General features: G+C 39.4%; 11 protein-coding genes across 13 annotated transcripts; 5 read left to right on the forward strand and 6 right to left on the reverse strand.

The window, feature by feature from the left end:
• Positions 1-5,478: 5,478 nt before the first annotated feature.
• Positions 5,479-12,342, forward strand: oxtrb (oxytocin receptor b). Its single transcript, XM_056386510.1, has 4 exons — positions 5,479-5,550; positions 5,663-6,751; positions 9,853-10,153; positions 12,290-12,342. The coding sequence occupies exons 2-3, from the start codon at positions 5,827-5,829 to the stop codon at positions 10,113-10,115; spliced, it is 1,188 nt and encodes a 395-aa protein (XP_056242485.1). The 5' UTR covers positions 5,479-5,550; positions 5,663-5,826; the 3' UTR covers positions 10,116-10,153; positions 12,290-12,342.
• On the reverse strand, positions 11,910-13,726 carry LOC130175888 (caveolin-3-like). Its single transcript, XM_056386524.1, has 2 exons — positions 13,461-13,726; positions 11,910-12,613 (listed from the first exon to the last, which is right to left on the reverse strand). Exons 1-2 carry the CDS (start codon positions 13,617-13,619, stop codon positions 12,272-12,274), a joined length of 501 nt encoding a protein of 166 aa, XP_056242499.1. The 5' UTR covers positions 13,620-13,726; the 3' UTR covers positions 11,910-12,271.
• A 348-nt stretch (positions 13,727-14,074) lies between these two features.
• On the reverse strand, positions 14,075-17,089 carry cav4a (caveolin 4a). Its single transcript, XM_056399851.1, has 3 exons — positions 16,756-17,089; positions 16,326-16,513; positions 14,075-15,447 (listed from the first exon to the last, which is right to left on the reverse strand). The coding sequence occupies exons 1-3, from the start codon at positions 16,972-16,974 to the stop codon at positions 15,297-15,299; spliced, it is 558 nt and encodes a 185-aa protein (XP_056255826.1). The 5' UTR covers positions 16,975-17,089; the 3' UTR covers positions 14,075-15,296.
• A 5,628-nt stretch (positions 17,090-22,717) lies between these two features.
• Positions 22,718-28,005, reverse strand: si:ch211-213o11.11 (probable G-protein coupled receptor). Its single transcript, XM_056400835.1, has 2 exons — positions 27,619-28,005; positions 22,718-24,946 (listed from the first exon to the last, which is right to left on the reverse strand). Exon 2 carries the CDS (start codon positions 24,847-24,849, stop codon positions 23,569-23,571), a length of 1,281 nt encoding a protein of 426 aa, XP_056256810.1. The 5' UTR covers positions 24,850-24,946; positions 27,619-28,005; the 3' UTR covers positions 22,718-23,568.
• A 480-nt stretch (positions 28,006-28,485) lies between these two features.
• Positions 28,486-32,297, reverse strand: LOC130181982 (uncharacterized). The gene is made up of 6 exons (XM_056396484.1): positions 32,082-32,297; positions 31,592-31,775; positions 31,341-31,497; positions 29,753-29,928; positions 29,418-29,646; positions 28,486-29,300 (listed from the first exon to the last, which is right to left on the reverse strand). The coding sequence occupies exons 2-6, from the start codon at positions 31,745-31,747 to the stop codon at positions 29,098-29,100; spliced, it is 921 nt and encodes a 306-aa protein (XP_056252459.1). The 5' UTR covers positions 31,748-31,775; positions 32,082-32,297; the 3' UTR covers positions 28,486-29,097.
• A 231-nt stretch (positions 32,298-32,528) lies between these two features.
• rrp9 (ribosomal RNA processing 9, U3 small nucleolar RNA binding protein) lies at positions 32,529-37,858 on the forward strand. 2 transcript variants are annotated; one of them, XM_056396466.1, is made up of 15 exons: positions 32,529-32,718; positions 32,879-32,973; positions 33,060-33,172; positions 33,266-33,333; positions 33,429-33,470; positions 33,570-33,696; positions 33,801-33,925; positions 34,052-34,144; positions 34,270-34,370; positions 34,462-34,596; positions 35,679-35,741; positions 35,845-36,002; positions 36,237-36,316; positions 36,469-36,542; positions 37,708-37,858. In XM_056396466.1, the coding sequence occupies exons 1-15, from the start codon at positions 32,635-32,637 to the stop codon at positions 37,808-37,810; spliced, it is 1,461 nt and encodes a 486-aa protein (XP_056252441.1). In that variant the 5' UTR covers positions 32,529-32,634; the 3' UTR covers positions 37,811-37,858. The 2 variants fall into 2 exon arrangements, with proteins under 2 accessions (XP_056252441.1, XP_056252450.1); XM_056396475.1 differs by having other exon boundaries at positions 32,531-32,718; positions 35,845-35,990.
• A 1,359-nt stretch (positions 37,859-39,217) lies between these two features.
• On the reverse strand, positions 39,218-65,387 carry grm2b (glutamate receptor, metabotropic 2b). The gene is made up of 6 exons (XM_056396454.1): positions 64,455-65,387; positions 59,526-60,153; positions 46,465-47,302; positions 44,812-45,875; positions 41,064-41,256; positions 39,218-39,942 (listed from the first exon to the last, which is right to left on the reverse strand). The coding sequence occupies exons 2-6, from the start codon at positions 60,033-60,035 to the stop codon at positions 39,869-39,871; spliced, it is 2,679 nt and encodes an 892-aa protein (XP_056252429.1). The 5' UTR covers positions 60,036-60,153; positions 64,455-65,387; the 3' UTR covers positions 39,218-39,868.
• Positions 65,388-69,172: 3,785 nt separating this feature from the next.
• LOC130184337 (testis-expressed protein 264) lies at positions 69,173-102,033 on the reverse strand. The gene is made up of 4 exons (XM_056400291.1): positions 101,114-102,033; positions 95,470-95,691; positions 76,889-77,048; positions 69,173-70,983 (listed from the first exon to the last, which is right to left on the reverse strand). The coding sequence occupies exons 1-4, from the start codon at positions 101,366-101,368 to the stop codon at positions 70,691-70,693; spliced, it is 930 nt and encodes a 309-aa protein (XP_056256266.1). The 5' UTR covers positions 101,369-102,033; the 3' UTR covers positions 69,173-70,690.
• Positions 102,034-102,169: 136 nt separating this feature from the next.
• gpx1a (glutathione peroxidase 1a) lies at positions 102,170-103,824 on the forward strand. The gene is made up of 2 exons (XM_056400303.1): positions 102,170-102,473; positions 103,106-103,824. The coding sequence occupies exons 1-2, from the start codon at positions 102,249-102,251 to the stop codon at positions 103,454-103,456; spliced, it is 576 nt and encodes a 191-aa protein (XP_056256278.1). The 5' UTR covers positions 102,170-102,248; the 3' UTR covers positions 103,457-103,824.
• A 414-nt stretch (positions 103,825-104,238) lies between these two features.
• On the forward strand, positions 104,239-105,563 carry brk1 (BRICK1 subunit of SCAR/WAVE actin nucleating complex). The gene is made up of 3 exons (XM_056400316.1): positions 104,239-104,398; positions 104,879-104,961; positions 105,060-105,563. The coding sequence occupies exons 1-3, from the start codon at positions 104,281-104,283 to the stop codon at positions 105,084-105,086; spliced, it is 228 nt and encodes a 75-aa protein (XP_056256291.1). The 5' UTR covers positions 104,239-104,280; the 3' UTR covers positions 105,087-105,563.
• A 1,153-nt stretch (positions 105,564-106,716) lies between these two features.
• Positions 106,717-115,689, forward strand: rbm5 (RNA binding motif protein 5). Of its 2 annotated transcripts, none has more exons than XM_056397262.1 (25): positions 106,717-106,856; positions 107,110-107,155; positions 108,103-108,283; positions 108,397-108,555; positions 108,720-108,789; positions 109,213-109,286; positions 110,020-110,103; positions 110,413-110,473; positions 110,866-110,931; positions 111,032-111,192; positions 111,397-111,494; positions 111,675-111,762; positions 111,861-111,920; positions 112,168-112,234; positions 112,438-112,538; positions 112,636-112,792; positions 113,242-113,333; positions 113,433-113,600; positions 113,746-113,886; positions 114,003-114,089; positions 114,263-114,448; positions 114,568-114,642; positions 114,749-114,849; positions 114,947-115,076; positions 115,184-115,689. In XM_056397262.1, the coding sequence occupies exons 2-25, from the start codon at positions 107,139-107,141 to the stop codon at positions 115,307-115,309; spliced, it is 2,550 nt and encodes an 849-aa protein (XP_056253237.1). In that variant the 5' UTR covers positions 106,717-106,856; positions 107,110-107,138; the 3' UTR covers positions 115,310-115,689. The 2 variants fall into 2 exon arrangements, with proteins under 2 accessions (XP_056253237.1, XP_056253247.1); XM_056397272.1 differs by having other exon boundaries at positions 114,006-114,089.
• Positions 115,690-117,174: the final 1,485 nt, after the last annotated feature.

Consider the following 117,174-nt stretch of genomic DNA (forward strand, 5'->3'; position numbering starts at 1 on the left):
CACATTGATGCTAAGTGAGCTGGAATCACTGTCACACAGAGTGTATGTGTGGTCAGTATTGCAACACTGGATCCTTTCTCTGTCTATTTACATGCCAGTCTCCATGCTGAAGAACCTTCATCTGTTTCATGTCAACATATTTGTGTGGAACAAGATATTTTTACCACATATTATCCTGTTCTATATCATACAGTATTTGTACTTGCATGCTAATGTATCTAACCTGTGCTGCTACTGATGGAGTTACAGTATGATAGCAATGAGCAAAAACATATGATTTTTTTTTCAATTTTTCTAATGCAGCTGTGTCAAGTTTCTTGAATACAGAATAAAGAATGTGTACGTCGATATTTGGCTTCAGTGTAGTAGTAAACAACATCCATGCAGGGATTCATGAAATGATTATTCTATAGATTATTCTTCTGCTTTCTGATTGGCTTTCAGGTGGGGTCAGAGCCATTTTTTTGTGGTCCGTGTCAGTGTGTACCATGTGTTGCAATCAGGACAGACAGTGATAATTTACATAAGGGGAGGTCCTCAAAAATCCCTAATGGTTTGGTTAAAGGCATCTTTATTGTGGGAACATTATGACCTTGTCTGACCTCTGATCATAGTTCTGTTCTGGTTCATTAACAATTTAAACTTATGTTCACATGGGAAATATGTTTACTGGCATCATTCATCTGGCCAATATTTTAGTAAAAGCCATAGTTGATCTTGATACCGACTAACAAGTAAGATTATAGTCAGATACTATATTATCATGAAAAGCCAGTGTCATATGCTGATATTTGTGTTGTGTTATTGCCACTAAAAATGTTAGGCGAATGGCTCCTTGTGTTTTTTTTTTTTTGCAGGTGATCACTGCGTACTGTTTCACATGGACATTCTGCATGCTCAAAGTCCGCATACGTGTTTCTTTGAAGAAGAATCAAGTAGAGTTGAAAATGCAGTTGGTGACTTGGCTTGGGTCTTTAAATTTGTCACTACAAGTCTTTAGTCTTTGTTTTGGAGAATTTGGCTTCTATTTGAAAAATAAGAAAAAATCTGTAAAGCTTCATTCTCACTAATTCACTTTCAAGGACAGTTCCATTATTATTCTTTATTTGTCTGTATTTTTGCAAAGATGCCAGAATTTATAAATACAGTCACTTCAAAACACCTTAACAATTGTCCCTTAATGGGATATTAATTAATTTCACAACAAACCATTGAATAACTGCAGATTGAAATTATTCCTGACAAATCTTCATTATTAGTATTCTCCTGTCTCTGCCATATTTTAAGATGCATTAGCTCCCATATTAAAATAAGTTCCTATTTTTATACACTAATATTTACTGACCAGATCGTCGATTTCTTTCAGAGCCAGTACTCTAGTTAATATCAAACCCTAAAGTAGGAAGAGTCAGTACCCGAAATAGAGATGCTATTCTTGAGATTTCAGCTCCTCATATCAACAACATCTCATCAAGTCTCATGCTATGTGAATATTCATTACTGTTTCATAAAATTTAAAATGTTTTTCAGAAGTTTATGTTGCGGTTTCGTAACCAAAACCTTCTTTGCAATAAGTTTACGTAACATCTCATAACCTTTTTATGACCTTATTGTTAAAGCATCTTCCAAATTACCTGTTGGAGAAAACCCCCCATTGCTCACCCAGCTGCTAATACTTACTACAATATGAGAGTGTTGTTGTGTACAGTATGTGTTGTTTAAAAAAGCAGAAATTAGTCAGGCGAGGTGCTTTGAAATATTCATTAAATGCATGACATAATGTCTGACACCCAATATTGTATGTTTAAGCAGATTTATCATTGGTGTAGTTACACGTTTTTCAATGAATGATATAAAAACCAAAAAAACTCTGTACACACTTTTGGTTGATACACTCCGAGCGAGCCTGAGGCATAAACAGAAACTAAGTGACTGCATGGGGCCATGCAGTCATTATAGTTTAATATAACCAGCTACATTCATTCTTCAATGACATAAAATCAGATTTCTTTTTTTTTTTTGCTTTTCCATGTTCCTTGCCTGTCCATGCTTCATACATTATGTGAGGATGTGTGCCTATTCTTTAAAACAGTTGAGATTATTTCACACAAGTGTTTTCTGTATTTGTATTTTATCTGAGCTCAGTTAGGAAAAGTCAGTGTCACATACTGTACTCATCTGCACTAGTCAAGCTCTGGCAGCATTTGAATCAAAATATGATGGCAGCTGCTTGTTTATATTAACAGAAAACTGTCTATGATCAAATATGATCAAACCACACACATACACATACACACACACACACACACACACACACACACACACACACACACACAGGCTTGATGAGGCAAATAAGCTAAGATTTTTTGAGTGTAAACTCTACATTGAAAAATAATGTGGATGTTATTTTTCCAAACTTAAAACACTCTTAGTCCATCTATTCTTCAGAGTACAACCTCAACATGTTTTATTTCTCATAACATAACTTTATTCATATATCATGTACAGACAAGCTGAGGGAACCAATTGAAAGTGCAACATATTTTCTAAAAGAAATTGTTAAAACATTCATTTATTACAGTAATATCTTTTACAGATAAACACAGATTTTCAGTAAAAAAGTTGCAATGAAATTAGTTCACTTGAAATTGTATTCTGCATTGTATTTCATGTCTTACATATTTCAGATGTATTTTTGTGAAAAAAATACAACTTTTTGCACCTTGCACCATTCTATAATAACATTCTTAATAATTATCACTAAAGACTTGTACATTTTTATAAGTGCCTTTGTTATCTTTCTTGTGTTTGGGTTCCTTGCTGCTTTAAACTTGGTAAAATTATCAAAATGATAAATGATAAAAATGATAAAATGATAACAGAGAAACTCTCACTTACACCTGAGTTTTTGTCGAATGACCCCAGACAGTGAAAAAGGTGCGAAACAAAGACAGGAATGAATGCATAACCCGGACGCCATACTCCTGTCCATTTCAGAAATGATAAAAAAAAAAAAAAATCCTTAAGACCTTGATTGACACGTTTTAAATGCAACCTTCTCAATTCAATTTTATGAAATGTTGCAGAATGTATTGACCACAAATGTCTATTCTATCAACTGGAACTTGCATATGACAGGTCTTGCAGTTCACACCCTTTATATTGACTGAGGAAAATAAAGCATGTCATCCATCTGGCATGTGTCCTAGAATATGCTCCCACGTGTCAGAAATTCTGCTTCTGCTCTTCTATTTACTGAAAAGGGGGTGGGGGTGGGGGGTGGGAGGGGTGTACGTGTGGCTGCAAAGTCGGTGAAGTATGAGATGCTGTGCCATTACGTACATTTCATTCTGCTCTCTGCAATTTCACTTGTGACAGTCTTTTCAGGAAGATGTCTGGATCAATGACACTGCTGCAGAGGCCCGCTACTTTCTTTCTTCTATTTGATTTGTTTTGATCTCTTTTGTCCCAGACATACGGGGTTACTCAACACACAACTCTTTAACTTATATGCTATGGGTGCCCAGGCCATCTCAGCTCATTCCTCCTGAAACATCTTGACTCCAGCTGCAAACAGCAAGTTGCCATGGAAACCGAATTTCTAAATAAACAAATAAATACAATCATCTATAGGGAGCATACACTGATCAAGCACAGCATTAAAACCAGTTACCAGTTTTAATGTTGTGTCTGATCAGTGTTTACACACACTTAATCATCATGTGCCTATAATTGAAAATGGTAATAATTCCCCAGATTTGCATAGAAAGCCCTTTTTAGAAATCATGTTTGTGTAACCAATCAAAGCTGACTTAATCAGGTATTAAAATTCGTTCTCCTGGGGAGGAGGTTTGCATGAGAAAAGTTAAACTATAAAAATTGATTCTAACTATTAATGATCATAGTACTTTAAGTAGATTTATTCAATAACCAGGACTGAAAATATAACTTTGTTTGAGGATCATGTGAGTGTTTCAGATCAACTCTGTAGCTCAACTGTTGTTTGCCAAGAACAAAATCATGTATGTTAGTAGTACTCAGGGGGGAAAGAAGTGACCCATTTACATGCCATTATGTGTGCTCAGGTTGTTTTCATTCAACAAGACACGAGGGCTATTCAGCTGAACAATGGACTAACAACACAGCACCTGCAACAGCTCAACTGAATGTTAAATGAGGTATTTGTATATTTTGCTATTCACTTACTTTGTATTATCATTATTATTATTATTATTATTATTGTTACTATTTATATAATCTGCCTGTGTGCTGTGCAAATGTAACCAAAGAATTTCCCTGTAGGAATCATTAAAGTTTTTTTTTTTTCTGATTTTGACTCTGAATGTGTCAAATGAATCAAAGAAACAAATGTTTTCACACTGAACATGTGATTTTCACAAGTTCATTTTCAGAGCAATAAATCACTCTGCGTGAGGTGAAGCAAAACTGGATTTACTCCTCTTTGTGGCTGAAGAACATGATCACTAAAATAACTGATATCATGTTAATGGATCCTTAAGAGGATCAAATGGGTATTCTACCAAGCGATATTGAAAATGATTACTTTATATAGATGAGTGCATTTGAGAAATGTATCCAGTCAAGAAAAGGTTTTGTTTTTCTTTTCTTTTCTTTTTTTTCTTTTCTTTTCTTTTTTTTCTTTTAATGCAAATGAAATGAACAACATGACAAACTTTAAATTGGATTTGAGTGAAGAAGTAAAGTGTTTGGTTCAAAAACAAGATATCTGTGACAGCCTCCCATTCTGACTGCTGCATAAAAATACCGAACATTTTGGATCATGGTTTAAAAATGAATAATTCTGATTATCTTTTGCTGTGACCTGAAAAGAAAGGGGAGATTATTTTGAGTTAGTATGTAGAAATCCCTCCTTCATGACTTCCGGGTAACAAAATTGAGAAAGAATATCACCCAAGGGAGTAAGTTATTTTTACAGCTGTTTGGTACGGTATGTTAAAATATTCTGATCACTCACATCAGCCCACTTTTTGTTTGTTTGATATGAAACTGGATTGAATTGCTCATTGCCCTTTCACTCTTAATTTTTTTTTTTTTTTTACTTCACCTGAGCCTGAACATGAAGTACCAGTTTGCAGCACATCATCAGAGTCTCAGATGTAATCATATAGAACCAAAGCTCTTCCAGCTCCACATCTTTTCCCCATATTTGGTGGCTTTCTTTGAAAACAAGTGAGAGTCGAACAGAGTGGAGTTTTCTTCTTATTGCTTCAAAAGGATTGTAGGAATCCTTCCTCCATGCGCAATACAAGATAAAATCACGTAAATGCTGTTAAGGGACATTTGATTTTTTTGAAAAGCGCAGAGCACTCAAGTCAATGTACAGGGACAGAGAGAGAGAGAGAGAGAGAGAGAGAGAGGAAGAGACTGCTCATACGCAACAATTTCCTTCAGAGGAAAATAAGAAGAGGGGAGGGGGTTACTGACATTGGTAGGATACAGAGCTCCAGCAAACCAGACATCAATTTGGACGCAGTGATGAGGACTGCGGTGCGAAGACTCGCTTTAAAGGTAAGCTTCGTTTGGACATAATGCCTTGATATGGTTATTAACGTTTTTTAATATGTGTTTCAGATGTGTTTCCAGTCAGTAAAATAAAGTGGTGACCTTTGTTTCTTTACAGACCAGAGCGCCGACTTTCGGATTCTCCCCCTAATTTAGAATAAAAAGTCATTCATAAAACCAACTTTAACGGAGTGAGCTGGGTAAACAGATACAGACGTACATTTGATACACTGTGTCTGTAATGTGACCGCTGGCTGCGCCAAAGTGGCGCTTTTACGCACAATGGAGGAGCTTTTACGCGAGCATGACACTTGGGCGCAGAATGTTTCATGGAGCAACTCAAGTCTCGGAAATGAAAGCCATTTAGGGAACATCACGGTGAATCCTTTGAAACGAAATGAAGAAGTGGCCAAAGTGGAAGTCACCGTCCTGGTCCTGGTGCTGCTGCTCGCTCTGACCGGTAACCTGTGCGTCCTGTGGGCTATCCACACCACCAAGCACAGCCAGTCTCGGATGTATTACTTCATGAAGCACCTGAGTATCGCAGACCTTGTCGTCGCAGTCTTTCAGGTCTTACCGCAACTCATTTGGGATATCACGTTCCGCTTCTACGGGCCGGATTTGCTGTGCAGGTTGGTCAAATATCTCCAGGTCGTGGGTATGTTCGCATCCACCTACATGCTCGTCCTAATGTCCGTCGACAGGTGCTTAGCGATCTGCAGACCACTTCGCTCCTTGCACAAGAGGAAGGATCGCTTCTGTGTGATCGCCTCTTGGATGCTCAGCCTGATATTCAGCACTCCTCAAGCATATATATTTTCTTTAAGGGAGGTCGGGAACGGTGTGTATGACTGCTGGGGGGACTTCGTGCAGCCATGGGGCGCCAAAGCATACATTACATGGATGAGTCTCAGCATTTACATTTTCCCGGTGGCAATTTTATGCATCTGCTATGGTTTGATATGTTTTAAAATATGGCAGAATTTCAATTTAAAAACCAGGAGGGATCACTTCCTGGCTCTCACTCCAAGGGCCTCCAAAGGCGCTCATCCGCTCTCTCGTGTGAGCAGCGTGAGGCTGATTTCAAAAGCAAAGATCCGCACAGTGAAAATGACATTTGTAGTGGTGCTTGCCTACATTGTATGTTGGACTCCCTTCTTCTTTGTCCAGATGTGGTCTGCGTGGGATCCAGCTGCACCGAGAGAAGGTAAAGACACATCCAGAGTTTTTTTTTTTTCTTTACCACTGCACTATGCACTTGACTTAGAATCCTAATATGAAGTTCATGTGCCTTCACCAGAAACAGTGATTTACCCCATTAAAACACATTGTTGATTAATAAGAATATGTTATTATTTATGAAGATATTCCCCTTCTTTTATAGGGTGCCACGTGCCCTGCGTCACAATCAGCAGAACATCACGTTTGTATGAGATTTATATTGGTGAATTTTTTGCCCATGATGTAAAACAAGATCGGTTCTGTAACAGAAACTCAGCACTAAGTGTCTCATACGCACAAAGGCAATTCTCCCACCAAACAATATGTCTGGGAATGCATAAGCAATCCACTTTACTTCCAAGACAACACAATGGTGTTTAACTCCAGACTTCCCCAGAGTGAACGCAGATGTATGGGAGTGTCATTTACAGTGGTTATCAGTTAAGAAAAAGGCCTCGGAGCCACAGGGAGAGTAAATGTACCAGGACATCAAAGAGTTTCTCTCTCTCTCTCTGCTCCCAGTGGTGGTTTGTGTAATTTCCATTTAAGTGCATAGTTTGTTCAGATTTACCCCTGGTATCTCTTGACATTAAAGGGGACAAGAGCAGCATGGCAAGATATGCTCCATAAACTTTAAAGTGGTGTTATATGGGTAAAATTGCATGAGTGTTCATTCAGAGCATTCAGCCGATAGGCCTATCTTAAAAAGGCCGGACTGAGCCGAGTTAATCATCTTCCTGTTTTGGGCCTCTTCCGAGCAGTTTTGCACAAAATGAGGAAAATAAACACATTAAAGGCAAGAATGCGTGAACACTAAACACTAAACTACAGACAGTGTGTGTTGTAATAGGGGGCCCCATATAGTTTAGATGGATGGACTCCATCATTACTATATTTTGTATTCCCATTTAGCAGACTAAACTATGAAATAGTGAACTCCCCATTGCTGTCCTTTAAAAACCAAGTATCTCCAAAATGTTAACTTTTCATGATCTGAAGGAGACCCACTTTCAGAGATGACGCAGTCGGCTTTTACTTGCTTACTCAGCTTAAGAGGTAGGAGGATTTTATCAACTGAGAAAAGCTCATAAAAGATTTCAGTTTATCTGACAATTTCAAAATCACCACATTTGAAGAGACGTGGTTTCCATTTGACAACAACACTATCAAACAACACAGATCTTTCATCATGTTAAACTTTTGCTTTATTACTGACAGTATGTTATGAATTTGCACAGCACATTAATCAATGCACATTAAATACAAAATAAGGGGTAGATTGAATAAAAATTTGCTGTTATGGATGCGATCCATGTTAACGACCCCAAAATTTCAAAGAAACCTTTCAGAGAAGCATCTTTCCAAACTTCGGTGCAAAAGTAAAAATGATTCAGATTTCACTGACTCTCTGCTCAGGACTTATTGAATTCTCTTTGTTGTGATACCACAGTGTGAAAACCCTGAACTTCAGTTATATCATCACATTGTCCAACCTGCAGAGGATCCTCTGACAGTGAAGCAGACGTGAACCAAGCAAAAACCTTATGCACTTACACAATGTTTGTTTAACCTTTTAGCTTCAGTATTATCTTTGATATAGCGTTTGCTCTCGGCAAAATAATTGATGGCAGTGTTATCAAAGCCCTCCTTCTGATTGTCAACATCGCCCACTTTTCCCTTTTTCCAACCTAAATCTCAAAAGATCAGCGCTGTACATCATGATATTACAGATAAGGAGCCAAGCTTAATGTTTTTCTTTCATTTCTGGCAGCACAAAGGAAGTGGTGTGTGTGCACTGCAAGTCAAAGTGAAGTGTAGCAGAGTTAAAAAGAAAAGGTTTGAGTGTCGTTACTTTGTGGTATTTCACTTTACGAGGACTGTGTTCCCCATGGACTGGACTCCCTGCACCAAATGATCTGGACGGGGCCGTTTGACTTATCTGTTGAACAGCTCTCATAACTTTGACAGGCCATTTGGTTGACACCTCCCAGCATAAAGCAAAGAACTATAGGGAGTCAGAACAGCATGAACAGACCAGGTCAGCACTCTGACGGGAGGAGGGAAGAAGACAACGTGTTCTAAATCTCTCTCTCTCACCCCATTAAAAAAAAAAAAACTTGGAAGTCTTTCACTTTCCACTGTTGAAATGGCGTGCTTCTTCAGTCTGCTCTGAAGCTGCAACAATTGGAAATTTAATCAGCTGAATTAATGAGAAAATAAGGTGTATTTTTCCACTCAGGACAGCATCTTCTAATTGCGGCCATTTATCATATTTGTGTCAAGCAACTTAAAATCCTATTAGTGTGGCATCCATCAAACTTCCATATATATATTTTTTTTAATATATAATTCTAAATGTTGCTGGGGTTGTCTGAAATACTTCAGCATGTCAGCTATCCACTCATCCACTCCTTTTCTAAACTGCTTAGTCTATACTGAGTGGCAGGGGGTTGGAGCCTGTCCCAGCACACATTTTTAGAGATTCAGAGGCAGGGGACACCCTTGACAGGCTGCAGGTCACTAAGAGCTCCTCTTTAAAAGGATAGGGCTGGCTATATTCTATGTATACAGTATATACTGTATATAATACTGTATATATTTTATCATTGCTGCAAATCTTCAAAAATGGCTCAAAATGTAAAGTTTATTATCATATTTATTTTTATTTTTCAAAAAAGCTTTTAAAGAATTGTTACTCAAACAGGAGACAACTGTGTATTTGTTTGGGACTGTTTCCCTCTGAGAATTTGTTGCTGTAGCGGGTATTTTCAGCAGCAGGACAGCCTCCATGCGGTCGACTCAAAATAAACTAATGAAAGAAGGAAATCGTCACCCATTGCAATGATATGGCTCACTGGGATGTTTTAATAGTGTCAGAGAGAGAATGATGAAGATGCAATGTATTAGGATTTGGCTACACAGATAAACTTGTTAAACTTTTCGTGGGATTTGATAATAGAAAATTATAAAATATTCCCATATATATATATATATATATATATATATATACACAGTTTCCTTTATTTAACACTGTTAGGATGTAGGTAGTGATATCACACCTATGTTCTTCTCTGTTTCTCTCCCTAGACATGGCCTTCATCATTGCCATGTTGTTGGCCAGCCTCAACAGCTGTTGCAACCCTTGGATCTACATGTTTTTTGCCGGTCACCTGTTCCACGACCTGATGCAGTGCTTCTTCTGCTGCTGTAGACAGTACCTGACACACTCCTCCTGCGGCTGTGATCGACAGTGCAGGCACAAGAGCAACTCGTCCACTTATGTCATCAAGGACACCAGCAGCCAGCGGAGCCTCACGCACACATCCAGCACAGGAGGCCCAGGACACTGAAAAGCCAGCTGAAAGCCATCCAAGCTTCCTGTAGTCAAGTAATCTGGCAATCATGCAGTTCCCACTTTCAGCCATTTAATTATCTGCAGCGGCTCTGCGGCGGCCATTTCAACATGTTTGTTTTTAGATGTTTTAAACTGAACTAGACAATATAAACCTCCTTTCCAGACAATACACTACACCCTGTGATTATGAGAGCAGAACAAAATGTCATTGTGTCAAAAAATGTCATGTAAAGTGAAACTTCTACACCAGTCACATCTGGCATTGGTTGAAATCCCGAAGGATGTGTGCCCTTGGCGTTCCCAAAACATCACTTTCCTTTTGGACCACAGTCCTGCAGAGGTGGAAAAAGTACAAAAATATTGTATTCAAGTAAAAGTACCAATACTTTGATGAAATATTACTCAAGTAGAAGTAAAAGTACTCATCTGAAAATGTACTCAAGTAAAAGTAAAAAGTAGTTCATTTGAAATGTACTTTAAGTAAAAGTTACTTAGTTACTTTCTTTGTGTGGGGTGTGAGGGTAGTAAAAATAGGACAAGGGGTCAGAAATCCAAAACTATTTTGTTTTTAATTAAAGAACAAGTGTAACAAATGTAAGTGCAAAAACAACAACTTCACAACAACTGAACTTCTGGTTCAGTTTAAGTAGCAACTTAAAGTTAGTTGTTTTGTAAAGTTAGTCACTGTTGGTTCTGGCCATTGGTTTACTGTCAATGGTTCTGTCGCGTATTTTTCCCCTGTAGGTTGAATTGTTATTTTTACTCAGTAACGGATAGGATTTATAAAGTAACTAAGTACAATACTTTAGTAAAAACGTACTCAAGTAAAATACAAAATACCGATTTTAAATTGTACTTAAAAAATACAAAATACACAAAAAAAGTATTCAATACAGTAACGTGAGTAAATGTATTTCGTTACTTTCCACCTCTGCAGTCCTGCATACACACTATTTCTCTTATATTGTCGTCTTCTCCATAATCAACCATGAGCATCTGGAAAGTTGTTCACATACTTCTCTCCTTCAGTCTTGAATCTTGTTCCAACAACTTGACCTTAAAAAACAAATAAGTATCACAGTAATTGCATCAATATTGTTTAAGGACAGTCTTAAATGCTCATTTGCAATTTAAGATGTTGCTGCTCTGCACAAACTTATTCAGTTTCTGTCACGATTGTTTGCCCTTTAAAGCAGCATTACTTTGTGTAAAACCATTTTAAAATCGTGTTCTTCCAGCATGTGAGTGCTTGAATCAAAATGTTGATATGCATGAATAACATCAAGGTTATTGAAATAATATCCACTCTCAAGGTTTGGCTTAATGCAAATATCTCTGCTGTAACATCACAACAGAAATTCATCAACAAAGCAGATTCCACAAGGATGCATTTCATATCAAGGAGACTGGTTTCAATGTTTTCAGCAGACTTTCTTGTATTATAAATCAAACAGTGTTTGTCCTTATTGATGTAACATGAAATTCACTTTGTAAATAGTTTCCACTGCTCCTCCTACGTGTTCACACATCATCATTTTTATCATTTCCATCTCTCTATTTTTTTTTAGGTCTTTGGTAATCAGCGCACATGGACTTCAGATTTAAGGCACTTCAAACCTAGTTGGGGTCAAACTAGAATAATGGTTCCCTCTTGTGGCAAGAACTGATTATCCCAACAAATAGTCTTATTTTCAGCTTGGTCTCTTTGGCCTTGAGATTCGAGGCGATCTGATAACTGATCATATAAGGTGCATTCTCATCTTAAATGGTGTTTTCTTGAACTTTATAAAACCTGGTAAGTTGTCAAAGGAAAACTTTACAGCCGCAGGGAGCTTTAACGTGAAGGAGGGGAACTCACATTCACATGTCTCAATAAGTGCCGCAAAATTGAATTTATCATGTATAACGATGATTTAATTTTTCTGTCACGACATGTGGGAGTGATCAGTATCATCGTAGTGGAATAAAACAATTCATTTTAAACATTATTTATTTAAAGTTTGGCAGACTTCAGCATAGGATTAGAAAAAGAGCGAAATTCATGGTTACACAGTTTTTAGATTGAAACAACAATGACAACTATTAAGTTTGCTTTTTTTTTTTTTTAAAGAGAAATGTTCAGTACTTGGTCTTCATGCTGGAATAAAGCACTTATGTCTCCTTGCGTAGAACCACCTTCACGCCGCTGTACATCTTCCCCCATGCCTCAAAGAATGGGCCAATGAAGGTGTGTATGACCAGCGAGTAGATTCGACTCAGACATTGGGACTCGATCACACAGCTCTTAACGCAGGGCACAACAGCCCAGATGTGGCAGAATGACAGACAAGCGAACAGGAGGCCCCAGATCAGTGACAGAGGGATGCCCAAGATGGCCGTCAGGCAGCGATAACAACAGTACTTTGACACTGTGAAGGTGGTGTAGCTGGCTTTCCACACACCGTCCACGCTGTGCACGCCGACAGGCTCCGCGATCACATCTTCAAAGTTCACCTAAGGCACAAAGAGACGGTTCATTTATTTACTGTGTTTGGTTTTGCAGGCTTAGAGGGTCACATACACAGACATTATCACAAGGCTTCAGGTAGAAAATGATAATATTCATATTATGACAAAAACTGCCCATAGTGAGGACACCTGAATACAAAAGACTTTCTGGAAACAAATATAAATACTAGGGTTTATGAATGTATTTTTTTTTGTGTCCTTTACAATTTATGTCTGTTAATTTGTTTGTTTTAATTTATGTCTGATGTTTAAGTGTGGTGGCAGAAGTGTCAGCAGCAGAGGGAGCAGCAGTCTTAAACCTGCTGCAGATAAAAACAAACCTGTATGTACATGTTGTTCTGTAATTTGGGTGAACTGACCCTTTAAGGGTTAAATGTTAGCTTAAACCTTAACTTAAAACTGACACCTTAAGCCTCAGATTTAAAATCTCAACCAAGATAAAAATTCACCTGTGAAATACTGTGTAGATCTATAAACCAAAGCACTTGTTAATAATAAAGAAAAACACCTGCCTCTTCGTCTTTTCATGAAGCAAAACATTTCATATGTTGAAATTTTAGTTTGTTGTACATGGCAGCAGTGTGTTGGGTCAGAATTATTTGGTGCCACTGCTTCAGCTATTGACAAAAAAGAAAACTAACTGTTGAAGCTTTTACTGTAACAATAAATAATCTCCACCCTGCCTCTCCCCAGATATCTCTTACAGAGAGTTAGGAACCATTGTTTTAGACATACACACACTGTTAAGGCTTGATTAAACCTCAAACTATCTACTACTATGTTTCCATTCATGCATCTCTGTGCTGATTAGGGAAAAATGGATCATCTGCACCTTGACCGCATCCTCGTTGATTTGCTTGGGGTCCCTGTTGATGAGGTCGACCTCCCGGGTGAGGCTGTGCCTGCTGACATTCTCCTCCTGGCTGAAGTCACTGTTGAACATGATCCCGTTCCTCTGACAGGCTGAGGCTGAAGCTGAGATAAAAAGCATAGGGGAGCCACGATGAGAGGCCGGATGTGTTGGCTGCAGTCAGAGCCTCGGAGGGCTGGGAGTGGCAGTGTATAAACTGAAACCCCACTCAGTGTTAACCAACCCTGGAATGCCAGCAAGCAGCTGCCAGTGACGACTACCTCAAACTGTCAGGAATATGGAAGGCACTGCCAGCATACCTCATCAAGTATAGACACACACACGCACACACACGCACACACACACACACACACACACACACACACACACACACACACACACACACACACACACACACACACACACACACACACACACACACACACACACACACACACTAGTGTTGATCATTCTTTTGTGGAAATGTGACAACTCACACAGTGACTTAAAGCGTTTCATAAAGAGGGAAGTAAGCAGACTCATGTTGCATTTCACACCGTCCTGAGAAGGAGCCATACGGAAAAATAAAGTCAGTGTCCCATTTGTGAAGACATTTAATGTTTTCATTGCATGTGTAGGATGACCATACATGTATAAATCTTTATTTTATTATATTTCATGTTCGTCAGAAGTTTTATTTAAGATGTTTTATTAATTAAAGAAAACGCAAGACTACAAGTGTTGCCCATATAAAACTATATAAAATACAAATTAAATACACAGCTTGGCTAAAAAAAATGTTTGTTTAAAGCTTAGAAATTATTGCATATATATATATGAAGGTAATTATATTGCATAAAGACATTCCCTGTCCTGCTGACCTCCACATTATCAATGCAATAGCCCGTATACTGTAACAGACAATGGTTTAAATATCTCTTTCAGTCACAATAATGAGTTGAAAGAGATACTGAGGTGTCTTTTAATTCATATACATATACATGTCCGTAGGATGCTCTATTATTAAACCCTCGGCCTCCCGCTGGCCCTTCACTTCATTTAACAGAATAATGATGTTTTCTGTTTAGAGCTAATCCTATTTCAAACAGAAAAAAATGTAATTTGTGTCTTGTACCGCCATTTCCTCCCAGGAAAATCTAATATAACTGGATCTTTTCTAAAGAACTAAATATTCTCAGGTTTGGAATCAGTAACTTCTATAATTAAAATGAAATCCTAGTAGTTGTACATTTTTGCTTCTTGAGATAAAACTCTAAACAGCAGTTTAAAAATGTAAAGTATAAAACCAAAATCAAACATTATGATATAGAGATTGTACAACATTCAATTTTCATAATTCTAAAAATCATCCAGAGCCGTAAACCTACTACAATATTTGTAAAAGTACTTCATGCTTTCATCATTCTCATTTTCTTGAAATCACTTACTGCAACATAAGCTATCGAGACTCTCTTAATCTAATTCTTAATCGCACTGATCTCAGTTGTTAAGAACTCTAATCCCCTTTTTTGTCTCACCAAAGTCATTTCACACTCTGAAGATGAAATTTTGAAATAGACTACATCAGCTTGTTTTATTGCAGGTCCAAATGTTTGTATGAAAATGTCACATGCCTTGTGAAATCATTAAAAAGAACCAGCAGATACTGTTGAGCTATCTTGGAAAACACGTATTAATAAACATCTTATTTTGAATTACGTATTAAAGAATGAAAAACCAATGCCCACTTGGGCTCAGTCCACCAGTGCACTTGAGCACCTACAATCCCAGTCCGGATGAATTTCTCATGTGTGAGTCTCATTCTTTGGCCAGGTGAACGCTGAAGCCTCCGCAGCATCTCCCAGCACTCGTGAGGAAGGGGCCCACAATGATGCCCAGCACGACACTCCATAGGCTCTGTAGCCAGCGGGTGCCCATAAGGATACACTGGACACAGGGAGAAACCATCCTGCCGTAGGAAGAAACACAAACATGAGAAAGATAATCACCACAATTGCACAAAGAAAGGTATGTGCTCTGTCACAGTGTGAGCAACGCAGCTAGTTTTAGTCTAATTAAGTCTTTAGGAATCTTTAATACTTTTATTGCTTTACTATTTTTTAACTTTGGGTCAAATGAGAACATGAGCCACTGTTTTTTATTTATAGGTATTTCCCAATTTCCCCCCACATAGTTCCTCTAAATCCACAGCACAGAATACACACGCATTCAACAGACTCTCATTTCAATATACTTCTTAATAGAAAAGAATCAGAATTATCAGAGATTATTATTTTACCATAACCTTTTCACCCTTTTTTTTAATCGTTACCCCTCCTGTCACTGATGTGTCCTTCTGTTGCTATCATGTTTTCCTCCATTAGCCAGATACTGAAAACCATTATTGCACTTCCATGAAGTTGGGGAACTCATAAGAGACGATCTTAAAGAATCATGGTAAGAATCTGTGCAGCTGAGGCCTGAGACATCCTGACTTTTAGTCCCTAGTATGGGTCAAGATTTTCCATAATGCAACTGGTTAGCATCAACGTCATTACTGGCTCATTTCTTTTCATTTAATGCTGACTAATAAATCCATGGCATTATGAAATAAAAGCACTTTTGAAAAAGGGCATTTGGAAATAGAAATATAAACAATGAGGAAAGGAAAAAGTATTTCATAATGAGTTTAGTTTTCATAATATTGAAATAAGATTTTATGCAACTAAATTCTAAATATAAACTCTATATTTATTTATTATTTCTTTTTTTATTTTTATTCATGTGATTATTCACTCACTCAGATGAGAGTGTCAACATGTGGAAAGCAGCGGGATCTAAACCTACCAGATGTGGAAGCAACTGAGGATGGCAAAGAGCAGACCGGAGATAACTGACATGGGAACGGCCAGGAGCACTGTGACTATCCTGTAGATCCAAACCCGGGACACCTCGAACAGGGCATGGCTCCAGATCCACACTCTGTCCCCGCTGCGCACTGTTACTGGCTCGGCAATCACGTCCTCAAACGTCACCTGGAGACACAAGGAGAAAAGTGGTGCTGATGCTACAGACGTGAACCGCTACGTCATGTTCCTGTTCGGATTGATTCACTTTCAACATATGAGTGATATCCACTGGAGGGCAGTGCAATAAGCCGAGCAGCTTCTTGCTTGTACATGCCAAAGGCTGTGTGTGTTTGTTTTTTATCAGCTTTTTTTAATCAAATGGTCCATAAAACAAAGTCCATTAAAGTTACTGCATAAGAATGCAATACCTGGAGGCAGTCATTGATACCTCGGGGGTCTCTGACATTAATCAGAGGCTTGGTATCGCTGATTTCCACCAGGGTAGAAGTATGAATGTTCTCCTCTTCTTCCAGAGAAGGAGGGGCCCTCCACAGCGTCTGAGGTTCCTCTCCATTATCAAATTCTTCAGGGTCCCCGGAGTCCTCAAAGTCAATCTCTACTTCCTCTAAATCTTCCGCTTTCATCATGGTGTCCACCCAAACATGTGTAGAAAACACAACCCAAAAAGAAAAGAGTGGATGTCTGTCACTCTACTAACAGCTCAGACTGAGGCCGCTGAACGGACCCCCCTCAGCTGGCTGTGTGCGGTGGGGTTATATTGGGAACGTTACAGTGCCCTCGATGGTATTTGCAGATGGTCTTTCAAGTGAAGATCATTTTCCTGTGCTGTTGGAGGACAGGAAGGATAGTGCGGGATATAAATACTGTGAGCATGGAGATTACCCTGAATACACTGATACACTCTACTGGGCATGCAATCAAACACATATACATACATACACACACACACACACACACACACACACACACACACACACACACACACACACACACACACAGACAACATGAGACAGCTCTGTAAACATGTGAGCAAAGATAGAGTGAAACAGAGTCCAACTGGAATATTTAGTGACATGGGTATTTTTGACTTTCATTTATTTCCAAGTCTCAGTGACTTAAATGAGTCGTACAGCAACTTGTGTTTGTGTCAGAAAAGGGGTTGAGTAGCACGACAACACTGCCTCCCTCTGGCCTGTAATGGAAATTGAGTCTCCATTATAATCATTTATCTTCACCGGTGTAATGAAATGTGCATGACCTAATAATGTTAGTATGCACGTAAGATTTATTTCCTCAGGAACCAGAGGTAATGATTCTCACGCACAACCACATATTTATTTATTTATTTACTTTTTAAATCTATTTTGGACCTTTCCCCTCTTGGATCCTCACAATTTCTCAAAATAACAGGACACTGTTGAATTGGTACGACTCACTTTGCCATAAAGTAAAAATGTTGTCCAGAGTCTTATGGAGGTTGTAGGTAGTGATACTTACTCAAGCTCTACTCCCATATGTCACAAAAATTCATTTCCCACTGTTAGACACTTATTAGATGTTCTCAGAGGGCAATTTGCAACACAATACAACAGAACTGTACTGTAAACTACTAAAATGCATCTGTATTTTTTGGTTGTTGTTGCTTTGCTCAGTAAAGTGATACATCAGTTGGAGTTGTTACTGAGTAGTTCCTGATTACTTTATAATTATATCACAATAAACTCCTTAAGCAGCGCCCAGGTGTGGGAAACTATGTTAAATAAAGGCCAAATAAATGTATTGTCCTCTGAGCTCTCAGTGTTTTGTGTCACTATTATAAAGGCTATGCCTCATTTGTCTACTTATAGCCTGTGTTGTCTAATGAAGCTAATGTAGGCCCTCAGTAGCATCTTCTAACTGTAGCATCTTTTGGATCTGACATGGCATTGTATTTGATTTTTTGGATTTCTTTCTCTTTTTTGGATTGTAATGAAATCTAACACCATGATTTCTATATTGTCCCTTTGTGAAAGCATTTAATTTTCTGACGCGTAGGGATGAATTACTACTGTTTGCTCTTTACAGTACCAACAGCATCAAACAACGATGCGGAAGCAGCAGGAGATATACTGCATGTTATCACAATATCCTCCTCTATAGGCCCTGGATCCTGTGAGGGGTGTTCTCAGGTCTCTGCACTCTGTTTGGTGTAAAGCATGTTTCGCAACATGCTTTTAAGGAAAACTCTATCACCTCTGTCGACCTTTGGACCCATTAACCTGACGTCCTCACTGCTATTAATAGGTCAGCTACGAATCAACAGACTTAAGCCCTATCAACCCATTCTCAGCTACTCACCAGATCTTCATCACAAGGCCATCTCACTCTACCCTCATCATCCTCTTCACCAAACAATGACCCGGTACAGCAGCTGGCAATGTGATGGTCTAATAAAATATGGTAAATATAAGACAGTAAAGAGACACCAGCACCTCATTTACTTCATATATAATGCATCTGAAAAGCTGGAATGTCCAATAAAATGAACTGATAGAACAATTTGCTTTTAATTTGTTTGTGTGCCGAATGGAGCGAACACAATTAAATTGATTTTAAGAGCTGTGAATCCAATCTAAAGAGAAATGTAAATGCTTTCTGTTCAACTAAATCGGTCTCCATGGTAATGATCATTTCTGCCTGCTGGATGAAGTCTGAGAGAGCACACAATATATTGATGACAGAGAGTTTCCTGTGTCAGTGCAGGAGACCGGGGTATGCTAATGGACTGCACAGCGCGGCAGATGGGGTTTGTTTGTGTCCGTGGCTGCACAGGTGAGGTCAGCGGCAGCGGGAGTGAGTGTGTGTGTGGAACAGAGGGAGCGAAAGACACATGTCCCAGCTAATTGCACCTCGGTGACGTCACATAAGGGTGAGGGTTGCAAGATCATTTATAGGACATTTTCCAAGGATGTCAGTAATCACTGGTGTTATTTCGTGAAATTCTGAACAGATTTCAGCCTCACGGTCTCCGCTTTGGAGAATCATTCTACAGCTATACGTCTGAAAAGACAAACGAGGATTAGGATAATGTTTGTAACACTTTCTAAAAGTTTGTGTATCTTCCCTTTTGTTTGGCAATTCTAGCTCGTATATAGAGTTTAAAAATAACTTTTATATGATAAGCAAAAATCACATTTTGGAAATAAACATTCTCAGGTATAATTTGATTTTATTTTATTTACTTTAACACTCAAAAACTCAGCTAATCTGCTTCATCAGGACTGTCATCTTATTCTGATTCAAATATGAATAAAATCCTGACGGGTGCATGGAAGTATATGAAATCTACTTTTTCCAACTGAGGCCCATCCACTTCAGACTAGCATGAAAATCAAGGACAGAAAATCTCTCAGGTGAAACAACTTAAATGACCTCTCATGACCTCAACATGATAATGCATAATGTGAGAATATATATATGTTTTAATTCAACTCCATCCACAGTTCGTCCCCTCTGTTGCCAGCAGCAGCAGCTTAAGTGGGGCATGGGGGATGTCAGACAGTGTTCCTGCTCAGCACCTGTCAGTCCAGCTGTTTTCTGTACAATAGGTCAGACTGAGTATTTGTCATGTAGTAAACAACGCAGTCACTAATCTTCATGGTTCTCATCTAACGGCACAACAGGAAAAAAAAATGGGATACATATATTTATTTTTTATCAATCCATTGATTAATTTTACAGTTTCCCATGGACATAAAATTAGTATGAATGATATTGATATAAACACCTGAATCAGTTAACTTTACTCACATTGGCATGAGATCTACTTGCCTCTGATAAACATTGTACCATACAATATTTTAACAGGATTTAAAAAAAAAAAATTTTTATGATCTTCTCTTAGGGGGGTTTAAAATGAGAAAGCTCAAAATGTATATCTGGGCCTAAACAGCTAAATGGTCGACAGTAGCACGAACAATGACTCAAATATACTGTAAGTGTGCCATGAATAATTAGCTTGTGCCTGTTAACCATCTACCCTGTTACAGGCTGGGGTGATATTCCAAATGATGCTGTTGTTGCTCCTCCTGAACAGGATTATCAGACTGAATTTATATCATTTGACCCAAATTTCCTACTAATTTGCACTTAACACTTTTATGGTGAAGCTTTTTTGCTTACATAATATAATATGATCCAATTTTTAATTGAAATGTTGTAAACAGAACACATTCAATAGAAATAGTGACTTGAAAAATCTGCCGGTTGAAGATAATCGAGTCAAAAGAAAATATTGGCTGGAATGAAACTTCAGTTTTGCTTTTATGTTATTGTTAAAAAAAAAAAAAAACTTCAATGTAAATGTGGATGCAGTAAATTACATTTTGTCACTGTAGGTTTTCAAGTACTTGTAAGTAAGTTTGTTTGCCACACAATAACAAGAAAAAAAAATAGAAAAGCTTTACTTAGGGATGATATTGAGACACCAGCCTTCCACAAGAGAAATTCATATGTGAATGTTAAAAGGAACAGTTTGACATTTTGAGAAATATATTTGTTTGGTTTTGCGCTGAGAGTTTGATTGTCTGATGTCAGTACAGTAAGGCTGGCAAAGGTAACAAGTTGACCAATTAACAAGTTATATCTTGTTTGTTTAACACTTGAAAAAAAAAAGAGTAAGTGTGAAAACAGGAAGTTGTGCTTTTGTGCTGGATCGTTTCTGAACCAGGAGCCTGTGATTTGCACACTTTTGCCTCATCTTGGCTTTGGGTCCTTGTAGCTCGTAGTGCTCTGTGAGGATGGTTGAGCAGCTCTCATGGTATATGTGAACATGCAGTTCTGAGGAAACTCTGGTTCGAGGGAGATAATGTGGTTCGCTGTCAGTCATGAAGCCATGAGTCACACCTTCTCTCCCTTTGCTTCTCTCATTATCACTGTGTGTGCAGCAGCGGAGAAGCTCATCAAGTTGAGAGTAAACAGACAGCTCCAGGTAAGGCCCGCTGGAGAACATTAGGTCTTTTCAGTGGAGTTGCCATTAAGTACAGACGAATAACAAAACACCCTCGACTGAGCTGAAGGCGTGAATTCTCATTTTCTTCAGAGAGTGGGCTTGTGTTTGATCTACGATGAATATGCTCTGCAAAAGAGATGGACAGTGACAGTGTGATTGTCTTGATATAATAAAAGCGGCCACTGAGGTGGGAGGTTATCCTTTTATCCTTCTTCTTTTTTAAACATCCCAGTTAAACATCCTCTTTATCGTGGTAATGATGATGATATATATGCGTCTCGTCTATTTGTGCACCACAAACTTTGACTCATTTGCACACTTTGTGCGCATCACTGCTTGTTCTTGACTGTATTTTATTATGTTGATTTTGATAATACAAGCTGTGCCGTTATCAAAGTTGCAATGATACTCTGCAGCTGGTTCCTGAATGTGTGTATGGCCAGAGACCATAAAATGACACCGTCTTATCATGCTTTTAACATAATCTAGATGTCTATAAATCACTTCAATCACTCATGTTTTTGGATGTCAGTTTGTGTGTGTGTGTGTGTGTGTGTGTGTGTGTGTGTGTGTGTGTGTGTGTGTGTAGGATGCCCTTTCTCCTACCTGTCAGTACATATACATATACTTATACAGTTCTCACTCCTCCCACTGACATCCCAGTGACAAGCAGCTAATCTGATTATCTGTTTACTGATTTATTTCTCTTGATGGTGTTCACAGGTTTTATGTAAATTTAGCTGAGGATGTGCTCTTTTCATTTGTCACCATTTATCAGCGAGTCCATCCGTCGATATCCCTTAAATCTAATCTGTGTGGGAGAGCTGCATATTCCCTCAAAATATCAACAGTCAATCATCATCAAACTGTCTCGATTGATTGATCTGTGTAGAATATACATGATTAACTTACTCTAATAAGAACAAACTGCACATACCATCATTTTGATGTCTATGGAATTTGGAAAGTAGGTCATATTCATAGATAAATGCATGGAAATATGAATTCTTTGTGGTTAATCTGTGTACCAGTGTACGCATATTATGATGGTATTATAGACCACCACTTCACCCATTATGAAATGGCATTTTCTCCTTATATAATCATGAGTTAACTGGGTTCAGTCTTAGTCACAGGGTTTTCACAAATGAACACAGGGTCAGGACCCAAAACCTAACAGAGACAAAATGTCAAACATATACAGATGCACATGCAGGTACCATGTTACTGCTGCATATGGCTCATTCTAGTGCTTTTTTTTTAGTGCTCAGAGAGTGAAAAGAATTTCACTCTTACGTTTCTAACCATTTGGCACACTTATTCAAAGAGACTTACAGTGATTGAGCTCAGGGATTCTTGGGCTGGACACGTGACGGACTTTTAATTTGGAGGCCGGCTGTTGATCTCATGGTTACAGGACAGCTTGATCACATTGTTGCTCCGTTATTTTCAGAGGCTGACCCTTTCAAATGAATGATTCCATCTGAACACCAATCATTCTCTGCTGTCAGAAAATACTAAATCAATGATATGAAAAGAAAAGAAAGAAAATCTCTGTATGTACTGCGATATGATTTACATAAATGATTAAGGTAACAAGTGTTTATTTGCACAATTAAAGCAATAAGAAATAACAAATTCTTGAACAGACAGTGATGTGTCTCTTCTTTCAGTACAATAAATAAAGTTTACAGAAATTCCTGCAACATGACAACATTGAATTGTTGAATATTGACTCGTATAAAGAAGATTGCTGCTATATTTGTATATAAAAACAAGTAGTGTCCTGAATTTATAGATATTGTAATAGTAAATTACTGCTCACTCTCTTGCTCAGTAGATTGTAAATCCCTTTGTCAGTTCTCTTAACTGGATATATTGTCATGACTTACTGTTCAAGTATGATGTGATAACTTTTATTAAAACAGATATACGGTTTGCAGATAAACAGTAACTTTGCTTTAGTAGCCAGTAAAAATAAAGTCTCCCTCACTTGATTAGTCACTGTATAACTGCTAGATCGACCACAAAAGCAGTAACAACAATTTAAAAACCTATCTCCATTAGCTTTATGTTCCAGTATTTCTTTCTGAACCTAATTTTTAGATAAAGGAAAAGAGTCAAGTTTCAAACACAAAAGCTCAGAATTTATTTCTTGATGCTGTATCTATCTTTTTCTCCAATAGTTCTGCAGATGATTAATCCCGTGGCACAACAGCGAGGTGTATGACTAACTGAACTCTTCTGGGATCTGCCCCGGTATCCTGAAGCCAGTCTGTCCGGTCTGATCCAGAGTGTTTCTAGGACTGGATGTGGCATAGCTTGCTTGTGTCTCTAATGTGCAGCTGGTCCTGTGGAGGAACTGCAGGAAGTTCTCGTGGCCTGAGCCCTCGTGGCTGGAGACAGCCAGCTCCACTGGCCGGGCCGAGTAGCAGCGCCTCAGCTTACAAAGCTCCTCCCGGATCTGCCGGTTGAGAAGCCCGTAGAAAAATGGGTTAATAGCAAAGGAGGAATATGCCAGCCAGGTGACTGCTTCCTGCAGGTCATCAGGAAGGTTGGACGCTGCATCTATTGTCAGATGGAGGTGGAAGGCAAAGTAAGGCAGCCAGCAGATCAGAAACTGGCCAACAATGACCACCAGAGTGAGGGCAGCTTTACCACCACCAAAATGACGATCACGCATAGTCCTGCGTGGGGCGCTGCGGGTTGTGATGATGGTGGTCTGGCTGTTTATGGAGTCAGAGCGATGCTTCAGTTGACTGTTTGTCCATGAGGGCAGAGGTCCATGCTGGCGGGCGGCCACGCGGGCCACCTTATACACATTGCAGTAGACAGCAAAAATGACAACAGCAGGCAGGCAGAAACAGGTGACACTGAAGAGCACAGAGAAAACTCGTCTGTGATCGCTGTGGCTCCAATGCAGCGAGCAGTGTGCAGCACTGATGGTGTTCAGGCTGCCGTAGGACGGCCACCCAAACACAGTGGACAACCCCAGTATGGCAGAGGCCACCCACACCATCGCCATGACAGCAGCGGTCAGCTTCAGCGTCATCTTCACCTCGTAGCGCATAGGGTGGACGATGTAGTAGTAACGCTCCACACTGATGGCTGTGATGGTGAAGATAGAGGCAGCTATGAGGATTACATTGAGGAATACGTAGACCTGACACTCCAGCACAGTGAACACCACATCAGCAAAGTACGGAGAGCTGGACACAATCCCAAGAGGCATGAGCAACATGGCACACAGCAGGTCCACTGCACACAGGTGACAAACAAAGGCAAATTTCCTGAGGTGAGGGGCCTTCATGACAACAACCAGAACAGCGGTGTTGGCCAGAAGTGCCAGAACATTCAGGGTCACCATGAAAAATATCCCCGCCAGGTCCTTGAAGCGTGTCTGGGGGTTGGGAAGGGCGCCCAGGTGCCTGCTGGGAGCCGAGGGCATCGGCGCCCAAGCGGAGGTGCTGTCATTGTAGTCAGGGGTCAGAAATGAACTGTTTTCCTCCATGATTCATAATAAAGGTTTCAAAGTACACATCTCTATTCCAGACTCTCCCATTGTTCAGTGATGAGACTGAAGGATCCTACAGACGTCAAATTCACAGCTGTGAAGAGAAAATAAAGTCCATTAAAACAGGATATTTAACATTTATGTTCAATAAACACTTAATGAATTGCATTAACAGTTTTTTAATATATTATTTAACATGATATAAGATGATATGGTTAAGTTGTTTGCAAACAGCTACTTATTTACATATCCAGCAGATACAGAGTAACATTATCATTGTTATCGTTATCGTTATCTTTGTCTTTGTATTTGTGTCCACCTGATAGACACTGATGGAGAGAGTGGAACCAAAACAATACAAGCTGCAGGCCATGCAACCACAACGATGAGTGGAGCTGAGAGGAACTGCAGAGGGAGACGGTCGACAAACCTCTGAGGGTTCGTCATATGAGCGAGTCCAAGTAGCTGCGTGCTCCATTGTTGATATAAAAATCTTGAATATAGCCGCTTTAAAGACACAGCTGAATGTTATACTAATAAAACAGCTGATATGACATATGCATGAAGTAACATTTAGCAGTCTTAAAGGTCTATTCTAGCAATTGAGTATTCAACTTCCATAAAGTTGGGGGTTCTTTAGAGACAGATTTAACAAATAAATCGAAGCAGCGGTGAGTGAGATCTTGACTTACAGTTACTGGTAGGGGTCATGCTCAAAGAATCATAGATATCTGCATGGTAAGTATCTACAACTTTTAAACTCCATATGTGTAATTTGTAATGCAGGGTTTCTGTCATAAATGTGTAGTCTATACAGACCTAAGCTGACATAACCCCGATGACATCACAATGACATTAACAGGATTGGCAAAGCTCCACCAGGGCCACAAAAGACGTCCGTGTACAGACGGCTGAATAATACTTAACATGACAAGTAAACTTTATGCACTTTATTCATCATTTTTCCTCCCACTTATAGTGACTGATGTCAAGTGTCCACATATAAATATGCACAGATCCTCCCTGCATTGTCATAACGTTAAAGAGAACACATACTGTACATGTACATACCTTAAAAGGTGGTGGAAAGTTAATCAATAACTGTTCATATTATTTGTGGGAGTATTTTAGAGGCGATGCTCTCTCTTTTTCTCCCTCTCTCTTTAGTGAGGAAGAGACTTGATCAATAGGAATAATTCATGGAGGGCACCCTGTCTCTCCTCCATCCGTCCCCATCCTTTTGAAATGAAAGATAATGAGTGAGCTTGTTTTAGCCCAGCTGCAGGGAACTGGCTGGATTGATTAGTATGTGTTCAGTGTCACCCTGCACCACACCATCAAAGAGGAAACCTCTCACCAGGACAGGTCTGACCCCCCCACCATCATTGTGGGGGGTTTTCTCATGAAAAACAACCAGCAAGCATTGACTGAATATATATTATGTGTTTACTGTAGTTACATTTTCATTGAACGGATTTAATTTGATACATCCTTATGTTGTGGCCTTGAAATGCAGCTTCCCATGCATTTATCCACTCGTCTTGAGCTCATAAACATAATCGGGTTTTAAATGCATGACGGTGTCCTAAATACATGTGCTTGGTCACTGCCAGTGATCCACTGATGTGCTCCCCTGCTGTAATCTGCTGGTGCACAGCTATTGGCATGCCATGTTTGCACTGAGATTTATCCCCACGAGGGACTAGTACATGTACATTCTCGTGCACATTATGTAAGGGTGTCCTCATTTTCATATCCTTAAAGTCCACGTTGTACTTTTGAAGGGGATGATCATTTTCAGCCACCAGTTTATTTAGTTCTTTAAAGACTTTTGTATTTATTCATTCGATAGAAAAACATCCGGTGCATTTTTCCTCTGCTGTAATTCTTCACTGTTACTAAAAAGAAATCAGCATCAGCAAATTATTTTTATACATTATAATGAGGATGATGGGAAGTATGCAGGTCATTTAATCCCTCACAAATCTATGTTACTGTGCATTTTAGCCTACGCTGGGAAACCTGTTAATCCAACCCACTGTGGTGACCTTTTTAATTATACTAATAATTTTATTGCATGTAAGTTGATATGTTACAAATAATATCATTATGTTTGATTTTATATCAAATAAAAAATAATGCCAAGCGAGAAATATTCAATGGATCAGTGATCTATTGTGATGAAAAAAAATTAATAGAATTTGTTTGAATAGGTGTGATCTAAGTTAAACACAAGAAATGTGACAATGTGAATTTCATTAATCCAGGATATAGTCACAGCACTTTTGAGGCAAAAAACAAGAAACACAAGGGATATTGGATGAATTGCAGCATGTTTCAATGGCTGTAAATATTCTGATATTGTAATCATAGGTTTCAGTTAGGAGATAAACCACATACCAGTGAATGACAATTAGCTCGAGATGTCCACATAAAGGAGGAGAGGCTGCAAAAATCAGCGCCTCACTCCATATGTGATGGGTTGAAGAGTCGTTGTTGTATACATAACTTTTTGTCTGGTTTGTTATCCCTAATGCTGGAAACAGTCACAAATGAAACTCTTAATTATTGATAACACTGGTCAATAACATCAGCTCCCTCTCTTGGATGTTTTAAGGCCCTCGTGCTAACTCTCTGGAATATTTGTCTGCAAGTTCATCAGTGGTCATAATTTCACCAGATTTATCCCCTGTAGAAAATTAGGTTCATCTATCCACAAACACTGATTTAACTCTGTCCAACCAAGAAAAAATAAGTAGCGCTTACATGAAAATTGGCTGTAGTTCCACCAAAAAGTTTTTCTCAGAGTCTTGTAAAGTTGAGCACTTCCAAAGCTTTGTGATGGCTCATCTCTGAATCCTTGAAAAGCTCAGATGTTGTTTCCAGGTGTGTAGAAGTGCTGATCCACCTCACAGAGCCCTCTCAGGAACTGTGCTGCCATGTTGGAACTTCTGATGAAATATGTATTTTAGTCAAAGAAACAGAAGATCCTTGAAGGAAAAAAAAAAAAATAAAAAAAAAATTGGTCCCCAGGGAGCACTGATACTGACAGAGAGAGAGGTGATGTGTTGAGTCCAGTGAGACAGCACAGCTGGCTTGAAGGGAAAGGAGGGGGAGGAGCCAGCAGTGGGTGATTGTTCACATCACGTCTTTCAAGAGAAGACGACTCTATCAAACCGCCACCCCCCACCCCACCCCACACACACACACACACACAAACTCACACTGTCTTTCATCAGTCAGTATGTGGCAGTGACTGTCACACACTGTCCACTATGCCTCTGCCTGTCACACATGCTCCTCTATTCTCCTCTCCAGAGATTCAGAGAGAATGAAGACACTGAAGTATTGCTCTCGAATTTGCTTTGTCCATTCACCATTTTACACACAAAACACTTTCTTCTTCCAATGGACTTAATCCCATTTCTTGATTTTGTAATAGCACCTATCATCTCACAACAGCTGTGCCCTTTGGGTGAGTGAATCAATGCTTGCAGAGGTGCATGAAATGGAGCTCAGCACTGACATCTGTTGGTTGCTGGGAAAACAAACCCATATTCCCATGAGAGCACAGGACAGCACTTTAATGTGGTGATGCAAGGAACGGATGAGAGTTAAGATAACACGAGGACATCAGCTCAAAAAGTTTATTGGCCCTTACGTAGTGAAGCACAACAAACAGAGATGTGGTGTAACTGGTGTTGTGGATGCAGGAAGATTAATTATCTCTTCAGGCTTATTCTAAAACGGCAACAAAAAGTTCTAGAAAGACAATATCACGTGATGTAAAGCACGATTTGTTGTGAACAACAAGGTACAGATGAGCGCTCTGTTATTTTAAACATCTCCTACTTTCAAACACACAAAGGCCAGCTGATTAAAATGCAGTAAGAATGATCAACTTCACAGACCTGTTATTTGGACACATCCACTTACTACCTCAGATTAAATAAGAACTCTCAGTTCCTAGTTCCACCACTGACGATTATACGTGACATTTTATAGTGTTGCTCAACGGCTTGGTTGGGTCACCAGGTTAAACTTTACACTTTTCAAACATAAAGTACAACAGACAAAAACAGTCAAGGTTAAAAAAAAAAAAAGAAAAAAAAAAAAAGTTGATTTCAATACTGAATAAACTAGATGTGGATTTTTTTTTTTTTTTTTTTTAAAAAGGTAACTTCTCACACATTTCTATCAGAAATTAATAACTGGTGATAAACAAATGATGGCAGACTTGAAATCCTATAATTGAGAGTCATTTCTCATTGTTTCATTTTCAGGCAGCAGTGAAGCATCTTGGCAAAAGCTTTGATCAATAATCGCTTTGTTTTCAGCTTTACCCAATCCCAGCCTCTTCTTTAATAGTTTGTCCTCGTTATTCAACTTTGTCCGGATTGCAGTTTTTATTTGGCTGCTATCAACACCGAACTTGGCTGCCACATGATCTGGAAAAAGAAACACCATCATCAAAGTTTTAATCTCCATTTTGCTTTCAAATTCATGTATAATGAGCGGGACTGTGTGCTTATAATTCAATGTTAAGCAAATGTTCTTTATCTTACCAATTATACTTCTCAAGATGTCAGGTGGGAGTTGAGGCTTGTGACAATCCTCTCCTGTAAAGGTGTTCCTCCGGCCCTGCAGAGAGTGTGTGGCCAACGTCTCTCTGTCAAAAAGTATCATCAGCAGCGCTGAAGTGTACTTCTTGTAGTCTGCAATCTCTGCAATGCGCTCATAAAGATTTTTTGGTACTCGAAGATTTTCAGCGAGAAACAGGAAGTTGAGGTCGTCCTGAGGGCAAAAAAAGAAATGAGAAATGTTAGTTCCAAGCGCTAATGAGTTTAATCTTCACCAAAATTGTAGTTATTAGAAAACAAGGAATATTTGAGGGGCTGACCTCTGGGATATTATGGACCGCTCTCATCTCTGCCTCAGGCTCAGTCAGGAAAGAGAGGGTTTCATCTTGAGAGTTTTGTGGTGCAGCTGTTGCCTCGCCTCCCTGGAGAACGTGATCCAGGGTGACTCGTAGTTCATGTGCTGTGTGCCTCATCTGCATCATGAGAGTGTTCATCTCTGCAAAAAGTGTAAAATCAGGTTTGAAATGCTGAAATAAGAGCGGGAATATTCAAGCTGGAGTGCAGGAATTTCACATATAAATTCAAGCACTTGCTAAATGAGCTCCCGAAAAACTGATTAGGGCCATCAGCGGCAGGTAAATCTCTGTACTCCACATTATATCAAAGTTTTAAATCTGGTGTCTGTGGCGGCATTACTGCGCCGGCCCATTGGTAGCAGTGTGCTTTACGTCAGCCAGCAATGATTGGTTTGCCAGAGCTGAAGAGGGGAGCAACTGTAGCAATGGAGACAGAGTAGGCTGCAGCAACTAGGAGTATAATACAGGCTATGGCGGAAAAACCTAGGAAGCATCCAAGAAATTTCTGATGCTCTAAAGAAACTCGTTGCTCAGAGGCGAAGGAAAGGACAAACAAGGATTTCCATTTATGTGGTGTTTCCTCATTAGAGAGCACTGTTTGTGTAATTACTCTCATTGCCAGAAGGGGGAGACAAAAGTTCCGCACTGCAGGTTGAAGATTACTGTATTGTAAGTGTACAGCCTAGCCTCAGAGCTGTAGTCTGGAGTTTTGGAATAACATCATAAATTATAATTACCCCTTCAGAACGACCAAAACTCTGTGAAAGAATATAGTTTCGCATTTTGTTTTTCATGCGACTGATCAATTACATTTTAATCTTTACTTACATTATTATCCAAATGTTATTTCTAAGCCTTCTCTACACCTCTTTACTGGTATGTAATTGTGGAGGAGAATAATAAATCCCCTTTCTTTAATTTGGCCAGACATTTAAAGATTTTCAAATTTCCTAGGAAAATTTCTAGAGTGATCAATATAATTCAGTACTGATTATAATTAAAACAGAAATGTCCCTGGAAGAAAGGTCAATTTAAAGACATTCATTCATCAATTACTGGAGACTTGATTATCAAAGTATGTCACAGGGAATGCGCCACTGTAAAAAAATCTTCAGCTGACCCTCTGGGTTACACTACTGTTTAATTACAACTATTTAATTGTAAATCTTAAAAATGTAATTGTAATTAGCATCAATTAACAAGTGTAATTTCCAGGAACCTTCTTGGAAATTATTCGGAAACTATGGACATGTAAAATAAAGCATTACCTTTATTTTATTTTATTTTATTTCTTGTGCTTAAACTTTTAAGTTGTTTTAGTCGAAGAAAAAGCATCAGCCTTAATGAGTCAGACATGTTTAATCATAGAATGTAACCTCCTATTCATGACATTAAATCCTCACATTTAACAAAAGTAAGAGAGAGAACATGACTTCAGTGTAGAGGGGGGCTATGATCAAAATTAATCACTTACAGTAATTTGACTGTGTGGCCTTGACAGATATATTTTAAGCATATTAATTAAATTAACAAGTTATCTTTTTCCACCCACCTTTCAGCTCCCTCAGCTCTCTCTCTGCCAAAATTCTACACCTGCGTTCATACTTGAGTTGTGCCTGCAGTTGCTCTATTTTCATGAGGAGACTGATGGTGTCTGTTCTGATGCCTGGACTTGCAACATTTTCATCGTCAAATTCAATGGTTTCACTCTGTCAAATGAGAAGAAATTATATCAACGCTCCCATGCATGGTAAGGTAAACAGCTCTTAGTTTTAAGCACAAATAAATACTCATATCTCTCACCTCATTGTTGGGAAAAGGTGAGTAGCTGGGCTCGTCAGCCAGCCTGTACTTATCCTCCACTGGATCACAGCCAAACTCCTGTGACTCTGTGCCGATCTTTATCATCTTCATTGGCGGGTGTGCTGAAGTCGTTCCAGCGTCTCTCTTGGGTGGCATGGGGATATAATAAATAAATAAAAAAAATCTGGAGAGAGCAGAGATGTGGTCAGTTGACTCATCAAGGGCTGCTTTCCTGCACAGGGTGAAGTCAAACTTTGAGTCAAACTTTTTCAGTTGACTTGTTTATTTACGGTTTCTTTGAAACTCAGTCATGCGACACAATAATGAAAAGTTAGTTCCCATTGCACGCCCCCCACCCCCTTCCTCCTCAACCCCACCTACTAGCGTCCGGATTGCCTCCACCTGGAGACAGTGAGTGACACAACCTGTCTCTCAATACATTATCAGTACATGTGATATTCAATGTTAGGCGTGTTCAGAGGAGGCTCACCTGGCCGTTCAGCTCGACTTCAAGGATAAAATGTAACGACACTCACTGAGGACAAAGACAGCGCAGTAAATGGAAATACTGCGTAGTAGAGGAAGTAGTAGTACTACTGCAGTAGTACAGTACATAGATCCTCATACAACTACGGTTCATTTTGAACAGCCGCGCAAAACGTTTGCGGTTAAATATGTGTGAAATACTGCCTCTATATTTATCTTTTACTTTATATGGTTCACATATATATAAGATCGTTGTGTTGAGAAATTTATATTTTTACAATTATGTGCGGAACAATTGTGCGAAAACTTATTCCCCGAGGGAAGTATTTTCCCAAGTACAGTTTCCTGCTCATGTAAATTCTTAATTTAACCAATGGGAATTCAGAATCTTAACAAAAGGCGGGACAAAGCGAAGCAACCGTTAATATCAACCAATCAGCGTCTGTGTTCAAACCTAACTTGAGTATTCTGTTCGGTTGGCGTGTACCCATGTGGGTTCAGTGTTGACTTGTGGAGTTAACTCGTATACTTTGAAACGCTACGTGTGGTGTTTCACCATGTCGTCGTCTTTTTTTGTAAAGGCAAAAGAAAACCCCAAATTATCCAAAAAGGGGAAAAATACACCGGTGACTAAACGAAAGGTAAGTTAGCTGGAATCTTAGCAAGCAAGCTAAATCAGCAGGTTAACTCATGCGACTGACCTGATCTAACTTGCTGTTCAAACGTCTTTTTACACTGTTTCAGGAACGAACGTAACCTTTTTATTTATCACTACAAACCCTCTGTTTTCTCCTGATGCAGGGTGATGGGGATTCTGCTGCCAAGAGCAAAGTGAGGGCGAACAAGCCCACCTCCAAATACAACGAAGAGATTTCCAGCGACTCTGAGACAGAGGGGTGAGTGTCTGATGTGCTCACTTGAGGTTGTGCATCGATGACATGGTTTTCTAGTAGCTGTGAAGTTATTGTTTTTCTTTGCTCAGTCCCATAGTGCCCAGGAAGAGGCAGTCCAATGAGGATAATGAATATGCGGAAACGCCACAGGAGAAGAAACTTAGGTTAGCCAAACTTTACCTTGAACAGCTAAAGGACGAAGGTAAGCCTGTTTTATCCATGCGGCATGCTGGTTTAAAATTACAGTCAGTGTGTGTATGTATTGTATTTATTGTGGGATATCTGTTCTTACCAGAGGAAAGAAAAGCAGAGGAAGACGACTTTGAAAGTGACCTGATTGCAGGAAGACTTGAAGAAGAAGTGGTAAGAATCACTTACATTGTGGAATTCATATGTAAGATCATTTACCATACATTGGTCTATGTTATTGATCTTGGTGTGTATGTGGTTCTCCCCAGCTCGAACAGAAAGGAAAACTCCAGCGACTTATTGCCAAAGATGTAAGTGTGGGAATTTTCATTTCTTAAGTTACTTTTGCATGATGGGGGGGGGGAGTGTTTATAGATAAACTGACTTTTATTTGATGATATGCATTTTAGCTCATACCACCAGATGCTTCAGAGATCCGGGTGTTAAGAGGACACAAACTTCCAATTACCTGTCTGGTCATCTCCCCTGATGACAAGTGCATCTTTTCTGCTGCAAAAGACTGCTCCATCATTAAATGTTAGTATACAGTGAAATACTGAGAAGCCTTTATCTTATAGTTGCAAAAGCACATCATTTGATTTTGCAGACTGTGATCAGTTTTGTTTTTATTACAACTTCAGGGGATGTTGAGAGTGGGAAGAAATTGCATACAATACACGGTGGAAGGAAAGGTACAGAGGATCGCCATGTTGGACATACAGCCCACATCCTGTGCATGGCCGTATCATCAGATGGAAAATACTTGGTGAGTAGTGTTCTCTCAGTATATTCTGCTTTTGTCCCTTTTTTGGGAAACCTGCATAACCTGAGTCAGTCTTGCCAAGAGCCTCATCATATGGTAACAGTGCCCACTTTCTCCACATCTTTTTAGGCCACCGGAGACATGAACAAACTGATTATGATTTGGGAGGCAGCAACGTGTAAACATCTTTATAAATTCACAGGACACAAAGGCCCTGTGTCGGTATGCTTTCCCTCTTTCTCCCTCCGTTGCATACATCTATTTTATTTTTATTTTAACAGGTACGTAGACTTTACCGTAGTTCTGAGATCTTCCTGTGAATCATATAAATGTCTTTTTCTTCTCAGGGTCTTTCATTCAGGAAGGGAACTCATGATCTCTACAGCGCCTCTCATGACCGCTCAATCAAGGTCTGGAATGTGGACGAGAATGCATATGTGGAAACTCTGTGAGTAACCGAGAAGATCATTCGTGTCACTGCCAAACACTTGCATTTGTCTTGAATATGTGAATTTAACTGTGATCTTCAATCTCTGTAGCTTTGGGCATCAGGATTCTATCACAGGACTGGACAGTCTGAGCCGTGAGCGCTGTGTGACCGCGGGAGGACGGGATCGCACCGTGAGGGTGTGGAAGATAGCCGAGGAGTCTCAGCTCGTCTTCCACGGCCATGAGTGAGTCTCTTCCTGTCTGTTGGCCGTATTTTTCTACTAGCAACACAATGTTCTACTGAAGCCTCCTGCTGCTGGTAGAATGTAAAGTAAACTGTAGTGTGGTGTATGGTAATGTACCATAGTATACTGTTGTGAAGTGTAGAGTAGTATAGTACACTATTGTCTAGTGTGGAAGGCTGTAGTCTGGTATAGTGTACTGTAGTGTACTATTGTGTAATACAGTATACTGTAGTGTAGAATACTTTAAGTTATTGTTGTATATTGTAATGTAGTGTAGTATACTATAATATCCTGACTCGTAAAGGCAAATATCAGTAATTACAGAAACAGTGAAGTTGAGGAACAAGATTGAATTCTGAAGGCTTGTGACTGTTTGATTACTTACCATTATCACTCTACAAAGCATCCGTAGCAATAGTTACTGCACTCCAGAGAGCACTGGGAACGTGAAGTGTCTGCCTTTTTCTTCTTCAACTTTGTCCATTTGAAACAACGTAACAAGATATTTTAATTGATTAGATTTAATTAATTAAGTGATTTAAGCTCAATCACATCAAATCTAATGAAGTTCATTAGAGTGAGAGACTACAGTTAATGCATCTCTGCTAAGCTAGAGTAATTGGATTCCAGCAGGTCTAGTTTATCTGGTGTCGCTCCTGTTCTCCATTGTGATTAGCTTTAGCTATTGTTATTGCCATTGTTATTTTTGTGGTATGACAAACTCAGCTACCAAGATAATGGACTTCTGTTTTCTAAATCTTGCTACTTTTACATGCTTTTTTGGACCAAATATGTTGCTACCACATTTTGGTTTTGCAGCGCTGTAGAGTGGAGTGTAGTATAGTATAGCATAGCGTAGTATAGGTTTCCAGAACAGAAAGATTTAATTTTCATTGTCCAACATCTATAAAGAATCCCAGAACTTTGTGAAATCAGAATAGTTTTATTTGATTCTGCAGAATTGATTTTGGTAGAGAACACTCTCATTTTATTTCTAATATTCAAGTATATGTCATAACCTCCTATGATGCCTACAGAAAGACTGACATCATCCACTACTTTATTATTCTGTCCTCCTACAGGGGTTCAATCGACTGTATCCAGCTCATAAACGAGGAGCACATGATAACAGGAGCTGATGATGGGTAAGACATCAGTTGCAGTTTAATTTTCTGGGATCTCATTGTGCTTACAGATCCACTCATGTGTCTCCTCCGTGCCCTCTCTCAATTTTCTGAACGACCTCAGCTCCGTGTCTCTTTGGAGCGTCAACAAGAAGAAGCCTCTCAGCACCGTGAAGAAGGCTCACGGTTGCCATGGTGACGCAGAGCTGCAGCAGCCTCATTGGGTCGCTTCAGTAGCAGCGCTTCACAACTCAGATACCGTCGCCTCAGGTGCTTCTGGCTGTGAGAGTCCTCCTTGCCGTCCTTTTACTAACACACGTTGATATGTGTAGGACGCATTAAATTAATCCTTTTTACTGTTTTGCAAATGTAACCAACATAATTAATGCATTGGTCCTGATCAAGTGTCCTACACACTTACAAATACAACAGTGGGTTCACATGTATTTACATCAGCTGTACTTAAGATGCTCTGCTGTCTATAGTTAACAAAGTAACAGTGGTTCTTCTGTACAGGTTCACACAACTCACAGGTGCAGCTCTGGAAGTGCGGCCAGAATTACCGTGGGCTGGAGCCTCTATTCAGCATCCCAGTGGTAAGCTCTTACCTGCTCCTCACTTTTGTATAAAGGTCACATCTGCATAAGATGTGTGTGTATTCACATCATTTCCAATACTTTCCTGGCAGCTTCCTCATTTGCCATTTCAAAATATCATATTTTGTCTCTCCATCTGCTTTCACTCTCAGCCCGGTTTTGTCAACAGTCTTAAGTTTTCGAGCGCCGGTCAGTTCCTGGTGGCAGGAGTTGGACAGGAGCACAGGTAAACGAACTAATGTTCATGTTTCCTGTAGAGTTGCCATTAACTAATTAATGTCTGTAGAGGTTCTCGTTAGGTGAATTAAATGTCCACTAGATGGCAGTTTCAATCAATTTATCAGCCTCTGCCACATGTGATGAAAATGCATTTTACTTTTATTGTTTCAGAGTTTTCTGACACAGTGCAATGACATCAGTTGACTGAATAACACTCAAGAATAGTTATTTACTTTGGGAAATGTATTGCTTGATAATGTATATGTTAGGTCTTTTTCATTTAGCCGAATACAAGAAAATGACTTTTACAGATGTTATGTTTTATTATTTACAACATAAAGTGGATCATTAAAAACCTGCCACATACCTGAAAATTGATGAAACAGTATGTGACAGTTTGTAAGGTTATAGATTCTAGCTCACTGGGATAAGAATAACTCTCTTCACTGAGCTCAGTATAAACAAACATAATTTTCCAACAGTAAGATACAGACTAGATGAAGGTAGCCTGCATGTGCCATAGTTGTGAAGTCATGTTGCAGAGCTCACCAGACAAGTAATTATACTATAAATAGCCATATTTCATGCTACTTGCTCGGCCAGCTCACCGTACTCTGAATGCGACATCAGAGTTTCACATCTGATTTGATGAATAAATTGAGACCCATCTGCACAAATCTGATTTAAAACAACTCAAAAATGTGGTTTAAATGTGATTTTCAGATTGAATTCATTACAAGACATTTTCTGCTGCCTGAAGTTAATAAAAGCACTGATCATAACCTGAAGGATAGTGACTCCAGTCATTTCCAGGAACTTGTGTAATACCCCAACCATCAGTCTCATCAGGTCAAACTGGGAGCTGCATCCAAACTTGACTTAGGTGGTATTTGCTCTGACGTCAGTGTCTGACGGACATTGATTCACTCCTTTCAAACAGTTGGTATGGAGAAAGGTTTGAGGCGCCACAGGGAGATGTTTAACCATTAATGTTTATATTCAGACATCTTCATCTTGAAACTTAACTGGAGTCTGAAACTGCAAAGCAGAGTGCATCATAAAACAGGATTTTATCCCTTTTCCTTTCTGTTTCACATTTTGCTTCTGATTCTCTGATGTGGTCTGTTTAACCTTTTACCTTTGACTCTCCATTTCTGTTTGCATTTCTTCAGGTTGGGCCGATGGTGGAGGCTAAAAGAGGCCAAGAATGGGATCTATGTTATTCCTCTCAAAAGGAAACCTCCTAATCCAGAGGAAGCAAAGATGACTGAGTAGTGGACTGTTAAGTTTCTATTCTTTTGTAAATTAAAGTTTTAAAAACTGCTTATGTATCACTGTTTATCCACCAGCTTATTTTTTATTTTTAAAAAACTCCTTTGTGGAGTGAGTTGTTAATACAGGTGTTGGCTGTGAAACTCAACCCAAGATTTGTGTCTTGTCATCTTGTGATCCATCTATTTTGACTTAATATATATATATATAGCTGACAGTTTCTCTGTCCAAGTGTCTGATGGGAAAAGTTAACACTTTTTTTTTTTTTTTTTTTTTCAACCTGTAGCTGCTTCTCTACAGGTTATTGTCGGCTTGTCTGAGCCAAATGTAAAATTGCCATTAACTGTACAGGAGAATCATTCATCTCTGTTGATAGAGCACCTGCAGGATGATTTAAATCTTGCAAAAATGTAACTGACAAAAGAGGTTTTAACAAGAATTAAGACATTAAACAGCTGGACTGAAACAGAGCATATCAGATATTGGGTAGCTTATATGATTTGACTGTAGCTATGAATAAATGGAATTTACAGTAGCATAAGTGTACTGAACTCTTAATTACATTCAATAGAGTGATCCATCAGGGTAACATACTGGGGAATATTAGCCATTATTGATGACAATGTTATATCAGAGATGACAATTAATTATTTAATTAATTAATCAAAGCCTGTTTAATTTTGCATTTGCACTTGCTTCAGTTTTCCTGCAGGTGTCCTCTTGGGCTTTGGCAGAAGTGTAACTCCTTTTCACTGGTTCTTTTATTCATCATATATCACGTACATAACATAGATGTTAGGAGGGAAAAATCAATATTTCTATTTGTTTACAGTCAAACATTGACAGTGACAGTCCATTGTGAAGTCTGAGTTGACAGTAAGTTCACTATATGTACATTTAACGCACACAAAAACAGACCGGACAAACAGTGAGCAGGTTGTTTACAGATGGTTATTACAATTTAATATCAGGAAACTCCAATCAGTATAAAAGATGAAAAAGTCCAACTTGGGTGAATACTTTTTTTTTATAGGCACTGCACATGTATAATTTCACATACTCAACTAGTAGTTACATCAGTAGTTATAGCTTAGAGATCTGAGCACCAAATACAAGTCTTGGTATTACAGCAGAATCAAAACTCATGCTGCACCTGTTGGAAAAAAAAAAAAAAGTTAACGCAAACTTAACATCTTCAGCTTCATCTTCACTTTTGTTTTTTTTTTTTTAACTGGTAAAATTAGAAGACGCAATCCCATGAACTGATTCAACTAAAACAACAGACATTTTAAAGTAAGTTAATTTGGTTTCGAAGAGGACGAACTCAAACCCTGTGTGCAAAAAGCTCATTACTATTGTCTCTGAATAGCTGCATTTAGTTTGAATAGTGTCAAGAACTGCAAGTGTGAATCCAAACACTGCAATGTTTAATCTTTTAATATTAAAAAAACATTTTATTTACATAAATTACAAGAAAGCACACACTGTTACACCAGTCTACATTAACACATGTCCTTTATATTGTCTAGTTGCCTAGTTTTCATCACGTTCACTATTGTTAGTCACATATTTTGTTTAACAGAAATGGCTAAATTTATTTCATAGCATTTTTTTTTTTTTTTTTTGTCATTGTCTAAAACATTTGGATAGATTCACAGCACTCTAAGGACAAGATAAGAACAGCCTTTTGTTTTGTGTAACACTATTGCTTCACAACCACCCATTTGACAACAAGACTCTTTAGGACAAGGCACGGTGCATGTAATCACATCTATCTGTAAACCAAAGAGATCACAGCATATTAAATCTATACAAAAAGGCTTTACATTTGATACATACTGCTCGCTGTAGGAACGTCATTTAGCTTTCACAGTCAAAGTTACCCTAGCCACTGTCAGTCAGTCTACCCAGACAGAGTTATCTCTCCGCAGCAGCATGTTGGATGGCATGGGGAGGGGAGGGGAGGGGGAGAGGGGTGGGTGCTCCATCATACACAGGCCTGTTTGATGAAGGGGTGTCTGATGGTGGGATGGTCTCTTGTGCTTAGTGAGGAACCTGTTTTCACAAAGAGGACGTTGTAGAGTCCACCACCTCGCGGCCGTTGCAAACTGCTGGCACGTAGTTAGAGGCTGATCCTGGGAGAATAAAACCAGCGATGTTAGCCAGGCGAGAATTTGTCACTGTTTGGAAACACAACTGTGAACCAGAGATAAAGGCTGTCTGCAAAATTATAATAGTCAGTCCTGGCCTCTAAAAGTCTGTGCTGAGTAGAGTGGATCTCATGGTCGTAGACATGTGGCAAAATAACTCAGTAAATTTACTCAAATATACTTAAAGTACAATATGGAGGTACTTCTACCCCACAACACTGAAGAGAGAAATATTGTACTTCTCACTCTTATACATTCATTTGGAAACTCCACTTTGCCGATTTACTTACAGAAACTAGTTTATAAAATATGACACACAGGGATTAAATCACTCAATAATGCAGTTATAATTAGCTCGAGCTTGACTAGCCATGAACGGTAAAAATCTTCTTACATATGAATAATTACTACATAATTAACAGCCTGTAAATTAAAGGCTGACCCAATAATCCAGCATAAATATATAACAATAACAAGGAAATTTTCTGCTTAATAATACTTCTGATACTTTAAGTAGCCTATATTTTGCTGAAAATATTTCTGTACTTATATTTATGTAAGATTTCAAATACAGGACTTCTACTTGTCATGGAGTAGATTTTACTAATGTAAAAACTCGTGTTCTTTTCAGACAACAGAAATCTCAAGTGCAGGTGATGAGATAACAGGAAAATAAACATTTTTAAGCCTTTTAATGCACAGCTATAGTTTGAGTTCACCTAGCTTGGAAAAAAAAAGAAATGGTACACTGAGTGCACTATGTAAATATTGTGTCTGTGTTTATTAATGAAGATTGCGCTGTGAATTATTCGTCAGTTCATTAATAAGCTTTAGATAAGACTTGCTCTTATCCAGTATGAAAAGAAACATAATGGTTGGATTTTAATTGCTTAGCCAGGCTGATGCAAAACCAGAGAAACAAGCAGAAAAAAACTTTCAGTATGGTCCAGTTTTTATTCTCAGGTTTCTGTGCTTATACTCATGTTTAATTAAGTAACATGAAAAAAAAAAATCTTGCTATCATACAATCAAAATTCAAGATTAAATATCCAGTCAGTAACATTCATCATACGGATGGTTTTATGCTGGAGTTTGTTTCTGGATACCTTTAGAGTAGCTGGAGCTGGGAGCGGAGGCAGAAGCAGACACTGTGGCACTGAAACGGTTGGCTGTGACTCTGAGTGTGGCCACGTTCTTCTGGGGCTGGAACAGTATGATGTGGATCTTGGGAGCGAAGAGGCAGCCGAGAACCACCGAACCACTCAGACTGACGGAAATACACATGGTGGTGGTCTGCACCTGTGAGGAGAGAAGAGTGGGTGATGATGAATACATCAAGCTGCATTTTTTTTTTCCTTTTGTCTTCAAAGCACTAATGAAGTTTGTTCAAAGGCCACCTGTACAACACACACACACACACACACACACACACACACACACACACACACACACACACAAACACACAAATACACCTGTTACTTCTCTGCAGCCTTTGATCAAACCAATTCACTCAGTTTTATTCTTTGCTGCTCTGGTTACTCCACTGGTTACTTGTGGCTACATTTTTCCAACACATTATAGACCAATCAATTAATTGTTTAATAAAGAAAATAATCAGCATTTTAAATGGTAATGAAAGCAATTGTTCACTGTAACCCACTGTATATTCTGTGCCCTACACCATATGTACTCTTAATCAGATCATTGTGTTTTAGCACCCTGAAAGACGCTCCCTCCTCATCCGCCCACCTCAGCTTGGGAGTCACAGCTTATCTTCAAGTCCACAGTTTGTGTGTGTGTTTAATGATGAACATTAGATGATTATAATGTACTCTGCGTCAGATGGCTTTTAAACCTGCAATGATTATCTTTTTGGCTGATGGCAGCAGAAACATACTGTAAACACAACACTGACCTATTATCAGTTTATTTATTATTAAAATTAGCTAACAATGCCTTAGTCACACTTATTCATATCTGGAATCTTTATTGTTGCCGCTTTAACTATATTTATTTTATTCTCAATCACAAAAATACTTCTGGTACAACCTGCAGTCGTACCAAAAAATGTCCTTTTATGTTTCATAGAGATATTAGTTTCGCATTATTAGCCACATTTCCATTTTTAATTATGTATGCATGTGTGAAGTTTCCAATTATGTATGTTAGCAATTCTAATTGTGTATTTGTATGTGCATGAATATGAGGCAAGAAAAAGAATGTGGGATAAGCTCAGCTGGTTGTCCTGGAAAGTCAGGCTCTTGTTAGTCATATTTCAGCAGCTAATGTGACCTGACTGCTGGGGTCATCTTCCTGAGCACCATCTCTTCCCTCCCCACTGGTTACCCCTGCAGTCCAGGAACTTCTATTTGCTCAACCGCAGCATGAAGTGAAATCCCTGCTAAACATACCGCGCTACGACAGCACCGCATAGTAGAAGTCCTCACACATTTTAGTTTCAAAAATAACTGATGAAAACACCACCAGGACTGCAGGTAATATTACTTCAGCTGTCTTTTGTCCTCAGCGCCTTATCTCTTTCTGCCATAACAGTGTCTTTCTAGCAGCTATTTCCATTTAACAGCTTTTGACACAAATAATTATCAAGCAGCAATAGGACATGCTGTGTGCTGTGAGAACCCTACTGTGTTCATACTTTAAAACTGACAGCAAAGAGAATAAGGTTACACTCTTTACTTTATCTAATACTTTATTTAGTGCCTTTTTAAAACTTTCATTACATTTATATTACTGGCTTTATTATTAAATTGAGTTTTTCAACAGATATTTGCATGGTCTTTTATGATTCAGTTTTAATTTACCGCAGCTAATCTTTTAAAAATCCACTTAACAGTCGAGGTATGGATGTATTATTAACCAGTGTATACTGCACATGTCGCAGGAACTCACTATATCTGTAATGATAATAGAGTGCTGCAGGAATGAGTCCTAAAATTAGTTAGCCTTTTTACACTTCCATTATGGGTCTTTGATTTGATGACCGAAATAAGGTCTGTGGTTAACACAAGCACAATTTTCACATTTTATTCCACAACATAAAATACGTCAGTAAATAACCCAGTTGTGATTACTTTAAGCTTCTACATCTCTTTAAAAAAGATGGTTGCTAACAAGTATCTAGATGAGACTACACTGATCTACTCACTAGTCCACCTTCACGGCCTTGTTGTGTTTATACTACCATTTTTGCAAACTATTATTATCCTTGAATGAGGAAAGGCTTTTGTAGAAGAGGTAAACATACTAAGTAAGACTATGAGTTGGAATTTAGGCCCTCATGATGACTCTGAAGTCATGCGACTGTGGTGGTTTATAGCCTAACGTTTATCTTTTTACCTCTGGTAAGTGTATTTAGGCTTTAAAAATCATAAATGTGGTGTTCATTTGTGAAGATTATCCTGCTGAACAAAATGTCTAAGCATCATAAACTTTTGTTTCAGAGTTTATTATCTGCAATAATCTAGAAGTCAATGTAAAAATCCCACTGGCCTTTTGTCAAGGGAACCAGGGTGATGCTAACTCCCAGGTTGGCCCGCAAAAATATGTAATCCCTGTGGCCCTCTATGTTGTCTTTTAATAAAATAAAGATAATGAAGATTTCTGAGCATATCTGTGTCCATCTGTGAAGCCTTGGGTTCATGATGAGTCACTAGGCAACAATGCTAGTCTCTCATTAGAATATTTCAGTGCTATCCAACCCTAATTTTAAATGTGGCAACTGAACCCACAGCCATTATTACTGGTGTCACACAGAACCAAAGCCGCAAGGTCTCTGTTGCGTTGCCAAACCTCTCATTCTTTCAATTACTCTGTGTGCTGCCTCTCCAAGTATGAAGCCTTATATTCTACAATGTTCAGCCAGTCTCATAAATCCCACTGGGGATCTGGAAAGGTAAAGGATCTGATCACTACAGACGTGTGAAGCCTGAGGTACCTCATGATGATACAAAGTTTGTGTGATCCTAGACCTCCCCCCATCTGTTTGCACAATAACGGCCTTGTTGCACACCCATGCTAAATGCTGAGGCAGTAGCCTTGAATTTGCCTGAGGCAAAAGAACTCATAACTTACATGGTCTGTCAGCTTTATGCCCAATATTTTGTCTTATTTGTCTTACTTTACGCTGCATGGTGAAATGGATTAATTCGTCCTTGCAGCTATACATTTTCTACTTGAGCAAAATAAAATGTAAATTAAAATTTTTTGGCCTGCTGCAGCATCACAAACAAGTCCAGTAATAGTTATGCATATTCAACCTATTTCTTCGTTGTCGCATTTGTGTGATGCAGGTTGCATTTAGCCCTCAGCTATTTGTGTAACAGCTAAAACTTTATCCCCATGTGACAAATCAGCAAACTCTAATATTTCCCCTGGCTATTATGGAAGCAGAGCCAGTAAGCGAGCCAGCACTCAGTGTCCTTGCTTACAATTATTTTTACTACAGGTCATGATACTGCAGGGTTTCAATGCCTTTTTTAAACACTTTAGGTTTTTTAAACATTTAGTAATGCTGTGATTCAGTGAATCAGTTTGACAGTCATTCATTATTTCCATCTGTATATTCACGTCTCATCTGCCTCCTGAATCTTTGTTCTTGTCTTGAAAGATTCTTCAAGCCGCATGAAGAGAAAGCTCGGCCTTTCATGAGTCTGGGTGAAGGTGATCAAATGGAATGTGGAAGTGACACCTTCTTCTTTAGGAACAGCAAACACACAAGGGAAAGTCATTTATAGATCTTGTTTGCATTTTTTTACACAAGAGTGGGCTTGAGAGGTTTCTAGAAATATGTATTAGAAATGCTTCATGAAAACAATCTCACATAGATATAGTTACCCTGTAGTCGCTGGCAGTGACATAGAAGATGGGCTGGAAAGCGAGCCAGATGATGCAGGTGGTGTACATGGTGAACCCAATGAACTTGGCCTCATTGAAGTTTTCAGGGCACTTTCGTGTCTTGAAGGCATAGACAGTGCAGAGGATGATGAGGATACAGTTGTAGGTGAGTGACATGAGCATGCTGGAGTCCCTGCTGTTGCACTTGAGGGTGACCACGTCTCGCCTCTCCGGGCCCACCTCCTTCCGAACCCCTGGCACCTCCACCAGCAGCCAGATAACGGCCACGAGCAGCTGGCAGGAGATAAGAGCGCCACAAATCGCTACCTGGGAGGCCGGGCTGATGAAGCGCGGCCGCTGGGCTCCATCCTTCACCCCGCTGAAGATTCGAGCGATGCGGTTGGTCTTGGTTAGCAAGGCGGAGTAACACACTGCGAATGAGGTGCCCAGGCCTAGTCGACGTAGAGTGCAAACAGCAGTAGAAGGTTTGGCGATGTAGATGAAGGTCATGCTGTAGCACATCAGCACCCCCAGCAAGAGGATGTAGGAGAGTTCACGTCCACTTGCTTTAACCACAGGCGTTTCATTGTTCTTGAAGAACAGGCCCACTACTGACAGAGTACACAGTATACCAAGGCAGGAGATGGTAACAGGCCCAATGGCCCAGGCATCCTCCCACCGGATGTACTCTTCAGGCAGATCATAGCAGCCAGTCAAGTTACCCAGAGGCCACTGACCGAAGCTGCAGTCAGCACAGGTGAACTCATCCTGCAGGTACTGGTAGGGCTGACAGGGGATACAGATCCAGCAGCACACATCCCCAGGCTGCATACTTTTTATTTCATTCTTCTTGCAGGGGTCACTGCACTGGGAGGTGGGTGGTACGATGCCACGCCAGGACACTATGGTGGTGTTCAGGGTCAGGTTCTGGTCCCAGTAGCCGACCTTCTTGTAGACGAACTTACCCTCCTCTTTGTGGTAGTGAAAGATGTTGTAGCGGCTGATGCTGTCACCAACGGAGTTGAAGCGCACCATGTTCTCTGTGTCTACAGGTCTGAATGGAGCTGATAGGAAGCAGAAATACAGCAACACTAATATTCACAGGTTTTACAGCACTAATACGTATAAGTCATATCAATATCTAAATGAGTTGAATATGAATATGTCCTACCGTACGCCACCATTACACTAGTAGTACTGTATATTCTAGTGTTTTTATTAATGATTAAAAAACATTAATATTGCAACACAAAAAATTGGAAATGCTGGCATATGATGTAGTAGAATACTGTAAATCTCACAGGTTTCCTGCCATTTCAGCTCATAGAAATATGAGTGTTCATTCGTCAACATATTCTCAGAATAGTATGTCCTAGATAGCTTCCTCTCCCACTGATTTCTCCATGCTAATTCCTGGATTACTTTTGCTAATTGAATAATTATAAAGCTTGTTTCAATGCAGAATGCAGAGGAAATCATTTGAAGTCTTAATCCAGTGCCATGCCTATTTGCAACCCACATTTGCTTTACATTAAAACATTCTCTCTCAATTAATCTAATCCTATTCATAGCTATTTAAAAATAATATCACATGAAAAAAAGGTACATATAACAATAGCATTTACTTCTGTTTCCTTTGATTGTTCTTCCTACCTTCAAACTTGGTCTTCAGGATGAACTCCTTGTAGAACCGTTTGCCGTTCCCTGGTTTCATTGCATCACAGACTTTGGATATGTTGGAGCACACAGCCTGCCTCATGTTATGCAGAGCATAAGCCATGGCATAGACTGCATTTACCACAAACATGATCTTGGACTCTTGCTCAAATGTTCCGTCTCGCAGGCTGTGCTCACTGCAGCCATGCTCTTGGAGGCTGCAGCCAAACCGGTGCTCCCAGAACTCTTTAAACCATGGGTTCCTTGTGTTGGTGTACGGGTTAAGCTTGGTGAAGTAATCTTCAAACTCTCTGATTGGGTAGGAGGCCAGTTCAATGGTGAAAGCACCATCTGCTGCTGTCTCGCTGCCCCTCACCACACTCTCCTGCGCTCCCCATCCATCACTGGCCACCCAGATGAAGGAGACGTTCATGCGAGCAGCAGCCACCAGCAGCTCACGAGCGTCTTCGCTGCGGGTGAACAGGATGACCACCCTGGCGTTGGACTTCTGCTGCAGGGAGCGGATCACATTCTCATAGCCCTGGCGGTTCATAGAGCGGCTCACCTTGGCTGATGTGGCGATGCAGATTTGACGAGTGCGGGCTTCCTGCTGGAAGGCATCAATACCAGTCTCACCATAGTCACCCTCTGATGCTACTGTTGAGACGTAGGTCCAGTTGAAGTAACGCAGGATCTCAGCCATGGCCTTGGCCTGATAGAAGTCTGGGGGCACGGTGCGGGCGAAGTAGTCGTAGCGGGTTTTATCACTGAGCTTTGCACTGGTGGAGGCATAGCTGATCTGAGGGATCTGGAACAGTCGCAGAAGGTTGGCAACCTGGAGAACAAGAGGGAAACTTTAGGTTTATTATGGTCATGAAGCTTCATCTCATACTCCCAAAGACTTTATCCATATATTTCTTAAAAATTACTTTACCTTAATTTATTTTGCCCTTGTATTTTGGGACATTTTAGCAGTATATACTGTAGTTTAGTTAATACACATGGGCTCCTGTCAGTCATAGTAGTTGGTTAATGTTGGTGATGATGATATAATTGGATTGTGAGGATTCTTGCTCTGAGCATTTCAAAGTTCAATTTATAGTTTTTAAAAAATCGTACTACAGATTTTTGGCTGGACCACAACAGAGGGGCCAGCCCTTTAAACGCAAATGCCCATGACTGACTGAGTGATAGGGTTGAGTGATCAAGTTACACCATTGGTCAGCCAGCTGAGTGTTGGTGGTGACCCATTGGCCGATGCTCTTTCAATGTGAATTGCAACAAACAGATATTAGGGGGGCGTTTACTGCCTGCAGTGTTGGCAACTTAGCACAGAGAGGTGATGTGTGAACTCTGTTCAGTGAGTGGCAGAGAGGCAAAGCAGCAGTCTGTTACCCAGATGGAGGCTGTGTGTGTTACAAAACAAGAAACATATTCTGTCGCTTCTAACTTTCTCTCCGAGCGATCATTTTACAAGTAAATATAGCTGAAATCATAGCACAGTTAGGTGTCACATTGCACATAGTCATTTGATCCGTTGTTAATATTGATCATAGTTGCTTTAACAGATCGAGAGTGATGTAGTTGCAGATGCTTGTGCAGCTTAGAAGCACAAAAATTGCTCTGTATTTCAACATTCTAGTGGTTTAAATGGCACCTATGAGAGTTGGCCAGTTTTCCATCTTTTCCCTCATAATGAAGGTCATCATCTGAGAATGTGCTATAATTGTGATAAAAGTCTGTCAGTTGACTTTTTTTTTTTTACAAAATGCTGCATTTCAAGTTTTTCAAATATTTCTTTTTAAGTCTTTTTGCTTTTTAACTTGTAGATATCCATCTGGTCATAGGTGAAGTGGAGCCATTCAAGCTCAGGGCTGCTTTCTGATGTGCTTGAGCTCGATTGCAGAGAGTGGCAGAGGAAACTCTTTACTCTGTCAGGTATCCACATCAGCAGCGAGTTCCACAAATCCCCTCAAAGATAGTGCCAGATAACAACAGCAACAATGACACAGAGATAAGAATTTCATCAGTGTGTTTTGCTGTTAAAGCCATTCAGTCAAGTCATTTAAGTCTCCTGACGGATTCTGCCAGAAGTAACGATGCACCTATACAGACAAATATATTGATTTCCTTGCAGAGGTGATAGCTGGTGATACTGAGCTCAACAGGGGTGGATAATAATTTCTGACTGAAAACTCAGCAAGACATCCATGTCGGACACAAACCTACTGAAATGATTCTGTCGGAATCATAACATAAAATCATGGCAATTATTTTCCCACACGTCATTACGGAGCGAACTCTGACAGAGAGCTGGTGAAAACTTGTCATTTTGCAGGATTCCTCATGAGATGCAGTGGTGATTAGTGAATACCCATGAGCTTCAATATGACTACCTCCTCCCTCAGGCATCATTGTATGCCTGGAGGCTTCCCAAACAATAGCATCCCCATGGATGTAATTGCAAGTCCTATTAAATGTACCAGTCTCTTATACAACTCACTCATTCCAACCCATGAGACCTTAAACAGAGCTATCAATGCTTTCTAAGATATTAGAAATTAAACAGTATATGTACTGTGTGAACACTAGGATAATCATTTTCTGCATGTGGTCCATACCCTGAACATGTTACTCAACAATCTTTTTATAGCCATGCTAGCAGCATGGCTAAAAAAAAAAATTCCAGGGATGGAAATGATGGTCTGTCGGTTGGTCCAGCACTTTGATTCAGACTGCAATATCTCAAAACCTATTGGAGAGAGAGAGAGTCTCTTTGTGTACTTCAAACAATGGTGACTGAAACTGAGCGGATCATGTTGGAGATGGAGCTAATGTTGAACAACAGTTACTTTTACGGAACACAGAAAAGAGCTTTCTTTCTGTGCTTGTCTGACCATTGAGCATGGAGAGACATGCTAGGAGGAAGTGCAATGCTGCCAGGCAGACCAGTCACAGTTGTTGTGGTCTCTGTCCTCTAAATGTTTTGATTGCATGTCTAGGGACAAGGCTACGGCGTCGGTTCCACAGCTACGCCATGCCTACGGCGTACTTATGTCATCAATTCTACAAAGAAGTATAAATTGCCCATTAGTACAACCTAACAAAGCTGTTGGCATGGTTGTAGACTCTTTGGGTTGTTTACTTTTTACCTCTAATAAGAGTTTTCTTGTATTACTCTCTTCTTATCGCACAATCCTCTTCTCCAGACATTCACCTTTCCATTGTTATGGGGAGTCTTAATATAAAGTGAAACATTTGTAAACATGCATTACTGGGCTGAGACAAACTATGCTTGGCATAGGAAATGCAATGTAAACACTTTTGCATCAGATATTATTGGCACTAACCCTGATCTGCGAGCGCCTGTGTGCTTAACCTCCTTTAGTTAAAATACCCTACAGACAAGAGTAGAATATGCGGGCACACTACGAGCACTTGAGGGGATGAAAGGAGTTAATATGATGCATTTAGACAAGCGCATTGCACCCAGCAGTAGTCCTCCCCACTGTTTCTAGTAGAATATAGGGCAGAGGTCTCATCAAATTACCCGCTGAGAGATGTGATTTCTGTTGAAAATGTATGGGGAAGCCTGATTAAAGCCGCTGATTCATTTATGTTGCCTTGGATGTATGCAGTGTTTTGTATGCAGCACGGTAACGTATGTGACTGACAGTCAGTCACACTTGCATGGTAATAAGGTAGTTTCCTCTTCCAGGGTTTACAGGCAGTTGGTCTTCATCAATAGATTCCTGGAGAAGCTTGACAGTGCACCTTTCAGGACGGCACTGGAGTGTGTGACAGTGACCGTCTGCTCGTCCTCATGCGGTATTTTCCCCTCGCTCTCACCATCGACAAGTCAAATAAGAACACCCACAGTCCAGGCTCAGGAGTCTCATACTGTGAATTTGCTTTCAACGTATGAGACTCCAAACACTCCAAATTTATCAATTAAGTCCTACCTCTGTAGTACTACAGGTGCTTTGCTGACACTTTGGCTGACATTACTTTATTTAAGACTTACACCAGCTTTAATCATAACCAAAATATATACCTATAACTCTAACCTGAACCGATCCCTTGCAAAGACATAAACCACTTTAGCATGTGTGGATCAGGACTACAGCAAACAAATGAGGCACCAATCAGATGCTCTTCATGGTCCACTCGTTTAAAACAGCGAATTTTTTCTATCATGTTTCCTTATAATGTAAAACTTAGGTATGCTTCGTCACATTCAGCGTTCTTTTAAACCCAAACAGTCCGGTCAAAGTCTCTTTGCAGTATTACGAGCAATAGAGAACATGCTCTACAATGCAGTCAATGCATAATGTTTTATGCAGGGACTAATATTACTCTACAGATACCATATGTCTAAAGAAAGAGTTATCCAGATAAGAATTATTATTATTATTATTATTATTATTATTAGGATTATTGTTGAGCATTTTTTGTCCCAACTATTCAGTTAGATAGGTTGTGACCACAGTGTAAATACCAGTGGTTCCCAATTTGTGGGCCGCAAAGCTCTTGCAAGTGGGCGAACAAATAATTTGCAAAACAGTACAATTTCGGTTAAAAAATAAAATACAAATAATGTTTTAAATGTCATAAAACAAAATTATCCGTTCAATGTTTTCTTCTTCTTGTATTAAGGCTTATCACTGTGATAAGCCAATGATGGGAAACATACATTGTATGCTTGTATTATTATGGGGTGTGATATGGGCCACCAACCTTTTTTGAGATTTTCAAATGGGCCATGAGTTGGAAAAGGTTTGGAACCGCTGACTTAGATCATTTAATTTCATTTAAATCATATTACAATATCATAGATTATGTCATATCATTTATATTTCAAACATTAATGTCTATGAGAGTCTCTGTGTACAGAGCTAGTTTCTTCAAATTTAACGATAGAAGGAAAAATATCTGTTTCCCTGAATATTATTTCTTACCATCTAGTTAAGCGCATGAACGATGCGTAACATGTATGCTTAATGTTTACAGTATGCTGAGTTTGCAGCTTCAGCTCAGTCCATGCTCCCCTCACACTAGTGAGGAGTCAAGCTGTGATTTCTGGACAGAATAATAAACTTTATCATACTTGTTTGCCAGTAGGTTGGGACAAACCAGCATGTCTCATGTCTCAGTAGCTGGTTAGTCAATATCATCATATTCTAATCAACAGACAAAAGGTTGGATCTTAAGATCATCAGATTGTAGTCTTAAGAGTCTTAAGCTCTGGTCTAGCTTGCAGTTGATGCTTGCTATGATGTGTGTGAGATGCACAGTGAGTAACAGCATTATGGGATTTCAGACCAGCGTTCCTTCAAAAGAAAAGAAGCACGGAGGGAAGACATAAGACAGCTGGAACATGGGCAGCCTCTTACTCATGTGTCGGTCACGATTTCATTCAACGTGGAAAGTCCATTTGTATGTCCCCAAGGTGCCTGTCAAGCTGAGCCCTACAGTAGATACAGTACATGACATGCAGAGTGAAACTTCAGGATGTACAGTGCTACGACCGAGCCACTCACCAAAGGTCCAGAAATGCATGTCATGAATAATATATACAGTGCACATGGCTGCTGGGTTTAATATAATGTATTTGAACTGGGAACGTAAAATGTAACTTGAAATTGATAGCAAAATCTTGAACGCAAAACTAAATATATGAGTTATATACAGTATATATATGGGAAAGCAGATCACACTGACCAAACCTGTAAGGTAACATGTTTATTGATTATATTAATTAAACTGGTTGCCAAAGACAACATTTTTATATCAGTGGTTCAATTCAAGAGGCACAGCATGGAGTTCAACACAGGAAATGATCTCTATGTTATCTAAACATAATGTTCCTTTTCACTGTAGTGCTTTTTCAAAATATCATCTAATTGCTAAAAGATACACAGATCTTGTACAAACAGAAAACCCAAATTATCTGTGCCCGGCTTGTGTTAGGTTCAATTTTGTGCAGATGAGAAATTATTCCTGTAGAAGGCAAATCACACAGCAAGGAGGGAAATAAATAAACATGTTGATGACACTAAAACAGACAAAAACACGTGAAGTGGCATCGGTTCAGATCAAGATGTTGAATCCAATCATTTGAATGTGAATAATGACATGTGGCATAAATGGTAGCCAAAGTCAATGTCAGTTTTGCATTATTTTTAAATGTATGCAGCAGTCAAAGCTTTGATTCAAACATTCATCAGGTAGAAACAGCATCAAGGCTACATCGTGCTGCAGTGGTTTGTGGAGAGGTAGCTGAAACAGAAGAGCACCAGCGTGATTTGACTGATCATGCGATACCACAAACAAACTAAACTAAAGGGTATATTTTGTGTGCTCATTCACACAGCTCGAGCACCAAGTATGAGCTCTGTGTTCTTCAGTATGATTGCTGTGCCTCTCTCCATCCAAGTCTTGTACATCCAAATTGGATGGAATTTGAGAACAGCAACTTTGCAGTGCTGTACATCTCTGATGCATTTGCTCCTTTGCATAGTTTTATTTTTTTTTTCTACCTGATCCCTCAGCTCCATGTTAATCTTGATATTTTCTTGTTTATACCCACAGCTCCATTTTCGATTTGAAGCAGAACTTCCCTAAATTTTAACCAGGCTGATAAAAAAGGTTTGATTTATGAAGATGGGGAGACATACGTTAATGCAATTCATTTTCCAGCCAACCCTGTGTTTTAAATTACAAATTAAATTTTTAAACAACAGAGGTCGAGGGAAGGTTGAAGGGACCTAATTTGCAGATATGCTACAGGATCTGTAAATAGTGACTACAGTGTGATTTCACTTTTTATGTTTGGGTGCTCACAGTAGTTAGTTAAGGAAGAGAGGGAAAGACTATGAATTTAGGTTTTATACTGAAAATGTCCACAGTTGAAACCACAATCTTACCTTAGCCAAAGTGCTTTTGTTGCCTAAACCTAACAGCAGATGGTACTTGGGATCTGAACCCACGCTTGCCATCCACCTCCCTATGTAGCGCTTCATTCATTATAAAAAAACAAAAACAGACACAAACATGCACACACGCACACGCACACGCGCACACACACACACACACACACACACACACACACACACACATTGCATAAATGGCAACAGTTTTGTAAATTTTGGGAGACGGGGTCGACACAGTGGGACAGGCAATATACTGTATTTTGATTTGAAAATAAGGGAAACCTTTCAATGTTTTTTTTAGTAGCTTTCAGATTTTGATGCAAATTCATTTGTGGAGGCAAGGCTATAGGTAAGACAAGGTATTAATATATCACATTTCTTTACAAGCAAACCCAGTGTGCTTTATGAGAACTGCATGTACAGACAGCCACCTACCCAAAGAACCCACATCCTTGCCATGGACCTTAAACACAGACACAGACACGCAAACATAGAAACTCATATAGAACAAAGACCTAAACAAATGCTAAGACACTGAAAGCAGTAGATGCACATGTAAACAGTTATGTGTCACACATAAGATCATAATACCTCATGCAGACATGTCTGTGGATCAGAGCTGTTTTCTGATCCGGACTTAATATTAGCACTCGCAGAGCTGGGAAAGCAGTAGCAGAAAGAAATGTATGTTGATCTGCTTACATGTGCTATTTTCAGGAAGATGCAGTTCTTAACATTAAACCTGCATCTATTACCTCTGTCCACCAGCAAAACAATGCTCACCACAAGAGTGACCTTTCGAAGAGCTCTAGAGTTCAGGGACACATCTGAGAAAAAATTTTCTCTTTATCGTCTGCTGTGCTTACAGCTTTTAAATATTACTTCTAGCCTGTAGCACTTATGAAATAAGCTTGATAAGTCCAATAAGTTCGACTGTTACTGAGACCGGAGAGCAACGGTTCAACCACACCATTCAGAATAACATCAGCCACAGGTTCTGAGCACAGACTGATCATTTATTCCTGATGGCGTGTGAAAAAACAGACAGGACAGACAAGATGGAGAGAAGTGCACGTGGAAATCGATAGGCTAGCATTATTATTGACCGTGTGCGCCCTGACTCTTAACCATCCTTCCAGCCATTATTGTGTTTCCCTTCACTTTGAATGACATTCTGATGTGCTAATTAGGGAGATGAGCTGTGTGTCTCCGAATGTGCAAAAATTTCCAGCTCAAAAATAACAGTTTCAGGGAGAGGAGGGGGGCGGGGGGGATTCAACTATAATATCACATGATAAACAAGACCCTTTTGAAGTTAGCACCAAAGCAGGATTTTTTTTTTTTTTCACCCGACGCACTCTGTGAAGATGGAAACACAATAAAGACAAAGCCCTCTCTAGTTCCTCTGCGCGACACATCAGCAGACACAATAAACCACCGCAAACCAAAAATATTAAACACCAATATACAGTGCGGCAGGACAGATATGAACTTATAACCTCTAATTACTGAGGACCTTCCCAGCACTTGCAGCAGCGGTTTGACTGAGTTTGTCTAATGGTCTTGAAGGATTTTAGTGGGTGGCTTTCGGAGTTCAAATTTTAGTTTATTAAATTTTTAGGATCCCACATTCTCAGTCGCTGTCATCTGATGGGGAAAGCGGTTCATATTGTGCCATATTATATGTTTAATTTATAGGAGATGTGTTGCTGAACTAGGATTTCATAGTTTTTTATTGCCACAAAAATACTTGATTTTTCTTCTTTCACTTGTGTATTAAATCATTTAAGGATGTGCAATTGTTTCAGTGTGGATTTGTGCTAGGAAGCTAAAAGAAATAAAAATTAAAAAAAAAAAAATCCATACTGAAGACAAAGTTGTGATTATGCCTCTAAGCAAACTTCAGCTTGTTATTGTGTGGCTGTGAAAGCATAGGAACTTGAGGATTTGGAGATACAGATCTATTATTAATGTTATTTGCACAGAAGTGTGGGACTAGTTCAGAATGATTTCATTGTTCATTTTAAAATTATTTCTCTATAATGCTTAAATTCATAGCTGTTAAATCTGTAGACTGTGAGGAGTGAGTCATCACTCATGGTTAATTCTATAGGTAACATCCCAGATGGCAATTAAGACTATTTTCACGAAATTAAACAGCAAGCAGACAGAGCAAGGACGAAAACACATACAAGGATGAGCAACACGATGATGAAAGCCGCCTAAATGTTGCTGAGCTAATTATGAAAGAATCCCTTTGAGGCTAAGGAGAAACTGGCTCGTCTCCCACCATCTTTCCCACATCTTGTCCTTGGCCCCTGTCACAGGCAGCATCAGCCGCCTCTCCACACGCAGGTGGACACGTCCCTGCCAGCCAATGGAGATGCACCCCACAGATGGGAAAAGCAGCTCCTCTCAAACTTCCCCGGGACCATCGCTGGCACTTCTCCTTCTCAGTTTTTATCACACAAAGTGCTTCTCTGGGATAAAAAAAACAGAGGCTGTTTAAACCAGTGACCTCCCCAAAAAAATCCCACCATGGGCTTCTCACTGCTCCCACGGCTCGATTCATTATAGTGCCCTGAATGTGAGAACAAAGATGCCTGTTGAGCGCTGTGACAGTAGAGGTATGTATTCAAATATATACAAAAACACTCAAAAGCACTGAGTTTCCTTTTGAATCTTTGCGACTGTGTGGTCGCTGAAGTCTCTTTCACACAGAAAGACACACAGACAGTCCTTTTCACGCTTCTTAAAAACATGCTGTTCTTTTGTCAAAGCATCGTCAACATTACGAGAGAAGACGCTCTGTATTATCGGCCTCTTTCTAAGTGAACAAGCCCTGTGTTTAATGGATGATTCAGATGATTCCAACATGGTAAGGTGGTCATCCTCAGCCTTGTGTGAGCGACTCTCCATTCAGCTTCAACATGCTGACATGAAGCATTCATCGCTGCAGACTCCTGGCAAGAACTTATTCAAGGCTGGACTGTATTCTGGTGTCGTTTTAACAGAGATTAACAGGAATCACAGTCAGAGAGGCAGAAGTGCTCGACTTATTCACAAAATAAGTGATTCCCATATAGGCTTTTACTGGCTTTGTGGAGAAATGCGGAATTATGAATGAAATACAAATCCACGAATTCAATACAAATAAATTGGGTGATCAAGAGCCAACCAGCTCACTCTCTTTATCAAACCTTTAACACTGCATGTGTAGATTAAAAACACCACTTGAAAAGGATTCAATGGTTGTTTATAAAGGTCAATACCACTCATATCTGACATTAATATACGACGCTACTGTCAGGGGTTACTTAACTTAGCAAGTCCATGCATGTAACACACCATAATAGCACATGTTGTTTTTACTCTTTGGTTTGTGCATGGATCAAACAAATTAGATAAAATGTGTGAACTTGGGAGATTGAAACTGAAACTGACAAGGTGTAGCACACCATAAGCCTAAAACTCACTCAGTGTGAACCAGGCATGATCCAACAGAGAATTATCACCTGACTCTTCCTTCAGCGCGGAGCTTTATCATGAATTTTAGTGTAGTTTACTGTTTCGATGCACAGCAGGCAGTTGTTTTGCTCAGCATGCAACAGCAGATAGACACGGTTAGAAACTTGCAGGTGTGGAACATTTAGCTGCTAAAGAGCCAGATATTTCCCCCAGGAGTTGGTAGAGACTAAAAACAGAGTTAAGATAGAGGACTTAGACTTGTTTTCATCAGGTGGACACAAGCAAGACTCCAAATGAATGATAATGTGACTCTGTATCTGCTGGATGTGTAAATAAACAACAGTCTCCTAACAAGTTTGCCATATCAAATTAAAAAGGTAATGATATGATATGCTGTATTCACACAAAAAAAAATCAGTTGTCAGCAATTGATTATCAACGGTAAAATATTTGAATAATAACATTGTAGCTTCTCTTTAATGTTTCTTTTAATGCTTGAGAGGTTTTACGTTTAATAAAGTATTGTGCACTAATGTGCATTGATCAGCATCATTATATCTTACTCTCAACCCGGTTGTTCATGTATACTGTACCAATCTGGACCCGAGTTATTTGAAATGCATTTGTTAACTGAACATTTTAGCAGCTTTGCACGTGGCTCACATCTTCATACAGTAGCGCGTAGACTGATTAGAATGCATAAACACTGCTCCATATTCATGACGAGTGATTCAAACATCAACATTTTTTTCTCCAGGTATAACATTAAATATTCATGTAATGCTTAGTGTATGTCATGTGTGAAAATTGCCAGCATTAGTCATACTGTATGTGTAATTGTTGCAGGCAGAACATGGTTTTAATAGCTTTACCCTTTCCAATAAGCTTTCAATACAGGGATGCGTTTCCAATCACAACATTTATCTGAAGCAAACAACTTAATACCTCTGTGTTTTGAAAGAGGGCTACTGTGGAAAAGAAGAATTGTCTAGTGTTGGGGTGGACTTTGCTGTTTGAGGTGCTATCTAAAAACTGTTAAAGCTGAAATTGAAATTGTACCATTTGAACAAGCCAAACTTAATGACGACCCCTCAGTATGATGTCACAACCGCAGAGAATAAGTTAGGGGGCAGGGCCAATCACATCATCAGCCAATCACAAAAGTAGTTTCATTAGAGCTGGGTGTGGAGCACTCAAAGCCAAATATAATGGGAAAGAGAAAAGACCAAATACAAAAAGTGTGGAAGTGTGGAAACTATAACAATGCTTTGCTTTAGCTATTAAGCTATATCTTTTTGCAAGAGCTACTAAGTCAGCATAGTCCTGACATCTTCTCAGTTGAAACATGTGAATGCCCATTAGCTTGAATAGTTAACAACTAGTCAACCAGACAGGCAACAGATGAAAATCCAGTATCATTGGACTTTAAACTATTCTGAAAGCAAATTAAAGTCTATGTGAGTAAACCAAGCATTAAGTACGGCCACACACTTCACTGCAAATAACAATTATCTCTAAATGTGTATACTTTTTTTTTTTTTCACCAAGCTGTTTAGTTACAAGCTTCGTCACAAATAAAAAGCTTACATTTGTGTATGTGTGTGTTTGTGTGTGTACATACATAAAATAAAAGTGTTGCGAACTGGAGTTGATGGAAAGTGTAACCAAATTATTCCTACACACTTTGTCTCACTTAAACCCTTTACATCATAATTATGGCATGTGAGGCCAATCAGAATTCATTAATCATGCTCAGATGCACTGCCTCTGGCAACCTTTTCATACGAGTGTAAAAGGTCAGTTTTCTTTGCAAGGCGGAAATGAACTCGCTGACAAAGTGATGGATGTCTCTGTGAATGTTGATGCTTCAAACAGAATCATCCCAGGTGGATTCTTACTCTTACAACCAAAGTAAAATCTGTTCCACTGAAGGCCCTGTCCTCCGGCTCAGTAAAACAAGAGATGCAAGGTATTTATGGTTGTTATCTGTATTTGTGAAAGTGAGGAACATGAGGTGCGAGTAGGTTTGTATGCAGATTAATGCAGTTTATCCATCCCTAAGTATCAGAATGCATACTAAATTAATCAATGACCGGAATAATTTAATGAATTCAGTGTAGGTTTTCTGTGAAGTATGAACTTCTTCAAATTGCAAAAAAAATAGCTAAATACTTAATGCAAAAGTTTTGAAATATATGCAGAAAATTACTGGACTCCAGAAACATAACAACCGCTGTACAATTTACCAAAGGGACAAAATATACAATTAAAACATAAGGATTTGGCTTGGGCAGGGTTAACAGAAACGTAACGCCTAAAGAGTATCAATCAAAACAAAGAGATCCCAATCCTATCGCTGGACAACAGCATATTGCAGGTCTCACGGATTAGATGGGAATAGAAGTGGCTGAGGAAAATGAATTTCAGGTCTGTGGCGCAAGATAAACTTTTTTGCATTAGTACTGGATTTTGGCACTGGACGCAAATTGTCAGGTGTAGAATCATCCAATAAGAATGTAATTCCTAGACATACTGGGCTGAGAAATCCCAGAATCATTAGCATAACTTTCACTTAATTTCAGTGCTGAATTCTGATATTAGTATTTTTCCTTCATTCTAAACTCAGCACCATCAGCAGTACATGTATATTACATTTACCTGAATGGAGACGTCACTGTAAGACCCTCCAATCACCCCAGAGATGGCCAGCGGCACCTCGTTTTGGACGGGTCTGGAGCCGTCTGGGCAGATGAAGCCCGGATCTTGCACCTTGGTGAGGGAGGCTCTTACGAAATCTAAAGACTGCTCCAGAGCGTAGGTGTCCTTCGAGCAAGTGTCCAGGATGTGGGCCCCCAGCTGGAGTCCGGGAAGGATGCGATCGCTGGAGTTAATCTCATCGAGTGCCAGCAGCATGGCCTCCAGTCTCTGGATTCCCCTCTCCTCGTTGATCTTTCCGCAGTCCTCCGTCCCATCGCCTTTGTGGTGCACAGGGAAGAGGCCTCCAATCACCAAATCCCCATCCATGATGATCTCACGTTTGGCCGCAGGGGGCAATCTGGAGATGCTGGGCAGGACTCCTGGTATCAGCAGCTCCAGCAGGAAAATGTGGAGCGGCCAATATTGGGCAAAATTGGCCAACGACCTGGGGCAGAGCACTACACTCAGCATGGCAGGATCAGGTAGCAGGGTTCAGCTGGTCAAAGTAGAGAGGAGCAGAGGCTCACAGAGTCTGGAGGCAGATCACTTTGAAGTCTTCTCTCAGTGGGTGCAGCATGATTGATATTTCCTGAATGAATAAAAGGATACACAAATTACCCAATTTCATATCTATCTATCTATCTATCTATCTATCCATCTATCTATCTATTAATGAGGAGCTGAGTAACAACATGATCATTATGTCTCAAAATGTGCATTATTGCCGCCCACTGACAGCTCATATTTTTCTCCTTTGTCACTGATTTTCATTAGTACCATTACTCTACTTCAGCTTTCCGCCCACAGGGTTATTGAAAGATCTGAGACAGTCACACCAAGGTATAAAACTGTGTAAAGTTTATCTATAAACTTTGTCTCGCAAGGTTCTCTACAGTTTTCTTATCGATTCTTACTCACCTAACTAGATAAGTTCTGCTCGGTTTCTAGAAACATTACAGACAAATAATCCAATCACTGGACAGTCCTAAACCTGACACTGTTTTGGCAGGAGGGTGAAATCAGGCTGTGAATCTTAAGAGTTGTTTTCTGAAGTGAAACAGAAGTGGATAATATTCCAACTCGGCTCTCTGTGGCTGCGTGGGGTGAAACATACCCACTGCAGTTTTATCTGAGAGACAAACTCGGGAGTTGCCGCTGTCGAGTGACCACATCAAACATTTATAGATATTTAAGGCACCTCTCGAGTGAAGCGTAATTTCCAAGCTTACAACCGAGATATCACATAGATGGTGGTTCTCTTCAATGGCTGGGGTTGCCATGGAAACATGGTGGGTAAAAAAAAAAAAAAAAGGGTTGGACTGCAGGGAAGTGGGCAGTGAGACATGTATGCTAATATAGATTCATATCATGCCGAGGTTACAGGTTTCGAACTCAGCAGGACTCGTGTTGATGTGTGATTGGGGTGGTGGGCTGGTTCAGTCAGGCAGAGAGGGAACCAATCATATCTCTTTCAACACAGTCATTCATCACATTCATCAAACATACAAACAAGTTCAGCAGGCATATTGATTAGAGCAGATTTACATAAAGACGATGGACCTTTAATGACTCACACTTGTAGTCTTCTCAGGATTATTGTCAACATATTATTATCCTAGCAGATATCAGCAGAATAAGTCACATGTGAAAGTCAGAACCAGCAACGGGGGAGCTAGTTACTGACTTCTATTCAGTCACACAGTGTTGTTGCTAACATTGTAATATTACATACAAATGTGTCACTTGTAGACACCAAATGTGCCATCAGTTCTATTATTGGTAGATGTCTTAACATTCGTCATGTTATTCAACCTGGGTGAGTCCTGTTTTCCGTGCTCACAGAAGCAGAAACCACCACAGTGGGGTTTGCAGGGGTAGGCTACAAAAACACCGGCTTCTGCAGCTACACCCAGATAGGTTCATCTGGTGAGTGAGTGAGAGAGTGAGTGAGTGAGTGAGTGAGTGAGTGAGTGAGTGAGTGAGTGAGTGAGTGAGTGAGTGAGTGAGAGGTTGTTTTTGCAGGGACATTTGAGGAATATCCCAGGAGTGGGCGTAACATTGAGCCACACAGAGGAAGCAAGGAGGAAAAAGTGCAATGAATGCTGAATTTTCCCATCAGGTAAATATTACATCGGGTTGTGGGTGAGGTAATGAATCTACTACCTTCTATCCAGCAAAGAGGATTACATGTTGTAGCGAAAGTGCGAACTCATAATGTAAAATCTGCTTCAGATCTAGCGGGTGTCCTGGACACTAGGTGCAGCCGTGCAGGTGTTTTGTGTTGCTGCCTGCGACACATTTGCCCTATTATTAGAACCAAGGTGATAAAGTAACTTGAAGAGTTCAACATTAAGAGTCTAATTGCTCTTGGTTGCTGTCTGTTAGAGCAGATGGGAGCTTTCTACCTGCAAAGACTGGGTCAAAGTGTGAATTAATGGTGCAATAAGAAACAGCCAATTAGACAGGCCTATGCAAACTAGGCCAAAGTGAGGTTGGAGGTCCAGAAGAGCCTCTCGAAACCTTTAAGAAGTGCTAATAAATGCTGGAGAGTCTGAAGTGGACACTAAATACAGCCATGAAAACCACATTTCCCACCAATTACTGGAAACGCTTATTACACAGCGGCAAAATTATCAGCTGGCATGAGCGTCAAATCTCAGCCTCTGCTTAATAGTGAAGTCGCTTCTATCAGGTCTCGATCATGTCATTAAAACTATCTTGATGTAGAAACGGCTGTCACGCTCGCAGGCGGCAGCCAAGAGAGTCACTCGCTCCCCAGCTGTCTTCGACAATATTCCCTCTGAAAGGCAAGTTCAAAAAGAAAAGGCAGCGTGCTTTACTCAGCTTTGAACCGTCAGCTAATGCGTTACTACTCTCGCCCAGAACAGAGAGGGTTTCTCCAACATTAGCATAACGATGCTTTTGAGAACACCATTCCTTATTGTCTTATCCATACATAGATAATGTGTAATGTATGACTCACTGCAGAGTCGCTCTCAGCAGCGGTGGTGAGTGGCACGTACAGTTGTAACATGTAGTCTACATGTGCTTAAGGAGAAAAAACACAATGGTATTCATGTCTGGAGAATGAGCTGAAGAGATGGTTTTAGAGTTCGATGCAGAAACACCTAAAGACTGACCACCTGTTTTTTTTTTTTTGTTTTTTTTTTTTGCAGTCGACAAGGTCAGCTATGATCTTGTCAAAATAAATCTGATGTGTTATTTTGTATAATGTGGTTACATAAAGTGGTGATCATTTCAGTACCATCACCTTTAGCATTTAGAGACTTTGCCATCAGCTTTGTGAGGCACGTAGCCCGTGTGCACTTTTGTTGAATACTTGAACCTACATGACATGACATTTAATTTAGTGTCTAATCCACTACACATAAATCATTGAGCCTGTTGAGTAATAACAGCCTAAACACAGCACTTGTCCCATGAGATAACACTGATGGCAGAGTATTTTTTTTTCCCCCTCTCATTATTATTACAAAATCCACAAGATGGATTATGGACAAAGTGTCATCCTTGAGTTTCACTTGTACTCATGTAATAAGACACCACAGAGCAACAGATTTTCATATTATGCTGGAGAATTAAAGCTTCATAAAGGCAGAGCATCAGTTTGCATTGAGGCATATACATTACGACCTTTGATGATCCTCAATCCAAAGTGAACTAGCTGTTCAAAGCAGAAGACTTTTATCTACCACTAATGACAAACTAAAGAAGAAAAAGAAGAAGAAGAAAAAAAAAAAAAAAAACTGCAGCCGCCATAACTGCACTAACGATTTCCTTCATCACATCCTCTCCAGTGGGGGGACACACACTTTATCCCTCCACCTGGATTTGTCAGCTGAAGGAATTAGGTTGTCTCTGTGGTGGTCGGCAGCCAGCTGATAGTGAGTTTGAATGCAGATCAAGTGCATCAGTTTGTCAAAAATAGCACAGGGAAATCTGCTTGTCAGTCTGTTTAAGCAGCGGATGATTTCACCGTGCTAATATCCCACCTGGATTTTTATCAATAGTGAAAACATATTGTCTTAATCACATACTGAGACTGAGAGACAAAGTGCAGCTATGTGAAAATGAGACTGGCTACAACAGGTTGTTTTTATTTAGTGTCTGTTGGCCACGGTGGCGGCACCATCTAATAACAACATGATATTAACATTCATCTAGACATGGTGGTGGGTCTCCTGTAACTTACAACACCCACTGCTACATCACATCCTATCTGATTAACTGACAACAAATGTGATGCATGCCACCTTGAATCAGTGCCAAATCAGTTGTTTTTTAAAAAAAATATTGTGCACTGAATAAATTCTTTCATGAACCTTGTAAACTGCAAACAGTCCAATTAATTGTCATAGCAGGATGCAATTATAATGTTTAGGGCTCGGCTTGAAAACAAAAGCTGGTTGGAAAGGAACCAGCACAGTATAAGCCTGTGAGCGTTCTGAATATTCTGTCTGGTCAAGAGGGAAAAACAACTTTGCATATTTATCCTTAGATATAAACAGTCACACTCAGGTCTTCTAATGATAAAGTGCTGTAAACCATTAGATCAAGTTCAGTTCAGTTTGTGCTGAGACACATTCACCTGTAACTAATGTTTGTCAGAGATACTAGGTGATATTTAAGTGGAATAAAGAGACATGTTGGGGAAATGCGTCTCTGTTAATAAGTGATCAATGAATTTGGTGCCAGATAAGTTGAGGTTGTGGGCTACATCTTATAAAGGAGGAGGGTGTTTTTTGCTGCAAATAGTTAAAATGCACAGGCACGTCGGATTGGAAAATGCAAGGACAAAGTCATTTCCGGGATTCTTTTTTTTTTTTTTTTTTAAAGCATCGAGTTAAAATCAAAGTTATCATTTCTTACCTGGCTGTAGCACTAGATGCGTCTTGCCGGATGAAAAACGCAAGGTCTTTTTCCACCAGCAGCACGACAATACACAGTCAACGTGAAGAGCTTCATGTGACGAGCAGAGTCCAGATGTTGTTCACTTGGAGCATGTTTGCGAGCCAGCGGTTTGGCTCTGTCCTTGGTTCTGAAGTGTTACTCAGACTGTGCAAGTCTGACAAACTCTTCCTCCTACGGTGCTCTCCCAACTTGTGCCTGCCCGCCGCCGTGTGTGTGTGCACGAGGCTACAGACCGGAGCAATACAGCCCGCCGCCCAAGCGCTCAATACAGTATGTCCACAAGCATCGGCAGCAATGATGCTCCGAGGATTCTCTCTGTGTGTGTGCGCGTGTCACTGGCAGCAGGAGTGGGAGGTAAGAGGGTCTGAATTCAATTGTAAATTACACTTTTTTTTTTTTTTTACACCACATCTCCTACTCAAGAGTCGCGCGTCTGTTGGGAAAGTTAATCAAATCTACTTCAAAACAAGGGCAGTGGAGAAATGCTGCTGTGGCACCCAAACAAGCACACACACACATACACGCACACAAACACACACGCACGCACACAGTCATACGCATGCAGCCGCTCTCTGCTGCTCCACAGCTATAATGAGTGCAGCGAGTCGACGCTGTGCTCTCGCCCTTCTCAAACCCTGACGGTGCTTCATATGGGGTTTGTTTGCAAGGCAGCGAGGTGAGTTACTGCAGCGAAGTAGAATAATGAAATCTAACTTACAAACAGAACAACGTCTGCTGTTTAGTAGGCAGGAGTGAAGCATAGAAAAAAAACAAAAAAAACAACAAGGAAGGTGCATGAATTAAAATCGTTGTTCCCAGCTTCTCACAGGTCTTTCTGTGTCACTTATCCACTGCATTGACTGTAAAGATATGGGCCTGTATGTTGTCAGTCGAACTTTTAATGATAAACTGGATGGGAAAAAATCGTTACAAATAGACTATACAAGGCGCTACCCCTCTCTCCCTCTCTCTCTTTCTCTCTGTCTTTCTCTCTAGCTAAATTTAGGAAGATGATGAAAGAGAAATGAGCGTCAACTTTTTTTTTCTTTTTTGTTTTGTTTTGTGTTGTTGTTTCCCTCTATGAAGGCTGGCCAGCTCCTCATTCACCTCTATCTCATTAAAACTGAATCACACTCCAGTTGAGTGGCATACCACTTCACAGATTCAAGAGGTAGGATGCACACTTTGTTTTTTCACTGAAAAAGCGACACACACACACACACGCACGCACGCACGCACGCACGCACACAGAACTCACAGGAGTTCATATCGTTCAAATCAGCAGTTCAGTCATATCCAGGCTGAGGATGGAGGCCTAAATGAGCTGAAGGTGGAATCAAATGCAGAAATCGTTGCTCTTATGTTGCATTTTTACAGAACGACCATGTATCAACACGACATATAAATCTTGTTTTTGACATTTTCTGGCCAAAAGAAATGGACCTTACTGTATTGATTCAGCCTATTAACTATTTAACAACTGTGCAGCCAGCAGTGGGTGGAACTTCAGAGTCTCACTGGTAATTAAGGTTAACTATACAGCATGCTGTTCTGCAGCAAAGCATTCTGCAGAGACACTATTTCATGCTACAAACTGTGCACTTTTTTTTTTTTCTCATTCATATCAACATTACATCACCAACATTCCTGTTGCATAATTAGCGAAGAGTGCAGAAAAGGTCTGCTGCGCCGGTTTGTTTTTTTTGGTCCAACTTTACCCCTGCTGCACAACCAGTCACAATTAAATCTGGAAATAGTCAGGAAGCAACAAACAAGTTCATTCTGTATGAATCATTCAGGTTCGTTGCTCACCCATTTCTGTCACCTTCCCATACTTAAGCACCACCACCACCTCCCTCCTCTCACCCACACGTACAGAACACACCTCACCATTTTCAGATGTTTCATTTCCAGACTAACAATAGCTACTTTGCAGTTAGGGGTTGGGGAAAGAAGAACTTTTCTTGTGTACAGTAGCAATTAAAATGACGAGCGAGTCCTGCTTGTTGCATAATTCCCTCAGCTAACACAAAGGGACCAATTTCCTCCTGAAACAGAATTGTAGTTTACATTACAATAGTTGAGGGCATGTGGGTGGAATGCAGAGTTTAGATAGGAACATGCCAATTAATGTCGAGGGAAATTACAGAGGACAGAAACAAAGTGCTGGTAGCCAGTAGCCAGTGGTCAGTGCGCATCAATCTGACTGCTGCTTCCTTTGTGGTTTTCTGATTAATTTGACGGTAATGAATGATGACAAAACAACCAGTCCAAAATCCAGAATTTCCTTTCTCTCTGTGGCGTTTCTGTTTTTGTTGATATGTGGAAATGTGTGGTTTTGTTACAAAAAAAAGGAATAACTTCACCTACAGTGTGGACAGTGCAGAGAGGAAGTGGAGAATATCTTCTGATCATGGTGCTTTTGCCTAAGATGAGTCACCGCTTTCAAGTACCTACGAATATTCCTCCACAATACAGTATCCACTGTGTATCAGCAGGGGGATTCAGTGTGAGCGAAATTAGCTATTAAAGGGTGAGTTCGACCAAGTCACAAAAAGCTCTTTTTCTCTGCAGTCACTTACTAGTAGCAGCCATACAGATAGTTTTAGTTTAATATCAGTTCTGGGATATCTTTTGACATTTTTGCTGCCATCTCAATGCAATGGAGGTGGATGAAATTTGCTTTGTGGTTTTCAAGGTACTGAAATGTTTATATGAAAACAGTTTCTCTGGAGAGTGCACAGACCTCACTGGGAACTGTTTTTATTGAAACTATAGAGCTGAATTCATGGGTTGGCAGATTTCCCTGAGCAACTTGTTGGAAAGACATTTAGCTGTTGAGTTTTTCTTTTTTTTTTTCCTAATTTGAGCCATATGAATTAAATTTGACTGATGTGATTTTTGTCTATTTGTTTTCATCTGGGTGAATAGCCAGAGATCATCATGTAACCGGAAGGTCATAGCTTCAACTTTCCATCTCAAGACTTCATCCTTGCTTAATTCTGTTTGATTACAGCTAGGTCCTTATAGTTTTGGCCATCGTTTCTGGTTATAACATTGTTCTCACTAAAATTAATAATTCCTGGTAACCGACAATATGACTATAGCAAAGTCCAAGCTTATCCCTCATTGCACAGCAAAACTATGTGCATGCACAACTAGTGCAGGTAGGAAAGGTCAACCAGAAAGTCGTTCTATAAACTGTGATGGATTTTTACAACTGGCGTTCCCAGATCTCAGCAATTACTTTGGTGAGTGCAATCACCAATGGGAATCGCCATCCTAAACTACAAAATTAAAGGAACAAGTTGTAATTAAGTGGAATGATCCTTTAAATGGCCATCAATACAACGCAATTTCAGGACCAGCTCTAGCTGACAATAAACATCGTAGCCTACAAATAATTAACTAATTAACAGAAGAGCATGGTTTCAACAAGTTACTACCTCATGTGTAAGACAAAGCAGAGAACAGCCACTGCTCCCATAAAGGTTTTATAATTATACACACACAAAGCATCTCAGGGCTTCACTCGTACTCCTAAAGCCCATCCATCTTGTTTAACTTTATCCTCTGGGAACTTGAAGTAATCAGCATTTAGATTAAAAATGTAAAGACCAACTATAGATCATTTTGTTTGCGGAGCATTTGTCAGGTCAAAGCTCAGCATTCTGCCAATTAAGTCTGACGCAACTCCACTGTAGAGTAAATTAATGAATAAGTGACACTGTCCGAGCCCTGGTTTGCTTGTTTGCTTTGTTTTTTTTTTTTTCACATTTCCATGTTGTCGACAGTAGTTTGACAAGCAAATGTCAACAAAATCACTCTAATGAACAGGTAGGCAGCTCCACAGCTCTCTGAATGCAATATTGTTTTCCTTAGGGAGCAGACAGACAGATAATGCTGAAAAATGCAACTCAGACAAAAATAAAAAAAGAAAGAAAAAGAAACAATCGCGGCTCCATCGAACAACATCCTCCCAAGACCTGATCCAAGAAATAGGTTTACTGGGTTATCTAATTTTCTTTGTAAAATCCGAAATCGGTCAATGTCCAAGATTTGTTCCAGGTTTCCAATAACTCTCAGCGACTTCAAACTGCTTCCTGGTTGGACCAGCAGCCAAGGGCCTCAGTCAGGGAGAGGAGCTGTGGAATAGTTAAGTTGAATGAATGCGCCTACTTTAATTTCTTGATTTTGCATTACCTATTTATGCACTATGATTATGTGTTTATAAAGACTGTATTATGACAGTGTAAAGAGCAACTTCACAACAGCTATATTTGGATAAAGTAGGTTTTGACTGCACTGAACACAGTCTGATGGGTCAATGTGTAGCCTTTGCAGGATGGACCCGCACTTAAATTGGCAGTTTATCTGACAATCGAATGACACAGTTGTAGTTAAGGAAAGCCTTATGACTCATTTCTGTCAGACTAAAAAAAATTGTCTAGAGAATCTTAAATGCACATGCGTGAGACTATGCAAAAGCTGTTTGCTATATGGCTCATCTCTCACTGGACTTCACACATGCACATCCTTTTCGTGCTGCCCACACCCTCCAAGCGAGCACGGCTTGCTGTGAGAGGCTCGGTGTGATCTCCTGTTTGTCGGAAGATAAAGGACATGGATATGACTGGACATACATTAGAGGCTGCGGGTCATCAGGTGGTCTTTGAGGCTGCAGCTGCCATATTTATTTCAAAGAGGAAAAAGGCGAGACAGAGCAAAAGGTGAAAAAACAAACAGGAATTAGCCCGTGCGATGAGACAGCAGAGGGGAGAAAGGTTGGGAGAGGAAAATAACAGAATTTGATGTCTAAACAGAAAATGAAGAAGCTGGGAATGAATGTGTGTGTGTTTGTGTGTGTGTGTGTGTGTGTGTGGTGGTGGTGGTGGTGGTGGTGGGGGGGTGTTTAAGAATTCCAGAGGCTAGATGTAGAGTCACTGTAAATACAAGGTGGAGTGGTTCAGTCATAGTGAAATTAATATTAATGGTAAGCCCACTTGTCTTGACTGCACACTCACCATAATCATGTCTTAAATCTCAGAGGTCGTCAGGAGGACTACAGGAAGAAGGTAATCATATTATATTCATTCACACCTTTATCTTTGGAAATCAACAACAGAGCGATGCCAACACACAACCTGGTAAAAATACAAAAATACACATTTTAAAATTCATAACAAGGTGTTCAAATGCTCAGAAGAAAAACAAAAACAAAAACAGTGAAGAACACTTTGTGCTTACTTATAATGTGCTTATACTAATTTCAATGCCTTGTGTCAGTTATTAATAAATCACATTGAGGTCCTGTGTAAACAATTCACCAAATATACTTGAAATGAACAGAATTCCCTATTTTTATATTTGTGTTACAATCCTCTAACAAATACCTCATTAGAAATGCAGGCTATGGTTAGCTGCAGTCCAGCAAAATAAAGACCTCCTTATTACACAACAGCTTTGATCCTTTCAAATAGAGAGAGAAAATATCAGCGGTTTAAGATATTCAAGTAAAATGCTTTGGCTGACAAACACTCACTTCAGTCATCTCGTATAATTTCGACAAGCGGCATCCCTTCTGTAAAAATGTCTCAAGAAACTCAGGCTACCTGAATATTATGTTCTGTTTTCTGTTTTCAGAACAGATTGTAACACTTTCATCTTAAAACTGTGCGATTGAAGGATTCAAGGAGTAGTCTGGTGGTATTCCATATTTTTTTATCATCAAAAAAATCCTCATGAAAAGACCAAAATGAACAATGAATTAACAAAATTAGCCAAAGCCTGAAATTGCTTATTCCTCGGCCATACACCTCCACTGCACAATTGATCCAACATACACCATCCTGCTGCCGAAACCACTGTAGCAAACCTAATGTGGATTAATCCACATTTGATTTACTCCAGTTTAGTTAATATTTGCTAAAAACTACATCAGTGCCCAGCTGTTTTAGGAAATATCTTATTTTGAAACAAAATCAAATATTTATGTCCTGTTTTTAAAAATGAACCTCTCCTGTGGGAGAGAACGGGCTCTCAGGGTAGTGAAGGCAGTGCGTATTGAGAACTTGACTAACACGCTGTTGGTTTTGGTCTTTTCATGGTATATGTAGACAATAAGAGAAATAAAGAGTATCACCCACCATTCTCTTTATTCTCTCATTCTTAACCAATATGTCTGACTGAATTTCTCACTCCTCCCCTCCAACGACACCCCACCACTCCTGAGTGGGAACCTCCGGGCTCTTCTGGTCGGAGTCTCCATGAGGCCACTCTTCTCTCTCTTCCTGCTGTCCACCATCCTGCTCCCCCCAGTCCAGTTCTTTAAATGAAGTTCCCCCTGAGCTTCTGCCTCTGTAGTCTCTATCCCCTTGATCCTGGGTAAGCACAGAGGAGTGGACAGAGGAGGCCGCCAGGGACGTCTCTCTGCTGTCTGACAGGAGAACCCCACTCCCTGAGCTGTATTCACTGTTTGAGTCTGCACCTAGAGCAGTGACAAAACAAAGGGAGGGGAAGGACAGATGGTGAGAGGGCTTCTATAAACAAACGCCACATGAGAAAAGCCTGGCTGCCCAAAAAAATCCAGGGCTGGGATTCAACCAAAATCTGCATGATGGTATTTGGGCTGCACAGTGATTTTGGTCCAGAACAACAATTTTCTCTTCCATAATTTGTCCTTTATTTTACACCAAAATGATGAATCATTTGTACATCGTATGCATGGAGCCAAATATCACAATATTCCTCTTGAAAATGCTACTTGAAATTAAACGCTGTCAGTATATCATAGTTCATATAATGAGACCAAACGGTATGCTTTAGAAAGATTATTAAAATAGTTCAGGGCCATAAAAAATGTCCAACCTAAAGTGATATCATAACTTGGTAGCGATTTTAAGGCCGTCTCTTCTCAGCTATTTTTGATGGATTACTGTATATATATATATATATATATACATACACACAGTATATGGTTTATGGTAAATCAAACCATTAAACTCCTTACAATTAATAGGATAATCCTGGCTTACAATGTCCTTTTATGCATCTAGCAGTTTTTTTCTGATGCATTGTTTAATTGTTATATTTTCATAAACCTACAAGTTGTGCAGAAATAGCTACAGTGCTGTTGCAATTTTGTTTTGTTTTAGTTTTTTAGCTTTTTTGGATGACAGAGAACACACACACACTCACACATTTTCCTGGTTGTTAATGAACTAGGAGAGGAGCAGCAACACCTCGTGCTGTGACTTGAAGTTAATTAGAAACTCCTGGAAGCTAAAGGTCTCATGCTCTTTAATTGGACGGGATCACATAAGCAGCCCGACCACTTCTCCCCTCAGTGTTTCTGAGTTTGTGCTCCGCAGGTTAATAGGATCAGTGTCATACTTGTGTGTTCCAGTCTCTTGACCTTTTGTCTTTTTGCCCGTGAGTGTTTGCACATAACGCTCTTCTCAAGTCAATACACGTCCTTACACCAAGCCAGCCTGTCATTACCTGCAGACATGATGACGATGAGGAAGATGATGATGATGATACACACGGATGGCAAGAACTAACCTTTCACATGAAACAGTGGATAGAAGGACGCTAATCGTCAATGTTGTAGGTGATAAATACTTTGTGACATGGGACAAGCGATAGCTGAGGTTTGCGCTGTTAACAGAATAGTTAGCCGACAAACTCCAGGGACGTTTTAATACATGTGACATTACGATACAGTCGTTACGACTGTATCGTAATGTCACAGGTTGTCAGCGTTCAAAGTCACCGATTATCAGTCAACAAATGTATTTGCTCTGAAAATCCACTTAACATTTCATTCTGGGAATTCAACACTGGCTGTAACCTACACAAAATTAAACATGCACTTCAAGACAGAGGACTGTCAAAGGTGAAGAAAAAAAGACATCAAGTTTAGTGGCAGCAGCTGCTGACATTGTCAAAAAAAAAACTCTGTGACAGGCTCTCAACACAGTAAATTCATTCCTTGTTAAACTTCAAAAGGTAGAAAACAGAAAGATTCACTTCAGAGGGATGTTGAACATCACGCTCAAGAGTCTCCCCACACTACATGCAAAACACAGAAAGAGGAAATGGCATACAGTACACAACAGTACACAGCATTAATTACACCGACAATACTTTGTAAATTGTATCAGGAGCGACTCTGCTAGTTTATAAAGAGATACTGTTTGTTCACGTAGGCTTACCCTGCTGCTGTGTGTGCTGTGTTGCACTTGATCAAAACATGAAAGTACTAAAGGTTCATATTGTGTCACACGTCCCCCAAAAATACGATATTAGAAAAGATGAGGGAGCGAGAGAGAGATATTGCAGTGGAAATGACCTCATGTTGACAGAGAATATGAGACTGAGGCTGGGATTGAGCACGCACTGGAGTTTGAATGTGAGGTGAACCACGAGAACTAACTGCATGTTTTATCTGCAGGGCCGATGAATGATGAATCATTTATTCCCGACAACAACATTAGAGTGGACTATGATTATTTTCACCTGGTGGAAGAAAAGATGTGTACCAGTCAGCGCTAAATACAATGTACAGTAGACAATGAGCTCCTATTTATCTTCATAAAGATGCACTCAAAATTCAAATTGAAAACAACCAAATTTGAATGTAGCCACAAGCTCTCCCTGATTAATTTACACCCACCTCAAGTGCATGTGATTGATGGAGGGAGGAGGAAAATGAAAGAAAACATCAGAAATATGCAGACTGAGCTCCGAAAGAGCAACGGGTTTGGTCTAATGTTGGTTCCTCCTCTGCTGGTTGAACGCCTAAAGCAAGTCACAAAATTTAATCAGTCAATGGGGAAGAAAAATCCCATTCGGATTGGAAGATACATTAGGCATGATATTTCATTTTTTAAAGGTGAAAATTGTCTCTACGTTTGATTGGAGGGGTTTCGTGGCGCCTTCAGGCATCAGTCTCTACATACAGTCAGTTGATCCATTATTGGAACATGAGCGTGTCAAGATTTAATGTGCTTACTGCAACTTACTTTACAGAAGGATAATTATTATAATCAGGCTTAAATCCTGTCTGGGTCAAAATCAGTGCAGATCAAGGTATTGTGTGTTAAGGGTGGCAGGCAGAGATGTGGACTTGAGACTTGGACTCAAGTCCGACTTTACTCCTCTAAGACTCGACTTGATGTGAGACTAGGAAAGCAAAAAACATTCAGCTGACAATGTAAAATCGGTAATTGTTTGTTTTTTAGGCTTTTTAAGATGTGGTCTCAGCTGTGTTAAAGGAAAAAACAAAAACACATTTGCTATATCCTTCAGCCAAAACACGCCATCAACTGCACACAGCAGCTGTGCAGAAGTGAGAAAATGAGCAGGGTTCGTACTTTCTTCTGAAGCTTTTTTTTTCTTTCTTGCTTAAATTTTCACACTCTAACTTTTGTTACTTTACAGTACAAGTCAAGTGCAATGCCTTCGAGGAAGAGCTTATCTGGAAGTGTTACCATTATCTCAGTTTGAATGACTATCGCATTTTGCCCCTCTCTATGACGGCGGGCTTCTCATCCCACCTTCCAGTGTGGCCGTTCAGAGCAGCTATAAACACTTGATGAGCTTGATTTATACTTCTGCATTAAGTTGTACACATCTATCAAAGCCACTGTCACTGCTCTCCATCACAGTAAATGATTGACACTGTAAATATGGCATCTGTATAGTGTTGTGGTGGTGAAATTTGACTTGCGGTATAACTTGGACTTGCTCTCATGGGCTTGAGTTTCAATTTGACTTGAACTTGCCCCCAAAGACTTAAAAAACAGCGAAGCCGCTTGAGTAGCAAAGTGAGCTATACGCTCCAGAATGACAGGGCGGTTTTTAGACGGCTCTCTGACGGAGTGAGGAGCCATGTGTGGGGAGGCTGGGGGTTTAATCCGGTCACTAATGAGTATGGGGGAGGGATTGGAGTAGACGATGGGTGGGTTGGGAATCATTGGACCAGAGAAGCCTCCGGTGTCCCGAATGCTCCACTGACCTGGGTAAGTTGATACAAGTGTGACAGGAGCATGGCTACCTGTCACATTATCATTCACAGTCATGGACCCAAATGCCACTTGTGTTCTGCACCGCGCTCATGACACATGAAGAAGAGCACTGGATTTGTCAGCATCTCTCAGTTTCACTCTGTTTTGTAGCAGAGATGCAGAGGGGAGCTTCTGAGGTGTCATGGGAGAAAGATGTGACACTAGATGTTAGAGGGTGGCCATGACCAGACAAATGAATTATAAACATGTGCTATAATTCTTAATTGAGTGGCTTTAACCAAAAAAAAGCAAGAAAATAAAAGCAATTTGTTAACAATTGAATATTTTGGAGGTAGATTTTCCAGAATCATTTCAAACATCAGAGTTGAATAACGGGATAAAGCCAGTGGGATAAATCAATCATTGTGCACTCTGCTCCACAGTGCATACACCAAACAGTGGAGGCTCACTTACTTCTGTCTGCTTTATGCATCTTAGACAGTTTTCTTATGCTTTCTGACTACATCTTAGACATGTAAGAATAATCTATTAATCACTTGGTTCATAAAATGACAGGAAATAGTGAAAAAAAAAAAGCCCACCACAAGTTCCCAGAGCCCAGTGTGATGCCTTTATGACATCTGTTCAAAACAGACAAAAGCAGCAAATTCTCACTTTTGAGAAGCTGGAATCAGAGAATATTTTGCATAAATTCTTGATGAATGAATGAATGTTAAATAAATAATCAATTATTAAAAGTGTTGCTGATAAACTTTCTGCCAGTCGACTAATCCAAAAGTTGCTTTGGCGACAATTCTCTATATTCCTAAAGAATCCATTCAATCTAATGCATGTTCACAATTGAATTTACACTGTAACATGCTGTCTAATGTGTATTTTGTTTTGTTGTTTGTGGTTTTCACATTGATTTGTGTCCTTTATGTTTATATTTGGATTCACTGCAGCTTTATTGAATTGAACTGAATTGAACAATACGGCCTCTGCCACAAAGCCGTAGCAGTTAGGTGCTATGAAGCCGTTTTCATCAAATAGGCTTATCTTAACACTCCATTTGAGCTCATCCCTTCATCTCACTTCATCCAATAATGACTCCTCCAAACACTCCTTCACAAGCGTTTATGTCTCGTGACGATAACTCAGTGTCAAGTGGAACTGTGTTTAAGTGTTTGTGCATCTTTTACAGTGAAAGCAAGATTTCCATATGGTGTCCGTGTAGCTGTGGACAACCCCTTGCTGAGTGTTAACACACTTCCACCAGAGGCTGTTGTGTCTGGCCTTTTCATTTACACCTAAGAAGGTGTCAATCACAGTTTTCTTCTGTGGGGCTGCTCATAAACAAAACAGCAGTAGAAACAAGGTCCAGTTCCCCTGGGTCCCACCCGAGCGGTGACAACCACAGCTGAATGCTGAAGCCAAAATACAGGCCCCTTGACATGCAGTTTCGTGATGGCCATCAGAAAGTAGCTGACTGTATAGAACTACATGAGAAAAATTCTAACTTTTTCCCATTTTATAAGCTGGCCAACATAGCGTAGCATTTAGCAGCTAAAGAGCCAGATTTTCCCTGAGGAGGTGGTGGAGAGAGAGAGCAGAGCTGGTGTGAGCACTGAACTGAAAATCTGTCAGTTGGCAGCAACACAGCTGCAAATCAATGATATATATCAATGTAAAGAAGCAACTGTTGTTCACAATGTCAACTTTATATGCTGATAATACTGTATGTCACTTCTGTTTTAAAAGGCTCGTTCTGGGGAAGCAAGCAACCAAAAAAAGACCTGAAAAATCAATGAATAGTTAAATCTAATGAAAATATACAGAATGGATCAACACAGTGGCAGGTGTCAGATCCAAATCCAAGCTACGAAAACTAATGCTAATGAGTCACATCACAGACTCTACATTCGTTTTGTAGTCCCACCAGAAATAGTAATAAAGTATATAAGACAGTTTGTGTAAATAAATCAAAATACAATAGTCATTATTTAATGCTTAATACTTATTGCCCTTCATTGTGTGACCATTTTTCACTTCTGAGGTTATTTGTGGAAGAAATGATGACCAGGATTATGTCCTCAGTGTGACACAAAATTAATAACTTTAAGTGTTGTACTCTAGATATCCTTCTACACATATTTTTTTTTTTTTACTCTGTAAGAAGATAATCACTTCCACGTGAAACTTGCATTTGTTGGCCTGCTTATGTTCTATATTTGAATGATGGGACGTTACATTACATCCACTTTCAGAAGTAACACCAGGAAGCCTGTGGTCCTGAGTGGTTGAAGGGCTTTGATTCCCTCTAGGTTTATAAGTACAACAAAAATGTATGTGCTTATGCATTACTACATGAAGAACACGTACCTGAGATTTCCGTGTCACTGTGCAATTCCTCTGAGAGCCGTCTTTCTACCTGCCGGACTTCAGGTACATAGAAATCTCCCTGTCGAGCCAAGGGGGCCATGAACTGGATCTGACCGTCCCGGTAGATCTCCAGGAACGGATGTGCACACAGCCTCCTTTCCTGCGAGAGATGTAAAAGTTGGTGAGAATAAAAAGCAAGTTCCTGATTTACAGCAAATGCAAATGCAATGAGATAAATTAACATACACATTTCCTTTAAAGTTTGTGATTAGTAGCAATTTAAGCGCACAATTCCATTTTAATAGATGATAGAAGTGTCACAAACTGTTGATTATCTGGTGTATATATCTAAAACTTGTAAGTGCTAATTTAATTCCCAAAGCTAAAATGAGTCCCATCAACACTTATTAACATGTTCGTGTTTACATACATGTACATGTAATGGACAGAGGAAACACCACAGTAGGATACAAGTGCAGACAGGCCAATAATACCGCATGTCTGCTTCCAGTCAATCATGAGTGAAAATGATTCGTGGTGACCTCACTGCTTCACCGCTGAACTCAGATCTTCACACCCTACATGCGACACATCTTAGATCTGTATAATCTGTCTTTATGAATGTGCAGCCTCCACACTGCCAGCCACGCTGCCTCTGTTAAAGCTGCTGTCCTTCCTCTGTTACTTGCCTCACTCCTCTAGAGGCTAGAAGTCTCACACGACCACTTTACTTCTGCGGGCTCATTAACCTTTCATACACCATGTTTGGTTATTCCGCTCATGCAACGCCAATGTCTGTTACTTTCACCCTTTCGGCATATGCTAAATGCCAAGCAATATGAGAAACACACTGTGGCTGCAGTTCGGTAACTCCATATTAATGATTTAAAGTCAATTTGTTTTAATTTGCTAAAATTGATGTCAGGCTTCATCCTGACTTGTCCATTTTGCTGCTGCCAAAGTGCAACAGATTAGCTGCTGCTTGATCTAATGTAACATTAAATAAAGTAGATGTTGATTATATTCTAGACTAGACTAAACCACAAGCAATATTATTTTCTTATGCTGAAAAGTGCTGTGGATTTGAGTCACAGACTGCAGCATTTAGTGGTTAGTGCTTTGATTAAAAGAGTTTGGGGTATGGGTTCAATAAATTGAGAGTAAAAGCACGGTATTATGGTAACATAGACCTCTGTATTCACACCTTGCACTCTTCCTCCATCTCTGAACCCTGTGTTTCATCAAGCCTTCCCAAGCCTTTTAGACCATAAATCATTTCTTACACAATGGCAAATTCATGACAACTCTCCAAGAGTTGAAACTGTTAAGATTATTATAGTTTCTCAACAGATCCTGCGAGTACAGAGTCCCCATGCCCCTTGCTGACGTTCCACTTTCAAGCAAAGTGGATGTAACTGACAGGTAGTTACTGTTCAGTGGAACAACAGGAACGTCACACATGTAGGATATGATAATCAGGCTTGTAGATTGAACACACACATACTTCAGAGGCACTCTTTGTAGGAGACAGCTAACTTCTTTTCAAACTCTGTCCTATCATCTCTCTCACCATCTGTCTCTCGGCCCAATTATGACAGCAGTGACGCTCCTCACGCTGCTGCAGGAACAACGTTGTCAGTTTCAGTGATTTCACCAACATCAATTATTGGTGCACATTTCCTTCACAAACATCTGTGTATCCTCATTGGTTTGGCTCATCAGCCCGAGCCAGAGACATGGGCTGCTACATATTGCATACCGATGTGCATGTATGCATGATGACATATAGACAGTAGTTTAATGTTGCAGTTAAGACCCCATCAATAAATGATCAAATGCGAAAAAATGAAGTATGGCGCATCGCTGTCAATTCAACAGCTACACGGTGGGATTCAGCGTTCATATTTCACCGGCAAATTCTGATTTGTCAGAATTATATTGGCTTTCAGTTACAGATTATAATGGATGCCCAAGGCGTTTTTATTTGGCTTGTTGGTGTTACATAACAAAGGACTGGAGAGGAGCTGACAAATACAATATTGCAGAGAAGATGTACTAAATAGGAGTAGACTTAACAGTCCAGTGGCACACTTAAAAAGATCCAAGCATAAAAGCATTACATGCTAAATGAGCGGAGTAAGGGTGGGTTTTAAAAGCACTGCATTTAGCCCTGGGAGAAAATAACAGAAACACCTGACTACAAATGAATATAAAGCATGTAAAATAGAGAGCAGCCACTCTGAACTGCTTCTGTTATTGTTTCACTTCTTTCATACAAATCCTCGACTGTTTGCAGGGAGACAATCGGTTCACTAAGGGATGAAGGAAGTGGACAAGTGTTTGCTTCACTGCATCCTGTAAAAGAATTAGACATGTTCAGGTGTGATGATTCAGGAGGCTGCAAAAGATATTCAGTTTCTTACTGGCATTCATCACAGCAATTTCAAATTTGCTGTATGCAGTGTCCTGCCTCAGGTCTAGTGTCATTGAGACGCTATTATTTGGTGGTGGGAAATGGAAACATCGTGAGAATACTGTTTACAAGGGAAATTAGGGTATATCACGTCCTGCAAAATGGCCACATAGACCTTAGCAATTATGTGAAGGTGCAGAGCAAAAGCATCAGGATGTAATGGGTTCTGTAAGATGGCAAAAGACACTTCAGTTTAAAAACATGTTTTTGCACTCTCGAAATGTAAACACAACTGGAAGCAGGACAAAACGACCCATCAGGGCCTACACTGCTCAGACACTGTGCCTTGATTGGCTGCCTTGAAATCTGCTCTTAAATTAAATCATTACTTTCCTTACCACATTATTTATTTTAGATTTTTTTTTGACTGTTGCATTTATAATTATGACTTAATTGACCTTTTTTTTTCTTTAAAATACTTACAGTATATTCTTGCATAAAAACATCGGGCTTCTGCTCAAAGCTGAATGACTCATCTGTGCATCTTGTTTTTGTAAGATTTTTCATATCTTCTTCTTCTTTTTTTTTTCTTTTTTGCCTACACACTGAACATCTACTAAAAATTAATCCCACCTGAAATGAATTCTCTGAAGGATCCATTAGCACATTAAAGCTGCAAATGATTAATGAAAAATCATTAATTAACAGTACAAAAAGTATTAAAAAAATACTGTTTGGCAGGAGGCGGAAAGGTGAGCACTTCTGACTTTTTCAGACCAGCACTGATGGCCAGACAGGTGGGTGGAGAGAGAAAGAAAGAAATGCTAAATGGTGATTCATATTGAATGGATTAATATTCAACAGCTAGATCCACTCTCTCCATGTGTGCGCTCTGTTTTACTGACTGTTGTTATTGCTTCATGCGCTGGAGGTTAATACCACGGGCACTCTTTCAAAATAAGAGACTTTCATTTTGCTTGAAAATATGACTTAAGACATAACCAAGATGCACTTTTCAGCATTCAACAACCTCAACTTGACAGCTTCAGCTGTTGAATACATTTATGACTTCAAAATCATACTACAGCTGTACAGAAAAGCAGATGAAATAGTGTGTATGCAAAAACAACAGAGCACATGGCAGGGCAGGACTTGGACTGTCTAATTAAGTGGTTTTCCAAGCGAAAAGAAAAACAACAAATGTTTTCTGGCACCAGCTTCTCCAATTTGCTGCTTTTGGGCTGTTGATCTGAGAATACAAGCAAGCTGGAGACGTCATGTTGGGCTTTAGGATCTGTTGTTTAGGAAAAAGCATACGTGTGTAAAATATTTCTGACATTTACTTGACTAAAACGATCAATTGATAAATGGAGAATGTTTTTACTGCACTGACTGGTTAAGAGTGCTGATAAATGTAACACTGTTCAGCTAACATTGTAATTCATCTGTGTCTTGACATTACATCAAGCTGAAAAATAACTGTATGTGACTTTATCTAAGACCAGTGAAAACCTTGATTCAAAATGATTTTGTTAAAATTTGTTGTGAGACTTTAGGACACCTTTATTATTTCTACACCCACACATGGAGCCTATACGTTTTACTAGAGTCACTGCTAGGTGCAGACTTAACCCACACCAGGCCGAGCAGGTTGTCAGGTCAGTTTTGCTGTGTCTTATGAACAGAAGACCCGGGACAGAGGGCAGGCCAATAATTAGACAGGCTGTGGAATCGCTGAGACAAACTGTGCTCGGTAGGCTTTGGTAATTGGGTAGGGGATTGTGGCTAGTGTATTTATTGATTTTTGTTTGATTTTCTCCATAATCTTCTCCTACAGTATCAGGGCCATAGGGACCCAGGAGAGCACTTAAGGCAGTCCAGAGTATCAAGGTCATCGTAGGGTCATTTTTCCTTCACATCCTCCACAGTGCAGAAATGGCAATACTTTTCGACAGAAATATATCTGTTATTTTGTTTCTCTGGCATTAAGACACCATTACATTGCAGTATTTTTTTTAAGAAAACAGACATGGGAAATTACAGGGGCCAGCAGAACATGGCTGCACCTTACTTTGATTAAACTGTTTGAAAATTAAAAAAGAAAAAAGAAAAGGCAGAGGCAGATCTGGATATAACCATCTTTGCTTCATATTGCTTTTTTTCTTGTGTTGTTGTCACTCCCAGTTCGCCCTTGCCAACCATGATTGGAAATGCAGAGTAAGTCATGAATCATAAATGGGTAAATGTGATCACCCTGGCCATCACCAACACTTTGAAGTAGATGCTCCCCTTCACGAGCCTCACAAGTACATATCAGCGCATGCTGAAGCTGTTCAAAAGGTTCCATGCAAGCTCTGTTAATCGTTAAAGTCAGTTTAATTATTGAGCTAATTCACATGTCACAGTTAAATAAACCTTGTAATTATGGTGCTTTGTTGTACTGAAGCACTGTGAAAGGAAACCTGCATCAACAAAGGATTAAAGATGAATGAAATTAGTTTGAGTGTAGAGAATTGCCAAAAGCATCCTGCTAAAAACGCACACAGGTGTGTGACTCTTTAAAAACCTCTCACACATTCTCTCATGCTAGCTGTGTATTTGTAGCCACTCTACAGCAGGGCCTGAGAGAATGGGGGAAGCATAGATAGTCTACATAAAGAAAGAGGATGTACTTGTGTCCTCTCTTTCCAGGTTCCTGGCCCGGAGACCAACATCTACATGGGATCCCTGTGCATACACATCACATGTGGCCTTGGTTAAATAAATTAAACTGTTCAGGGTATTTTTAGAGCTCTAAAACAAGATTTCCGGTCTTCGCCGGTAAAACACTGCTATACATTCATCCTGCATTCTGGTTTGATGAGTTTCTTTTTCCTGGAATGTCATAAAAGCTCTACATCATATGAAATAGTTCATAAATGTATAATGACAGATTTATGCCCTTCAAATGTTTACTGCTATATTTGGGTTGTGTACGGGTCACATTATGGGCTGGATATTTACATGCACACACTATAATCTAAGAACTAAGAGCATGGTTATTACACTTATAACACAATGTGTAAATGTTTAACACACTGGAGTACACAGGTAGTCTTGTCCTGTGTGTCCAATTATCATAAACTAAGATCTATATGAATATGTCACACAAATATGTGAAAAGAAATCGACATCGTACACACGCTTTTTAGACCGCCACCCAATTTTAAAGAACTTCAAACAGTTCCAGTGCAGTCAAACAACCTTAAATGGTACAAAAGTAATTGGTTAACTTGCAGCTTCTGTCTGTAGAAAGGCAGAGGTGGAACACGCTGTGGTGCTACACTCTGCACACACAATGTTGTACTGCAAGGAGCACGACTGTATATTATTATTAGAATGGTGAGGAAAAACACAATTAACAAAGGAAGACATACTAGTCGGTCAGGGATTCATACTACAGCGAGAAAATGACCCGCAACATGAGAAGAAAAGAGCGAGAGAGTGGCTTCACATGATGGAAAGTCAGCAAACTCTACAGACTTAAAGCTCATCAACTGAACAGAAGGTGAAAGCAAAGCAAAAGATGTGGGAAGTTCTGCAAGCACAAATTTCCAGAGAACATTGGGAAAATAATTATGTGAATTTCAGTAACAAGTGGAAAAATGGAGGTGCTAAAGTTTTTGATCAGTAGTGTACACAGTTGTATCCAACAGGTTTGGGGACCCCTGGGCTAATTATGTATTTTGTTGTTTTTCTTTTTTAGTGAAAAGAAATAAATAGCCTGTAACCAACAAATAAGAGTCTCTTCAAATGCTACGCCAGATTTCTTTTTTTACATAAAGAGACAAACATTATTTTCTGTCTGAATATGTCCCATCTCGCAATGCTTAGGAAAGTGATAAAGAAAAAAAACAAAATCATGTTCCACCCTGTTTACTGGATCAGCACCGAAATTTAAAGGGTTCTTCCCTGGCCCATGTCCCATCCGAGTTTGGTGTAAATCAATTCAGTACTTTTTGTGTAATCCTGCTGACAAACAAGTAATTGAGGCATAAAAATCCACATCACACTCATCGATTTGTTTGACTGTAGCCCAACCTGCTGCAGCTTACACACTCAGACACCCACTGAAGACAGGAATAACTCTTGAGCAACTGTAAAAGCAGCTGACAGTCATTATCAATGACAGCATTTCATCAAAATGTTTCACTATAATCAACTCCTGCCAACACGCTAGCTAGGCAGTGATCAGCCTTATTGCGGGGAATATGACGTTATTCATTATTTATTTCGTAAATAAATTAATTAAATGAATATCATCATTGTGTCTTGTCAAGAAACACCTGCACTACCATTATTTCTGGTATGACAAAAATGTAATATTTGCATCGCTTTGTAGAGCAGCAAATACCCCAAAAATGAGCCAAGGAATGTATTGACCAGAAGTGAAGCTGAGGTGATTCCACTTGTGTATAAATATGCATCCTCTCCCATGATTATTTTTTTCTTTATTTACTTTTTCAGCTTTTTCCTCTCAGGAAATGTTAGGTGTACATATTTTCCCTATTATCTGTTTTGAACAAGAAATAATTATATTCTTTTTAAAATGACATTTTGCTGCAATTTTCCTCCCAAGCATCAATTCAATGATAAACAAAGGAAGAGTAAATTTTTCTCCAGTGTGGAGCTGGAAGTGTTAGTGGAGGAGATGCCCAGAGGCACTCTGGGACAGCATAACAAATACAGAGAATACATTTTACACCAGAGGAGTGATTTCAACGAGGAATAAAAGCACTGGTGCTGGAGAGGAAGAATAACCAAAGTCAAGCCTGACACAAATACAGCCTGTGAACGAGCTACCAGAGGAGCCATTAAGTCCCAATACACAAAGAAATGAGACATGCTTTTCCCAGGTGGCCCTTGATGAATCACATCCACTAGCAGCTCGGATTAGGGACACCCACAAATTCACATCAGATTGGTCCTAAATCCAAAGAACGGGGTGACCTTGATGAACCCAAAAATGGTACCTGCACACCTGAGGGTTTTGCAGCAATAGGACGAATCAGCAGATCAGATTCTATGTGTAATGAGGGGGTTGTCATTTTCCTATCAGTCAGGGCTGCAACTAACAGTTATCTTCATTATCAATTAATCTGTCAATTATTTGAACTGATTAATAGTTTTCTCTTTTAAATTAATATTTTACTCTATAGAAAGACAGAAAGCAAGACTAAAAGAGAGCGAGCAGTGTGCTGAGTGGGTGTGAATGTGAATGTCGACACGTGGCCCAGACCACCTCTGAATGTGGTTTTGAGTGAGCGCACCTCAAATGCGCCCTCAGTGCATCCTGGGTGCGTTCACACTTGAACTGAGAGCTGATCATTTGTGATTGGATGTTAATGCCAGGACATGAAGAGGGTGTAAGTGTCTACAACCATGCTAGTGGTTCTGTACTAAGGCACAGTGGTGCTTTGAGCTAAATGTTTAAATCAGCACGCTAAAATGTTCACAATGACATTAACAATGATTATAATTCACCACCATAGCTAGCATGCTTTAATTAGCTAATTACATACTAAATTAAATTTAACTGTCCTAACCACAATGCACAGCTGAGGCTGGTGGGAATGACGCCTCGTACTTGCACGCATTTGGTTATGAACAAAAGTATAGGTCAAATTAAATTTTTGAGCCGATGATGATGCCAGATGAAAAGTTAGAGCCAGTATCGGCCAACATTGTCTCTCAGAGGCAAAGATGATGCCTCCAACTTGCTTGTTTTTTTCAACCAACAGTCTAACACCAAAGATGTACAAGTTACAGTGGTATGAAACAGAGAGAAGCAAAGCTGCCAGAGTGCAGATAAGTATCACCTCTCCACTGCAGCAGACCAGCAGTCTGTCAAACAGGAAACAACATTAAACATGCCTGCGTTTCCACCATCGACTGTACGTTTCCACAGAACCTTGCCCTTTTCCAGATAATGGTGATAACACTTCAGCTGCCATGTTAACCAGGCTGGACACAGTGATGTCATGTAAAATGCAATGAAGAGTAAGTAAAAGTAGCTACATTGGAATTTTAGTTGAGATAATGTCAAACTTATCAATTAATATTCAAATAAATTTTCAGTGTTTTTGTGTCAAATATGAAGCAAGAATTTACCAAAACCCTTATTTTTAGCAATACTCCTAATTAACAATAGTCCTGATTTGTTCTCAGGTGGGGTTTATTTCTACGAGTTATCTGCTACAGAGTCTGTGCATGTGGTGAGAATAATATGTTACAGAGATACTGAAGAAACTATTAACATTTTCCAGTATTTGACTGTGTCTAAAAAAAAGCAAAGTTCAGATTGACTCCGTCTCTCAGGGGCCGTTTCACCTATTGTACCTTAGAAAGTGTCAGTCTAATGAGACAGTGAAAAATTGATGGAGAAAAGTGAAGACTTCCTCCTCACAGAGGGAGGGAGAAGGGAAAACAGATGGAGGAAAACAGCCAACAAATGATCATTCTGAGTACTGAGACAGACACGGACAGCATGGCCCCTTGTCTCCTGAGAAGAAAGGCAAAAAGAACTGAACACCACTATCAGCAGTGAAGAGGACAGCTGAAGGAAGAAAGTGGCAGATAAGTGCTCCCAACCATTGTACCGCACTCAGATAATCTGCAAACAGGGCTGTTTTCTAGATATATAAAGTACAATTTACCATTTCCTGGTGAGCAACAAAAATTGCGACACTAAACCCACCACTCAAGCCATTTCCATTGAACTGTCAGTGTAACAAAACATGACACAAATACACAAAACACGCCGGTGACACAATTAATCCCCTGCATAAACTGCATAAATTGCAGAACACAAAAAACAAAATGACATGAAACAATTAAGAGTTAATTATAACAATTAGGATAATCATATGGGAACTGCTGTCCTAAACCAAAGGTGAATTACAAGTTTAAGAACTGAACTTCTTCCCCAATTACGAGAACTCATCGGCAGCCATCTCAGAGAGTGTGGAGGCTACACTGCCTACACGTTCATGTTAGTATCAATCCAGGCTGTATTCATGCATGTGCCCACACCACTAGAGGGTCTGGCATCTGATATTGTTGTTGTGGTGATATTGTGCAGTATATAGTTGTTTCTACGAGAATCTAATCTTGTCAAGGCCACATTTGTGAGAAAAAAATAATTTCATCAATCAGTATTATGTCATGCACAGTATACTATATGGCTTTTGCATTTGGAAAGTGTTACAAAGAAAATAAAACTAAAACTATTCTACCAGTCATTTAATGTGTATTGCTGCTGGAGGTTGAGCAACTTTGTTTTACTTAGAGAGGCAGAAAAGGCCTGGTCTCTGGAGATCTACGAGACAACAAAGGTAGTCAGAGACAAGTAGACTGTGACAGATTTAGAAGGCTACCAGAATTAAATGCATAAGTGTTATCCCTTTAGGGTAACTGCACCGTGCCGTCTCTCAAAGGTGATCAGAAAGTTCAAGGCTTTTCTTTCTTATTCCAATGTGATCTCAAAAGATGGGTGGATTTCACAAATGAACAGTATCTATTTGAAATATACATTTACTAAATATAAGTTCAAATGTCTTGAGGCTTTAATGAAGAGGACACTGTGTGCTTGTGAAGCTAACCATACTGCATATCCTCTATATGCAGGACATTCAGTGATTCTGTGGAAGAAGTGTTAATAGAAATACATGAGGATAGAAATTGACTTTTTTTTTTTTCACTCCAGTTGTCATTTCAGGGTCATTCTGGTCATATTTGCTGAGGCATGTCTGAGTTCAGATTGCTGTCCACATAAATTCAGTGAATATGAATATGAAGCAGATTTTTCTTGCATGATATTTAGAGCAGAGGAAGCAAACAGAAGAGAAAAATTACATCCATCAGTTGGTATTCCCTCGAGCTTTTCAAAATTTTGAACCAAGACATATTTTGGTGCTAAATGCTGCAGGAACACTATACCAACTTGGGCTGCAGTAAGTTAAAATGACTTCAAAGGTAATATTCACCTGATGGTCGATAATGACAGCAAGCTTCCAGTGGCTGCAGGGCACAGAGACTGTCTCCGTTACAGATAAGACGACCATAGGAGGAAGCCTTCTATCTTACTACCACAGGACATCACAGGTTTTTTTAACAGAGGGAATAACAGAAATTTAAAGATTGGATTGAGGCGTAAAACTTTAACTTCAGGTATGAAAAGAGTAGGCCTACCCCAGCTGATTAAAATTGCTGTCTCATAGCACTGGACTCACAATGGATAGCCAAAAAAAAAAAAAGGGATCAAAACCAATGGTCAATGTTTTTTGGATTCCACACTTTCCACACTAATAAGACTGAAGGAATCCTCCATCAAAAAGTTTTAGAAGTCAGAAGAACTGAAAAAGTGACCTTTGGAATGAAAGTGGCATATCATCTGTTCTCTTACAGGTTCCTCTGTTAAACGTGTGTGAAGAAAGAGGCGACTCTATAGCACTCAGCAGCAACACCGAACATGTAATTGAGGGGACAGTGATACTTGACAGCTTCCTGTACAGCGAGTGTGTTAATGACAGTAATCTGTAAGATTATGGAGGATACCACTCCATCCGAGGCATCCGACCCTCCTCTCCCTACCAACATACTTACCCATCATTTCTCTTCCTTTTACTTCTCTAAGCATACCCGATGCGTTTCATCTCTTTACTGTTTCGCTTCGTCAGTGTGGTTATTTTGAATGTCAAAACAGCAGTAACAATGCTTCCTCAATAGTTGAACCAGTCCTTCCAGACACTTCTCAGGATCCTGCTCCTTCACACAGAGGAGGGGATGATGGAGCATAGTATCTCTACAGCCCTTTATAATCTACATTTCATTTCAAATCCCTGAGGAGAAAGAAGTGGTTGAATGGGACCGAGGGCATAGTGAGTGACAGTAGTCGTTGCCGGTACGAACAATCCAGGTGTCACTCAAGCAACAACACTCTTTACACAGACTTATTCAGCCTTGACAAATGAACAAGGACTGTTTGAAAGTCACTGAGCTGAATAAAGCAGTTAAGTCCTAAGCTTCTCTTTTTTTTTTTTTTTTTTTATCTCTCCCAGTTACTTAACTTCGCTCTCTGAGGTCTCAAACCTCTGCACCTTGGTTAGGTGCCCCCATCCTGTGGTCGCACTCATACTTGAATGGTTCAGAATTGCCTGTTGGATTGCTTTTCAGAAAATCCCTCAAGAGGAGATTGGAGCAAATTCATTTAATTTGCATGTCTATCTCAGCAAAAGACATGACCAAATTGTAGGAATATTTTAGCTGACACAAGGGGATGAGCGTGTGTGTTCTCTTCTTCTGCATTGCAGAACACACATCACAGATAAACAAACTGACCAGGTGTTCACAAAGAGCTTTAGAAATGAAACATGTATAGTGATAATAGAACAACAACTTCTACAATTTGTGAAGGACTTTTGGACTTTGCTTGGTAAATCAACCAATCACAAATATGTCAGCAGCAGTTTCAACACTACAGGCTGATCTCAAAGTATTTCCAGGTTGTTTGTGATTGCAAGAACTACATTTCTATTTTTTTATTACACCCAGTTTTCCATATATTTCTAAAAATATACATTTTACTTGTTCTTTTCCTGAGGGATTTAGGTTATAATAATAATAATAAGACAGCACAACATGTGCAGGATTTTCACTAAGTCATCATACTGTAGCTCTTTCTTTGATATATTTTCACTATATCAACATTGTAAAGAAGCACCAGCCAGGGCGCAAATACAACAATACACAATCACTGACTAATAACATCAAAGCAGACAACGCACATCTTGTGAGCATTTGCTCGGTGTTCACATCCTAAGTGATTGATAAGATGGCCACTGGCACAAAACAGTTTGTCCCATATCTAAAAATAACTATCCTTCTTAAATAGTAATCACACCCTATTGCCTGATCTTGATTCAGAGGGACAGTGCAACAGAGAATAAAGTTTGAATCAGATCAATCATATGTAGAAGTGACATTTAACACCAACAGTAGATTCCCAGCTGCTGGAGGATGAAAGTCATGTTTGAACATTTGACAGACAAACTCCACAGAGCTTTCTGCGGGGAGACTTAGCTCGCAGGGTCATGATGCAACATCCTTGATGAGAGGCAAAGTGATTTTGTACATTAATATAATTAACTGGTTAAAAATTAAATCACATACAAGAGAAACTGATTTGATTAAATTGCATTACATCGAACTGCATCTTCTCATCATCAGAAGAAATTACTGCTAATAGAAGTTATGATGTCTTCAGCTGAGCATAAATACCAAAAAATGCATTGCATAAAGAGTAATTAAGCATTTGATTTCATTTTTAAGACCCCACTTGTCTTATTTGGTTTGCATAATTTTTACTCCAAACGTTGCTCATTGTTTGTGATTATAAGACATCAGGAAAGAATTAGAAACAAGACTTGTGAAGAATTGAGAACGTATGCAGTATTTGAATGCAGCTAAAATTCCCAATAAGGCTGTTCTCGTTTATATGTTTTTCTGTTTCTGTAGTCAGACAACAGTAAGTAACAAAGTATAATAAGTAAAAGTCACTGAAACATGGTCCCTTAAGACTACATGTTAACTTCCAAGCCATTTCAAAGCTGCTTCTCTGCACTGTGAAAATCACCTACAAAACACCTAAAATCAACACAAAGACTATCCTGTGATTTTGGCTATATTTACTTGTAAGATGATCACTCAGAAAGAAAGTTAAAAGCGACAGGATGTCTTTCTTATTTTGTCTCGTGTGTGTGTCAATTGTTTTTGTTTTTTTTTACAATTTTGAGTTAATTTTAATATTGAGGCTTGATTCATTACATCATAAATCACTGCTTCAGAGTCTGATTCAAATGTTTAAAAACACATGGAACACTGCACACCTCTGTGGGTTTTTCATACTGTTGAATTGTGGTGTGTTAGTTAAGAGTTTGTCAACCTTCATCTGCCACCATTCATTTTCCTCTGACCTGTCCACAAGCACTACAATTGTAAATGATAAAATATTGCCTTCTTATGTCTCTGTATTTGTTAAAGCACTGCCACTGTCCCTCCCATGTTTCTATGCTCTGCATTGTTCCCAGTTTAAACACTTTAAGCACCAGTCCCTCTCCGCAAGCACCAGTAATTCTAAAGAACACTTCATACATTGTTCATTATACTGAACAAAGCCTCCTAAGCTTTACTGAAGTAGCAGTAATACGATTTTCACTATAGCCATGTGCAAGTGTGTGTGTGTGTGTGTGTGTGTGTGTGTGTGTGTGTGTGTGTGTGTGTGTGTGTGTGTGTGTGTGTGTGTGTGTTCATATCCTGGTGGGCACTTCAACCTGAATACAGACTAACCCCTGACCCTCAACAAAAAATGTATAAATTGAGTAAATTCTACCACTAAGTGGGATGTCTTCACATTCCATTCAATATTCTATAACTCATTTTTATATAGCAACTAAGTGTTTTTTTAGAACGAGCAGAATTTACAAGGAGAGCTGCATAATGTTCATAATTACATAGATCTGTGAATTGTATGATTGTAGTCATTATCTTAATGTATGGCTTATTTTAACGTTTAGATATGGATTCTGTATTTGAAGCAGCCTGCATTTTAATGCAAACCATTGTGCATGTGCAGGTTATTGGAAAGGTTGGGCTTTTATTGGTTCAAATAAATGCACAAAGTGTGCAACACAACAGTGTTTGACAGTCAATAAGGAAGACATACACAGGCCGGACACTTTAAGAGTTCCTGTCAGAGAGCAGCTGATAAACATAGTAAATTTGTAAATAGAAGAAATGTGAGACTTAAAAAAAAACAGACAGTTTTCTAATAAATCATACTGACAGCATGGCCTGATCTCTGTAGCTCATTAGTGTCATGAGTAACAACTGAAACAGACGAAAGAATTACATACAACTTCTGAATATTGGAATGCAACTCAAAAAGTTTTGCATGAATCTGTACCCTAAGAGGTTTTGAATTTAATCTCAGTTTCGCCCCTATATGAAACCTAACAGTTATAATTAAACCAAGCTTCCCTTCTAAGTCTTCCAGCATATGACACTGCCTCCATGACTTTGTCCAGCTTATAAACCCCATGACCTTTTCTGACCTTTCTGATTGTACATCACAGTTAGTTAAGTGTCTGCGTTTTTAACAGGCCCTGCGGACTAGCATCTGTGCTCTGTTTTGCATCACTCTCGTCTATGCAGACGACACTAACAGAATTGGGAGAGGCAGCACCTTCTGTCCCAAAAATGAAGCTTCGTTTTCCACTGTGCTGAGGAAGACTTCATGATCGCTCTACCCGTGCGTGTCAGTTGCTAAAAAAAAAAAAAGGCCATTTCCCAGGAACAAAGGAAAACTTGCTTTATATTCAGCGCAGAACCTCTGCGCTGGCAAAAAATTTCAGTGCCCTCAAGCAAACAAATGTTCCATCGTCTGCCTTTCACAAACCTTTAGATCTCGGTGAATGTCAGCAATATTATCCTCCTACCCCAGTCCCCTAACCAGTCTGAAGGCCTGGCCACCGTGCTCGAATCAAATCTCAAGATGCCAAGGTGTCTGTGATGTAGCCCAGCACTAAAAAGCCAAGGCACAGAAGAAAAACACTGGGGCCGATCGATGGTCTGACTAGGCAAATATCAAGCCCGGCCATGGGGCAGCGACTCAAAGTGCCTGACAGACAGAAATCATTGTGCCATGACAAGCCAGGCATGCTAAATGCTGATGAGCTTGTTTGAAAAGGTCTCACCACTTGGGATATTTCAAGTGTCAGCCATCAACAGCATGCTTTATTCACAAAAAGAAAGCCATCGAGAACCGGCTGTGCTGTTAGGCTGCTTCTGTTAAATGTGAGCCACATTTCACTTTGAATATTGTTGTTGAATTACATATATACTAATAAACTATTCATAATGAAGTCAAATGCTGTTGTGTTTCATCATTTGATTTCAATGCATTAGCTTTCACATAGATTTGTGGTTAAAATCCTTTAAGGTCCTTCTCTGCAACTGGTGCTTCAACCCCTGTCAGCATTTTGTTTTAAATGACTCTTCAGCTGCTTCCATCTCAAACACTTCAGCAGTTTCAGAAACACTTCACACTCCACTGAAACCCGAACTGCTTTAAGGGTTTCAAAGACTCAATGTGATATGACATTCCAATTGTTTTCAGCTGTACATGTAAACCATCTTCAGAAAGAGCAAGAATTTTGCATTTTCTTTTTAATCAAAGATGTGTTGTTCTGTTTTCAGTGTGTGCTGGTTACAAAAGATATAAGGGAGCATGAAATGTGGACAACTGCCTGTGTTTCACATAATAAATGTGGGTGTTTTATATGCTCTAACAATTTCAAAATGGAGAGTTGGTTTAGTCATTTGATGGCTGACATTTGCTTGACAGTATATTTTCGTTGTCACTCTTTGACAGTTCCTGTGTAAATGTATCCAGTTATATTATTAGGATTCGATTCTCTGCCTTATAAAGCAATGCTGCTTCTCAGAGCACACCAGGTGAATTTACCATTCTGGGTGAATTCTGGGATGCCACAGAATCAATCACCAGGAGGTAACGAGGCATTGGATGTTGCAAGAAGCAAGAACTGAATTTCAACAAACTCAAGTGTTGTACAGTGTGGTTTGAGACCACAGGGAGACAACAACATCCCTGTTAAACTGATAATACTTGACAACACACAGCTGTATTTAAATAACTAGATGGCTCCTCTTTTAATAACAAAATACCGCAGTGCAATACCACTGGACTTTATAAATGTACTGAAGAGTCAGAAGAGAAAATGCTGCAAACTGCACTTGCACTGTCCAACCTTCAAGCTACATCCAAAGATATAATCCGTGCGACTTGAATTTTAAATCAAATGCATTTTTTTTAATATTACCAAACAGTTTGGAATCAAACTTCCCTCTGTGGATTTCATGACTGTAGCTAAATTGTGTTGTGTGTTGTAAACCCCAGATCAAAACTCCAACCAATTTCTTTCTATCCACTTAATTTTGTGGAGATCAGGTTGAGTTTTTGCAGTTTATTACAGACACACAGACAGAGAACTTGAATTCTGTCTGTCTTGCCTTTTAAGCCTGTCTTCCTCCAGAACACGTCAATATGAACACAATAGTTTGTGTGTAGGATTTTCTTTCCTGTAGTTGCATATCAATAATAGCTGGAGGGGAAATAATGGATGAGGATAGAAAGCAACCCACACAAGACATTATAACTAAGCACTATTGGTTAGACTGTCTGTCATGCTGTTGAATTGTATCACATTGTTATGGGAGGTATTTCCAATATTTTGTCCACCCCAACTCTATCGGTGGGGGGGTTGTAGTTTCTGAATATTAGAAACTACAGCCTCTCAAATAACCATAAAGTTGAATCAACATCTGTCTGAAACAGTTTAACCAAATCATGAACATCAAGATTTTCATTAAAGGCTTTATTTCAGAGCTATTACCACACTAGACTGCATAGTAATGTGTACCTAATAAACTGGCAACTGAGTCAATGAGAAAATCTTATATACTTTAAAATTCAAATGTATGTATCAAAAGTCGAGACCATCAAACTGTAGTAGCTATTATTCTTTTGTCTGATTCAACAAGTATCTGTACTTATATTACATACGTAATAGATGGTTTATTAATTCTGTAATTCAATATGTAATGCAATATTGTTTCTCATGCAACAATCACAACCCCAACTATAGCCACAAGTGTTGAGACTTCAAAACGGGATAGTAAATCATAAGTAGCAAGTGTAGAAACAAAGATCAAAGGAAGATTTAATATTGTTGGTGAAGGAGACTGATGCCCAGTTTGATGGCTGTGTGAGCTGACCTTTCAAACAGGCTAAGTGCCACTGGAGCGGAGCCAGGTTTAACAGCATCCAAGCAGATGGTAGAGCCGGCCAGACAGGACACACAAACACATTTCTCCAGCAGAAGCAGAGTGATTGAGACAACCTGTGGTGTTGCCACCTGTTTTAGCACACTCCATAATTAAACCATATCTTCAAAACTCTCTGCCCATCACAATGACTCACTTTCCCAGCATCCCTCGAGCAGCACTCAGTGAGATCATTCATCATAAAGTGCTAAAAGAAGCTCAAAATGTTCTCCTCCTCTTTTCTCCTTTGTCTTCAAGTTCACTCCATGTCTCCATCTCCTCTCCAACCATCAATCTCTTCCTGCTGTTCGGACCCAACACACACCTACCTACCCTCCAGGGGATGCCGCAAAGGCTGGCGTAAAGAAAAGATTTGACATGTTCTGCTTTTCGCAAATCATATCTTAACTCTGTGAAGCCTGAAAACGCACAGTATGACTCAGACGTGCATGTGACGATCACAAGGTTAGATATTGATAATTTACTTGCAAGTGTTTGACGTAGTCCCACCTCAGACTCAGCAATGATTCATTCTATCACACACACACACAAACACACACTCGCACATTTCCTTTCCAGTTTTCCAAACACTAAAATAAGCATACAGGCGGTGGCTCATAATAGTTATTTATTCCACCTGATCTATTTCCAAGATGGAATATCATTCAGAAATAATGTTTGAAAAATATAAAATATTTTGCAAATGGTCAGTACCGGAGTCCAAATAGAAAAAGTGGAAGCCCACAGAAAGCGATTTAATGGTGCTTTGTGTGCTGACTCAGTGCGCAGCCAAGACACTGTGTGGGAACGCTGAGGGCCCATGGGACATGTATGTGATGGGCTTAAGATGCTAGCTGTGTGAATATAATGTCTGCTTCACTGTGATGCACAGTGATTAATGCCGTTTTCCTTTACCCTTACATTTAGTTTACACAGGGATTAAGTCACTTTTCACACACCTGGGCTTGCACAAACATCTGTCCATACAAGGACTATAGTTCCTTGTAGTGTGCACATGTATGTACATTGTCTCTAATCCACTGCCAAATCTATGATATGTATACACTGTATATACAGTAAATTAGTTATTAATTATATTGATTTTTTTGGGTTATCATTAGTCTTAAAAGAACTTTACATTTCACAAATTGTATGTATTGACTGTGATATGGAAATAAGTCAAGTGACTGAGAGAGGTTCTGCAGAAAATAATCTAAAAGCATAATACCTTGATGTAGAGCTCCAGCCGTGGGTAGACTCTCCTCACACTCAGGAGAATAGAGAAAAACGTCCTGTGGGGGAATGAGGTAGTGACCACGTGTGTGACTTCGGGAAAGGAGAAGACATTAAAGCCAGATGTCTCATAGCGCTTTAGAAGCTCCTCATCGGCCTTGTTTTCGCCTTCGCTCAGAATACTGCCGACAGCATAGCGACACTGTGGTCCAGGCACCTAGGAGCAAAAGTTAGGATGAAAAGAACTGTTAAATAATGAAAGATAAAAGGGGATATATGAACAAGATAGACTGATAGTTTAGATAGACTGATCGAATAGAAGAGATACCCACACATACCTTTTCCTCTTTTATTCATTACCGTGATTACAGGGCCTCTAATGAGACAGCATCACTACTGACAGATTAATGCTCTCAAGCAAAAAATATTATCTGTCCATTATCCAAAAAATCCTTAATGTTTGATTGCGTTCCAGTGCAGGAACTGATTGTACAAAATCATCTTTACTCAATAAATCACTCAATCACTCTGAAAAACAAGGGAAAACTGTCTGAAATGCTGTCTGCCATCAACATTTCCAAATACCGGTCTCTAAGGACTGATGAGCCATAAACATAAGGGTGTGGGTATATTTCATAATCAGTGGATAGCACACATTAAAATAAAACAATGAGACGTTAGGAGGAAAAAAAATAATATCTTCTGTGATGTCAGCTAGGTTCCAAAGTTAAAGAGAAGATATGCTCATTAATAGGAGCTCTAATTGGAGCATTTGGCAGTGCAGCAATTATTGCCCCTTCTTCCATTCTGAGCGCCCTGGTGCCCATTAAAAAATAAGAAAAGGGAGACACTTTTTACAAATGAATACTCCTGGGACATCCAAGACTTTCTCCCTACTGTGCTGAGCTGAGCACCACTGAAGGCTCATGGAATAAATAAGCTGGACCGGTCCAATTTGTTCATAAACCTATCAATGCTACGCTTCAAGCACAGCCAGTGTGTCTAAGAATGCCCATTTTCTCCTCTGTTCCTCAACACGCAAAGCCAGTGATTGGTACAAGTGTGGTGCTCACTGAGCTCTGCAGACTAAGCAATTTTTTTTCCAACACACACACACACACACACACACACACACACACACTGCAAGAAGTGTTATATCTGCATAAATGTATGACCTAAGCTTTGTTTGGTCTCAGCAGAAGAACAACAGATGATCCTATTCTGAGTATTATTATGAATATAGTGCACCAGTCTACTTTCATCTGGGCTGGTACACTGCTGAATTTGAATCACTGATTATCAGAATCGGTTTTTAAATCAGATTTTACAGAGCAATCACTATCTTTACCTGACCATTTCACAGATTCATCCTCAGGGTAGAGCGATAACAGTAACTCTAATACTCAACTCATTGATCGACAGAAGATTAATCAGCAACTCATTTGTTCACTGATAAATAGTTTGAGCCATTTCGTAAGACAATTATCTGGCAGCGGCTTCTCCAATGTGAGGATTTGCAATTTTTCCTTTGTTTCATATCACTGTAAACTCAATATCCTTTTTTTGGACTGTTGGTTGGACAAAATGAGACAACAAGTACATCATTTTCTCCCTCCCGTATGTTGCCACTGTTGAAACAAACAAAAAAGTGAAAAATCTGCTATTTATGCACAGGTTATTTAGATGATGAGAGTTGCAACTAGTCTATAGTTAGCATGGTACCAAAATACTTTAGGTGCTCAGTGGAAATTATTAAGGGTAGATTCAGTAAGGTCTCAGAAAAAGAGAGATGATCTCCCATCATCAAATGTCCTCTATCCCCGAAATAAACATCTACTCACCACTCCAAATCAATAATGGTGTTTGTCACTAGAGTCAAAAGAAGAGTGAGGACTCAAGATATCTAGTTAATGGGCTTGACTGATCTTATTTTAAGTACCACAAGTAAATTCGGGAAACTTTACACATGAGGACATTTTCAACACTTTGGATGTTTTTGGGGCTCACAGTGGGAAGTCTGAGCCAAGTGGATTTATTAATCATCACAGGACTGCAAGCAGGGAGTCCAGAACAAAGAGGAAGCACCAAAAGCACAAGCCTCTGTCCACAATTTTTGTTCTGCCTCTTTGCACTCATCAATACACAAGTGTGCTATCTTTTTTATGTTTCTTCAATACGCTGACAGCTCATCTGAAGCAAAAAAGTTCAGAAATTTAACTAGAGGAATCCCTTCTTCTTGTCTTTGTAGCAAATCATCTGAACTAGCTTTGGTAAAGCATCAAGAAAGGCAAACTACCTTCAGCAGCATATGAAGTATTTTATAGCCACAAACAGATTCAGCAAGGCTCGCATTTTAAATGTTTTTCTACGACTTTCTGAAAGGACAAGTATTAGTGAATTTTTCAACTATTTCATCATTCACTGTGTAAGATTCAGAGTGATCGTATTTACTGACTGTTACCTCCCCCAGCTGCTATGCCCTCTGCTTTCATCATATCGTGACCCAAACATGGGTCCCTGAAGACAATCAGACACATTTGTCATTTCAACACAATTCGACTTGTCATCTGGGTTTTTATTTAGACAATCCTTGTCTCCAGGGCCACAAACCCTGACCCCGATCGCTTACTTCGAATATCAAGTTTGACAGAAAACCACATGATCTACCCACCTTACCTCCCTCTGACGTATGTTGGACGCAGAGGGCCAGCGGAGAAGAAGAGAGCTGCATGGTAGAGGTGAAGTGGGCACACCAGGTCAGAAAACCCCCCCTGGCTTTGAAACTGTGAAGAGGCTGGTGGAGGGCTTAGTGAGTGGAGCTCAGAAATTTGTGTTGGCCGTTTGAAGGAACAGACAGAGCTGCTCCTGCCATGTATCCATGGCAACCATCTCAGGACCAACTCAAGCCCTTGTTGAGGTCTTTTGTTTCTCCAGAGGAAGTGATTAAAGGAGGTAAAAGTGAGAAAAACCAAGAACAGAGGATGAGTCTAGCCATGCTGACACTTATCCTCTGTCAGCTGCACTTCTGAAAATCCTTCTCACTGCAAATATCAATGGACAGTGTCCCACAATTTATCCACAAAATACCAGTCCTCCTATCTGAGAGCACTCTGGGGCTCCTGATGCGGGGACTGAATGGCATCCTGAGGCTCGGACGCTAATGAGCTGAGATCATTACGCCAATTATTTTAACTTAGATCAGGACTTGGCTGTGACTGTGCAGAGGAACTAGGACCCACAGTTAGACTAATTGCCGGCTTGGGAAAAAGAGGATGAGCATAACAAAAGGATTCTAATGTGGAGCTGGGACGAGTCTGTCGCTGAACTCTGGTTACACTCCATAAGGCTATGGCAGGTTCAAGCAGTGCCACTTAAGTCAATACTATTGAAAGCCAGTTCTTCAGAGACAGAGGTATTATCACAGTATAGGTGACTCAATGCCTCAATACTGATAAATTCTGACTATTGGGAGTTCCATATGCAACATAATAATATAAGGGTATATAACATGGGAAGAAAGAATCATTAATAATACCCAACCAAGATGCTGACTGATCATTTACTCCTCCATTAAAAGCTACTGTTCAAAACTGTATTTTACATACTGTAGACATGCACTGCAGATATTGATCGATTATGCTACTGATTTGATTTGATTATTCGTTTAGTCTATAAAATGACTATAAATTGTAAAAAAGGTCTAACACACGTTCCCAATCACATCTTCAGAAAACGTGTCTCCCAATAAACAATCCAAAACTGAAGAATATTCAGTCTACAATGAAATAAAACAGAGAAAAGCATAGATTAATGAAATATCAACATTGTTGTATATTGATTTTCTTTTGATGGATTAATTGAGTGCTCAATTAATATCTTTTTAATTCCTCCATACTTAGTCAATTACTTAGTATACTGAGAATATGTGACACAAAAATTTTCTTCAGACTCAGTAAAGTTTTATCTTACATTATTGCCATGATATTACAATAATTACATGGTATCTAATTTTATATATGCCCAAACTCTACATTGTGTAGTGTATGAAAGTGTTTACGTTCCATGTAGCTTGAAGTAATCAGTTTGCTATGACAGCAGGATACATACAGTGTTCAACAGTCACTATCAGCTTATGCTATAGCAGATGCATGTTTCTTAAGACCACATCTGTCAGGCCTCTGTTTTCCCCTCTAGTTACCTGAACCTCCAAACTGCTTAATCATTTCAAGGTGCTACTCCTCATTCCATTCTTTCTTGGTCTGTTTATCCAGAGCCTATTGAAAAAAGGACTCACGCTAGACTCACTTTAAAATGTGAGAACCAACACCACATGATTTTGGAAACCCCACTGAGTGAGTAGGATTAGGTATCAGGAAAACAGATCCGGCAGATATTATTTCCTGCTGCTCATAGACACTAAGGTTTGGGGATGGATGAGTTCAAACAGGGTACAATCAGTAGTGTGGGAAAACATCTCACGGATATATCCAACTAACTAATTGTGTTTTTAGCAACATTGGTGTGGCAGTAAAGGAGACCACAAAAGACGCAGTTAAATTCAAAGAGGTGCTGGAAGCTTCCACATTCTGACTGTTGATCTTTATGGATCTCCAACAACATGATAACATATGTTTCATCATAACTTTCACTACTGGAGTTGATTTTTATCTCATAATCAGCATTCCTCATTTCATTTCATTCTGGCATTTTTCCCAGTGACACTTATTGCTCCGCTCCTAAGAGCAACAACAATCCCAAGGTAATTCAGAGTTTCACAGACCAGGATACTGCTGTAAAAACCCTGAGCTAAAAAGACAAGCTGATCAGCTTAGTGTCAGAGGGTAAATCCAACATTACCAGCCTGGAAAGCTTGATTCATTGATCAATGATTCAAAATACACCATAACTAAACACACATACAAACCACAAATCTGACTGAGACTCTCTGAGGCAAAATTAATTACCATACAAAAACTTGGTGGTTTAAGAACAGAATTCAGAGTCTAATTTCAAACTGTGAAATCAAATTGGGATCATTTCAATAATGTACTGCTAAATTAAGATCACTGTCATGGAATTCAAATTTATACTACTTTTTTAACAATTTGTTGATTTATTGTGATGAGTGCTATTAGTGGGTAACCATACTTTACTGCCTTGATTCAACATGGTTCATATTTCTTGAAATATATATTTTTATTCATGAAAAAGTCCAATATACCTGAATTTATTAACTGGTTTGGAACTACATCTCAGGACCAAAATAAACAAGTGCACTTAGATCATTTTTTATGATATCTGAATCCACAAAACACCCTGTCCAGATGTGTTGTGATAATGCTTAGGGGAAAACACAAACATCTGCCAGTGCCAAAAGTATAAAGACTGTGTAAAACAGAAAAAAGACAGGATGTAAAGTCCTCATGAACTAAACTGATCAAGTTCTGACTACCTGCTGTGAATTGGGATCCATATTTCGATTTGTTTTATGAGAATGGCATTGTCGCCATCTAGCGACCTACTGGTTTATGTTTAAAAAAGTCTGTCCGATTTTTAAGTTAAATAATTGAGAAAAGTGCGGGAAAACATGGCAAAAATAAACTGCTGTTCTATAAAGAGTGCTGTGTAATGGATGTTACCTTTTTAGGGTCATCATAATACACTCCGATGCATGAAAGCTTTGGTCCAATACTCAGAGACTCCTTAAAAAGTTGTCCACAGTTTTTGTACGGTCCCTCTTTAAATTTGTAGGCGAAAGTAATCTTCTTCATGGGAGGAGAGCCGGTTAGCACGATAATGTCTGAGAGGAGTCCCGAGTACAAGATGTAAGCTGCTACTGTTAAAAGACTTAACAACAGACTGATGAGCGCACACAGACTGACCCAGTCTGGCATGATAGCTGCTAACAGGCAGAGCTGGTACCGTTATTCAGCTGCTTCTGAACACACAACGCAGTTTAACATTTTTAAAAGACTGTTATGTTGTTTTCAGCCAGCACTGGCTGTGTAGTCGAACTGAGTGTAGATTTATTTCACTAAACGATAAAGCACTGAAGATTACACGCCGCTCAGGACTTCCTGGAAGGTACCATTTTCGCCGACCAATGGGGTGAATTTCACTAGGACTAAGTATATCAAATTCGTAGAAACAAAGCATGTCCATGTGAAACACATTGTTTTAATTCAGTCCATAACACTTCCGGGGTAGTATATGAGTGTAAAGTTATACACGGATAGGTAATTTGATAAGTTCGTGCCAACTTTGGTATTTCGAGTAATCTACATTATTTTGATTCTCATTATTGACACAAATGTTTGTAACTTATTCTGAATGACAGTTAAAATCTGTGAACGTAACAACAGGTCAGACACTTCAATGTGTAAAGTCATGAGAAACGCGTCTTGCGTAAGACACTGATTTACCATATTTGGCTAATAATTAATATTCATCACACAACCTTGCAGTGCATATATGTAAGAATGTTACTTCCTAATTGTGAAATTGCTTTTTGTGAGTTAGTGCTCAAGAATTGCAATAGTGACCTCTGAAAACAGTTTTTGTGACTTAATCTTACGGATATTACAAAAAGTAATAAATACAACGAACTATTGAAATAGTAGGGTCAAATTAAGGTTTTGTGGGTTGTGTTACATTCGTGTCCCGCCCCGTGAGTAAGGTGAAGGCTGGACTTGTTGACATCGGACCGCCTGAATAAAAATTAACTGACTCACTGAAGTCTAACGTCTTTGATCAATTCATCCGGAACTCAGGAGTATGGCTGCGAATGTGAAAAGGTTTTATGATCTGACAGCTAAACTGCTGTCTGGAGAAGTCTTCAGCTTCGCTGCACTGAAGGGGAAAGTTGTTCTCATTGAGAATGTGGCGTCTCTTTGAGGAACAACAACCAGGGATTACACTCAGATGAACGACCTCCACTCTCGTTATTCCGATAAGGGACTCGTTATTCTGGGTGTACCCTGCAATCAGTTTGGTCATCAGGTAAGCCATGTGTAATTCCCGAAATGGTTGTCATACTGTGAGCATTTTACTTATATATTTACAATATGATCAGATAAGCTATAGGACTATTTGTGCTTCTTAATCGTCAGACTATAGAGCAAAAACCAAGTAGGCCACTATTAAGGTCATATATTTTTATAACTACTCTCAAGAATTTTGGATTTGAACACTATTACTAAAATTAAATGAAATTCAGCTAATAAACAGCAGAGTGGCAAACCATATTACATTACATTACATTACATCATCACTAATGTATTGATTGTAAAGACGCATTTTACTGTTGTATTTACTATGGCTGGAGCAAGTGTTAAACGTTTTATTTAGTACTATTTGGTAGTATATGCTATAACCTCTATAGCTTCACATTTTATAACTTGAAAGGTTTTGCATCTTAAAATCTAAATGAACAAAACACAGTAACTTCAGGGTCAGACAGGGAAAAATTTTCATCTCAAATGTAGTAAAGTATTCAGTAACATTAAATGAAAATATATTTGAATATATTTGAATGAAAACCTGCAGTAGCTTTTAATAATCTTGATGGCAGAGTGTTCATCTGCTCTACAATGTATTTAATGTTTCTGTCTTTATTTGTTTTTGTATAACAGGAGAACTGCAAGAATGATGAAATCCTAAGATCTCTGAAGTATGTCCGTCCAGGGAATGGTTTTGAACCAAAGTTCCAGCTCCTTGAGAAGGTGGATGTGAATGGAAAGGATGCACACCCCTTGTTTGTCTATTTGAAGGAAAAGCTGCCATTTCCCAGTGATGATACCATGGCTCTCATAACTGATCCAAAGTGCATCATTTGGAGTCCAGTGTGTAGGAACGATGTCTCCTGGAACTTTGAGAAGTTCCTGGTTAGTCCTGATGGAGAGCCCTACAAGCGCTACAGCAGAAGTTTCCTCACCAAAGATATTGAGGCAGATATTCAAGAGCTACTCAAGAGAGTCAAGTAAAGTGTGCTATGACACACCCTGGGTGGCTGTAAAGAATATCAGTTATGTACAGCCTGGCTAAAAAGAGTAATCAGTGACACACATCTGTTTTGGGTTTTATCGAGTTTTACACTTTGACAGTTTAAATTAGCTAGAGCACTACTAAGTAGGCGTTGTGATATTGAAGTACACTATAGTTGTTCAGCCTGTTTACTGAATGAAGACATTCCTTAAAACCTTTTTGTGAGGGGAGTTTCTGATGAACATGTAAAAGACTTACTCAGCCACTGTGTATGACTCATATCACAACAGAAGAATTAAACATTTCATGTCAAAGAAAGTGCAGTGATTTCTGTTCAATGCATACAAATACATCCCTTAAAACAGTCTATCTGGAAATCTGTTTGGCTTTTATTTGACATATGCAAAGTGTTTGCGTGTGTTTATGTGAACAAAATCTAAAACTTCAAACATCTTTGCCTTTGGACCCTACTGTACGTGACTGACTAAGTTACTACCAATTTAAAGCTCTTATGTTAAAAACATTTAATTTTGCTGGCTGCCCATGATGATTTTGTTTGTCTTAGTTTACCTCAAAGGGATATTTACGCAAACTAACGTCATACATGTAACATTACTTAAACGTTATATTGCATGGAATAGTAGTTAGTAGTCGTAATACATTTAATGTATTACTTAAAACTAGTTCGTAATTTGTCTTAACTATTACCGATTGCTAACTATAGATAAAACAGGAACAGTTGCTCAATGTACGCCATACTTCCTGGATGAACGCAGAGAGCTATCCTTGATTTAACGCTACGCCAGACTGCGACTCGTCCAACATGGCTGGCCAGGAAGATCCAGTGCAAAGAGAGATCCACCAAGATTGGGCAAATCGCGAGTATATAGAAGTAATTACGAGCAGTATCAAAAAAATCGCCGACTTTCTTAACTCATTCGGTAAGCTTTGAAAAAACAAATTGACTGATAAGATCACCACTAATGTGGATGTTTTGTATAAATGGCTAGCTACTTGAGCTAGCTATCCTGCTGTTGCTAGCACTGGTGTTGATGTTTTCAGTGGCCACTCCCAGTTAGCAATTAGCTCTATCGTTAGCTGCGGTCTTCTTATTGTTTCCTCGTACAACTACCTTGACAGTTTGATGTATGGTTGGCGCACATTTTTGTTTTGCTCGTAAACTTATGTTAGCCGTATAACAAATGTCAAAACATGTAATCAAAACACTAATACATTCGAGTATTGAAACAGCTAATGCCAGTGTCTTAGCCACTGCTAACGCTAGTCTGTACTGCTGTCATTCATGTAACACCAGCAGCTGCATCCCCACTGACATGTTTTCATGTTCTTTGGCATGGACAAATTGCACCATATAGACTAAAATGTCATAACTGTTGCTACATGCAACTTATTACCAACAGACATGTCGTGTCGATCCCGGTTGGCCACTCTCAATGAGAAGCTGACAGCGTTGGAGAGGAGGATCGAATACATTGAGGCGAGAGTAAGTATGCTGCATTGTAATTAAACAAACCAATTGCTTTTTTATTTGTATATTTCAAAGTAATATATTCCATCATATAAATTCGTATCTCATTACAGGTGACAAAAGGAGAGACCTTGACCTAGAATTCATCATTGAAATTCATAGAATCCTAGAGCTACTTGCCCATCCCCCCACCCTGAATCCTTGGAATAAGTGTGATGGATTGCACCCTACTTTTTTGGGGCCATGTGGACCATTTTTATATTAAATGGCTAAGTTTTGTGTTATTTTATCTCATGATGCATTTGTATAGAAGATATGGCTCTGTTATGGGCATCAGTGATTCAAGCATCATCAATTTGACAAAATAAAAATGAGCTCCATAAGTATTGGTTTCAAAAATGTTGTGGAGCTAAATTATGGATCAGGTATCAGCACAATTTATTGACCATCTGTGTTGTATACAGTATCATTACCACATCAGAGATTTATGAAAGGGGAACATTCTTGTGTGCCATGTTGAACAATTGTGTAGTCATCTTTATTAAGGACCTGCTTGTACAGTGAACTGTTTGGTGATGTTTCCGGATTTAAATACTGTAATAAATGATAAACAATGACTTTGTTTCATGTTGTAGTTTATCATAGTCAGGTTTAACTTATTTGACAAGAAATGTTGACACACAAGGAAACTGGGTCTAGTTTTCAGTGGCTCTTAATACACTCAACAAAGCGGAAGCTTAGGAAGATACAGATATAGACACACAGTTAACCAATGATAAGTGAACAGTAACATGTTTAGTACCTTATTATATACAAGCAAGAGATCAGAGAGATCAGATTATTACAGGGTTGTGGTACACAAAAATGGCTTGAATAAAAGTTGATGTAAATAAATATTTTGAATAATAGTTTATATATAGCAATGTATTTATGTGCATACTTTATATTGATTAAAGATCACATGAATAGTATACAGTCTACCCACACTTAACATTGTCTACATGTTCTTGCACTTTATCTTACACTGTAATACCGTATTTAGTACAGTATGAATAATATTAACATCTTGCACAACTGACACGATAAGCAGACACTTGTGTTACAAAGACACTAGACTTAAATCCTTATATTTCATTTTTCTTGGACTGCAAATTATTTAAAAGACTCCGCTGAGTCAGACCTCCAGATCAGTCAGTGTATTAAAGTATTCCAATCATATGAACTTGAATGGCAGTCTAATGCACAAGTCAGGGTAATATACAGTTAAACTTTCATAATAATTTTATAATTTTATTTTGTAAAAATCAGCATAACTTTAAGTCAGTATCAATCTAGCAACAAACAGCAACCCTATTTAAATGTGTCGAATGAACAATTTATGACCAATTATTTCTGGATTAGTATCAAAATATTAAATGATTGCAAACGACTTCCATATACTGCAAAAATGGCAAGCTAAAAAAAAGTGATACCCAGTAAAATGGCGGAAATATAAGGTTTTATTACTTTTGTCCTCTGTATGGGCTTTCAGGCAGCATTTCAACCACTACACCATGTTCTACACGTCTGTGTATGTTCTGTTAGCACGGGTTCGTCTCAAGCATTGGCAGACAGACAGCTGTAACAATTTGTGCTTTATCTATATGTAATGTCAACATAATAATAACCGATTGTCAGACCAAAGAAAGAGCCCAGGACTATGTTCTGCCTGTGAGGCAAATTCGGGGTGAGATTTTATCATCACCCAGAATGCACCGGGTTATACACCAATGCATCTTGGGACAAAGAAGGCACTGTCGTAGTGTTGTGGAAAGTCCTTGAACGTGAGATGAATTTTCCTGCTCACAATTCTACAAATATAATTTTGAAAAACTAATAGTGTGCAACAACATTGTTAACAAACGACACTGGTGAGTTACTGCATATTCAGATTGGAAACCGAAACATCTAATAGCTTCGCATTTGCGTAATTGTTTTTGGCATAAGTCATGTCTGTTTGCTAACGTTAGACCGGCTCCATATTATACGTTACAAACATTTTGCTCACTGTAATCTGTATAATGCAACTAAAAGGTGGACTGCTCTCTGTTTGGGATTGTTAATAACTACAATTACGAAAGAATGATTGCATAACTTGGAATTCTCGACATTTGTGCTTTGTAGAGGTCGTGTGAGTGCGAAGACAGTGAAAAATGGGAGCTGATAAAAGGTGAGTTTCAGCGTTCAGCGCTAGCGAAGTTCGCCATGGTAGGTGTGGCTAAGCATAGTAACAGTGTTATTTTGGTCCTAGTTTAAATATTGTCATATCCTCAAAGGGAGTAATAGATTATTGCATTCAAAACATTTGAAACTTAAACAAAACCTTCATTTTAGGGCCAGATAACCTGTGTATTTCTGAAGCCAGGCTCACTTAAATCAGCAATTGGATATGTGAAAAATGCCCACTATGCAAAATACTATAGGAAAGGGATTTTTACTGTCAACAAACGTAGCCTTAATGATGGCACTTTTACATAAATGACACTGTCTCAACTGAGAAAAAAAGATTTTAATCCATCAGCCTGAAATAAATTACTAATTTAATCTCAGAAGCAAAAGTCCAAACAGTCTTGATTTAGCATGAGATAGGAAAAGTGTACATATTGAAAATGATATAATCCAGTGACCATTTGACCACTCCAAGTTACTGTATCTTGTTAAGGAGAGCTAGGCATAACACTCTCCACTTTGAGAGAAGGTTGCCTGTCAGCGGTCTTTTATGTATCTAACTCCTGAAATTAGACCATAAACGCTGGCCAATTTAGTGACTACTGCCCACACCGCATAGATTGAGAAATTAAAGCTGACTGGAAAGGCCTTGATTCCTGATCTTATCTGTGGAGGTGTTCTTTTTCTGGAAATATTTTGTAAGTAGTGAACTACTTAAGACATCTTTAAGTGTTAAACTTATACAGATGTAAATGATCAGAATGCCCTTGTAATCTGCATATACCTCTACAACAGGAGGAAGATATCAGGCTAATTTTTGTTATATTGTTAATCAAGAAATTTTGTAATTCAACTTGCTGTTTCAATAGTATTTGCTTGCATCATACTATAAGGAATAGTCATGGTATGCTGATGTTTTACTTTTCCTTTCAATGTGTTCCTAAATAGGATTAGTCGGACAGAACGGAGTGGTAGATATGGCTCTGAACAGTCCCGCGATGAATCAGAATGGCGCGACAGAAGAGACAGAGATCAAGAGCGAGATCACAACATGCGTCGCTGGGGGGAAGATAGACGTAGTGATCGCTATGAAGGAGGAGATCGCCGAGGATCAAGAGACAGTCCGGAGGTAGTTGTTTTGATATTCATTGACTTTCAATGGTATTATGATGTCTTAGTAAAATGCTTTCTTGTTTGTTGACATTGATACTTAACTGATGTGTTGATATATTTGTTTTAAAGTACAGAGAAAGGAAACGACGCAACAGTGATCGATCAGAAGATGGTTATCACTCTGATGGTGACTACCCAGAGCAGGATTATAGAAGGGAGCCTGGGGAGGAGAAGAAGAGTAAGACCATCATGCTCTGGGGTCTGTCTCCTCATGTCACTGAGGATGATGTAAGTCTTTAGTTTTCTCCTTAAGATATGATTTTTTTTTTTTGTTGTTGCCTAGTTTGGTTTTTATGTGTGTAACCAACAGACTCTGTAACATGAAATGCCTTTTAAAATGGGGGAGGTTTAGAATAATAACGTTAAAGTATCGTCTCTATGTTGTTATTTAGATTCGTTTTGCCATAGACCAACTGGAAGGACCCCAGCCAGTGGATGTCAGGCTGATGAAAAAGAAAACAGGTGAGAACCAGCTATAAGGCGGACCCCAACCTTTCCCCCAGTGTTTGACCATAGGGCCAATCTGCTTCCATTCAGACCCATTTTCCCATAGCAGCTAGAAGAGAATTGTTACTAGGGAGGGGTTTGAAATGTTAATTTAAGACTTTTCATTTCAGTTCATTAAGGATCTTTTTAAGGTAAGTAACAGCAGCAATATTAGTTTTTTAAGAAAGTCAATTGGCAGACACACACTTTGTTGTTGAGTGTGGTTCAAACAGTGATATTCAGCAGGATTTCTTGCTATGGTAAAACCCCTAAGGAGTGTGGCCCATTTTGTACCAAAAAGGGCCTGGGTCGTGAAGCAGTTTGTGGAAGAGTTTGAATAATATGCCCATGGACTCTTAACTAACACGCCTCCCGTCTATATTTGAATGCTGTCTCTAGGTATAAGCCGTGGTTTCGCCTTCGTGGACTTTTATCACTTGCAAGATGCTACCCGATGGATGGAGACCAATCAGGTTGCTTCACAATCGCCAAGTCTAGTTTTAATCTTGGGGATCTGGAAAAATAACCCAAAAGGCAACCAAAGTGCATTGAATAAGTAGTGTGTAAACTGTACAGATCTTGAAAAAAAACCATGGATTGTTTATTACAGAGCAAAACGATTCCTTATAGATTAATAGATATGATTATATTCATGGTTTATGTGTTAATAAGTATTTTGTTTAACTTACTGTTAAGGTAGTACCTTTAAAGCTGCAGGTTTGAGACATATTTTGAGTTAATTGTCAGCTCCTTAATGAATCTGCATTTAAGATAATGAACACATTATCATTGCCTTACTGATAGAGTGATAGAGGCATTATCAATGATATTTGAGAGTTGAGTGCAACCTCAGACTATTCTTTTTCTAAGCCCACCCCTGATTAGAAGAAGATTTTTTTTTTTTTTTTTTAAGAAAGTCACCCTTCTCTTTACATTTTTGTTGGAAGCCAATACATGTCTTTAAAACAGCCTGTTAGGGTCACATTGTACACTCTGCTCCAGCTCAGTCTGGGCACGCGGGTCCCAAACACCTAAAGAACCCTCTATACATCATGCTCACATATACATCATGTGCCTGTCTTTAACACAAAGGCTATCTGTTGGGGGGTCCCTCTTCCCCTTCTCTCCCTTCCAACACTGCTTGCTCTGTTGATGAGATTAATGCTCACCATGAACACTTGAGTGATCTTTATCCTCCTCTTTCAGAAACGTCTGACCATCCAAGGCAAAAGCGTGGACATGCACTACAGTCATCCCAGAAACAAGTATGAAGACTGGCTCTGCAACACTGTAAGTTAATGATCTGTCTTGGTTTCACAGTCACATTATGCAAACAATGCTACTACAGATCATTGCGCACACACACACACACATACTCACACAGACACACACACACAAGTTAGGTCTTTAAATTATAATTGTTGCAGTCCTGTCAGCTAATTTTTTGGTACACCTACATTTGGATAAGAGGTAAAGGTTAGATTGTGTCTCGGGTAAGTATGGTATGCTGCACCAATATAGACTGCCTGTTCTCTGAGGCAGCACTGTTAAGGGCTTTAGTAGGTGTATAATAAAAATGATGTGAACGGTTACTTGCAGTGTGGCCTGTACAATTTCCGGAGGAGGCTGAAGTGCTTCAGGTGTGGAGCAGCCAAAGCTGGTAAGTAGTTAAATCAACAAAAGGCCACTGACAGCAGACATCCGGGCTGCCTGAGGCAGCAGTCCTGGGATGCAACGCAAAGTTTGTGTTTTCGGAGTTGTAGAGGCCGAGTAAAACAAATGATAGTAATTGTTGTCACTCTGTCAGATGTAAGCAAAGTGCATAGATGGAGAAACAGCATGCATTTTTCCCTTCCCACCTGACAATAACACAAAATGGAGACAAAACACAATACACAATAGAGTTTATGAGATAGCCTATCTGGTATTGTAAACATACTAATTTTTAGTGCAGGTTTTTGACACTTATCACTTTATACCTTCCAGTTCTCTGATTACACTGTTCTGAAGGTTATGTTAATGCACCTCTTACTTCTGTCATTCTCTCAACAGAAAGTGAAACCAACAGTAATACTGGAATCTCTGAAACTCAACCCAGTGGAGATTTCTATGGCGACAGTAAGGACTTCTGTTTTACGGCTATAATATTACATTTTCTAATGAGAAATATCCAATCCATGATAGGCTGCTCTAAAACATAGATTTTTGTTCTGAACAGCAATCATTCTGAGAAATATTGCTCCCCTGACCACCGTTGAAGCCATCATGACAGCCCTGGCGCCATACGCTAATCTTTCATCGAACAACATTCGCCTCATCAAGGACAAGCAGACAGGCCAGAACAGAGGCTTTGCCTTTGTACAGCTGTCCTCTCCTCTGGTAAAGTATTCTTTAATATCTACATTTAAATATTGTCACAATATACTGTTAAGAAGCATCATAATTTACTGCTGGAACAACCAAACACTTATCAGTGGATTCCATTTGGCTTTTCTACTAATATCATTCCTTAGTCATCTTAAATGGATGAATTCACCATCTCTCTGCATTTCACTTATAATTTAATATCAATTCTTTTCACAGGAGGCCTCTCAGCTGCTAACCATCTTACAGGGACTACAGCCTCCTCTAAAACTGGATGGAAAAACAATTGGGGTGGATTATGCTAAGAGTGCTAGAAAGTGAGTATAACAACAACATAGTGTAATGTGTGCCCTGGTTTTTTGTGATAGATGAAAAGCCACCAACTGTATTCCTTAAATTTTAAGTTTCTTAAGCACATCTTGAGTTCTTCCTCCAAGTTGCCTCTGGTTTTCCTCAGCCATACACAAATTAGACTTTTCGACATCTGCCTGTTTTAGGGACCTTTTACTACCAGACGGGAATCGTGTCAGTGCCTTCTCTGTGGCCAGCACAGCCATCGCTGCAGCTCAGTGGTCTTCAAGTCAGGTAGGCCCACGTACTCTCAACATGACATCATTTATCATCTCCCAATGATATGTCAATGTCGCATAATCATAATTCACACTTTTTTTCTGCCACGACAGAGCTCAGAGGGAATGTCGGAGTACAGCTACTTGCAAGAAGGCTATACTCCAATGTCACAGGTTAGTAGAAGAAAAAAAAATGTGTACCATTATTATTAATAATATAAATGATAATAAAATATGACCATTATATCACTGATGACGACATGATAAGACATGAGGTTGTACATGTATTTCATAGAAATCTTTAGAAAATCGAGCCACAATTATCTGCATCTCCATTGTGTACGAATTTAAATTAGGTTGTTTCACACTTCTGTAGCTAAAAAATTAATCTTTGCATTTCAATTAATTACTTTTTCAATAGGAGTACCAGACTTACTACCAGCAAGGAGCAGGAGCCAGCACCTCGCAGGGAAATGGAATTCTAGGAGGTAGGAGATGCTTTCACACTTTACAGATGTTGGCACAGTTATTGACCATTTAATATTAGTATTGGAATATTGATATTGGAAAAATAAAATATATTTTTTTCCCAACACATAGAGATCTCCCACTGTATTAATTTGATTCTGTTTGCACACTGCTGTTGAGCATTGGAAAAAATGCTCACAAAGCTTTGCATTTCCAATTTTAGCTGCCCCAGGTGTAAAGATTGTTCCAACTGCAGCTGGAGTAGTAATCTCACAGAGTGCACAAGTCTACCAACCCCATATAATTGCTCAGCCTGCTGTTCAGGTAACACATGTTATCTTTAACTCTGTAATTACACTATAGTACCATTGTTAAAATGCATTGTGTAACGGTCTCAAAATAACAATTACGTTGATTCTAGGCATTGCCACTTGCTCAGCAACTGGAGGCAAAACCCCAGACAGGACATCTCCCTGGCATTGAAGCTGCGTCTGTGCCTGTTGCCCCTGTAGTTGCTGCCACTGTTACCGCTGCCAGTACATTAATAGCCTCTGGACAGACAGCTGACAACAGCAATGGTATGAGCACACAGGATCCCTTAAAACCTTTTCTGTTGTAGTGTGGTGTGCATAATCCTCCCGAGGTCATTGTCATGTACATTGTACTGAAGTGTTTCCCTGGGTACAGCTTGAAACAGCGAGTTTTAACAGTTTGGTTCTGTAGTTTAAGAGTGATATGCTGTTAAACACTAAATTTACAAATAAGTCAGTCTTGACTAGTCTTTTAATACTTTAATTACTGCTGAAGGTGATCTGCTTAAAGCTCATGAGGGCAAAAGGTGCCTGCTTGTAAACTGGTGTCAGAAGGGAAGCTTAGTTGAGATTAAGGCTGGGAACCCTCACTTATTTATGAATAATGCAATGATGTCAATAACTAACTGGTATTTTTAGTTAAAACTATATTTTATAACCCACCAAAGAAGTTTTCTACAGCTTTTGATAATTATGTAATGCTGTACTATTGACAGCTGTTCCTGATACATCCACCTATCAGTATGATGAGTCCTCTGGCTACTATTATGATCCTCAAACTGGCCTCTACTATGACCCAAACACACATGTGAGTAGTGCACAGCCACCTGGCTTTCTGTCATTTTGATGACAGTCACAGGAGTTTATATTGTTTTGATTATGAACATTGTTGTTTATGTCCTTTCAGTATTACTACAACTCTCAGACCCAGCAGTATCTGTACTGGGACAGTGAGAAGCAGACATATGTACCTGCCTCAACTGACGCAAATGCTGGACAAAATGATAACGCAGGCAAAGAATCAAAAGAAGGCAAGGAGAAAAAGGAAAAGCCCAAAAGCAAGACTGCTCAGCAGGTATTATCTTAAACCTTATTTCAGCACTTATTGTCTGTTATGCACATTCTACTTCTTCTTTCATGTAGCCTTTTTGAAAATGTTTCATATTTGAGTTTTATTTTTAGGTTTTAAGTTCATGTTCAAATATATTTGATACTTTCAGATTGCTAAAGACATGGAACGGTGGGCTAAAAGTCTCAACAAGCAGAAAGAGAACTTTAGGAGTAGCTTTCAGCCTATTAGTCAAGAAGAGAGGAAGGAGGCAGCAGCTGCTGATGCTGGCTTCACACTGTTTGAAAAGAAGGTAATCCAGTGGGATTTAATATCTGAAAAAGTTCAGATACTGCATGTGTATACCTTAGAACTAAATGTGCTAAATGGATGGATTGATGTATTTCTTTTATTATTTATTTATTCTAGCAGGCAGGAGCTCTAGACAGACTAATGCCAGAGATGCCAAGGGCCCCTGAGGAGGAGCCACCAACCAGCTCTGTCAACACTTCAAAGGTGAGTGTTTCCGCATCCCTGATTTTGGACGCTGAACTATATCTTGGAGGGTTATAACAATTATTGTCAATGCCATTTTAGGTTAATTGGAAATATATGTGCTCAGTTATATTCAGGTGGTATTTATGGTAACAATATTTACACCTGCCTTTGTTTATCCACGGTGTGGTTAGTGTGGCCTTGTGGCAGCCTACAGTGGAGACAGTGACCCTGAGGAGGGGCTAGCAGAGATTGATGGAGGTGACGGAGGCCAGGACAAGCTGACGGACTGGAAAAAGTTGGCCTGCTTGTTGTGTAGGAGACAGTTTCCCAATAAAGAGAGTCTTATTCGACATCAGCAACTCTCTGACCTCCACAAGGTAATATCACACATATATTGTCTTCAGACCTAAATAAGGGAAGTCCAAAGTATCAGCAGGAAAAGTGTGAGCCCCCATTAATTCATTGAGGTATTCATCTATTCACTGGTCCTTCCTAGAAAAACCTGGAGGTTCTACGCCGATCCCAAATGACGGAAGCAGAGCTGGAAGAGTTGGAGAGGAAAGAGACTGAGGTTGGGCTCAATACAGAATCACCCAGCTGTTAGTGTGTAATGTTGTTCCTCTTTCAGAGTGACTGCATTTGAAAATTCAAAATGTTTTGATTCTTCTGGTGAATAGATGAAATATAGAGACAGAGCAGCTGAGAGGAGAGAAAAATATGGTATCCCTGAACCCCCAGCGCCCAAAAAGAAGAAATTTAGCCAACCAGCACCAGTCATGTAAGCGACTCTGTTTTACTTAAGGTACTGTGGAACATGCTGTTTTCCAGTCCTTGTAGGGCAGGGATGTTTAAATATTTCCCTTTTTCCTTTGCAGTAACTATGAGCAGCCCACTAAGGACGGCCTTAACAGTGACAATATTGGGAACAAAATGCTGCAGGCCATGGGCTGGAAGGAGGGGAAAGGACTTGGTCGCAACCAACAAGGCATCACCACACCCATTGAGGTATCCACAGTAATTATCTCGTGGTGTCTGTGTATCCAGTATCCATCAGCATCAATAACTGTATACCTCTTTTAAAAAGATCTGAAGTTTGTGGTTCTTCTCCTCAGGCACAGATGAGAACAAAAGGAGCTGGACTTGGCACTAAAGGCACCAACTACACCCTCTCTGCTTCAGACACGTACAAAGACGCAGTCCGCAAAGCCATGTTCGCTCGTTTCACTGAATTGGAATGAGACATTAGTCTCAAGCTCAAATGATTGATCATCATGGCCTGCAGATGATTTTGCTCCAAGGTGTCTGCGTAAATAAGGATGGAAGAATTGGCATGGAAGCAAAAGATAGGTCCTTCTTCAATGATTTCACTCCATATATGATCTATGCCTCTTGCCATAAACCAGACCATAGAAATAATTTGTAATGGAGGCATATCAAGAGAGTGAATGACATAATTTATGAGTTGTACATATGCACAGTAAATTTACTTCCCTAGGTTACAGATTTCTTTTGTATTTCTTCTGTTGTAATGCCTTTTTTTGTCACAGCATGTTAAAAAGATTGTACAGTTTATACAAATTCTTTTGTTTGTACATGAAATAAATTACATAAGAGATTACTGATGGTGTTCGAATAATCACAAAAGGCCGGAGTGAGTGTTTTTTTTTTTTTTTGCTTCCTAAAGGATTCTTACCCCTAGAACCCTATTGTTTTTGCTTCAGTTTTATTATTTATACATATTATTTATAATATGTTGCTTACTTTGTCTCTTCCTCTATCTGACTCATCGTCAGCCCTCATATATTCACAGCTGAAACCTGCTGCATTTTAGGAACATACTATAGATTATATGAAGAAAGCTTAACTCACTGTGGTCAGCATGCAGTTTTTAGGACCTTTCATCATGGAGAAGGTGCATGTCTGCATGCATGTCTTCTGTACAACTTATTTAGTGGTAGTTTTAGGGTGTTGTAGTGAGATTGTCCATCCACTAGAGGACCCAGAGTAAAGGCCATGTGCTGACTGGCATCCACCCTGCTGAGGTGTCCTTTAACAAGACACCAAATGTTTCCCAGCTCCAGTTCAGTTGTTGACTTTGCAGCCTTATCTTTCTGAGAAGGTGACACCAAAAATATGTTTCGTCAGTGAGACAAGTCATTATATATAAATGGAGTGAGAGTTTCTGCAGGTTTTACCACATACGATTTAGATCCAGCTGTTCATGACCCATCTTGTATTTGGCCTGGCCTGTTCCAGTCTCTTTCCTACCTGATGGGCTTTCCTCTTGTTGGAGCTTTCAGTGTTGCAAAGAAAGACATGGTGCCATGTAATACGCCTGAGGTGGGTTTTCTTAGCAGTGTAGCAGTGTAGTGGACTGTGTAACCAGAATTTTAAAAAAAAAAAAAAAAAAAACTGTCCTGTCTTAATACATAGTGAGAAGGTGTGGAGGTCTGTTTAAGAGGCACAGGAAATGCCATATGTGTCTTACTGCATTGTTTTATTTAACAATGACATGCAGTGGTATTCTGTGATATGCCAGGGAAAATGTCTAGTTTTCAAGTTCCTTTATTTAAAATACTTTTGTACTAACATTTGAAACATTAAGCATTAAATTGAATTTTGAATATCAATTTGTATTTCTTTATGTTAAAAATATTGACAGGATATGACATATTGATAGGTCTATTTCAAATAAACATGCAATACATCACTCCAGCACTGTGACCAGACCTGGTATAGGCTGAATAGAGCATCATATTAGTCACAGACCATGCAATGCTCAGGATGGTTTCTCTTGTGGCTGTTCCTTTCAGGTGCCTTTCTACAATAATATAAACACTCCACTGGAGACTTTCTGCTTATTTACACACGTGACCGGGGTAAGTATCATATGTACTAATATGGATGTGCGCATGAATAAATTCTGTGTTGTCACAATGGGGCGTTTCTCTGGCTCAGATAAAACACCGCACCAAAGAACTAGTTGACGCGCAGAAAGGAGCATGTCTCTTTAACCTGTCTTTCCTGTCATTTTCAATCCATATTTCCCTGTAACTGATGTTTAATGCAATGTGTTTATTCAAATTTTTAGTTTGAACCCAGA

Source organism: Seriola aureovittata, chromosome 2 (assembly GCF_021018895.1).
Source record: "Seriola aureovittata isolate HTS-2021-v1 ecotype China chromosome 2, ASM2101889v1, whole genome shotgun sequence".
NCBI lineage: Eukaryota > Metazoa > Chordata > Actinopteri > Carangiformes > Carangidae > Seriola > Seriola aureovittata.

Bases quoted from the DNA above. Each gene is read 5' to 3' on its own strand.
- cav4a (XM_056399851.1), bottom strand. From the start codon at position 16,974: ATGATGAAAGCGGAAGATTTAGAGGAAGTAGAGATTGACTTTGAGGAC. The intron at 16,514-16,755 runs GTATTGCATTCT...TTGTGTCTCCAG, and splicing joins GTATCAATGACTGCCTCCAG to GTGACGTTTGAGGACGTGAT. The intron at 15,448-16,325 runs GTAGGTTTAGAT...TTCCTACGGCAG, and splicing joins CTCAGTTGCTTCCACATCTG to GATGGTTTCTCCCTGTGTCC.
- LOC130175888 (XM_056386524.1), bottom strand. From the start codon at position 13,619: ATGCTTTTTATCTCAGCTTCAGCCTCAGCCTGTCAGAGGAACGGGATC. The intron at 12,614-13,460 runs GTGCAGATGATC...TTTGTGCCTTAG, and splicing joins TCAACGAGGATGCGGTCAAG to GTGAACTTTGAAGATGTGAT.
- LOC130181982 (XM_056396484.1), bottom strand. From the start codon at position 31,747: ATGCCACCCAAGAGAGACGCTGGAACGACTTCAGCACACCCGCCAATG. The intron at 31,498-31,591 runs GTGAGAGATATG...CTCATTTGACAG, and splicing joins CACCTTTTCCCAACAATGAG to AGTGAAACCATTGAATTTGA. The intron at 29,647-29,752 runs GTCAGCCCCTCA...TTTTGCCCTCAG, and splicing joins CGGTCCATAATATCCCAGAG to GACGACCTCAACTTCCTGTT.
- rrp9 (XM_056396466.1), top strand. From the start codon at position 32,635: ATGTCGTCGTCTTTTTTTGTAAAGGCAAAAGAAAACCCCAAATTATCC. The intron at 33,334-33,428 runs GTAAGAATCACT...GGTTCTCCCCAG, and splicing joins GAAGACTTGAAGAAGAAGTG to CTCGAACAGAAAGGAAAACT. The intron at 34,371-34,461 runs GTGAGTAACCGA...CAATCTCTGTAG, and splicing joins AATGCATATGTGGAAACTCT to CTTTGGGCATCAGGATTCTA.
- grm2b (XM_056396454.1), bottom strand. From the start codon at position 60,035: ATGCTGAGTGTAGTGCTCTGCCCCAGGTCGTTGGCCAATTTTGCCCAA. The intron at 45,876-46,464 runs GTAGGAAGAACA...GCTTCCTATCAG, and splicing joins CCTGAAGACCAAGTTTGAAG to CTCCATTCAGACCTGTAGAC. The intron at 39,943-41,063 runs GTATCCAGAAAC...TTATTCTCCCAG, and splicing joins CAGCTCCAGCTACTCTAAAG to GATCAGCCTCTAACTACGTG.
- oxtrb (XM_056386510.1), top strand. From the start codon at position 5,827: ATGGAGGAGCTTTTACGCGAGCATGACACTTGGGCGCAGAATGTTTCA. The intron at 6,752-9,852 runs GTAAAGACACAT...TTCTCTCCCTAG, and splicing joins TCCAGCTGCACCGAGAGAAG to ACATGGCCTTCATCATTGCC.
- brk1 (XM_056400316.1), top strand. From the start codon at position 104,281: ATGGCTGGCCAGGAAGATCCAGTGCAAAGAGAGATCCACCAAGATTGG. The intron at 104,399-104,878 runs GTAAGCTTTGAA...TATTACCAACAG, and splicing joins CGACTTTCTTAACTCATTCG to ACATGTCGTGTCGATCCCGG. The intron at 104,962-105,059 runs GTAAGTATGCTG...ATCTCATTACAG, and splicing joins TCGAATACATTGAGGCGAGA to GTGACAAAAGGAGAGACCTT.
- rbm5 (XM_056397262.1), top strand. The intron at 114,643-114,748 runs GTTGGGCTCAAT...TCTGGTGAATAG, and splicing joins TGGAGAGGAAAGAGACTGAG to ATGAAATATAGAGACAGAGC. The intron at 115,077-115,183 runs GTATCCACAGTA...TCTTCTCCTCAG, and splicing joins GCATCACCACACCCATTGAG to GCACAGATGAGAACAAAAGG.
- LOC130184337 (XM_056400291.1), bottom strand. From the start codon at position 101,368: ATGCCAGACTGGGTCAGTCTGTGTGCGCTCATCAGTCTGTTGTTAAGT. The intron at 95,692-101,113 runs GTAACATCCATT...TTTTGCTCCTAG, and splicing joins ATTATGATGACCCTAAAAAG to GTGCCTGGACCACAGTGTCG. The intron at 70,984-76,888 runs GTACGTGTTCTT...TCACTGCTCTAG, and splicing joins CAGTGACACGGAAATCTCAG to GTGCAGACTCAAACAGTGAA.
- si:ch211-213o11.11 (XM_056400835.1), bottom strand. From the start codon at position 24,849: ATGGAGGAAAACAGTTCATTTCTGACCCCTGACTACAATGACAGCACC.